The 144,179-nt window shown below is 33.9% G+C and overlaps 7 protein-coding genes and 1 long non-coding RNA gene across 10 annotated transcripts; 3 read left to right on the forward strand and 5 right to left on the reverse strand.

The window, feature by feature from the left end:
- The first annotated feature begins 1,456 nt into the window (after nt 1-1,456).
- On the forward strand, nt 1,457-2,306 carry LOC116404027. The gene is made up of 2 exons (XR_004216959.1): nt 1,457-1,934; nt 2,001-2,306. It is a non-coding gene; the product is annotated as an uncharacterized LOC116404027 (long non-coding RNA).
- Nucleotides 2,307-3,966: 1,660 nt separating this feature from the next.
- Nucleotides 3,967-6,803, reverse strand: LOC101206529 (chlorophyllase-1). The gene is made up of 2 exons (XM_004143732.3): nt 6,396-6,803; nt 3,967-4,817 (listed from the first exon to the last, which is right to left on the reverse strand). Exons 1-2 carry the CDS (start codon nt 6,693-6,695, stop codon nt 4,128-4,130), a joined length of 990 nt encoding a protein of 329 aa, XP_004143780.1. The 5' UTR covers nt 6,696-6,803; the 3' UTR covers nt 3,967-4,127.
- A 9,654-nt stretch (nt 6,804-16,457) lies between these two features.
- LOC101206294 (anaphase-promoting complex subunit 2) lies at nt 16,458-42,873 on the reverse strand. The gene is made up of 16 exons (XM_011656983.2): nt 42,208-42,873; nt 42,016-42,105; nt 41,632-41,869; nt 38,646-38,941; nt 38,413-38,484; nt 37,196-37,437; nt 34,423-34,839; nt 34,106-34,307; nt 33,873-33,987; nt 23,264-23,346; nt 22,835-22,954; nt 22,606-22,694; nt 22,439-22,520; nt 17,214-17,405; nt 16,971-17,039; nt 16,458-16,879 (listed from the first exon to the last, which is right to left on the reverse strand). The coding sequence occupies exons 1-16, from the start codon at nt 42,436-42,438 to the stop codon at nt 16,757-16,759; spliced, it is 2,661 nt and encodes an 886-aa protein (XP_011655285.1). The 5' UTR covers nt 42,439-42,873; the 3' UTR covers nt 16,458-16,756.
- A 6,001-nt stretch (nt 42,874-48,874) lies between these two features.
- LOC101206774 (5'-3' exoribonuclease 3) lies at nt 48,875-71,521 on the reverse strand. Of its 3 annotated transcripts, none has more exons than XM_031885384.1 (25): nt 71,357-71,521; nt 71,153-71,245; nt 70,445-70,690; nt 69,883-69,985; nt 69,719-69,795; nt 68,934-69,125; nt 68,707-68,826; nt 68,530-68,592; nt 68,219-68,365; nt 67,948-68,112; nt 60,258-60,335; nt 60,079-60,165; nt 58,616-58,936; nt 58,395-58,490; nt 58,055-58,150; nt 57,909-57,979; nt 51,562-51,690; nt 51,407-51,483; nt 51,287-51,327; nt 51,108-51,182; nt 50,809-50,966; nt 50,332-50,448; nt 50,159-50,234; nt 49,971-50,077; nt 48,875-49,881 (listed from the first exon to the last, which is right to left on the reverse strand). In XM_031885384.1, exons 3-25 carry the CDS (start codon nt 70,646-70,648, stop codon nt 49,164-49,166), a joined length of 3,318 nt encoding a protein of 1,105 aa, XP_031741244.1. In that variant the 5' UTR covers nt 70,649-70,690; nt 71,153-71,245; nt 71,357-71,521; the 3' UTR covers nt 48,875-49,163. The 3 variants fall into 3 exon arrangements, with proteins under 3 accessions (XP_031741244.1, XP_011655288.1, XP_004143781.1); XM_011656986.2 differs by having other exon boundaries at nt 70,445-70,696; XM_004143733.3 differs by having other exon boundaries at nt 50,332-50,436; nt 70,445-70,696; nt 71,153-71,521.
- Nucleotides 71,522-84,445: 12,924 nt separating this feature from the next.
- Nucleotides 84,446-88,552, forward strand: LOC101207011 (phosphate transporter PHO1 homolog 3). The gene is made up of 12 exons (XM_004143734.3): nt 84,446-85,315; nt 85,503-85,857; nt 85,945-85,993; nt 86,135-86,206; nt 86,314-86,443; nt 86,549-86,669; nt 86,836-87,094; nt 87,182-87,286; nt 87,376-87,570; nt 87,665-87,946; nt 88,057-88,193; nt 88,291-88,552. The coding sequence occupies exons 1-12, from the start codon at nt 84,715-84,717 to the stop codon at nt 88,385-88,387; spliced, it is 2,403 nt and encodes an 800-aa protein (XP_004143782.1). The 5' UTR covers nt 84,446-84,714; the 3' UTR covers nt 88,388-88,552.
- Nucleotides 88,553-94,064: 5,512 nt separating this feature from the next.
- LOC101207250 (peptidyl-prolyl cis-trans isomerase NIMA-interacting 4) lies at nt 94,065-106,347 on the reverse strand. Its single transcript, XM_011656987.2, has 5 exons — nt 105,966-106,347; nt 105,738-105,847; nt 102,391-102,533; nt 94,466-94,541; nt 94,065-94,363 (listed from the first exon to the last, which is right to left on the reverse strand). The coding sequence occupies exons 1-4, from the start codon at nt 106,117-106,119 to the stop codon at nt 94,499-94,501; spliced, it is 450 nt and encodes a 149-aa protein (XP_011655289.1). The 5' UTR covers nt 106,120-106,347; the 3' UTR covers nt 94,065-94,363; nt 94,466-94,498.
- Nucleotides 106,348-118,762: 12,415 nt separating this feature from the next.
- Nucleotides 118,763-120,793, forward strand: LOC101217206 (polygalacturonase). The gene is made up of 3 exons (XM_004143775.3): nt 118,763-119,226; nt 119,633-119,922; nt 120,084-120,793. Exons 1-3 carry the CDS (start codon nt 118,789-118,791, stop codon nt 120,532-120,534), a joined length of 1,179 nt encoding a protein of 392 aa, XP_004143823.1. The 5' UTR covers nt 118,763-118,788; the 3' UTR covers nt 120,535-120,793.
- Nucleotides 120,794-132,830: 12,037 nt separating this feature from the next.
- On the reverse strand, nt 132,831-139,182 carry LOC101207504 (serine/threonine-protein kinase STN7, chloroplastic). The gene is made up of 10 exons (XM_004143736.3): nt 138,563-139,182; nt 138,359-138,445; nt 137,389-137,511; nt 136,224-136,325; nt 135,832-136,000; nt 135,655-135,748; nt 135,085-135,178; nt 134,936-134,992; nt 133,325-133,738; nt 132,831-133,199 (listed from the first exon to the last, which is right to left on the reverse strand). Exons 1-10 carry the CDS (start codon nt 139,001-139,003, stop codon nt 133,038-133,040), a joined length of 1,743 nt encoding a protein of 580 aa, XP_004143784.1. The 5' UTR covers nt 139,004-139,182; the 3' UTR covers nt 132,831-133,037.
- Between the last annotated feature and the right edge of the window lie 4,997 nt (nt 139,183-144,179).

Here is a 144,179-nt window from a genome sequence, read left to right on the forward strand (position 1 = left end):
CAAAAGTTTTATATGAGCTGATTTTGTAATTTTACTTAATATTGAATAGATCGGACATCACCGAGAGTTATCTTACAACTCTCTACGTCATACATCGCGTTGGGGTTATTAACCTAAAATATTAAAAACGAGGGCACCTCAATGCGGTTAAGTAATGAGTGAGAGAGTTCCAGGGAAATTACCTTTTAGTTTTATATCCTAAAACTCACCATTTGTGAGTGTTAAACTTTTCTATTATTCAAATTATAAAATTGTTATTGAGATATTATTTAATAAATTGTTATTGAAAAAGAGATCGGCTTGTAATACACTCAGAATCTAAAAAACAATGTTCCTTGGACTATAGTATGAACTTTAGAGACAAAACATGGTGGATCAATATAGGTCAGTTGTCCTCACTCACATGTATCTCCATCTTAGGATCACTCAGCTTGTACTAATTACAAAGTGTGGGTCACATTCATAATGTCTTTAGAATAAAACGTCCAATCTTGTTTTCTATACTATAAACTATTTAAACTATTACTCGAACTTTTAAATATTTTATAGAACTTTCAAATTAGGTAAGTGTTCAAAATTTTTAATTTTCCTCAATTTTCTTCTCAATCCTCAAGATTCATGAAACTTAGAGTGCTTTAGTTTAATTCTCTACGACTGGCATGTTAATTTAAGTTCCATTCGGAACGAGTGACTTAATCCATCAAACTCTTCATGATTTTTTGATGTATAGGGAGTTACCATTTAAAACCATCTTACCATATCTTTTTCAGTTCATCACACAAACTGTCTTTGCACTAATCAACAAAGCTCTAGATCACATGCTATAGGCGTTCGACGCAACCTACATTTGTTCCAAATCTATCATTTTCAAGAGGAGCATAAACAGATGTGGCATGAGAGACGAGCGAGACAAATGCTATTGTCCAATGCTACTAAGACTACTCTGCTGATCGATCTCCGAGGAGATCATGAAATTCTTGAGCAAAAGTTGAAAAATTTTCAGCAGAATCATGGGGAACTCACTGTCAAGTTGGACGTAGGGAACATCAGGTTGGTTCAACAATAAGAGCGATATAGAAATTGAGTGAGTTTGTTCGATGCCATTCACAAAGGCAAGACAGACAGTTCAATACATTAATTCATTGTATTCATGATGTTTTCAGAACGCGTACCTGCCTAGCTAGTAATCCCACATGAAGACCAACAAAGTAACCTCGCCAGTTTGAATATGTTAATCCTCCTCCACAACCCCACGATGAATTGATGATAAAAATGTGAGGGAGGAATAAATTTGAGTTTTTTTGGTTATTTTGATTTCCTTTGTTATGCTTTCCCTTCTTAATTTTTGCAACTTCGTCTACTCACATATTTCAAGTCTTTTTATTACGAATGCTTTGCAAGTTTCATCAAGAATGCTTTGCAATTTTTTATCAAGTATTTCAAGTCTTTTTAAATTTGAGTCTTTTGGTTATTTTGATTTCTTTTGGTATACTTTCCATTTTTAGTTTTCTTAACTTCTACTCATATAATGTAAGTCTTTGTACGCTACAACAGAACAACAAAAATGACATATTAAGATAGTTGTATATATTCCAAATTGAAAGAATGGAAGAAAAAACGTTCATAAAAGGTTAAAATGCCCGTTTTTTTGCAAAGCCCAACCTCAAGAACGCCTCTTTCAAGGACTCCAAACGTGCCCGCCTTTTTCTTTCATTTCTCGGATTCAAATTTTCTCAACAAATTCTCCCAATTTCTCCTTCAAATTCTTCAATCAATTCACATATAATTTTGCACGTCTTTTCTTCAATCCTCCAGAACTGGACTTCCTCCACTTTCTTCTTTCTCCTTTCCCTAACCCTAACTTTTCTTTTTCCTCTTTCTTCTTCCAATTCCAAAGCCAATCAGAGCTTCGTCCGAAAGTTGCACCCAAAGAGGTAACCCCTCTCCCTTTCCTTTGTTTTTCTCTCTCTCTGTAATTTTTTTTCCTTTTGTGCTTGTAGGGCTTCTATCCTCTGCCATTTCAATCGTTACCCAAATGAAATCAACGTGAGTAGTTTCTTTTCTTCTTATTTTGCCTTTTTATGTCATTTTCCTTCAACCCCTTTTGGGGTTTTTCAATTGGATTTTTCTAATTTTGCTGTTTCATGGGGTTTTACCTCTGATTTGTGGAGTTTCGAGGTTTGCAAGAGTTTCATCAACTTATTTTACAATTTATCTCTACTTATTGCTTGTTTAAATTTATTGTACTGTTTATTGTCTTGATGTCTTCGCAAAAACAACTTCAATGATTATAACTATTTTCTTAACTATTATTTAGTAATTTTAGCTAATTCAAACTTTAGTGATCTAATGACAATTGCCTTGAGGAAATTAAACATTCTTAAAATGTACTAGGTGAGCAAACTTTATCTCAAAGCTCTTTTATAAATTATTTCTAAACTTATGCTCAACTTTAGCAATGAAGACCTCGCTGTACTCTTAAATTTAGGAGTGTAAGAGGTTTGAGCTAATGCATTCAAAACCCTTGAATATAAGTTCCTAACAAAGTTGATAAAAGAACTAAAAACTAAATCATTCTTTAAAAATAAACTACCAATGTCATCGTATTGCCTTAGATAAAAGTTAACATGTAAACGACACTTGCTCGATGTAGCTCCCTCCCTACACTTCATATAGTCGGGTACGTCAAAACGAATGTGAGTAATCGAAAAGGATGAGCATAGCTCCAATGTCTAGGGATTGAAATAATTAATAAACGATGATATGAGTTAAAAAAAGGGAACTGGCTCAAAGAACTTAGTTAAATAAAAACAAGATCTCTTGAATCAATGTATTTTAGTATGGTTTAATAAATTAAGCAAGAAGGGAAACACCTGAGTTTTTAAAACGTAAGCCCCATTCCTGGAAAAGAAAACACACAAAGTTCAGATTATTTGCCAGATCCAACGGATCTTTTGATGCAATGAAGCTGCGCAATAGGGCACATGGAATTTAATTCTTGGTGTCAAACGAAATAAGGAAGATATTGAAGGATGTTCTTATCAGACACCTATATATAGCCCTCAAGGGCCCAATTGAACACACACAGACTAGAGAGATCAACAATCTTGTTGAAACTTTGTCATTTTCGCCAATTTGCCCTCTTTTATCTCTCTACTTTTCATTGAAGTTCTAGGTGAGAAATTATTTCTTCCTGAAAAATAGGGTTTAGGGTTCAATTTGAAAATAAGATATAAAATTAGTGCGTTCAATTTGATAACCACACGGAATCCTTGAGTACGACCCTCATTTACCCAAAAATTCTTTTACAGTGCTTATATTTAAACATATGAAAGGAAAACTTGACATATCGTTAGAAGCTTTAAGTAACGAATATGAGTAGCATTATAATGTCATAGTTTCAACACATGTTGTTAACTCATTATCAAATTTGATTGCATACTTAGAGCTTTAATGAATTATCCACACAAATGAAGTATTAGACGATATTTCATATCCACGATTCTCTCCTCAATCCATGCCCTTTAATTTTGCCTAAATTGTCTATTTCATTCTATTGTAATCTTTCCATAATGAATCCCTTGTATTGTATATCTATTCCAAGCAACTTAAAATACATTGATCTTCTAAATACTTTTTATGATGGACATGTACGCATGCATATGAATCAATCTTAGAATATAGTAGTCATCCCATATATCACTGTTGCATCTCTATGTATTGCATTCATAGACAACCAAACAATATAAAATTTCATATTCAATAGCTAGAATCTCAACTAAACAAATACCACTATTTGACCATTAATTTTATTTAGCTCCAAACCTTACACAATCTTTCTCCAAAATCTTATTTCTATATCCATTCAACTCTCCAACTAATTAGTCTTTAGTACTATTTCTGTCAATTTGTCAAAATTTTCAAGGTATATTATCTCACACACTTGAATTATATATTCCATACAAATGAAAGTTGGAAAATTTGAAATTTATTTATTATTTTTTCATATCATAACTTACACAAACCTCAACTAATTTTAGGAAACATTCATTGACCTACAACATTTGAGAGTCAAAGAAATTCATAATATATTAAATCGTGAGGCATGTGAGGGTGGACCATGAAATTTAGGCAGAGGGTGTTTTGTAAATAACCTCCACAGGATTTAGCTCAGTAGGAGCAATAGAAGGGTCATCGTAAATCGCGTTCAGAATTGACACATCATTGTCGAGATAAGCCTTCAAAGAAGCAACCACAAGCCCACTGCAACACTTCCTCATAAGGTCCCTTGGGCCCTTCCCATTCTTACAAGCAATATTGGTGAAATACCCTGTCATCCCAGGCGGGTTGTCGTCCAAAATGTCCATATGACCATAGTTCACAGCCACAAAATGGGCGCAAGTAGGCTTACATTTTTTGAAAAATGCAATATGGTTGAGGCCATCGGGAGCACAGGCGCATGTGACTGGAGTAGCCTTCTGCGGACCTAGCCCAGTCCCGACAACCGTGATGGGTAAGGAAATTTTGAAGGGTTGAGAAGGGGGGTCTAGGATTTGGGGTTCGGGTCGGAAGAATTTGCTTCCAGCTACTGGATCGATGCCAATTATGGCGGAGAAGGGAAGAGAAGGGCTACCCCAGCCTAAGGCTAAGGAGAAGGCTGTTTTGCCACCTCGGCTGTGGCCTAATAGACTTAGTTTTGAAAGGTCTCCTTTCACGTTGGTTGGGAGTAATGGGTCAAGTCCTGACGATAACCATTTTATCACATCTACTGCTGACTTTATTTCATCCATTTCACTTGTGGTTGGCATTACGTACAACTGAAATTATAACCAAAGTATTATACACTCATTTTTAATACAAAGTTAGGTTTACACTACGAAAATAATAAGGAAATATACCTTTTTTATCAACTTAATTAGTTTTGAAAAATACAGGAGCATTTAGTCCTCATGTTTTAAGTTTTTATGAATAGTTTTAAATGTCCTTTATTTATATATAAAAAATGGATCAAATGTGGAAGTGTCATTATGATTTAGAAAATAACTATTTTTTTAAATCTTTTTCCTCGTCTATCTCATCTTTATTCCCACAATCTCTCTTCTCGCCTTCCATTAATAAATTTTCAAAAATAAAAATTCTTTCAGTGATCAAAAAAAGATATTTCTTTTCCAAATAACAATATATGTTTGTTTCATTCCAATAACCCAATAAAGTGGCGAAATAAATATCAAAATGTTAAAATAAAAATAAATAATAAGTTATGAATTATAAAAGTTCATTCCATGACCAATTGTTGTACACAATCATGGGTGTAGCCCTTACTTAACAATCAAGTATTTTTAAGGAAAAAACCTTACAAAAATTGACCATTTTGTAATTCTATTTTGTAACCATTTCATCAAGTATATTTGAAACTTTATTTTAGTTATTCAAATTTAACTTGATTTTTGATAACGTGAGTAAAAAATAGATATAAAGAAAGAGATTTTAAAAATGAAAGAGATGTTTAAAGACTTAGCTTTAAAAAAAATAATTACCAAATAAATAAGGCTTTAATGTTTGAGTCTAGAAGAAAATGTGTGTTTTGGTTCATAGGTTCGAAGAGGTACATTTTATATTCTCAAGTATTTAGAAATAGGTCCGTTAGGTTTTATGAATTTATGAATTACATATTTTAGCTCTAAGATTTTAAGAATGAGTTTAAAAGTTTTAGGAAGAAATTTTATTATTTTAAATATTTATATGACATTTTAAATTTAGAAAAAGAAACTGTATTGAAAATTTAGGCTCCAATTGATAATCTATTCAATTTTTTGTTTTTGTTTTTAAATTTTTGCTTACGAAAAGCAAAAACATATGTGTGACAGATTTTGTTTTTTCGTTTTTAAAACAAAATATTATTTTTTCATTTTCAGTTTTCGTTCCTAATTTTAAAAACAAGTTTATTGTTTAAAAAACAGAAAGTAAATTAGCTAACAAAAACACACTTTTAAAAAAATTCATTTTCAAAAACAAAAAACAGAAAACAAATAGTTTACCAACCATGTTCCAGCAGATCCAAATACATCTATTTTTCAAAACTCAAAAACTAAAAATGTAAAACTTGAAAATCTATAAACCCAACACCTATTCTTCAAAACTATAGAACTAAAGGAATATGTATTTTTTCACATTCAAAAAATTTAAACAATCAAATATAGCAAAATGTTTGGAATTAATGATATATAGACAATCTCTCTAAACCATGAAAAACTCTAACTTTGTCCCATTTTTTTGTTGACCAAAATTAAACTTAAAATGAGTGTATATAATCGTGGGAGTATTTCTTAATTTGTAAGTACATACATACATATAGATTATAAGTAAGCTAATTAAGGTTTATGCATGGGTTTTACCTGTGGAGCAGCAATAACATAGCCATGGGAAGCTATAAGGGTGAGGAAATCAGTGTAGAAGGATCCATAACAGCTGAAGCCATGAAAGAACAAAATGGCTGGATATAAACCTGGAGTTTTGGGTGTGAACACCAACAGTGGCTTTGAAGTTGAAAATATGTCTGTTGTCTTGGTGATCACACCTACTTCAAATTTTCCTTTTTCAAAAACTCCGTCATATGGATGTGGATCCAGATCCACCACAGATGAAACAGCAGCTGATTTACTTTTTCCTTTCACGTCCACTACTACTGCCGCCATTGTTATTTTGTAAATTTGTTGACCTCTCTATGCTAATAACCTTTCAATTTAACCTTCTTCAATTGCGCACCTACTTCTGTCACACTATTCCTCATTTATATACCCAAAATATCATTTACTTTCAATTGATGCATATTTCTCTAAAACACGACAAAATGCCACTTAACATAAATGTAATATAAAATCAAACGTTCTAACTTCTTTATATATCATAATTAGAACGTTTTATTTGCTTTTCTAAAATTTTTGTTTTTGTATTTCTTTCAAAATTATCCATCATGTTACACATTTTTCCATCCAAACCCTCCTAAAACACAATAATATTTTCGTTGCCATAAAAGAAGTATATCTATCCATTAATTAAAATAGCAAATCTTCATAGGGGTTTGAATATATACACATAATCTCCTGATGATCTGCTTGCTGAATGATTGATTCACTCAAAAGTTTGTATGTTAATACATGCAAAGTAAATTTAATACCCTTTTCACATTCCAAATTTTTGTTTTGTGATTAAATTAAGGTGGAGCAGATATGATCTTAAAATGGACACTTGATGGTAATAGTTATCCTAAAACAGTAAAAAAGTAAAAGATAGGTTATTACCCCGATGGCCATATAAGGCTCATCCTTCCATGCTAACGTACCAAATTCTTGTCATTATTAGTATTATGTTGTTGCAATGAATTGAGACCAAACGTACAACCACTCTACTGTACTGACACGAGAAAGAACAGATGAATTGACAAAACTACACCACGTGACCAGCCTTCATCATACATATAAATTGAATTTGTAATTATATATGTATGAAACTTATCATATAAAATTGACCAAAAATTAATTAAGTGGTACTTTTGTCAAAAGTTAGTGATGATTAGCAAAGAATTTGGTGATAGTAAATTGAACGAAGCCCCATAGCTCCTCAACGTGGTCCTCTCTTAACACATATTTGACAATAATTGGCATCTTCCAGCTTCTATATGAATTTTGTTTTTGTCCTCTAACCATAGTTAATTAAGTTGCAATTGTCTTACCCAAAGTCGAGAAAATGTTGTCAACGTGAGAAATTCTCCACCTTACATATTAGATAATGTTATCAATTTGAGAAATCACTCTAACCATAGTTTAAGTTCCAATCTTCTTCCCCAAAGGCAAGATAATGTTGTAAATGTGAGAAATTCTCCACCTTACATATTAAATAATGTTGTCAATGTGAGAAATCACTCTAACCATACTTTAAGTTGCAATCCTCTTCCCCAAAGGAAAGATAATGTTGTCAATGTGAGAAATTCTCCACCTTACATATTAGATAATGTTTTCAATGTGAGAAATCACTCTAACCATGGTTAAGTTGCAATTCTCTTCCCCAATGTCAAGAGAATATTGTCCATGTGAGAAATTCTCCACCTTACATATTTATCTTCCTTCTTTTTATTTTATTTTATTTTACTGTATTTTAAACAAAATAGTAGATAGATGAAATTTGGGAGATACACGTCGGACCTAAAACACCTCAACTAGGTTGACACCTCCTTAACATCTCATCATATTTTAAATGCAAAAATATGTATTCCATCAATAAAAATGTTTGTATACAAGGAGGAGAGCTCAAGAATAACTCACACCAAAAGAGAAATCAGGAAAGTTAGAAGAAAGCAGCGACGGGAAGATACATCATAATTATAAAATAAATATGATTTGACAAAAGACAACCCTTCATACTTATTTTCTCAATGACCCTCTCATTATTTGTTTTTTACTTGTTTTAAAAGTGTCTTCCGTTACAGCAAAAATGAACTAAAATATTTACAAATATGACAAATTATCAGTCTACTTATGATAGATCGTGATATACTACTTTTGTGTCAATCATGGCACAGATAAACACTTATAGTAGTCTATTGTAGTCCATAACTTGTGATATTTTGATATATTTGTAAATATTTTTCAACAGATTTATCATTTTGAAATAATTCTATTTTTTAGAAGGTTGTAATTAACATGTGAGAAATTTTCTACCCTACCCCTACTTCTTCCTTGCCTACCCTAAATTATATTTATTAATTATTATTTCTTTTTGGAAAATGTTATAAATGTGAGAAATTTTCTTTATGTTTGAACGATTAATGCGTTGAGAAGGTGTTACTTCTCGACTAAACGCCTAGACTGAATGCATGATAGCTCGCCTTATACGATAGTATCTTAGCCTGAATAGAATGTCTTCTCTTGTCAACTCGCCTATTGGTCAAAGTCGCCTAAGATTCGGCTCACAGGAACTTGTCACGTACTAGTCAGTTCGCCTAATGGTCAACTCGCATGGTCAAAACGCTTACTGTAAATAGAAACTAGTTAAGAAAGAAAGAAAAATTGAGTCGTGGATCTCACTTGTGCAAACGAATTTTTATCGCATCAACGTCTCCAAAATAAAAAAATAAAAGAAACATTGTTCTTCAATCAAAATTACACAGAGACTGTTTGGAATACCAACACTCAAATAGACATTTTTTATTGCACAGAAAACTCACAAAGAAATAGTTTGAAAGGATGTTTTTCTTGTTTTTCTCATGTCTCAAAATGAAAGCAATTAGGAGTTTATATATAGTGGAGGAATAAGAATGTTGGTACGTTATTATGAGAATCAAAACGTTCGTTAATTAAATAAGAAAATTTAATTATAAAAATAAATAAGGAAAGAAAAAGTTGAGCAATAAATATAAAACAAAATTTAAATGTTTTCTCTTGTATTACGCAAGATAGTCGTCATGGAGATTATGTATTAAAGAGTCAACGATAATATCATTATTACATCTCATCTCGCCTAGGATGACAACATGTGCATGGAGGTCTTAGCAAAACTTCTAGTCATCTCGCCTTGGATGATAGTTTGCATGTGGAGATTTAATATATTTTATAAAATACGAAATCTACATCATAAAAAAATAAAAGTTGACATTTAATTTTGATAAATTTTCTTGTTAAGGACTAAATTTTCACAAATTTAAAGTATAGAATTATATTGTTACATATAAAAATTTACCAACTAAATTGGTATAGAATTAAAAGTTGATTAGCTAAATGTAACAAATGAAAGTATTTCTAATTTAATTATCTTTTAATTTTATTTTATGATCGAGTTGTTATAAATGGGTATGGTTCCATTGGAGTGCGTGAAAGTTAAAAGGAAAAGGAAAAAGGAAAGAAAGAGAGTTCTTCCCCACGTGAACATTAATGTCACCTCTTCTCTAGCGCGTCTCACGAGCCACGCTGCTGTCGCTCATACCCGTCCGTCGCTTCTTCCAAATCTTAGTTTGGTGAGTTTGGGTGGGTGTTTTATTTGGGTCTTTTTAAATAGGTTTTCAAGTGCTCATTCAAATTTAATTAATGCTCTAATTAAGGTTTATTTTTAAATTAATTTAGAGTTTTTCTTGGAAGAATCAATAGGAGATCTTTTGATTAAATTCTTAGTTTTCTCCCAAAATTAGAATTGACTTCAACTCTCATCTTGGGTAACTTAATGGGAGATTGATTTGGGCAGTAAAATTATTAATTATTTTCCTTATCATTAGGTTAATTGGGTGGTTTAATTTCCATCCACCAATTTTACAAACGAGTTTAATATTTCTACTATCCCACCTTTGATTTAATATTAAAATTGTTTAGGTACTATATGGATTGACTATCGATTATGCCATAATTAAAATAAATTGATAGGCTTAGGTGAGAGTATGACTGAAATTGTGTAATTATATATGGAGATAATAAGACAAGCTAGTAAGCTACGAGAAAGACCCGTGACCTACCATATCTAGACTTTATAATCCTGCTTCTGTTTGATGTGTTTTTATTTTTTTTCCACGTTTTCAAGATTTATGAGTATTATTTCATGCCATGATTGGTAAATTTTTTTTTTTGTCATTTTTTTTTAAAAAGCTTTGAACACTTTATATTTATCTTTAAAATTAGATAAGATCCATATTAGGTTTATTTTCTTAGTTTTTTCTTCTTTTTTTTTTTCTATTTGGTTTGTAAAAATTTTGTTTTTAGATGGTTTGTTTTATGTTTTATTTAATAAAATAAGTAGTATTTGTTTTGTTTTAAAATTTTAAAAATATTGAGCTCATGTTAAATCTAAATAGTTAGGTCAAATTATAGTTACCAAAAGTGCTTTTTAACATTTTTTTTTATAAAGAACTACATATTTAAAAGCTGGAAAATTACCAATCCATTTGGTGTCTAGGTTCTATTTAGTCCATATAGATTTCTATAGACTCTTTTAACTCATATAGCCTAATTTACCATATGATAATATATATATATATATATATATATATATATATATATATATATATATATATATATATATATATATATATAAATTGCTAATATTCTACACAAATGTACCAAATGAACTACAATATTACACAAAAATATGTCCAAATTACCAATCCGCCCATATTATATTTTTTTATTGTTTTAAAATATACAGAAATATTAATTATAATGAGAAGATTGCGGGTCATTAAAATAGGAAAGTGATGGAACAGTTTTCTCACTTTCCATATTCAAAAAAATCAAAATCCCTTTCGATAGTGAAGAAGTTATTCAACGATTTCGTTTTCGACAGTGAAGAAGAAGGGTTTCATCGATTTCGACAGTAAAGAAGTTATTCGACGGCCGACCAGTTCCTCTGTTTTTCGACGACCGAAAAATACCAAGTTAGATTGTATATATTCAATACATAGTAGACATTTGGTATATTACATATATTCAAGATGTTAGAAAGATGTTAGACTGAATAGGCAACGAAACAAAAAATGAAATTTTGCATGTGTTATATCTTAGGGTTTATTGAGGTTTCGGAGTGAAGAAGACATTTTTTAGGACCGTCACATGAGGATTTTTCCTATAGATATTGGGTATATCTTAAATGTTCATTGGGTATATCTTGAATGTTCTATAACTAACATAATTGTTAGTTTCGTTGAAAAAACCATCGAAATAGACTGCAATACTGGTTATCCTGACTCACAAATATTACAACTATAGGTTATTATAAAATATAATTGTAAATAATATATGGTATATATTTTATAAAACATCAACTAAAAGTATTATATCTCACGGGTAATATATAAAACTAATATAAATGTAAATAAGATATGATATATATATAATAAATCACATATACAAAGTATTATATATTACGATAATATTATAAAATTAGTATAATTGTAAATAATATATGGTATATATATTATAAAACATCAACTAAAAAGGATTATATCTTACGGGTAATTTATAAAACTAATATAAATGTAAACAAGATGTGGTAAATATATAATAAATCACATATACAAACTATTATATATTGCAATAATATTATAAAACTAGTATAATGATAAATAATATGTGGTATATATTTACTAAATCACATCAGAAAATCATTAGAATGAGGGGTATATCATTAAAATATACGATATATACGCAGATGATATACTCTCAATGATCTAATCATGTAGCTTGATGTTAAACTATTTAATTTTAAATGGGTAAAAGAACAAATGATTACTGTGGAAATTATCTTAGCTTCAGGTGATGAAGAATTGTAAATGTCGACGACTTATAAAGAAGATGCAGCTTACAGTTATTACAAAATTGAATACAAATTTGACTATCGAAAAAGTGTGAAAACAGAGTAAAAAGAAATTAGAAATTTATGATTGAATTTTTTAAAACTTCAAGTGATGAACAATAATGGTTGCCGACGATGGAAAATAATAGGTAAAAAGATAGTCTTGGAAAGAAGATATCATACTGTTATTACAAATTAGAATAAAACTATTCATGTTATAATATATTTTGATTTATAGTTAATTGAAAAATATTTAAAATTTATTACCATATTCATTAATCACATTATGGAATTCATATTAAATTCAAATAATTTTTAATAAAAAAATATTTTAAATAATATTATGAATAAAACATCTCATTAATAATTATTGAAAGGTTATAATGGTCCATAAAATATTATATTTTCTATTCAAGAAAATAATTTTCAAATTAGGACATTTGCGAAATTTCTTATTTCCCTCTTTGTCAGACAAATCTTTCATTACTATATGGTAGGGTTTGAGATTTTTCAATTTTAAAATATTAAAATGGGTAAGTTAATAAAATTAATTAAAAAATTATAACCAATTAAATTTTGGAATTTTTTCAAGAATAATAAAAAAAAAACAAACTATTCACACCGTATGAAAAAAAACCACAAAATAACAAAAACCCATGACACTTGATTTTGTTATAAAGTGTAATAGTTTGTCCATTTTGTCATTTTTTACAATTTCTCTAAATTTTACCTTTTTTCATCCCTACTAAAATAATTTCTTTATTTTTTATCACTATTAAAAGTAAAATTTAAAGTTGGGTTTTTTTTTTTTATAAATAGAACAAACTGATACATCATTTACGCTATATAAAACAATGTTGAAAAGAGAAAAAATTCACGGGCCTACAATGTGAATTAACAAAAATATCCATCAATCAATCAACTACACATGCATGCAAGAACTTCTAATTTAAAACGGTCACATAATATAGTCTAAAAATTGTTTACATATTGGTACATGATCGTTCACATCTTGGTAAACGATCGTTTGATTCTATCATTTATCTATCTAGGATAAACAGTGATAGCAGTCTATCTTTGTGTATCTGGGATAGACGACTAATTGTTTAGATCTTGGTAAATGATCATTTGTACTTATCACTTATCTATCTAAGATAGATAGTGATGACAATATCTAAATGATCTTGGTACATGATCTTGTACCCAATCTAAATGATCTTAGTACACGATCTTATACCAAATTTAAATAATCTTGAGTAAGTTAATGAATATTCTCTTAAATAGTGTCTCAAGGACTTAAACAAAGAGTCTTACCCTCACTATGACACAAAAGAGCTTTATATTTACTAGTTGGACCATGAACAAATTGTTCATTACCGGAGCACTAATATTTAAGGATTAAGAAGTAACCTAAGGGTAAAATGATAATTTGACCCAATTGATGTTACGTTATGAACACTTGTGAAGGACTAACTTGTTGTTATTGGTCTATATCCATGAACATTAAAGACTAAACTATTGAGTCTTTAGGGTAGTGTACACAATTAACTAATATCGATTTAATGTGGTTAATGAGTTTAGCCAATTAATATGATATTGTTATAACTTCATATTAGCCTTATTCATATCAAGTGAGTAGTGATTATATGGTGTGAACATAAGCGTCATGTGGACGGTCAGTGCAACAAGAAATGAATTAAAAACTTTTCACAAGATACTAGCGAGAGTGGATCGCAATAGGCTTGACGAGGGGAAGGATTCATGTTCTTGGGTGGAAAGAAATAAGAGAAGCTAATTTGAGATCTCTATGATTTATGCGATGGGGTGAAAGGAAAATGAATTTGTGCTTGACTTGTATTCCCAAAAAGGTTTTTTGAAATCTTTCCTCACTGAGTATTTGACTTGCGTGTTTAAGTTTCCTTTTCTCAGTTAACCAAGCATTGAGGCCAAGCAAGTAAAGGTAAGATAGATTGTGACGCGCGGGAAAGCTGATCAAGTTATCTATCTTCAGATGGTTTAAAGCTATTATGTTTGGAGATGGTTGCATCTCAATTTGTGTGTGGGATGAGTCTTGTCTTTGAGATGGGTTGCTAGGCGATCAAGGACAAGGATTAGAAAGAGGTTTTTATACTCCTAAACACCTTGACATGAAGAGTAGCATCCAATAGATGAAGGAAAGACATGAAACTTAGAACTTATGTTTTATTTTTCCGACTTGCGAGAAAAGAAATGTAATTTGTAAAGTATTGGATCAAGTAATAAAATCAGAGTTGTGTTTTCTATCTTTCCACTGTATTGTGTTAAGTATCTTCATTGTGTTTATCGCTTAATAGCTAATAAGTTTAATTGTCGAAGGCTAGGCGATTAAGCTAAGTTGGTTGTTTAAGTGTTTCTGCTGCATTGAGTTGTAAAGATCTCCTGAGTTCAAAGTTGGAACTATGTATAGGAGATTGGTTTGAGAAGTTCTGCTTACTAATCGTTCAACTTGTATCTCGTGGAGAGGTACACGTTGGGTGTCTAGGCGGCACGTCTCCTCCTGGTCCCATGAAGTGGCTAGCGGGGCGGGGCAGAGCGTAACAATAGGATACCTTCATTCACATGTCTCTACATGAACGATTTGAATTAAACCATTTGTAACTATTACAATGTGGATCATATCTATAGTATTACCAGAATAGGTCTTTAAGGTTATTTCTTGAACATGATCCATCTTTCATGTAAACTACATACTGTTCAAGACTATATAATAACCTTGGACTTTTTCGGTTAATGAAAACAATTGATATTGTATAATTAATAATTAAATTAATCAACTAAAAAAGTACGACACATTAAGGTATAAGTACCGACCATTTTCCACTTGCACTAAAGCTCGTGAGACATGTATTCTAAGACATACTCTATACTCAACATGTTCTCCCACTTGCTTCAACAAAGTAGAGACATGTCTCGTAATCATAGACAATCTGTCTCTCAAACACTTTAACCTTGAGAGTACTTTTATATAAATTAAACCATGTCATTCAAAGTCATCTCGATCACTATCATGATGTTCTCTTAGTCTACCTTATCCTTGATATTGGTATCCTTAGTTTTAGTCTTTGCACCATTATTATCTCATAAAAGTGTGATAGACTAACTGGGAACTCTCAAATTTTTAAGGTTATTTTTTAATTACTACACAAAATTTTGCTCATAAGCAAGAAAAAATGCCTTCGGTTACCAATATCCACAAAATAGGATAAAATTTATCCTACCAATAATTTCTCTAAATCTTTATAAGACTTGGTGTATTTTGTTCTTGTGAAAGATCATATCTTAAACACAATTCACAAAACTTCCTATTATCTATAGATACTTTGAGAATATTTTTTAAAAAAATTTGAATTCAAATGGTCACACCATTGAGATAACCGATATAACTAACCAATTGTATGTTAAGCCTCATGTGTGCATTAATTGTCTCCTACTATAAGAAAAGATGTTTAACCATTTATCCTCAATACTTGAGTGTCTTAGGATGTTCTTCCTTAAACTTAACTTTACATTAGAATGATACATTATCATTCTTTTGTAGTATGCATCTGAGATAAACTTAACATTATCTCCCTTCTTGGTTAGGTAGTCTCTTTTTTTCCTTCATATATTACATCATTGACAATGAATAATGTCATTAACATAACACATGAGACATATCCACTTTTATCAATTCATCATTCTCTTGTTACCACAAGGTCATTAATAGTTGTTCAAAGTCAAAGGCTATGATATCCTATGGAAGTCTCTTTTGTAGATCTATTCAAATCCTATCGGTTTCATCCCATCAAGAAAGTCTAAATCTAGAATGAGATGAAGCAGAAACCTTATTGTGAGTTCATAACTTTGATCATGCAATCCTTGACACCCCTCACCATGAGGATGGTAAAGCCTTTATTTATCAACTAATATGATATCTTTGACTTCGACTAAATCATAATAAAGAATGAATTATTCAGTGACTCCTCTACGATGAAGCCTCATTTTGTTTGACTAGGATTCATGTGACATTCAATACTCAACCTATTTTATTTTTCTTTAATAGGATGTTAAATATAAAGTGCTAAATACTGATGCCAGATCACCACATATTTATTCAATGTCATAGGACTACTATGTTGGAATTTTGATCGAAAATGTATATTTGTATGGGAAAACTAGAACTTTTCGAACACTAATTGAAAATAATAATAGCAATAATAAGGGTAGTAGTAGGTAGGAATTAATTATTATATACATAACAGAAACAAAAATATATAAACAGGATGGAAATCACAGAAGATTTTACTCTTACAAATAATTTATTATGAGGCATAGACATTTTCCCCTGACGTAATGGTTGTGGAAATTTGATTGTGGTGGAAATTGATTCGGGGAGAAGCTTAGAAGATTATTTCTTTAACAAGTACATGCCATCTCTGAGTTCTAATTTCTCTTCAGAAACGAGTCCAGACAAAAAACTTTGTAGTTGTTGGATTGACTTGTCATAAGAAGGATCTGCTACACAAAACATCTGCACAACAAATGATTTAATTTTTTTTGGCCTTCTACATTCTTCACAATAAATCTGTCCATTATGCACATCATGCTACAACAATTCTTACCTTGAGAGTATTATGAATTCGATCTAAAGCCATACTTCCAAAATTTGTGAGCATCCCCAAGATGAATTTCTATAAAGGAAAGGACCAAACAAAAAGAACAGCATTTGAGAGGAAACTGCTTCAAAATCAGGATGCTTATTTGTATGGAATAGAATGAATAACATTTGTTAAGACTCCATCAGAAAGGAGCTACCTGAATCAAATAGGCCAATATATGATCCAATATGTCACTAGAAAACTTACCTCGTAGACGGTCATTTCTTTACGTATTTGGTCCTCAACAGAAGCAACAGAACCCTCTCCCTCATCCTCGCCAACCATGAGGTCCTCGTTATTGCCGTTATTTGAAACATTTTTACTTGTGTCAATCATACTTTCTACGAGGACATATACATGGTCAGTGGAATCAGCAGTGCGTGACTCTGAGAGAATTCCCTACAGTGAAAACAGCATGACAAAGTTAGTCTTGCAAACTGAGAAAGTTATGCATGTGCGTCTTTCTGTGCAATACAGAATCCATCAATCCAGTATTACAGCAATTAACATACTACGTAGCATTTAGACAATGGGAAGAGATGAAGAGAAGGGTGGAAGTGTCCGTAGCTCTTGGCGAAATGTTGGTTCTCTCGTTAGATTAGCAGCTCATAAGATGCTTGGCAGGACAACTCATTTCAATCCAGTGGTCAGAACTTTTGACGAATTTCAAATCTGGTGAGTTTAATGACTTATTGACGTTGCTGGAAAATGAATTGTTTGAGGATGAAAGAAAATGGACTTTATATTACTCGGGAAAGTTCTCAATCAAATACTTATCTTATAACCTAAGTGATGCCAGGAAATTGTGGAGTCCAAATAACGAATCTCAGGGATAACTCAACCAGAAAACTTAGCCCTTCCTTGACTCAACATAGGAATAAAGATTAGAATTTGATGTTCGCTGATGGTTTTCCCTTTGCAGCCCCTCTAACTGCTTTGTTTGGATGGAAGTAAAGGATTAATGTTTTACGCCTCCAGTTCCTTATATTACAATAAATAGGAGGGATAAAAAAGACAATGTGCTGAGAGTTAGTCAGAGAGAAGATCATAAATCGTGTTGACCCAAAAGCTTAAACTGATGATGGAAGACAAATTTAATATTGTATCACTCAACACTCTGCCTCATTTGTAGGCTAGAAATATGAGGAAGGCATCACAAGTGGAAATCAATTTTAATTGCAAAGAAAATAACAATGTAGGGGCTTGAACATAGATCTTTCTAGACCACCTATTCTGACACCATCTTAAAACGCCGAATGACCCAAAAGAGTAGATGAAGGCAAAATTAATATTATATCATTCAATGCAAAGATAAAGAAGAACAATAGCAAACTAGCACACTTTCAAGAGGGCTGGAAATTCTCTCCCTAGGGCATCTGCTCACTCCAAAATATTCCCTCTAACAGAACTCACAAAATCTCTCTTAAACCCCTCACTCTTCATGGTCCCCACCAGCCAGCAACACACATCCTTTCCTTGTGTTCCCAGGCACGAACGCAACTGGAGCAGCTCCTATGTCTCTAACGAGGCACCGGAACGCCCGAACTTAAACTTAAACATAAACTTAAACTTTTCACAAGCTTAAACTCATCGCCAAAATGCTTACTCTTAAGACTTGACTTTGCTTCGCAATACAAGAACGTCACACTTAAAAGCTTGAATATCTTTATTTTTTCCTTAACAAACTTAGTACAATTACAAGTCAAATACTTTAAAACTTAAAGCTGCTAAACTTAAACTCCAAACACCTTCCCAACTCTTAGCTCCTGGCACAACGTAACGGCTCGTTTTCGCAACGCAGCCTCCTCACTTTGCTTACCTAGGAAAGGGAAACTTAAAACATAAGTCTAATGCTTAGTAAATGACATTTTAGGAAAACCTTTGGGGAATACACGTACATGTTAAAATTCATTTTGCAAAATCAAATTTCACAACACCTCATCATGCACTTTCGTCGGAACATTAAACCATCCCCAAGACTACTGTGACGACTCGTATCATCATCAACATCCCTTGGAGATTTATAGGTTCAATTACAGTTGCTCAGGTGGTCAGCTCGAATGCGGACTATTAATATAATTAGATTATTCTTAGGAGATACTATTTGATATTATTTCCTTAAGTGTATTTCTCTATGGTTACATATAGGCTTGTATCTCTATTAAATAATGAATGAAATATAGATTAATTCCATAAAATCAACATGGTATCAGAGCTCTAGGGTTTTCGCCTTATTGAATTCTAGTCTCCACATCCCGTTTGATCTCTGCCTTCCGTTGATCATTCATCAACGGAAGCAGAATCATCTCCCATTAGCCGAAGCCGCCCCTTAGATCTGCAAATCTGCCGCTGTCATTGCACCTTCCCTTTGCCACTCATTGCTGTTCAAATCTGCCACCATCCAAACCCCATAAACCCCATTCGTTTTTCACTAGCGTCCGCGGCGGCCATCTCCTTCATAGTTCTTCATCCGACCTCTTGTTTTTCCGTTAGCCAAGCAGCCGATTGAACCTCTGTCAGTTGAAGCCGAACGCCCAGCGCCGCAGCCGAAGAGTTTCGGTTTTGTCCGTCGTCCAAGAAGCTCCGCTCGCCGCTGCGTTTCGTTGTCGTTGCTCCATCTCCTTACGCTGTCCCAACAAAACCATGAAACCCCATGTCCTCAGATCCTCGCGTCTGCCTCCAATCTGTTCCAGATCTGTCTAATTTCGTTCAGACCCATCCTTCATGTCTGCCTTCAAAGTTTAGATCGAAGCCCAGATCCAACGACGCCTCGTTTCTGTTTTTGTTCAGATCCGCTAAGCCTCTCTGCTCCATTCAGTTCAGTTTCCGTTCTGTTCGCCCCAGATTTCCCGTTTAATCTGATTCTGACTTGCTCTAGTTTAGTTCGTTCGGTTCCATTCTGATCTGACAAAACACTTCTGTCCAATTCCGACCCTGTTTTCGTCCAGCTTTGATTCTACTTTTCTTCAGTTTTGCTCTTTCATTTTGCCCCCCCGAAGTTCTTGTTTCGTTCTTCCTAGGTTCTATTATAGATCTCTATACGAGGATCTATGTTTCTATCCCAGAAGTTTTTCGTGGGTTTGTTTTAACCTAGAAGTTCTTTGTGTGTTTGTTCTTCGGGTTTTTTATTCTATTCTAGATATATTGTTTCTTTTCTTAGTTCTTAGCAAACTCAAGTTTGTGATTTCAACCTTGAGTTTGAGGGAGGGTATTAATATAATTAGATTATTCCTAGGAGATATTATTCTGGAGATATTATTTGATATTATTTCCTTAAGTGTATTTCTCTATGGTTATATATAGGCTTGTATCTCTACTAAATAATGAATGAAATATAGATTAATTCCATAAAATCAACACGGACCTCTCAACGTATGGTTGCCTTGACTCTTATATACACATAATAGCTAGCTCATGATAGGAATAAAGCTAATGACCTACTCACATACAAGCAACACAAAATGGAATACTTTAACTTGAACACTTTAGCTTGGAAACATACTTTCGAAGAGTCGTGCTTTTGTTATAAACATAAACAATTTTATAACATGCATTGTACTATACATAGCATAACATTAACATGACTTGGAAGATAAGCTTTAGATGTCTCCATTCTTTCTTTGGAAGGGTCACTCACAAAGCTTAAAACACTTTTATATTCCCTTCTTATAGACTGTCCTTCCCTCTTTCCTCTTCTCGCCTACTCTTTCTTCTGACAGAGTTTCAACACTTAAACTGCTTATGATCATCTTTGAACTCTCAAGGCCTATTCATACTAATCCCAAACTGAATTAGTCATCTTTAATCTCATCTTAGCTTGCCAGCTCCTACTTAGTGTCTTACACATGTAGGTTTAATATCTTCTCTAATCATGCTTAACTCTAACCCAGCACATAAGAAGCCGACTAATCTGAATGAGTGAACCACCCTTTCCTTCATTGTGTTGACTAGCCAGAACGCATGCTCCTTTCTCACAATGCGTCATTCTTATACTTGGTCACTTTAACTCCACTCATCTTAGAACGCGTAGTACTTATACTTGGCTTCCTTCTTCACAACCTCTATTCCAGAATGTGGGCTTCACATGAATGGATCAAGCAACCAAGATATTCAAGCGTTTGAAAATGCCATGGTTACATTTTCAGTTCTTGCTCTTTTTGTTTCCAGCCAACTATCACAGTGCTTCAGGAACAGGCATGAGGTTTGTTTTACCAAAATAACTGCAACTTACTGCTTACTATAGCCATACTGGTCTCCTCACGCTCAATTGAAATCCATCTATGAACGTGAATGAATGGCAGTTGTTTTAGCCATCCAACATCAACCAGCATATTGGTTGGGGTAGTGGAAACAGATAAATGTGAGCTGAAATTCTTACTAGAGAAGCTATTTATCCAACCTTAGTTTCAGCGATGGATTTCTAATAGCATGTTTGGTAGGAAATCTAAAAACAGAATTATAAAAACAAGGGATTTGTTGGCTGTAAATTAACTGATGATTTTATTTTATTCTCAGCATGATTCTTTTCTTCCATGCATTGAGTCTTTCTCCTATATAAGAAGGCTATGTATCTCATACTTAAATCATGGGAATACAAAATATTCTATTCAAACCAGATGGTTTCAGAGCTAGGAATAAAAGATCCTAGCTGGAAGAGGGAGGGGCAGCAAGTGTTGGTTGCTCAATGATACGTGATGAGAGGAGACCACATAAGGATGAAGAGAACGTTGGGAATAAGAGGACTAGATGTTAGAGAGTTTTTTTAAATTCTTTTCGTGTACTTCAATTCAGTAGCTAGAGAAAAAGGAACGAATATTAGCTATCTCAAATACATGACCTTGAACAGGATCTGTTCTATAGGTTGTACAACTGTGTCCTTGAGTTCTAAAGCTATCTTGAATACGCTGAAGCGATTGTATTTTCCTAGGGCAATCTTTCTTTCATGTCATATTAACAGAACATAGATCACCAGAAAAGATCACTCCTCAAGGTGAAGGTAAGAGACAATGGTTCCCTGAAATCAATTGTTAGGTCTCATTGGTATGTGGCTCCATTTCTAGGTTTTTCCTTTTCCTTTTTTGTCAGCCCCTTTTGATTAAAGTCAATTTTCTTGATGAAAGCTTGGTTTTCCCAGTAAAAGAATATAATTGGAGGCCTTGTTTGAAAAGTAACAGTGTTCAATGATATGGAAAAATTAGGATAGTGGTGTGTAACTACCTTTTCGTTTTCTGGTTCCTGTCAGATTTCTGTAAGCAGTGACTTCAGCCCTTTGCAATTAATACTAAATGGGCTGGATTTTTGTACGCTCCATTAGTTAAAATGGCTTATTTATTAACTTGCACCAATAATTCTGCTTTCTTGATATTTTCCTTTATGTAACTTGCACCAACAAATGAACAGGCATTTCTTGTAGCAAAGAATTCTCAAAATACCTTGTTAACCCAGAAGTTTATCCGCCGAGAAAGAATATCTACTGGCACACCAACGGCAGCTGCAAGACTCCTAGAACTCCAACTGTAAAGAAGTTCACATTAAGCCACGTATAGTTAGTGTAATACACTAACAAGCTACTAGTTGAGCTAAGTTAAAAGATTTCTACCTTTTTTGATGCTGAAATTGCATTATAATCACTGCATGTACAGGAGCTACAGTGAACTGCAATTCTCTATCTTCAAATTGCAACTCCAACTATAACAGATGGACCATAAAAGCATTTACGGTGAAAAGAAAAAAATTGTCCTGAGTTTCAATTCCGGGAACAGAAACACAGTTTGCAGTTGCACTTGCACATTCATATTAATAGCATACGATGATGTTTATCAACTAACCTTTACTGTACCAAGATTTTTCTTCCACTGTAGCTTACGAGGTGTCTTAATTTCATTAAATCTCTGAGCATAATCTGTAAGCAGATGATCCACGGATGCAGGTAGGTTTATGTTCTCATCCTAAAATTTAGAAGGTTTACAAAAAAATTAAAGCATCTGCAGTCTATTTCGAAGAACAATTGCTGATAAATAAAGAGTACTGTTTTTCCCCCAGAATAGTACTTCTGAGTAGAAATCCCCTTCCAATGCCCACAGAATATCAAGAAAAAAAACATGCTCAATTATAAGGAGGATTATACATTGTATATAAATACTTATATGAGATGTTTTATTGCTAAGACAAATAATGCACCATCATTCAATATTGGGCAACGAAGTGTGTAAATTCTGCAAAAATACCACATCTTTTACAAGAAAATATTTTCTCACCTGAATTGGAGGCCAGAAATTTGAAGATATGATAGTCGCATCAAGGTCATTCATTGAAATCACGCTCTCCTTGAGATCAACAGCTAGATGAACATCCATACATCAAAAAGGTTTTAGAAAGTACTCTCAAAGCATAACATGATACTTCAGGTAGTAGCAAGAGTGCTAAATAATATGATGGGCTTAAGTGTGACGTGTGAAACCGGGGGCAACAAACTTTGGGAACTCTAAGTTTGGAAAATTCTACCATTCTCAGGACATCTCATATTCAGTTACAGTGAGCAAATGGGCAGGAAGGAGGAAAAATGAGATGGAAATAGTATCAGCTAACCTTCTGGATTATTAAGAGAGTTATTCATCGGTTTCCTCACTTAAAGCAATAATATCATGTTTCTTCTACTTAATTAGATAGTTCATATCTCATAATCATAGTCCAATGTTTTATCAAACCATATAAAGAGGATACTTTTACAACTACGATTTCAAATATCGATTACCTTAATTAATGGAAGATGGAAAGTTTCCATATTTCGAACAAAGTTTAGGGGTGCAAGAACCTATTGACTCGATTGATCTTAATTAATGGTTGAAAGTTTATCTTTTTCCATTTAAACCCTTTTTTCTAAAACAGAAACAAGCCTCTTTATTAATGATAATGAGACTTAAAGCTCAGAGTACAAGAATGTTATACTGGGAGCAAAAAGAACGAAGGGAAAATACAAGCTATATCCTAAACAAAGACTATACACGGACAACATAAATATGATGGAAACCTAAAAACAAACCCAAACAGAAAATAACGAGCTAATCAAATCCACTCAAAGACGATACATCCATTTAAACCTCATTGATTCAATTAATTTAAACTTAATGGTGCATGAGCTAAATTTAAAAATCAAGCTAACTGAACTATCTAATATACACTCAGTAGCCCGGCTATTCATGTCATTGTTCAGCTCAGCTCAAACCAATGGAACACCCCCTCAATAAGCTGTCCAAACTTTCAACATACCCAGCCCCAATGGAGGTTGTCAGTTGCAAAATCGATCAGTCCCACTACTGCATTTGGAAAGAGAAAGATAGTTGTTCCATTGAAGATGTGGAAGCCTGTAGAAAAATCTCTATTTCCGTTAGTCAACTCAGATGGACTCAGTCAATAGTCTCTGATTTTTACTTAGAACTTGATGTAAGCCATAGTTAGTTAGTTAGTTAAAACCCATAATTAGTTAAAGAACAGCTGTAATCAATAACTAACTAAAACAGTTAGACACCCAACTGTTTCAAGGAAACAGTTACTTGTAACTAACCTTGAAATATCAATAAATAATCAATCTCCTAGCCCAAAAAGGTAGAGAATTCATTTGAGAAATTAATCCCAACTTTGAATTACATCAAAGTGGTATCAGAGCGATTCTTGGACGGATGGCTCGCCGAAGAGGTAACAACCCTGCCGTGGGGGAACACCGTGCGCAAGAAGAAGCGGAGGAAATCACCGCCCTCTCTCCAAGGACAACAACAGTTCGCTTGCTGGCTGTTGAGGAATCCTTGGGAGATCTCCATAACAAATTTGATAGATTGATGGAAAGCGTTGACTTGTTAAGCCGAAGAGAAGAAGACCCACAACCACCACCACGGATCGAAGCCAAACGACCATCGTTTCGGTGAAGCAAGAGGCCAGCGAACAAGGGGAAACTTCAGAAACGTGAACAACCCACGAGGATTCCAAAGAAGGAGACCCGGGTACGCCATACCACAACAGTTTGACGAAGATTTTCAAGAAGACCAAGAAGCATGGCAAGAAATCCAAGAAGATGGTTCCTTAAGTGGTGATGAACAAGGAAATATTTGGAACTTAAATGATGACCTGCGAGCAGAAAGAAATAACCGAAGAAATGAAGCCAGAAGAGGAGAGTACCACAACTACAAGATGAAGATTGACCTTCCCACGTATGACGACAAGCGAAATATAGAATCATTCCTAGATTGGATAAAGAACACTGAGAACTTCTTCAACTACATGGATACACCTGAACGCAAGAAAGTCCACCTAGTAGCCTTAAAATTAAGAGTCGGTGCGTCAGCTTGGTGGGATCAGTTGGAAATTAACAGACAAAGATATGGGAAGCAACCGATCCGTTCGTGGGAAAAGATGAAGAAGCTGCTGAAGGCGAGATTCCTACCACCAAACTATGAACAAACACTGTACAATCAGTACCAAAACTGCCGCCAAGGTGTTTGTTCAGTAGCTGACTACATTGAAGAATTCCACCGTTTGAGTGCAAGAACAAACCTGAGCGAAAATGAAAAACATCAGATTGTAAGATTTGTGGGAGGCCTCCAATTCGACATCAAAGAGTCAAACTACAACCATTTCGCTTCTTGTCTGAAGCAATATCCTTTGCGGAGACAGTGGAAGAGATGATTGCGATTAGATCCAAGAACCTAATCTGAAGACCGGCATGGGAGACAACATCAACAAAAAGGAACAATTATCCGGAAAAGATAAACGACCAACCCTCAACCTCAACAAAAGGAAAATGGAAGGAAGTTGACAATCAAGAAGTAACCGTTGAGAGGAAGAAAGAACAAACATTCAAAACCAGTGGTCAGAACAACTACTCCCGTCCTTCATTAGGAAAATGCTTCCGATATGGCCAAACTGGTCACCTCTCCAACAATTGCCCGCAAAGAAAAACCATAGCGATAGCCGAAGAAGGAGAACTGATGAGTGAAGATAGTAAAGAAGCAGAAGAAGAAACTGCACTGATTGAAGCAGACGACGGGGAAAGGGTCTCTTGTGTCATCCAACGGGTACTTATCACACCCAATGAAGAAAATAACCCGCAACGCCACTGTCTTTTCAAGACAAGATGCACCATAAACGGAAGGGAGGAGAAGCCACGGTTAGCTAAAGGCAGAGAAACTAGTAACAGTTTTGAACCTAAAGGCAGAAGCACATCCAACCCCCTACAAGATAGGTTGGGTAAGAAAAGGAGGAGAAGCCACGGTTAGCGACATCTGCACAGTCCCTCTCTCCATTAGAAACGACTACAAAGACCAAATTGTTTGCGATATCATTGAGATGGACGTATGCCATCTCCTATTAGGAAGATCTTGGCAATACGATACTCAATCCTTACACAAAGGGAGAGAAAACACTTATGAATTCCAATGGATGGGGAGAAAGATAGTTCTACTCCCAATAACAAGAAAGAATAAGGAAGGATTAAGAAGTGAGAAACAGCTATTCATCACTGTTAGTGGGAAGAAGATGCTTAAAGAAAGGGAACAAGACCTCCTAGGACTGGTTATTATTGAAAAAACCAAGGACAAGTCGAAGCCATAGAACCCAAACTACAGTGATGAGTTCCAGCCCTTCTCACGCCTGAAGGAAAAAACATAGCTCTTTGATGAGTTCCCACGCCTGAAGGAAGAACCAAAGGAACTCCCACCTCTTCGAGACATACAGCATCACATAGACTTGATTCCGGGAGCATCATTACCAAACTTGGCTCACTATAGGATGAGTCCCCAGGAGTACAAAACACTTCATGACCATATTGAGGAACTATTAAAGAAAGGGCACATCAAGCCGAGCCTCAACCCTTGTGCAGTACCAGCCCTTCTCACGCCAAAGAAAGATGGGAGCTGGAGAATGTGTGTTGACAGCAGAGCTATCAACTGCATCACGGTAAAATATAGATTCCCCATCCCGAGGATTAGTGACTTGCTTGATTAACTCGGCAAAGCCAGCATTTTTTCGAAGATTGATTTAAGAAGTGGCTACCACCAAATACGCATAAGACCTGGTTATGAATGGAAGAGAGCTTTCAAGACCAACGAAGGCTTATTTGAATGGATGGTCATGCCCTTTGGCCTTTCTAATGCACCCAGCATCTTCATGAGATTGATGAACCAGATACTTCACCCCTTTCTCAACAAATTCGTAGTCGTCTACTTCGATGACATACTCGTATACAGCACAAACAACGATGAGCATTTACTACACCTAAGAAAACTATTTCAAGTCTTGACAGAGGCAGAACTCTACATCAACACTAAGAAAAGCATGTTTATGAGAAGAGATTGCATTCCTCGATTTTGTAATCAAACAAGGAAGCATAAGCATGGAACCAAAGAAGATCGAAGCCATCTACACGTGGTCGATTCCTGCCTCCATTAAGGAGATACAAGCCTTCCTTGGCCTAGCCTCATTTTACAGAAAATTCATCAGGAACTTCAGCTCTTTAGCCGCACCCCTAACTGACTGTCTAAAGAAAGGAAACTTCAAATGGACCCAATTACAACAAGAGAGCTTTGAAGATATCAAAAATAAATTGACATCCAGCCCTATCCTTAAACTACCAGACTTCTCTTCACCTTTTGAAGTAGCAGTCGACGCATGCTGCACAAGGATTGGAGCTGTCCTAGCTCAGCAAGGACACCCTATCGAATACTTCAGTGAAAAGCTCAGCCCCTCAAGACAGTCATGGAGCACATATGAACAAGAGTTGTATGCCCTTGTGCGAGCACTAAAACAATGGGAGCACTACCTACTCTCCAAAGAATTCGTACTCCTAACTGATCACTTCTCACTAAAGTACCTCCAAGCTCAAAAAAACATCAGCAGGATGCACGCACGCTGGATATCCTTCCTCCAAATGTTTGATTTTGTGATCAAACACCAATCAGGCAAAGAAAACAAGGTGGCTGATGCCCTAAGCAGAAAAGGCTCCCTACTTACACTACTCTCTTCGGAAATTATAGCCTTCAAGCACTTACCTGACCTATACAAAGAAGATATTGACTTTAAGGATATCTGGTACAAATGCTCAAACTACATAGACGTTGATGACTACCACATTGTTGAATGATACCTATTTAAAGGAGAACAGTTATGCATACCGCACACCTCACTACGAGAAGCTTTATTGAAAGAAGCCCATTCTGGAGGGTTAGCCGGACACTTCGGACAGAATAAGACATTAGAGGTCACCTCCAAAAGATACTACTGGCCTCAGATAAGAAGAGATTCAAATAATTTTGTAAAGAGATGCCCCATTTGGCAAAGAACCAAAGGCTCCAGCACGAATGGAGGATTATACTCCCCACTACCCATCCCAACTTCAATATGGGAAGATTTATCAATTGACTTTGTGGTTAGATTACCAAAAACACAAAGACAATTTGACTCAATCATGGTCATAGTAGACAGGTTCAGCAAAATGACCCACTTCGTAGCTTGTAAAAAGACAAATGATGCAATCTATATAGCCAACCTTTTCTTTAGAGAGGTAGTACGACTACATGGGGTACCTAAAAGCATTGTATCAAACAGAGACGTCAAGTTCCTAAGCCATTTTTGGCGAACATTGTGGAAGAAGTTTGACACAACACTGAAATTCAGCACCACAGCCCATCCACAAACAGATGGACAAACTGAAGTAACAAACAGAACCCTAGGTAATTTACTACGTTGCCTTAGTGGGTCAAAACCAAAACAATGGGATTAGCATTGGCTCAAGCTGAATTCGCTTTCAATAACATGAAGAACAGATCAACAGGAAAATCCCCTTTCGAAGTAGTATACATCAAACTACCACGATTAACCTTTGACCTCACTACACTTCCTGCAACCGTGGACCTCAATAAAGAAGCAAAAATCATGGTAGAAAACATCAAAAGATTACACAAGGAAGTCTATGATCACCTTATACAGACAACAGATTCCTACAAAAAAGCAGCAAATAATAAAAGAAGACAAGCTCACTTCAACAAAGGAGACCTAGTGATGGTACACCTAAAAAATAGCAGATTCCCTACTGGCACCTACAACAAACTGAAAGACAGACAAATTGGACCATTCCCTATACTAGAAAAGTACGGAGATAATGCCTTCAAAATCGATTTACCACCAGACATTCACATACATCCAGTCTTCAATGTTGCTGATTTAAAGCCATACCATGCACCGGACAACTTCACGCTTGCTGACTAATGAACTCTGGGACGAGTTCATCCTTAGGGGGGTGGAATGATGTAAGCCATAGTTAGTTAGTTAGTTAAAACCCGTAATTAGTTAAAGAACAGTTGTAATCAATAACTAACTAAAACAGTTAGACACCCAACCTTGAAACAGTTACTTGTAACTAACCTTGAAATATCAATAAATAATCAATCTCCTAGCCCAAAAAGGCAGAGAATTCATTTGAGAAATTAATCCCAACTTTGAATTACTTCAGAACTTTGGTGGACAATTATTTCAAAAAATTTGGGGACATTGAGAGAGGAAGATTGAGAATTTCAAAGTTTCAAGCAAAGTCCGGATGGGCCCTAAGCTGCGATCACTGGCAATATTCAGGGGTTTTCAGTATTAGAGTTTGCTCAGGAAAAGATCAGCAAGGATGGAAGTCGTTTTGCAAGATGCTGGAAAAATTTGTAGAAAAAATGGACTATGTTAGATGGTACTTTGGATTAATATCCAGTTTTCCTTCTCCACAAATGGTAGAAAAGTTGTGTTATGTTGATAAGGCTAAGTCCAGTAGCTCTAAACTCCCAGCTCTAAAAGGTTTGAAAAAATGGAAGTCAGTCAAGATTTTAGTCAAAAAAAGGAAGTTACTAGCAGACGGTCGTCCTTCCCCTCCAAAACAGAAGCAGTGGTTGATTAAGAACCATGAAGTTGCTAAGGTTAACTTTGAAAACCTTTGGATTATATCAAAATTATTTGCTTCAGATGACTGGTGATTGATCTGTAAGAGGCTGGAAGAATTTTTTCGAACGAAAATATTAATAAATCCTCTATTTGATGAGAACGCCCTCATTAGTGTTGATCATGAATCAATCATTGACTTTATTCAAGAGGAAGGGAAATGGCAGGCTTGGGGGAATTTCCACCTCAAATTCAAAAGATGGGACAACATCAAACACAGTCGGCCACTTGTTTTAAAAGGCTACGATGGTGTTAGGATTCTACACCCTTTTTAATAAAATACCCAACTATGGCTAAACAGAGACAGCACCCTGTGATCCTTTATTTATATATATAGCCCAAAGTTACAGCTACAATAAGGAATGAAAACAAGAACAATGAACAATAAGAACAAACCTGCACCCTTCACAAGAAGGATACCCCTCTCCTATCGGCTGCTGCCGCCTCCCTTTTCTAAAAGATAACCAAAAAGATACCTATCCCTATTTCTCAATCATTCTATTTATACTCACCCTCAAATTCCTACCCAGTGGGACCCACTTGCACATTCTTTTATTTCCCACTCATTCTCTCTCCTTACATGTTGGTGAGTTTCCCTTCTTACCCTTCCTAACATACGTATGTATGATTGGGGGTCTCACAGATGGTTGGCTCAAAATAAAAAAACCTTCCTCTGGAATATTGGTGTAGAAGCATCTTTGAGGTTATTGGGGATCACTTTGGAGATCTTATTGACATAACCATTGAAACTCTGAAGTTAACAAATTGCAGTGAAGCCCGGATTCAGGTAAAGAAGAAATTATGTGGTTTTGTGCCATCAATGATCGAAATTGCAGATCTAAAGAGGGGAAATATTTATCTACATTTTGGTGACTTTGAATTTCTAAATCCTCCTAGACCTTTTTTGTTGGATGATTTTAAAAATTCAATTGATCATTTGAGAATTAGAGATGTCTTATTAGATGAAAAATTTGATCTTTCCTCCTTTCCATCAGTAGTGAATGTTCCAAAATCAGTTTTTGCAGCTCTACCTAGGAGTAGAAATCCTTTTGAAATTCTGAAGCTTTTCCTGGCCATCCCACCGGTGTCGGAGAAGAAGTCAGAGGCCGGCAATCTGGTTGATAGTGAATTAATTGCGCGGGCATCCGAACAGTCCCTCTTTGAATGTTGTCGAACCCGAGGTAAACAGGGTTGCAAATTGACAGCGGGGCCCACATCTATTGATTCTGTTTTTAAAAGACCAGTAGACGAAGGGCCATCAAATGAGAGGAATAAAGAAAAAAAGGCCCACTTAATTACTATTAAGAGTAATTTTAATTTGGCTGTTGAAGATTTATTGAGAGAGAGAGAAAAGGATAAAGCTTATTTAATTACTATCATGAATAATTATGACATATCCTCCAAAATAATTAAAGAAAACTTTTCCCCTCCCTCCCAACAGCTGTCTCCATTTCTGGCCAACTCATCTCCTTCACCCCCGGTTTCAGGTTTCTGCAAAAGGCCTAAATCAGCAAAAGGTAGCAATTTTTTTCAAGCTCCGAAAATCCTCAAGCATTATATTCGAAAGCGAACATCCTTCAACAACTTATGGACAGCCTTATTAAAATCTGAGTTTAATGATGGCTGTGCTCTCAAAGTTCCACTTTTAGTCCCTTCTCGGATTCACCGTTTTGAGCCATCTATTTCAGAATGTAATCCAGACCTTTTGGAGGTTTACAGCTCCAAAATTCGGACCTCTAATTATTCAATTATTCTACAAAGCAATTCAATTATTCGAATCTTCCCAACTCTAACTCTAAAGTAAATTTGATGCGAGGCTCTCCTTGTCCTGCTGCCAATTTCTCTAAACAGCTTCCAAATGAGGCCTTGGATTCACCTTTTAGTGTCAGCAGTGAGGAGTCTTTGGGTTTCCTTTAACGGTTTTGATCACAAGTGTAATGCAGAAATTGAAGGGGTAGACCTCACTGCCTTATTTGATGAAGCCGTCACCCTTCCTCTCAAAGTACTCTCGAAATTGCCTAAGGATCTGCTGTCCTTAGTCAATGATTGTGGCATCATCTTGATTTAAAGAGTCAGCTAAAATACTAAAGGAAGAGATAATCAATGGAAAGATTGTTTTGTCGAAGAGGGTCATCTTATGGATAAAGGGGTGAAGGAACCTTACATAGCATTTCTGAAAAGCAAAGAAGGCAAATATTGGCTTAAATTAGCAGTTCAGCCCTCCCATGTTGTTAGACCTCCAATATTATTTCAATATAGTAAGAGAAAGCAGAAAGAGAAGTCGGAGATAATGTTAATGTTTCGTGCAACTCTTCTATTATTTCTCAAGTCTATTCTCTGAGATTTTCTTGTTCGTCATGAATCGTGTTATAGTCAAAAAAGGTGTTGGAATCTATTAGAGTGGCTTACGGAAGAAATAATTTGGTGAATATTTTTAATACTTCTACTCGCCTGGGGGATGTGTTTTCATTTGGAACATCAATCTTTGTCTTTGAAGATTCAACATAGGGTGTTGAGGTGTTGCAAATGGCAGAACAACCTTTAGTTGTTGCTGGTTTTTGGAAAGATTTTTTCGTGCCTCTTCTAGGTTTTGGACTACTTTGGCATGTTAGCTTTGTGCTCGCCGGTTGCATCTTCTTGCTAGTCTCTAGTTTCAAATGTTTCCCTTTTGATAGAGTTATTTTGTTTTGCTTTGTTTTCAGATCTCTTCGTTTTGGTTTTGTTTTAGTTTCATTTTTTCTATTGGTTTTCGCCTTTTTAGCTTGTTCTTTGTGGTTGTTGGTTTTGGTCGTTTTTTCACTTGTATTGGCAGGTTGTTTGGTTCTTTTCTTTTTTTTTTTCCCTTTTTGTTCTTAGTATAATTCTCTTGTACTTTGAGCTTCATTTAAAAAAAAAACGTACCCAGCCGCAGTCCATGCTCACTCTTGATGCTCAAGTCTAATTTTTTGTCTCTAGATCACTCTCTCAAATCTCAGTGTCTCGTGCCTCCTTCACAATACCTTGCTTATCATTCTGATCTCCCACACCTTCATTGTATATGATGTTTTCAACTCTATTCACTCCCTTGTCTTCAAGTTTTTATCCCCATCAGCAGCATCAACATTTTCTTTTTCTTTCTTTCTTTTTTTTTTTGGTAAAGAAAAATCTTTACTTTCTTTTAGAAAACATGACCGAATACACGGTAACATGAGAATATAAATAAATAAATAAAGGGAAGGCTCTAGTCAAGAGAATTACACAGTGAATAATTACATAAGAGTCTAGAAATAAAAACCCATTGAGAAACAGAGAATCTAATAAGGGACCATATGTAGCAATAGTTGTCTCTACCTAAGTCTCTCTCTCGCTAAACTGACTCAAGTACAAGTAGTCAACTTGACCCAAACACTCTACACGTAATAATTTTGTGGAATCACTCTCATAGGAAGAAAGCTTAAATTTTATTTGGAATTTTTTTTCCATCTTTTAGGAGGTTTAAAGAGAAATACTAAATTTTCTTTTCCATCTTGTATGAAAATTCTTGAGATCTTATAGAACTCATAACTCTTTCCGAAGTTCTTCTAACCTTTTTATAATTATGATTCCCTCCTGCTAAATCACCAAGTAGAGCTTGGGAGCTCCTTTTTTTCCCAACAAGTTGCAAACATCTAATATCAATCTCAGCTCCCACCCTCATTTAACCATACTCACCTTCTCGGGTTGTAAGTAATAATTAAATAAAATAAATTTCCTACTAGAGGCTGGAGTACCCAAAATGGCAATTTAACCAACCCAATGGCAATTTACCCAACCCAATTGCTCAAAATCTCTCCGTCTCCGGTTTCTTACAACATAACCAAAGTAAGATAGGCAGATGGGAGTCATTTCAAAAAGAAAACATAGGTTTTTTCTTCGACATACCAGTTTGAGATGGCAGGTTTATTGTTGCTTTAATATTAGAGTTGGTCCTCTTGGAATCAATTAGATCATTGAGCATAATTTCACACTTCTGCATGCTACTTTCTCCAAAATGAATCTGAAAATGACAAGGGTATGATAAAACAAACAATTTGAACGCATGAAAACACAAAATTTTCCTATTTCTTATTCTTGTGATATGCTAGTTGTGGTTAAGAAGGGTGAAAAATGCACACCTTAAGTAGTTCTAGCGTTCGTATCTCTGAGTCAATGTCATAATCAGACTTATTTAGAAGTTTTTCTGCCAGCATGACACGATACTCATTAACTAGTTGGTCTTTTGAACCGATTATGCTAACTAGCATCCCAAGTATGTCAACCTTCCTTCTAGTCCTGCCACCCTTCAAAGGATCAGCTTCCACAGGGTCAGGCTCCCATCTGAAAATCGAAGACCCATTACTCCATTTAAAATGATAATAATGAAGAATGATTACTGTCAGCTTAGGGTGTTCAACAAATGGTTGATCCTGCAAGACCCTAAGTATACACCTACCTTGAAGCGTTAATCCAAGCTTGCTTGTCATCAGCGTGAAAATCATCATCTAGACCTACATTTTCTTGACCTTCTTCATCCCTATTTAATTCTTCAAGAAGGCTATCACCAGTATTTCCGGATACATTTGAATTACCACCAGTTCCATCAGTAAGCATAGTCACAATACATTTGATGGTATCTTTTCTTCCCCTCAAGTATTCTCTTATTGGCTCACCCACTGCTTCAAGAAAAACACCCGCTGAGTCAATTGTGCGAAGTGCTTTAATAGTGGAAACATATTGATGCAGTATATCATTCGTTGATGCTCCAGCAGTAAGTAGACGATATCGTAGTGCCGAGATGAAAGATTCAACAAGCTTAGAATGTTGCCCAGTGTATTCAAGACATTGTTTTAAGTCTTCAATTGCCGGAGAGCTGAAATTAAAGTAAATAGACTGAATTTAAAAAAAATACTAACAGTAAAATGTTCTTTCTTTTCTTTGAAACGGAACAGGGTATTTTTTTTTTAAACAGAAACAAGGCCTCCAATTATAACACAAATATAAGAGAAGCTCAATTAATGGCAAGTAAAAAAGATGAGAACTTTCAACTAAGAAGCACAAAAATCTTAGCCAGAGAGCACCATAAGAATCTAAGAGACAAAACAAACCAAACAAAGAAACATCAAACTAAAAACTGACAAGATTGTACAGTAAAAGACCAAAAAACTCCATAAAAATCATTAGCAAGCTCTAGATGACTCTTTACTTCTTGGTGTAGCTTGGAAATACGGTCAGCCATTGCTTCAACCTCCATACCGACATCAACAATAAAGGACAGATTAGCTAAATCGAAAGCAGTGTTTTAAACAGCGCCCACTTGGGGCTTATTTGTGAGGAAGCGCAGCGAATTCTAAAAGGCCCAGATTAGGCGCGCGCCTCCCTTGTGGCGCGCCTAGGCGCAAGTTGAATTAGGCGTGGGCTTTTTTTATATGTTATAGGCTGGGCTTTAATTATAAAAAACTATTATTATCTAGGTTTTTTAAACCTATTATGTGAACGTGAAGAAAGAACCCTTCTCCTTCCGCGCACGAAGTTTCTTCAACACGAACCTATATTTTATACATTGTTGCTCTGCTATGTGTGTGTATATATATATTTTCTTCTCTTTTTATATATAGTGCGCCTTATGAAAAAAGCTCGCGCCTTTTTTTGCGCCTTGCGCCTAGGCTCCGGAGGACCAATGCGCCTTAGTGCGCCTTGAGCCTTTAAAAACACTGATCGAAAGTGACTCGAGGAGGACTAGTATATACAACCTCAAATGGAGACTTCCCTGTTGAGCGATTTGCCATGTGGTTGAAGGTGAATTCTACTTGAGGCAATGCTAACATGAACAAATGGAGACTTATCCCAAGCAGAATTCACATTCAACCACATGGCAAACCGATCAATAGAGAAGTCCCCATTTGAGGTTGTATATACTAGTCTCCCTCAGGTCACTTTTGATTTAGCTAATCTAGCATATGTTGTCGATGTCATAATGGAGGCTGAAGCAATGGTTGAACGTATTTCCAAGCTACACCAAGAAGTCAAGAGTCATCTAGAGCTTGCTAATGACTCCTACAAAACAGCCGCCAACTCTCACAAACGCTTTAAGGAATATCAAGTGGGTGACCTAGTTATGGTGTACCTTCGAAAATCAAGACTACCTATTGGTCATCATTCTGAAATGACCAACAAGAGAATTAGTCCTTTCAAATATTGGAAAGACTCAGCCCCAACGCTTACCGAGTAGATCACTTAGCAAACATGAGAATCAGCCCATCTTTCAATGTTGTCGACCTGTCACCTTACTATGCACCAGATTCCTTCTCTTTAGCTCCCTAATCTTCACTCGAGGTCGAGTTTTATCCTAGGGGAGGGGTTTGATGTAGAACATCCTCCTTTCTTGATGTTTCTTTAATTTCTTTAGTATTTCTTTTGCTAATTCTTGAGTATCTTGAACTACCATTCTTGTATTTTAAGATTAGTTATTCTTTAGTTAAAACTTGTGTATCTTGAGTTACTAGTCTTATATCTTGAGTTAGTCATAAATAAACTAACTCAACTCCAAGTTAGTTCTAAAACAACTAACTTCTAACAACTCTTGTAAACTTCCAGCCTATAAAAAGGCTTCTCCTCTCATTAATAAAAGATATATCCGAAGTATTATTCATAAAAATTTCTAAGCATTTCTGTACTGCATCAGCAGAAGTGATCGCCAAAGGAGAGATCGAAGGAGGGAGAGGTAAAGAAGAGGGGATGGGTTAAACTGAGGGAGAGGAAGGAGAAGAGTTTTCTTCTTCTTTTTGTCATAAAAATACCACAACACCATTTTCTATAATAAAATTTCATACCATCCGGTTTGAAAATAACCATTTCAGCATCTGCATCTCCATTGACTATCTAATGGAAACCTTTAATTAAAGACCAATTTGAATGATTTAATAAATCTATGGAATTAAATTGCATGATTCTGAAACATAGAGATGAAATCAACCTATTGGCTAGACCTTAGGGGTTAAAAGTATAATACGTTATACACCCGGTTTTATATGTTACTATGAGTTAGCATTAAAATGCTCATATTAGGATCTCAAGATGGCTGATAACAAAATCATAACTTTGCAGTGACTACCATCCCAGTTGATATGAGAAACTTCGACAACTAGTCAATCACAAAAATATCCAATGAAAGGAAAAGCCAAGGGAGGAAAGTCAAGAGAACTAAGTTGAAATGTAGATGGCATTACCTGTCGGGATAATCCACTATTATCTCAAAAAGTTTAGCGATCCTCAAGTCTTGCAAAGTTTCGTATGCAAAATACTCCAGTCGAGACTGCCACCTAATAAGTCCTTCAGGAGTATCAACTCCAGAATCGAATGAGGATGCACGGGCAGCCAATGATGATTTTAAACTATGGAAAGGACTGTTGTTACCAGCAGAATTTCCAAGATAAGCAAGAAGAGAATGCAAAAAATGGAGTGGCACAGCCTGAGTAGTAAACACATCCAAATAAACAACCGTTCATCAGGGATAAAGCTGTAGGAGCTTATCAACTTAAAAAGGCAATGAAACATTGTATGAGAGTTGAGCAATCGACGTCAAAGTCGAGAAACATTTTACAAAAGTAAAAAGCTAGTGGTATTGTTCTAATTGTTAAATGGAAAAATGAAAAATCTCTCACTAATTCTAACAGTTAAATTCAACATAACAAAGGGACCAAATAAAATGGAAGGAAAAAAAGAAACGTGTATATACAAGGAATACACAGCACTCCAAGAATAAAAAAAACAACAAAAAACTTTCAAAAGAGACTAATCAGAAATGGGCCTTGTTGGGCTGTATAAAATGATCCCTAACTTGGAAATTGGAATATTGATCTTCAAATTTAGTTCTTGAAACAGCTTTGTTCAATTGGGAGAAATCTGCTTTAATTGGGATAGACGTGGATGCGCTTCTTCATTATTCTTAAAAGGCTAAATTGCAAAAGGTGGAAAATTTCCTTTTCCTTATATGGGATTACCACTTGGTGGTTATCCCAATCATGTTACTTTTTGGCAGCCTTTAATTAAAAAATTTCAAAAGAAAATTGCACGATGAAAAAGATTTACCCTTTCAAGAGGTGGTCAACTTGGGTTTGTGCAACTTGGTTTTGGCTAATATTTCTACTTACTGCATTTCAATTTTTCTTATGCCTTCTTCTGTTAGTATGGAGCTTGAACAGTTGACATAGAATTTCGTTTGTGAAGGTATGGATCACAGCAAGATTGTATTCTTCATTTTTTTCTTAATGAAAGTTGTTTTCATAAATGAAAGTTGTTTTCATAAGAAAAAAACAAAAAACAAAAATACTTGACAGCTCAAACCAAAAACACAGTGAGTAGATAAACCATTGAGCAATTTCCTGATGTATGAGATTCATCATGAGCTAAGTTCACGCTAGCACACAAATCAGTAATATCTTACCTTTATCCACTCTTTAATAGGCTCCAAAACAGAGCTCCTGTAATCATCGTCTGCAAGAGAATCAACCTTTGCCTGCCATAGAAATGGAAAAGCTAGAATGAATCCCAGTTAAATTTTACGTATGGAGACTCTTATAAAATAGGTGCCATAGACAAAAAGAATAAAGAAATGGTATATAACATAGAGAGAAGAAATGGATTCCATTTGTGAGAATATGGCAGAGGAACATTCACCTTTAGGAGAGAGAATATGGCAGAAGCGTAGGCATCTTCAGCCATAGATGTAAACCCAAGATTCCTAAGATCGAGAACAACCTTCCCGATGCTCTTCACTAATTTATGGATATTAGAGAACTTCTCCAACTGATAGCACTCATTAAAATCTTTTTGACCACTTTTGCAAGAGATTCTACCTTTTCCATCTAGCTCCATATCATCTTTACATTGAAACTTATAATCTTCGTTTAGTTCTCCAGCCATTATAGCACTCAACTCTTCCAACTTTCCCTTGAAATACCAGTGGAGCAAATCTAAAACCATTAACTGTAACTTAAAGAACATACAATATAATTACAAAATTTCGATGAAGTTAAGAAATTTAAAAGTAAAAAGACCATATGCCAGTTTGAAGAGCAGAAGCCGTTGAAGATAGAGGAGTCAAGTGTTACTCATGCAAGCAAGGAATCAGTGGACACAGTTATGAAAAATAAAGAGATTTCCTATTCCTATTAATATAATTAGATTATTCTTAGGAGATATTATTCTTAGGAGATATTATTCTTAGGAGATATTATTCTGGAGATATTATTTGATATTATTTCCTTAAGTGTATTTCTCTATGGTTATATATAGGCTTGTATCTCTATTAAGTAATTAATGAAATATAGATTAATTCCATAAAATCAACAATTCCAACATCAAATCTTTCAGAGCTTGAGTGAAATACGAGAGATACACAGATAGTTATCAAATGTTTGACACAAAAGCTTGACATAATCATCTTACAAGTTAGCATGCCGTAATAGTCATCTTAAAGGAAAACGGGAACATTTCACTAGTCATCAAAAAGTTACAATGAAGAGAATAAGAACCCTGTTAAGAATATCCGTATTACAGCAAGGAACCCCCATTATATTTATATATAGATATATACACACGCGCATGCATACAGATTAAGGTTAAATTACAATTTCGGTTCTTACACTTTCAAATTTGTGTCAAACTGGTCTCTTTTCTTTTTGGAACGGAAACAAGTCTCCTCATTGAAATAATGAAATGAGACTAAACCAGTACAATAAAGGAGACAAACCAGAAATTACCAACTAGATATGAAATCAAGTACAATGCAAATACTTAGCAAGAGAATACAAGCTAATTAACAGCTTACGGAACTTTATTTTTTTCCTCACAACACACCCACTAAATATTAAAAAAGAAGAAACCGGCCCCAAGAACAACTTAAAAATCTTGGAGGACTTGAGTCTTTGATATAATGCTTTCCGAAGCAAGAATGCAAAATCTTCCCGAAGAAGAAGTCACGTGACCTTTCCTCTTCCATCAAAGTTGTGTCAAAATTTCAAACTGGTCTCAAAGCTTTAAAAGGTATCTAATAATCCGCTTTTGGCTAAAAGACATTCTCTTATGGGTTAATACAGCCAAAGCTCTTTTTTCCAAGTGGTTGTTGACAAGAAATTGAAGAATCTACGAGGGAAAGAACATTCCATAGGATAACTATTTTGAATCTGCATGCTTACAAACCTCATCTTGAAGTTCTCTCTCCAAATCCATAGTTGGATAAGGCTATTGATGCTTTAAAGGCTCATTTTCATTTGACTCAAGACAGAATAAAGAGGAATTGGGTTGATCGTGAGTAGCGAGATGTGGAATTCCAAGTTGGTGATTGGGTTTTTCTTAAATTGTGTCCTTATCGCCAATCTTCTTGTACTGACAATCTAATAAGAAGATTTCTCCTAAATTTTATGATTCTTATCAAATTCTAGCTAGTGGCAAATCTTTGGCTTATAAGTTGTAGTTGTCGGATGATTAAAGCATGCATGTTTGTATTTCATGTTTCACATTTGAGGAAAATGCTTGGTCAACATCCCATTCTACAACCCACAGCCCGTCTTTTGTAATTCGTTTGAATGGTTGACCATTCCCGAAGTTGTTCAGGGTTATCAGAAGAATTCTGCTACTATTTTTTCTTGTATCCATGAGTGTCTAGGTCAGCTTACACGCACCTCAACTAATCTCACAGGACAACCCGCTTTATCCTACAACATTTAAGTGTTGAGGTAACTCGTAGGAAATTAGTTCCTAATAGGTGGTCACCATGAATTGAATCTGTTACATCTAAGCTAGTTATTGAGACTATGTCTCCTTTTTTACCACTAGGCCAACCCATGATAGTTCGGAACAATCCTGCCACTAATTCATGGGAGGCGTTGATTACTTGAAAAGATTTGCTGATTCACAAAGCTACTTGGGAGTTGGTCGACGATTTTCACCGTCAATTTCCAAACTTTCAACTAGAGGACAAGTTGACTTTAGAAGGGGAGGGTACTAATAGGCCACCGGTTTTACATCACTATGTTCACAGAGGTAAAAAGGGCAAAGTGGTGGTTACTACTTACTAGTAAGTTGGAAGAATCATCCAACAGTTAGGATGATCATTTTGGGTAGTTTTTGGTGGTTAGTAGATGGTTATGAAGGAAGTTTTTTTTTACCGTTATTAAGATATGTGTTTAAATAAGAAGTAAGGAAGGCATTCAGTCTTTCGGTTAGAAGTGTTAGGGTTTCTCTCTTGTGTGGGAGGAAAGATCTATGTAATAGTTAATTATTGATAATAAAAGAGGATCCTAGGGAACTTTGGTCCCTAGCTTGTTACCATATTTCTTTGTGGGTTAGAATTTTGAAAACCTTTTGTAACAATTTGATAGATGTTATCTCGTATAGTTGGAGTCCCTTCTTCCAGAAGAAGCTCCCTTTTTGTAGCCTTGTTGGAATAGTTGGAATCTCTCTAAAGAAGGTACTCCAACTATACAAAATAAAGATCCAAAGAAATCCAGAACCAAGTAAGGAATTTGAAACTCAACAAAGACTCAAGGCGTAAGCATCATAAATCTTCAAAAACATTATCAATCGGAAAAAAATTATATCAAGTACAAAAGATAAAGAATGGTCTATGTAATGAGTAAGAGCAATTAGTGAAATATAGTACCAGGAAAATGCCGAGGAAGAGTAGCCATAAGAACTGAGGAAACAAGTAGTTGATACTTTGCAAAGAGACCAATTACTTCAGTTTCAGCATCATATTGACGTCCTTTCTCCATTAGATCATATCTAGATGACTGTAAAGCATGAACCAGTATTGACAAGAACTCCTCCTGACATTTCTTTTTCGAGGAGATCTCTTCTAAAGCTTTACAAAGCACTTCCCGAACTTCCTCTTCCGAATGCTGTGTTTAAATTTTTTAATATTAGCTAATTCATGAAAATAGCTAGTTTTTCAACTAAGCACTGAGCCATTAATTATCCACAAACTAAAAAGTAACACAAGTTCAAACAAGTAGTTCATGGGTGGGAGAGCTTTGTGCCAACATACAGGTGGGTCGCAGGTGTTCAGAATTTCAATGTTCTCGTAAGAGTCAAAATGCTTCCAAAATTCCGAAGCACCATTTATCTCGAAATTTTCCTGAGACCCAAAACACCAATTGTTGCTAAGATAAATGCCATAAACTGGTGTGCTCAATCGTTAAGTAGAAAAATGAAATGCATAACGAGACAAGTAAAAGACCTGTAGTGATCGAAGGAAGTGATTGAGGACAAGAGATTCGAGCCCGTGCTTGCAAAGGGATTGTACGTGAGAAACGAACTCCGATCGCAATGATAGCCGTCCAATGCCATTGAGAAGCGCCTGGGTAGCAGCAGAGAATTGGGCATAGGTATTGAGAATTTCTTGAACTCCATCGTCGCTGAGGGAATCAAGAACCCCTAAATTACAGAAGAAAGAGCTGGATTCCTCCATAATGCTTTGGAGATGCTGTGGGAAGTTGGAAATGGAATCAAATGAACTCTGGCATTACAGGGTTTTTGTTAGCAGCGGAAATTAGAGGGTTTGAAGGGTACGTTCCGGACTTTCACCCACTTCCTATGACTTAGCTAACATGAAAAATCATCGTGAACAGAAAAAAAAACATCCGGCGTGTTTGTGGTCGAAGTATCTGTTTCCGTCCGTCAATTCATCCTTCAGCCCACCTCCACCGTTCGTGGTCGTGCTTGCAGATACTGTTCGTTCTACCTCCGATATTCTCACGTTTTCTGCAATGTCTATTCGCCGGAAAATCTGCTGCGACTCACCGGAAGCTCCATTGCGTGGGTCTGTGGTGATCGGAAGGGGGTTGTGGTCGGAAGCTGCGCCGATGTATTTCAACTTTGCGCGGGACTATCATTTCAATTTCTCAACTAACCTAATTTATCAGCGTGGTTCAGTTAATTGGAGATCTGCCCGGTTTGGTTCACTTGCAACAGGTCCGATTGGTTGGTTTGATTCAAATTTTGGTTCGGCCTAAAATCTGGTTTCCTTTAATTTTGTGGTTCATTGTTTTTGGTTTATCTTTTATCATCTCCAACCATTGATAGATATTTTCTATTGCTAGTTTTTTTTATTAATTATATATATTATTCATAAATAATAAAACATTTTTGTGTAAACTACAAATAGACTATTTACAAAGATTTTATCAAATCATAAATAATAATATTATTGTTTAATTTTGTTTTAAATATGATTTGGTAAACCATGTTTCTTAAGTAATGTCTTTGTAATTTTGTAAATCTAAGAGTGTTGCTATGAACGTAAATATATGGTTTTGGGGATATTTTTTCTATTACTTTTCTTTTAATTAGAAAAGCATTCGCTAACAAAACATTTTCACCTTATTTTTCACTTACTTTTGATTTGAACAAGTAGCAACATAAACAAAATGAAGCATCTTTTAAAATATTATATCCTAACCAAGCTGGATTAAATCGTCTTGACTTTACTTCAAATTTAATTTTTTGAATGAAATGGTATGATTTTGAGATTGTCAAAGACCTTTTTCTTTTTGTAAATATGCTCAACGAACTTGATCTTGAATATTATAATTATGTTTAGGAATTTTAGTTCTTAAACTAGAATCGACCGGTAAGTTCTTCTAAATTGAATTATGTATAAGATCCATCATAATCAAAAAAAAAATATATGTCTCCTTTTTTAGAATGATGACACTACAGTCTCTATTGTTGTTTTTCTTTTAAAATATCTCTTCATATTGATATGTTCTCTACAAAATTAGTATTAATTAAACAATATAAGTATTATATTTTATCACATAGATTGACAAGTATCAAAACTAAAAATATTAAGAAGAATTTGAACTTGCTCATGAATGATATGGTACGTATATATTATATTGATGAAGGGAAAAAATTATTTTATTGTCTTTAATTCAAAAATTAAATCAAATATATACATAAATAATGTAAATGTGAATTTAAAAATTACATCGAAAAAGAAAAATAGTAATATATTTTTATAGAATATATTGTCGCACGAGTTAAAGTTTAAATTGAATTTTTTTGCTGCATTTTTGTCTAAATATTTGTTAAGTAACAAATATAATGGCTATAAAATAAATTAGAATCTTATTTTAAGGGTTCTTAAAAAATATAACAAATCGATATTTACACTTTATAGAATCATTTTAAAAACGAAAAAAAACTCACATGCCTACAGACCCACAATGTAAAATACTAAAAAAATATCCCAATCAATACAACCACACGCATGTGCGCATAATTATTTTCAAGCAATCGTGTACTACAGTCTAAATAATAGTTTAGATCATGATGCACCATCGTTTACCATAACTCTACACGATCATTTTAGATACATTACAAGAATAGACGATCGTACAGCGAAATAATCTACTTGTAACATCATGTTGATCATGGTAAACGATCATGTTGATTATAATAAGCGATAATGTTGATTATGGTGAGTGATCATGTAGTCTAATCTAAATTATCGTTAACAACTTCAAATCAAATGATCGTATTAGTTATGGTAAGTGATCGTTTAGATCATGCCAACAAGATCGTGTAGTTCATTTTAAACAATGGAAAAAATACTTTAAATTTTAACAATTCTGTTGATCATGGTAAACAATTGTGTTAACAATGGTAAAAAATATGTCTCTTGATATTCTCGAATATGAGGAAGATGAAGTAGCTTCATAGAATCTTGCTAAAAATAGTAAAGATGAAATAGGAGATTTAAACATAAAATAAATTATTTAAAAATAGAAGAAATAAAATCTGGAAGAGAAGATGAAGAAACCTGGAAGAGAAATGAATAAATCGCAAAGAAAAAAAAGAAATAGAAGTGACAAATCGTCCGCAATATTCAAGGGAAAATCCAAACATTATGAAAATATTTTACTAGTTTCATGGACTTTTGTGGTTTGTTACATAGATCGCAAATATTTTTGGGTTTTGTCACAATTTATGTAAATTATCCTTTATTTTAGTCAAAAAAATTTCTCTCTTTTTTTAAATTAGATTTTTTAAAAAAATAGAACAAAGCGCGAAAATATTTACACCGTATAGAACAATTTAAAAAAAAAAAATCACAGGCCCATTGTTGGACTTTATGTCTTAAAACTTGTAGTTTATAATCATATTTTATTTAATAAAGTTGTTATTGATACTATAATCTTAAAGCTCAAGACTATTATTAAGTAAACTTAACTTTATGTAGAGACATAAACGTGTATCAAGTTCGAGTATATAGCTTAAATAGTCCATAGTATACGAATACGGTTGGGCACCTTATTTTGGAGACACTATGGATGCGGCTCGTTTTGTAGTTAGTACAAACGATGTAATCATAAATTGTTCATGTAGAGATATGGAAGTGGGGACATTTTATGTAAAGAGTTTACATAAGATTGAAACCATGAAATAGTCGCTTTTAGGTTATAACACCGTTGACTTTAATAAAATCGATTACTTCGTTTTATAGATATGCAGTGTAACTTAATTTTAATCCTATGTAAAAAGTTTACATAAGACTAGAACCATAAAATAGTCGTTTTTAGGTTATAACACTATTGACTTTAATAAAATCGATTATTTTGTTTATAGATATCCAGCGTAACTTAATTTTATCTTGAACTAACTATTAACTTTTTTTCACACGAAATTATCCTTAGATCTGCATAGGTGAGAGCAGCACAATGACTTTGGTCCAATAAGTCTCCCATTACTGACTTTGGTCCAATAAGTCTCCCATTTCAGGAGTAAGACCAGGTGGATAGCTAGAAACATTGGGTGCAAGATGAAATTCACTCTTACCCGCTTCAAAGTTAGTAGATAGATTCTTCCCTTTATGACTGAATCAAAGTCTTGAACAAATGGGCCCCACTCTCTGCCAGAAAATGATTCAGTTTAAAGGTTAGACCTTAAACCAATTGTTCAATAGCATGGATCAATGGGACTTAAGGAGCAAGATGTAATCTCGGGGGTTAAATAGTACTTTGACCCAGCCGAGGTTATGAACAATATGTGAAGGATTAACTTACTTATCATGATTATATCACATGGACACAAATATATATATATAGTGAGGGGGTGCAACTACGGGACTTTAGTGGAATGACCCGTTAGTTAACGAATGTTGATTAACTCGGTCTAAAGTGTTTAGTCAGTTAATCTCGAACCGCTAGAGCTCATTATCTATAGGTCCATTAGGTTCCCTCACTAGCTCACAAAGAATCAACTTAGAACATTATGATATAATAATTCGAATGGTTTGAATTAGGAAAAGAGAGAGAAACCAACGAATATATTTTATATAGGCGTCAGTTATAAGTTTAAGATAGAGCATTATATTTAAATGTGATTTAAATATTAAAAATAGTAATACAAGTTCATATTAAGAAGCTCGTAATTGATGAAAGTGGTCAAAGATATGAAAAGTCAAAATGTTGACTTTTGACTTTTAGAAATCAAACTTTGACCAGTTTTATATTCAAACATGATTTGAATTTCGGAGAAATGAATGCAAATTCATACTCGGGAGGTCGAAATTAGTTAGGACGAACAAAATGGAAAAAAGTTAAAATGTTAACATTTGAACTGAAAAAGTCAAACTTTGAATTTAATTTGAATGTCAAAATACCATATTGCTTTTAGACTAATTTAATTAATAACACTTGTGATTTGGCAAGCTTATCACTTGCATGTGATATGCAAGTGGCTTATTGCATGCAAGCCACCTAACTCATTAATAGTTAGTGGAATGCAAAGTGTTGAAATAAAGGAATCTCATTACATGCATGTAGTTTGCTTGAAAAAGGGAATAGTGCAGATCGAAAAGAGGACTATTGGTTTCTTGGGTGAGATATTATTTTGTAATTGAGAATTACAAAATAAACCAAAAACTGCTTTTCCCTCCACAAAAATCTAAAAAACAAATCCTTCCTAGAAAACAATTACATCCATCTCTCTAATTCCTTTACTAGACGGGTTCCACGACCCAATTCCAAGTCTGAAGAATAGCGGGTCAACACTAGTGGTAGTCCTGACTTCGAGTTCATGAGGAGATTATAAAGAAAGAAAAGCATCAAATGTGAGTTTTTCTTTTAACCCCTATTCTTTGTTTCAATTAGGGTTGTAGTGCATGTTAACTACTAAAGTGTTTAGTTGCAATTAGAGTAAAGTTTGATCCTTATTCTGCTGCGCATGTTTATCGTTTCCACCATCCATAATGTGAAATAACAAAAATACAATTGCAATTAATCAGTCACACAAGCGTAAAAAATGGTTTTGTACCTAGTCTAAACGATCTTTTATCCAGTCTAAACGATCTCTTAGCAAGTCTAAATGATCTCGTAGCAAGTCTAAACAATCTTGCACCCTTGTACCCAGTCTAAACAATCTTGCACCCTTGTACCCAGTCTAAACAATCTCGTATCAAGTCTAAACAATCTCGTATCAAGTCTAAACGATCTTATACTCTTGTACCAAGCCTAAACGATCTTGTACCAAGTCTAAACAATTTTGTACCCTTATACCTAATCTAAACGATCTTATATCAAATCTAAACGATATTGTACCTAGTCTAAATGATCTTGTACAAAATTTAAACGATCTATTAGTGATAGCGGTCTATCTTTGTCCATCTGGGATAAACAACTGATCGTTTAGATATTAGTACACGATTGTTTAGATCTTATACCAATATCATTTAAATCTTGACTAAGAAAAAAAAAAAAGATGAGAAACGAAGAAGAATGAAGAAAATATGGAAGATGAAATGGAACAATTGGTAAATATTTACAGAAATAATCATAATATTGTAAATTGAAGAAGAAGTAATAATACAAAGAAATTAATAATTTGAAGAGAAAATTAATAAATTGCAAAGAAGAAAAAGAAAAAGTAGTAAAAATCATCTCCATTATTGAAGGACAAATCTGAAACTTATGTCAATATTTTGGTGTTTTATGATATTTATGAAAATTAACCTTTTAAAATACTATTTTACAGTGAATATACATAAATTGGGATTTTGAAATGAAAATCAAAAGAAAAATTGTTAGACACATCCATACAATAGTAATAAAATAAAAAATAAATTACGTAAAAACTAGAACTTGGGAGTCAAGAGAGTGGGGGCAAAACCACTACTCAACACTTGACAACTTTAGTTTATATGATAGCATTATATACACTGACAACTTTAGTTTATATGATAGCATTATATACACTTTTAACAACTTTAGTTTATATGATAGCATTATATACACTTTTAACAACTTTAGTTTATATAATAGCATTATATAATAAAAGTTGTAAAATAATACTTAAACATTAATATTAAAATACAAAAACTGACAATTTGCTATAGGATAGCATTATATACACTTAACAACTTTAGTTTATATGATAGCATTATATAATATAAGTTGTAAAATAATATTTAAATATTAATATTAAAATACAAAAACTGACAATTTGAGAAAAACAAGTGCTCCCGCAGTAGGTATAATATGATTATATATTAAGTGTATATACATGTACATATTGCAATGCATAATGCAATTAAAACATGGCCAAGAAACCAAGAATGTATGGGAAATGGGAAGAAAAAAGTCCAAAAATCTTTTAAGTCTAAAATCCATCGAAAACCAACTAATTTGGGAAGGGAAAAAAACTCAAAAATCAGGATCTAAAATTCTAAGTAAATTCAAAATTTTAAATTTGTTAACCATCCAAACAGAAACGATTCTGGTAATCACCATAACATTTTGTTAATTTTGTACCATGATCTAGAAATTGCAATTTTAGCTCAAAATGTTTGAAATTTCAATCATATCCACCTCTCCAAGTTGAGCTAATAGCTATTTAGTGGGAAAAAATGAAACCATCCAAGTGATGGGAGTTTCTAATGGGTACCAGGTGGCAGAAATTTTGAATCTTCTTTCTTACAAGATAAAAAAGAAACCAAAATCCCAACACATTTTTCTCAGCATTTTGTGTTGACTAAAAGACATTATCGAATTATTACAAACACAAACTAATATAAAAATGAAAGTGTCTATAATATTGTACAACAATTTCCTTAATGGGGGTAAGGGATTGTATCATGTGGTGGCCTAGAAAAATAAGAATAACAATCTATTAGACGTACATTGAATTTTAACCTTAGTATGGTTTCTGCCTGCGCCCATAGGAATGTGGTGCTGAAGAAGGTGGCCCCCCATTTCCTCTTCTATCAAGTACTGAATACTTATTTCCATATTGGTGGTGAGGGGCACCATGGTTGGCTGGCGGAGGAGCCTGCCACGCGCCACCGTGATGCTGCTGCTGCTGACTACTCCCCGGACCAGCAGGCAGTTGGTTGTAATTGTAACCACTTTGATAGGTTGGAGGGTGGTGGGATGTAGGTCCATTATGATGATAGGGAGGCACATCACTGTGGCCTTGCCACGATGCTGATGCCGATGATGGATAGTAAGCTTCAGGATTCTCATTATAATGTTGGGAACTCACTTGATTGTGTGCTCTATTATTGTAGTGTTGGGAATGATGTCGCATGTCGCGGTGGTGGTGCCCTGCAGGTGGCTGATGGTAACCGTGATCTTGGTGGCCGCGTGCTGTGTTGTGATGACCTTGGGAGTAATTCGGTCTGCCACCTGGTGGCATCCTGTAGTCTACTGCTTGATCTCTTGATCTATAATCTCTGTGTGAATGTGAAGGAGGTTGCCCAGGGATGTAGGGTTGTGCTGTATGGGAAAGGGGCGGTGCCTGCCAATTGTTATGACCAGTGCGATCTCCCCCCCTAACCTGCAAACTGTTAACAACAAGTCTATGTGCTGCATCCCCTAGTTGCCGACCTGATATCGCTCCAGGAGGATTTGGCCTGCAAAAAACACATAATATGAACACTCACCAAAAGAAATATTGTTTTGGACAAAGAACACGACATGAAATATCTGTACTGGGATATACCTTCCATTCTCATTGTATCTTCCATTGTCTTGATGATGATGATGTCTCCTCCCAGAATCTTCATGCCATAAAACAGGTTCAGGTTTCATGTCACCCAAGCTGACAATCTGTTCAAGACATTGTTGTGTGAATTAAACAGAAAGATACTGGGTGTTTCGACATCAGTAAAAGCTAAAAGAATAATGTACCTTTGGAGGAAAGTTCACCCCAGCAGGCGGTTGGGTGATATGCTTGTGTACGTCTGGAAGTCTATATATAGCACATCTGGATTTGGGGGAAAAACAGAAAGACAATGATCAGTAAATGTAATTTTGTTTCATCAATTGTTGAATTCGAATACAGTGGTGCTCAGGACACTTACATGACTTGGTTGTCTATAATATCCTCTAAGCCCTCAACTGGAGACCTGAATATAGGAGGGCAGAGCTCTCCCAAACACGGAGAGAGATAACCATTCATTCCTTCACTGCAGTTAACCCTAAATCAAATCAGAAATAAGTTCTAAACAGAATATAACAGCTTCTACCAAGAACTTCGATTTCAACAACAAAAACATTTCCATAAAAATTAAGCATATGGTAATGACGTAAAGAAACAAAAACCAAAGAGTTCCCTAGAGACTAGACTAAATTCCAGAAAACCTTCAAGAAAATGCCTATACAAACCACCAAAATGAACCATACAATTAAACTAAAGCATCTAAAAGTTAACACTCAGCTACCATATCTAAGTTTATTAGATTTGATTACCATGCAAATACAGAACAGGATGATGTAATCATGCTCCATCTTGATTGTATAAATAGTTGAAAAACAAAAGATTTTTATATGATACAAACCTATGTTCAGGGTTTATTTTTTCCTTGACCTCAGTACGATCTCTTTCTGCCAACTGCTTACAGCGGTTGTCGAGCGAGTATATACTTACAGAGAGGGGGTGAGAAGATGTAACAAAAAGCATGTCAAACATTATACTATTCCTTCGTGCTTCTTCTTCCTGCAGAAAAGTAAAACCTTCAGTTATTCAAAGCAAAAGGGGGATATGGATTATCTACAGTCTACACGTCATCAAGGAGGAAAATACATTAATGCAAAAAAAGGCAATGCAGGTCAGAACCAATAGAAGATAGTAACATACTGTCAACGTATGCTCAACTTTTGCAACCTCTGCAAGAAGCCGGGTTTCATCAATGAAAGGCAATTTTGCAATCCCCTGCAGAAAGTTGGTATAAATTATTAAAAGAAGCAATAGGGCACAATATAATTAATGCCCATTCATCCAATTAAAGAATAAAATAACAGGTGAAAGCAACCAACCTGCCAGGAATACCGTTTTCCATTCATATCCACCTCAAAATCTGGCACATCAAAACCAAAGTTAGAGGGGGTACAATACTTGATAACTATAAAGCAGACGTTTATAAATAAATGATGTACCAGTAGGATAGAAATCAATAATAGGTGAGTTCTGATCTGTCATCAATTTTCGATACTGCTCAGGAAGTGCGTGCGCACTACAAAAAGTTCAATGTAAGAACCCTCTGGTAAAAAGAAATTCTATTTATTATTACTTTTTAAAACAAATCACAGACCTAGCAGCAGGGAAGACACCCAATAGCTGATTGAATGGCTTGAAAGGAGTCCCAAGATTGAATGATATATTCAGCTCACCGAGACCTTTGAGATCAGAAGCAAATGGTGCATAATGGTATGGATAAAACCTGCAAAATAAAATGACAAAAGTAGAACAAAATGAACATCATAAGAACTAGAAAAGATAAATACATTTACTTGGTCAGCACAACTCCACTACTGATAATTTTAGAGAAGGACAAACGTTAGGCTCTCTCTCTCCTCTCCTCTCACCCACCCTCTTCTCCCTTCACTCCAGCCACACCTTCTCCAGTCACACCTTCTCGCGGTCACGTTGCCGGCCACGCCAAACCCGGGGAGTCGCAGCTCCATCTTTTCCAGAAATGGAAGTCAAGAGTTGCAAAATCGTAGACTCTTTCTACTGTATCTGGTTCGAAAAGGGGAGGTTCAATATTAAAGAGGCAGGCTTCCAAAAAATCCTCAGTTTATCTAAGACCCAATTAGAATGGTTCATTGATTCAACAGATGTTCTTGTAAAAGAACCAGACTGGAAGTTTTTCAACAAATCTGGGAGTGATGAAACCGGAATACAAGACTATCCAAATTCCAAACCCCATCTGGTTGGTTTCTGAGGTGTGTTACTCGAAACTCCTCTGGAATACAATCCTTCATCCACATCTACTCAGGAGAAACCTTCCTCAATATGATCAGGTCCTTTTCATTGACTCATAATTACACCTCATGGCATTCCACTCTCCATTCAGAAGCCCGCCATTCATGGAAGCAAGCCCTCAATCTCCCAAAGACAGGACCAAGTTATGCAGACAAAGTGAAGTTCTCAAAGAAAAATGTACGCTCTGTTTTCACTCCAGGAACACAGTATGGAATTTTCACCCAAAAATTCAACCCTCTTAAGAAAAACCCTACTGTGACGCAATCAGAGAAACATTTTTGGGTGAGGAAAAATGAAGATACATTACAGGAAAACTTCAATAACCTATGGGTTTTAAACAGACTTTTCATTTTTGATGACTGGAAGGACATTGCGTTATATCTAGAAGAACTATTTCAAGTCAAAATCAGTCTTAACCCTCTATTTCCAGACAAAGCCATCATCAAAGCTACCCAAGGAAAATTTGAAGATATGATTTATTCACAGGTAAATGGTTCAATTATGGAAAATTTCATCTATTATTTGAAAATCGAATGAAGCCAAACACAGCAGACCAACTCTTATTGAAGGATTCGGAGGATGGTTGTCAATTAAAAATCTTTCCCTTAACTTATGGCGAAGAAATATTTTTTAAGCAATTGGGGCTTACTTTGGCGGATTGGAAAGAATAGCATTAGAGACACTTAATTTGATCAAGTGCTCTGAAGCAAGAATTAAAGTCCAAAATAATCTTTGTGGATTCTTACTAGCAACTATAGAGCTAAAGAGTGAGACCCGAGGGAATTTTTTCCTTAATTTTGCAGATTTTGAACCCTTAGAAGTTCCTGCAACAGTTCATCATAATCTATCTCATAGTGATTTTTCCAATCCTATTGATTTATGTAGACTGAATTTAGTGATTATTGATGAAGAACTCCAAGGTGATGACCTCCCAGAGACCTGGAATTTTCTGAAACAGAATGCTCCTTCCATCTCAAGGAATCCTTACAAGGCACTGAGGAAGCTGGGGTGTGAAGATGAAAATCCCATTCTGCCGGAAAAAAATTCAGTCAAGGAACCCTCACCGGAAAAGAACTGTTTCAGGGGGCAAAATTCAAATCTGGATAAAGCTGGCTTCCCCACATGCTTAGAGGAGGAAAAGACCACCACAAGAGAGAGAAATTCGGATCTCAAAAAAAGAAAAAGACTGTCAGGCAGCCAATTAATACCTCAAAATATGGATCTTTTAATCCTAGCCATTCAGGTCAGTACTGCCTTCATCTTTAAATAATAATAATTTTTTTCAATCCTCCTCCAAGCTTTCTGGTTCATTTCTCAATTTTGTGCAAGGTACCTCTTGTTTTAAAAAAGTGGAGAATCCAGAAGATGAAATTATGGAAGTTGAATCAGTCATCAGTGTGAGTAGTGCTGAAATTGAACAAGTTGAGGAAGAAGAAATCCAAAAGGAGAGAGGGAAACTAGAAGACAATGACTCTCTAGGCCCAGATATTACTAAGCTTTTTTCCTCCACAGAGAAAGAAAGTTTGTTTAAGACAACAAGAATCCTCCCTCTCAAGTGTTGATCCCATTCTTAGCAGCCTGTGAAATTGAATTGATCTAAGGCAGGGGTAATTAGGATGAAGATTATATCATGGAACACTAGAGGAATCATGGGTCAATCGAAACAATTGGCTATTAAAAAACTTTTGAAGAAAGTTAATCCAGACATAGTAACGATTTCAGGAGACCAAAAGAGAAGAAATTGACAGTTGTATTATAAAGGCACTATGGAGTTCAAAAGGAATTGGCTGGGACGTTGTTGAAGCTAACGACAAATCAGGAGGATTGCTGATTATGTGGGATGAATCTAAGTTGTCAGTTATGGAAGTACTGAAACGAGGATATTCTATATCAATAAAATGCAGCACAATCAATAGAAAAATCTGCTGGATTTTAAACATCTATGGACCCACACATTACTGAGATAGAAACCAAATTTGGTCAGAGTTGTCTCTTCTTTCAGACCTCTGTACAGGAGCTTGGTGCTTGGGAGGAGATTTCAACATCACTCGAAAGGTACAAGAGAGATTTCTAGTAGGAAGATTAACAAGGGGAATGAGAAAATTTAATCGACTCATTAGAGTCAAAGATGGTAGAATTTCGTTGTCCAACGGTAAATTCACATGGTCAAGAGAAGGAAGGTCAGTTTCACGTTCTCTGCTAGATAGGTTCCTAGTAACTGATGATTGGGATGAATCCTTTGCTGATACCAGAGCCTCTCGAAAGGAAAGACTCACTTCAGATTTCCCCATCTTATTAGAAGCCGGTGCTTTTGAATGGGGGCCTCTCCATTTCACTTTTGCAACAGCTGGCTGCTCGATAAGCAATGCTGCCAAATTATAAAAAGTTCTTTGACCTCAGGAAATCATCAAGGATGGGCTGGTTTTTTTCATATATTCAAAACTTCGAAATTTAAAAAGCTCCTTGAAATCTTGGCTTGTGGACAGTGAAAGAGTAAAAAAAAAACAAGAAGAGTCATTGCTCCAAGCTCTTGCAAATGAAGAAATTAAGGAAGAATCTTTGAACATGTCATCCTTAGACAACATTCTGAAATTGTCTATTAAATCAGACCTTTTAGCAATCTACAGGAGGGAGGAAAGAGATTTAATCCAAAAAAGTAAGCTGAATTGGCTAAAATCGGGAGATGAAAATACTAGTTTCTTCCATCGTTTCCTTGCTGCAAAAAGAAGACATAGCTTGATTTCAGAATTGATTGATGACCAAGGTACTCCTTACAGATTCCTTTAATGGAATTGAAAGTCTCATCATTTGAATTCTACAAGTCTTTCTATACAAAATCCCCTCAAGCTGGCTCTCTTTCTAATCCCCTTGAATGGTCAGTGGTTTCGGCATAACAAAATACAAGGCTCACCTCAGATTTAGTCTGACTGAAATAAAATCTGCACTTCAATTGCTGGGGAAAAATAAGGCCCCTGGACCATATGGCTATACAGCTGAATTTTTAGTTAGCTTTTGGGATCATTTCAAAGATAATTACCTTTCTCTTTAATGAGTTTTATGAGAATGAGAGGTTAAATGCATGTGTAAAAGAGAACTTCATTTGTTTAATCAAGAAGAAAGAAGATGCAGTAAGGGTAAAAGATTTCAGATCAATAAGTCTTACAACATTAGCTAAGCTGGTAGCCAAGGTTCTCACTGAAAGATTAAAGAAAGTAATGCAAAGTATTATTGCTCCATCACAAAGCAGCTTTCTGGAAGGGCGCCAAATCTTGGACCCTATTTTAATTGCAAACAAAGCTGTGGAGGACTATAGATCATTAAATTAGACCTTGAAAAGGCTTTGGCTTTGAGATCACCGGTTGCATCTTTTTGCTAGTCTCTAGATTCAAATGGTTTCCTTTTGAGAGAGTTATTTTGTTATGCTTTGTATTTAGATCTCTTCGTTTTGGTTCTGTTTTAACTTCATTTTTTCTGTTGGATTTCGTCTTTTTAGTTTGTTCTTTGCATTTGTTTGTTTTGGTCGTTTTCCCTTATATTGGCCGAGATCATCTTTGGACAGTTTGTTTGGATGTTTTTGTCTTCTCTTTTTTCGCTCTTAGTATAATTCTCTTGTACTTTGAGCATTAGTCTCAATTTCCTTTATTAATAAAGCAGCTAGTCTCCGTTAAAAAAAAAAAAAAGGCTTTCGACAGAGTGGATTGGGCATTTTTAGAAAAAGTAATGCGTAAGAACTTTGCCGAAAGATGGATCTTATGGATAATGGGATGTATCAAGAATCCTAAATATTCGGTCTTCTTCCATTAGAAAGAATTTCAGCTTCAAGGGGTCTTAGACAAGGAGATCCTCTTTCTCTCTTCCTTATTCTTCTGGTTAGTGGGGATGGCATTTCTCAAAAGAACAAAATTCCCTTTGCTGTCAAGTGATCAGAAGTATCCATGGAAGTAGTACTTTCAACTGGCATTCAAATGAAAAGAAACCGTGAGCCTAAGAAGTCCTTGGATTAGCACATCAAGGCAATGGCGCAAAATTGATTCATTGGCTCTTTTCAAATTTGGTGATGGCAGCAGAATATTGTTCTGGAAGCACCCTTGGATGGACATTATCACTTTGGAGTGTAAACTTCCAAGATTGGTTAGCATCGCACTCAATCCAAATGGGCCTGTTTTAGATCATTGAGACTCTTCAGAATATTTCAGAAGATTGCTTAATGATGAGGAAATACTAGATTTTCAGACCTTGTTATCCATATGGATTATGCTGTTCTCAAATTTAAACCGTGTCACAGTACTTCAAAGAAAGTTTTCTTCCCATACCCTCTCATCTCATGCCTGCCCACTTTGTGTTGATAACATGGAAAACATCCGGCACCTTTTATTTGATTGTCTTTGCATCTAAATGTTGGTTACGCCTTCACCAAGCATTCAATTTTTGTTAGGTTTTTTTATGGGAAATTGCAATTGATGACCATTTTAGGAATAATAATCAAGGATATAGCAAACATTTTTAAAAAATTGCAAATATAGCAAAACTATCACTGATATACTTGTATCGCTGATAGACTTCGTATGTTTTATCAATGATAGACCAATATTTGCAACATGGTCTATCGGTGATAGACTTATATCATTGATAGAATTTAACAAATTTTGCTATATTTGTAAACTTTTTAAAATGTTGCTATATACTTAATTTTTTTGAATCTAATTGCTAAATTTGCAACTATCCCTTTTTTTATCATCATTTTAAGAACAATGTGTCAAATTCTTGCCGGTCTAGACTTGAAGAAGAAGACAGCTGAACTGTGTGGGCAAACGCAGTAAAAGCACTTTTAGCTGAAATTTGGTTTGAAAGAAACCAAAAGTATTCCGTGGTAAATCATCCACTTGGTTGGAACGCCATGACTCTGCTCTTTTGAATTCTTCTTCATGGTGCTCCTTATCTAAATATCTTTAGGATTATTCTTCGCAAGAGATTGTTCTAAATTGGCCAGCTTTTATAGCCTCTCCACCTTGAAGTTGAAGTTCTAGATTATAATGTCTTTCGAATCAGCCTTTTGCTCCAATCAATTTTTGCTCAATCAAGGACTATTATTTTTGTTTTGTATTCGGCTTGTTGCCTTGTTTATGTTTCTGTTTTGAATAGTTTACGCTTTCATCTTGTTTGGCCTTGTATAGTGGCCTTTGTTTTGATTTTGTATTGCTTTTAGAAACCTGGAATATGGGTTTTTTTTTCGCTTTTTGGATGTGATGAGGGCTAAGGGGGTGTCAACCTAGTTGAGATGTCTGGGTGCGCCTGCTGATCCCCACCCCACTCCACCCCACCCCACCCCATTGCTCTATGAATACCCCTTATGCACATTGAGCTTTGCCTCTCTATTTTCGATATTATTAATAGCGAGACTCGTATCCTTTTTAAAAAAATGGATTCAATAAATAGCTGTTTAGTGGATCATTTTCAATATAATTTTTTTCACAATATAGTGTTAGGTTGGAAGAATTGGAGAAAAATATGTTCAGAAAATTCGATAAATAATTTAAATAAATATTCAAAATAAAGTTTTCCTTTGAAAATAAATTTTCAATTTAGAGAGTGCCCACTTAGATAAATTAAGCAATTAAATGAAAAATTAAAGATGGTAGAAGTGCCAAAAAAAAAAGGAGATTAAAACCTTACCATTGCCAAGAACAAACACCTTCATAATAATAGTGCATAACCCAACATAGGCCTTCGGTGTATCTCAAAACCTGAGAACAAGAGATTAGCCTACAAGTCCAGCAGATAAAAAGAACTAAAAAAAAGTTACCAGTAAATTAACTTACAACATCATTTCGTATGTCATCAAGTTCCTCTGGAGTATTTGCAGAAAACTTTTCATTATAATACCTCTCTCTCCACCCAGGTACACCCAATTTAATCTGATCACCAGCATTCAATCAAAAACAACTATGACTAGACTATTTGCATTAAAAAGATAAAACTCATTTAACAAGACAAAAAGGAAAACAAAAACAATCAAATTCAACATTGAATAGAAACAATGCATTATAGAATGGTAGAAGTACAGTGAGTGAAACATCCACTAAAGATGGAAACTAGTAGGACATTATGATATATGCAAAATGCAGAAAAGCTGAACAAAGATATTTTCCACATACAAACCTTGTCTTCTTCTGATTTATTAGAGTTGAAAACATCAGACTTCTCACGCAGTACCTCCTTAAGCTTTGACTTCAATTCCTTCTTGTTATCGTCAATCTAGAAGAGACAAAAATTAAATATATTAAGTAGCTTTCCAGACCCTCACAAAGTTTTATACAAATTAAAGGCCAGGCATAGAAAAATAGTCATAATGGACTGTCTTCTAAAGCAAGATAACATACATCTATTTCCAAAGAGTTTTCTGCTTCAACAATAGCAGCACCAATAGAAGCCCCAGATGATAGACGTGCAACTTTGTTCTGTCGAACGGAGGTACCGCTACCATGAGACTCCAATGATTGTTTGTTCTTAATGTTCATTCCTGAGAATCTGGATGTAGCTTTTCCCACTCCTGATCGTTCATATGGTGAAGGACAAGGACCTGAAGCTAGGCGAGATTCATGAAAACGAGCAACAGCAACTAGGGATGGTTGAACCTGAGGCTCTGCATCATCTCCTCTTCTTGTCTGACCTTTTTCGCGCTTTATTCTATCTGCTTGCTTCTGAGGTTATTAAGAATAACCCACAGTATGAGCGTAGAAAGTATATCACATAGAAATACAATCAATATGAGATGTGAGAGAGCAGAAAGGATATCAAAAGAAATACCATCAATATGAGATCCAAATTGTGATCTACAAATTAAATAGAAGTCTGATAAAAATGTAACCCAACATGGAACTAACCTAATAACCAACCCAACCTTCACATAAGAGGTACACAAGGGAGAGAGAAAGGGGGAGAGAGAGAGACGATAAAATGGATATTGGATATTTTCTTGATGAGGCACACAATTAATAAGTAAAAGAATAAATTTTTTTAATGAAAATCTATTATAAAGGCAGTGAAAACGAAAAAAGTTGTTGCATAATTTTAAGAAGCAGTATGTTGTACAAACTCCCCCAAACCACAAAAATTCCCATTTAAAAAATCTCTGTTAATCTCTCAATCCAATGGGAGCCAAAGACGATCTTGAGTAGAATTCCTCCAAATTTTTCTTTTCCTTTAAGCCACAAGCTGAAAAAATCACCAGAAGCACAATATTGATGTTTTCATGGACAAACCAATCCACTCCAAAGATATTACAGAGATTGTATCCACAACCAAAATGATCCAAGAAATAGATGATTTATGGATTCTTTCTTGGACATTCAAATTATACAAACTTGGGGGCCACCAGAGAAATGTGGACTGCGTCTGTAGACTTTAAAATGGGATTCACACTTATACACAAGCGATCATAAGAAGAGTTTCATTCTTTTACAGAATCCTGAATTTCCGAATCTTATCCATCAAACACCTGGAGCATAACATTTGAGTGCAAGACAACCTGATTCAATCTTCTGTTTCAAGTTTCAATTGCTAATTTTAAGACCTCATGTTATTATTACTCTCCTCAAATCTTCAATAACTGAAATGCCTTCTTTTTATTACGCAGAAGCTAAGTAAATTTCATCTTGTCAATAAAATTTGTTTCTTAATCCTCACCTCTGAAAAAAACTGCCTAATCCTCACCTCAAAATCCTCTTCCCATCTTTCTCCACACACCACAGACAAATACTCTTAAGGAATAAAACATGAAAGATGAAGAGAGAAATAACATATATAACATGTAACTGAACATGAATACTTGAAAAAAGAGAACCTGATGCAGTCTAGCTCTTTTCTGGAATATTTTATCCTCATAACTTCCAACAGCTTGAATAAAATGTTCTACTCTTTGCAAATTTGGCTGCATAAAAAATAATAGTAACACATCTCATGCCTGAGCTAACAGAAGATAGTATTAGTCAAAGAATAAAACCAAAGTAAATAAATAAATACCTTGCTTCCATCAGTCAAATACCCACCAAGTGCCCTAAATTCCTTCTTGTACACAGCCAACAGCAAGTTAATCGCGCCCTGGAATTAAAGAACAAAAATGTAATACCTCCATATTAACTTGAAGGTGCATAAATTGCCAATTTGAAACAATCAAAATTATTAGAATATTTATAGTTTATGTGCTGCAAGAAGAAGTCACCTAAGCTCTTATGTTATAACTCTGTAGATACAACCACATCAACCAACACAAGGCGTCACAAAATCAATAACTTATTGCTCATACATCTGCTAATAGCTGATTGAAGCTTAGGTTAAAGGATGGGCAATAAACCTATGATAGAACTTCCACAAACGTAACTTTTGTATGGCACACTCTTATATTTCCTTTTCTGTTCCAAGTTTTGAGGTCATCAATATTTTTTCTTCCTCGGTAACATGCATTTTTTCAAAAAACAAAAAACAAAACCATCGATAAAATGAAAAGAGACTAATGCTCGAAATACAAAATGTGTGATGTATCTACTCTCCTATTATTGTATTTATTTCACTGTTTTTTAGGATTTTAGATAATTAGTTGATTGACTGGTTGTTTAGGTTATAATCTGGCTTATGTATATGACAGTCCCCCTATCATACGACAGTATAGCAGAAGAGGGAAGAATGCACCGGCACCGGCACGTGATAGTTAAATGAGTCTGTTTTCTTAGCATTAGTATAAATAGTCTTGTACTTTTGGAGGGAGAGTTAGTTAGCTTTTTGAGAATTAGTTTGTACTCTGTTTCATCCTTGAGAGAGAGGATAACAGAAGGTGAGTGCCCTAAACATCGAATTGAGAGATTCTCTACTTTCATTGACATGGTACTGTGAGTTCTTCCTACTAAAGATATCAATAAACTTCTATAATTGAATCTTCAATTCCGGATCACATCCTATTGGTATCAGAGCATGTTCATCCTGGGCAAGCAAAGGAAGATGGCAAAGAAAGTGGAAAAAAGGTTTGACGCAGACGAACAAGAGATCGCAGGAATAAAAGAAGAAATACAAAGACTACCAGAGATCGAAGTGAACTTCACAAAACACACGTAACGATTGAATATGCAAAATGAGAAGAGTCAACAGCAACAACAGATGATCTTAAAATATATCGAACGCATGATCAAGGAGCAGTCATCAACGACACACGAATCTGCAGGATCATCAAGTAAAACGAAACCGACGATACTAGAAATGGCTGAAGAGTCGAAAATAAGTAAAAAAGAAGAAGATGAGAAGATGAATGATCGAAGCAAGTTTAAGAAGGTTGAAATGTCGGTCTTCAACGGCGAAGTCTAGATTCGTGGTTTTTTCGCGCGGACAGGCATTTTCAAATTCATAAATTTACGAACTCCGAGAAAATGATAGACGATAGTTGCTACGATAAGCTTCGATGAACCAGCACTAGACTGGTATAGATCTCAAGAAGAGCACGAAAGATTTACTGATTGGCCGAATTTGAAGGAGAGACTGCTGGTTCGATTCCGATCAATCAAAGAGGCATCCATATGCAGCCGGTTTTTAAGGATTAAACAAGAATCCACGGTGGAGGAATATCGAAATCTATTTGATAAGTTGGTGAGCCCTCTACCAGATTTACAAGATAAAGTGGTTGAAGAAACGTTCATGAACGGACTGTTACCTTTGGATCAAGGCAGAAGTTGAGTTCTGCAAACCACTTGGTTTCGCACAAATGATGCGGTTGGCTCAATGGGTAGAAAATCAGGATATTATAGGCAATGAAGCAAATCTTAAAGGATATGCTGGAGGTAAATACCATCCCTACTCTCAACTAATATTAAACCTAATATGATTAGTAATACGACTTATCCAATAAGAACTATTACTCTAAGAGGAGTTACAGCCGGTGAAAGTCAAAAAGAAGGGCCATTAAGATTATCCGATGCTGAGTTTCAGCCCAGGAGAGAGAAAGGCCTATGTTTCTGATGTAATGAGAAGTATTCATCTAATCATAAGTGCAAGGCTAAAGAACAAAGAGAACTTCGAATGCTTGTAGTAAAAGATGATAACAAAGAACTCGAAATTATAGAGGAAGATGAGTTTGAAAAGAAAGAACTGAACACTGTAGAAATAACAGAGAAAGACAGAGCGATTGTGGAATTTTATCCATAAATTCGGTGGTAGGAATTTTATCCATAAATTCATCTAATCATAAGTGCAAGCCTAAAGAACAAAGAGAACTTCGAATGATTGTAGTAAAAGATGATAACAAAGAACTCGAAATTATAGAGGAAGATGAGTCTGAAAAGAAAGAACTGAACACTGTAGAAATAACAGAGAAAGACAGCGATTGTGGAATTTTATCCATAAATTCGGTGGTAGGCCTATCCAATCCTAGTACTGTGAAGGTGAAAGGGAAGATCCAAGACAGAGAAGTAATTGTGTTAATTGATTGTGGATCCACACAATTTAATTTCTGAGAAACTGGTCACTGCTATGCAATTATCAATGGAAGATACATCACATTATTGGGTTATACTTGGGTCTGGAACCGCCATAAAAGGGAAGGGGTGTGTGATGCAGTAGAATTAACAGTGAATGAGTGGAAGATAACAGAAAACTTCCTACCACTGGAGCTAGAGGGAGTAGACGTTATATTAGGAATGCAGTGGTTGTATTCCTTGGGCATTACAGAAGTAGACTAGAAGAATTTGACGATGACATTTGTACATTAAGATAAGAAAGTGATCATAAGGGGAGATCCCAGCCTAACAAAAACTAGAGTGAGCCTGAAAAATATGATGAGAACATGGTATGAATCTGATCAAGGCTTCTTGGTAGAGTGCAGGGGAGTGAAGTTAGCATTGGATAATGGCATTAAAGAAGTATCAACTGTGGAAGAATCTGTTTCAGTAGTTTTAAAAAGATTTGAAGATGTATTTGAATGGTCCGAGCAACTGCCACCAAGAAGAGACATTGAGCACCACATCCATCTAAAAAAGGGTACAAACACGGTTAACGTTCGGCCTTACAGATATGCATATCAACAAAAGGCAGAAATGGCATCTGGAGCTATACACCCCAGCACCAGCCCGTACTCTAGCCCTGTATTGTTAGTAAAGAAGAAAGATGGGAGCAGGAGATTTTGCGATGACTATAAAGCATTGAACAATGTTACAATACCAGACAAATTTCATATACCGACAATTGAGGAGCTCTTTAATGAATTAAATGGTGCCTCAATGTTCTCGAAGATTGATTTAAAAGCAGGATATCATCAAATCTGTATGTGTACAGATGATGTAGAGAAGACAGCATTTCGAACACACGAGAGTCATCGTGAATTCATGGCCATGCCTTTCGGATTGACCAATGCACCCACTACCTTCCAATCTTTAATGAATACCATATTCCGACCGTACTTAAGAAAATTTGTATTGGTATTCTTTGATGATGTCTTGATATACAGCCGAGAGTTGGAAGAACACTTACAACACCTAGGATTTGTCTTAGAAGTGTTGAAAAAAGATGAGTTTTATGCCAACAAAAAGAAGTGTAACTCTGCACGAACACAAGTGGAGTATATGGGGCACATCATTTCTGATCTAGGAGTGGAAGTAGATCCAGAGAAGATTCGAGCTATTAGGGAATGGCCAATTCCTACTAATTTTAGAGAAGTTAGGGGATTCTTGGGCTTAATACGGTATTATCAAAAGTTTGTGCAACATTATGGAATCTTGGCAGCACCATTAACTCATTTACTGAAGCTTGGGGGATTTAAATGGATGAGGAAGCTCAAGAGGCCTTCACAAAGCTGCAAAATGCTATGATGACCCTCCCTGTTTTAGCTCTACCTAATTTCAATGTGCCCTTTGAAATCGAGATTGATGCTTCTGGATATGGAATAGGTGCAGTCTTGATTCCAGCCAAGCATACTTTGGCTATGAGAGATAGGGCAAAACCTGTATACACGAGAGAATCGATGGCAGTAGTATTAGCAGTACAGAGATGGCCACCCTATCTACTTGGGAGAAAATTTGTAGTGAAGACTGATCAAAGATCATTGAAATTTCTATTAAAGCAGAGAGTGCTTCAGCCTCAGCACCAGAAATGGATAACTAAGCTACTTGGTTATTCATTTGAAGTGGTGTATAAACCAAGATTTTAAAACAAGGCCGCCGATGCCTTACCCAAAATGTTGCCCACTGTTCACCTTTATAATCTGACTGCCCCAAGCTTAATTGATTTGTTGGTGATTAAAGAGGAAGTAGAGAAAGATGCACGTTTGAAGAAAATAATAAATGATATAAAGAAGGAAGAAGAAAACTCGGGAAACAAATACTCTATACAACAGGAGATGTTGAGATACAAAAACAAATTGGTGATTTCCAAATCATCAACACTAATTCCCACCATCTTGCATACATATCATGATTCGGTGTTTGGAGGTCATTCGAAATTTTTAAGAACTTACAAACGATTGGCCAGATAGTTATATTGGGAAGGAATGAAGCAGGATGTTAAAAAGTACTGTGAAGAATGCATGATTTGTCAAAGGAATAAATCATTGGCTTTGTCACCTACGGGTTTACTATTACCTCTTGAAATACTATTACATTGGGTGGAATATTGGTACAACACAACACAATGTACCAAAGATCATTAGGGGTGACATCATTCCAAGCGGTTTATGGCCGATCAACTCCTCCCTTGATTTACTATGAGGACAGGGAAACTCCAAATTCAACACTTGACGAGCAGCCAAAGGTGAGAGATGTAGCATTGGGGGCATTGAAGGAGCACTTGAGAATTGCACAGGAGAAAATGAGGATATGGTATTTCTGAAAATAAGACCCTATAGACAAGTGTCCTTAAGAAAGAAAAGAAACGAGAAATTCTCTCCTAAATTCTTTGGTCCCTACAAGATAATTGAACATATAGGGCCAATGGCATACAAGCTGGAATTACCGAATATTGCAGCCATTCATCCTGTGTTTCATGTGTCACAATTGAAGAAAATGTTGGGTGAACATAATGAAGCTCAACAGGATATTCCATACATGACAGAAAATCATGAGTGGAGGGCAATACCAAAAAAGGTCTATGGGTATTTGAAGAATAAGGTGGGGGGATGGGATGTGTTAATCAGTTGGAAAGGGCTGCCAAGACATGAAGCTACATGGGAGACATATGAAGAAATTCAGCAATTATTTCCAGAGTTTCACCTTCAGGACAAGGTGAATTTGGAAAGGGAATGTAATTATAGACCCCCTGTCATACGACAGTATAGCAGAAGAGGGAAGGAGCCAGCACTTGATAGTTAAATGAGTCTACTTTCTTAGCATTAGGATAAATAGTCTTGTATTTTTGAAGGGAGAGTTAGTTAGCTTTTTGAGAATTAGTCTGTACTCTGTTTCATCCTTGAGAGAGAGGATAACAGAAGGTGAGTGCACTAAGCATCGAATTGAGATCCTCTCAATTCGATTCTCTACTTTCATTGACATTGTACTGTGAGTTCTTCCTACTAAAGATATCAATAAACTTATAAATTGAATCTTCAATTCCGGATCCCATCAGTATACAAATAGGCCTAAAAAAATTCCAGATTTAGTTCTTTTGTTTCAAACTACTCCAAGATTCATCATAGTTTGTATCAAAGCTCTCAAAGAAGGGACTCATGGTGAGAAGAAACCCAGCCAATGCTGACCAATGAAAGGGTGTCGACGAGCAACCCTTGGAACCAAAGATTCTTTCACCAAGAACTTCAACCACACGCCTGATGGTCGTTGAAGAAACTGTGGGAGACATTAACGGTTGTCTAATTAATTTGCAACTCACAGTGGAACACATTGCTTGCCAAATGGAAGTGGGTATGAACGCCCTACCTCACCGCCAAAACACCACCGCTGGAAATGAACAAACGAGAAACCATGCACAACTCACCGGCCACCCTAAAGGACCAAGATTTGAAGGGAACAACTCAGAAACATCCAACGAAGCCCAAAATGCACTAAAAAACTACCGATTGAAAGAACCCATTGACCTAGAGTCGGATTCAGACACAACCACTGACGAAGAAGATGGTTTTACAACCCCTAGACAGACGATGGATTAAACAAAACAAATATGGCTGAATATTTTTTCCTCATCATGGAGAAGGCCGATTTTGAGGGAATCGCCAACAAGAATTCAAAATGAAGGTGGATTTACCTACAAACTAGATATCCAAGAATTTCTTGATTGGATCAAGAATGTCAAAAAACACATTTGAGTACATGAACACTCATGAAAACAAGAAGGTGAAGCTTGTTAAACTTAAACTCAAATCAAGAGTCTCAGCTTGGTGAGATCATACCGAAGATTGACCAGAAAAAGACCCATCAAGATCTGGTCTCAAATGTTAAAGCTAATGAAGGAGAGGTTCTTACCAGCGGACTATGAACAAATATTGTATCAGCAGTACCAAAAGTGCAAACAAGGCAAGTAAAGCATAGCCAAATACGTGGAGGAATTTCCCTGACTAAACACAAGAACTAGAATCAACGAAAGCGAGAATTATCAAACTGCTAGATTCGTTTATGGCCTTAAAGAAGAGATCCAAGAGCAAACGGATCTCCAAACATTGGCACCCTCTTGGCGGCAATTTCAATGGCTTAAAAAGCCGAGATCGAGTTGGAAAGAAGAGAGAGGAACAACAATAGAACGAAAGGGCTATGAATACACCAAGTATGGACAAAGCTCGAACCAATCAAGAAGTAATGAAGACCAACTAAACAAAGGCAATCAAGGTTCAAAGAATCAACGGACATCGAACAAGAAAAGAGGTACCAACACTTACCAAAAGACAGAATCTTGGGTTTTTTAATGATGCAACCAAAAAGAACATTTGTCTGATGAATGTCCTCAAATAAAGATGGTAGCATATGTTGAAGGTGAAGAAAGCCAAGAAGTCAAGATGGTGCCAAATACCAAAGATGTCAATGAGTTAGGTCTGAACGAGGGAGAACAACTTCCATGCGTTGTTCAAAAAATTCTACTCACACCAAAAACTGAAACTCGTCCACAAAGACATTCATTATTCTAGACCCATTGTACAATTGACGGCAAAGTTTTCAACGTCATAACTGATAGCGAGAGTAACGAAAATATTGTTTATTCAAAGCTCGTGCAAGCATAAATTAGATCCACATCGACGCCCTTACAAAGTTAGTTGGATCAAGAAAAACAGCGAAGCACAGATAAGTTCAACTTGCACAATCCCTTTCCTTACCAATAATTTCTATAAAGATCACATTATTTTTTATGTGCTTGACATGAATGTTTGCCATATTTTGTTAGGTCAGCCTTGGCAATATGACTTGCAAGCCATACATAAAGGAAGAGAGAATACGTATGAATTCACTTTGACACACTCTTAGCTTGTATACATTGTTTTCTTAATACAAGCTAACAAGCTTAGAGCTCATTTTCCTAAAGAATTTCTTCCACACTCGACTAACAAGTAAACTAATACAATAAATGCAAAATACTAATAATATGCAAATTTTTTAAAAAAAGTAATAAAGTAAAACCACACAAAATAAATCAGAATAACAATGAAATTCAAATTCCCCTCAAGTCTTGAAACAGAACTCCATTTGGAAGTCTAACAAAATTTCATAAACATATAAATGGTAAGAACAAGCATGAGATTTACCTCTCGAATCTCTAATGTGGGCATATGCGGTAAGAAGTCATTGCCAACAAAGAAACACATGAACACAAAATCATCCACAATGCGTTCAATGTCGATTGCAAATGGAGGATTAGGAATACGCATCTCATATTCCAAGTACTCTCTAAGTGTCCATATATGGAGAAACTGCAAAAGAAAAGGATCACACAAAGTGAATAACTGAAATAGTGCATGATCAATTTGTCTTATCATTTCACCAAAGCACAAAGAACAAAATAGGTGGAAATCCTGCCTGGTAAGGTTTTTTAATGGTAACTTCTTCAACTTTCTCATCAAACTCTCCAGATTTTCTCTTGGCTTTACCCTCACAGTCAGCTGCAAAATGACCCATCTGGCCACATAGAAAGCACTTTTCTTGCTGTCCCGGAGTAAACACGATCTGAAGTTCACCAAGAAACAAAAGTAGATCATGAAATATAATGCACATCCAATGAATATTTTAAATAATGAACACGTTCCTTGTCCTCAGAATAGGAGTAATATTTGCAAAAGTGACAAAAATCCAATTCTCCAAAACTGCAGGAGTAAGGAAAAAATACAAACCTCGCGCAAAATTGAAAAATGGACTTCATGAGTAGCCAAAGCTAACATAATCAAATCTGCATCCTGATATTATAAAATCAAGTGATACACTGTTTTTAACAAGCATATATAAACACACACACACAAAAACCAGAGGTATGTGAATTACGTAAAATAAGCATAGAGAAAAAAATATACCAAACCATACAGGCAGTGACGAGTGTTGGGATCAAAACCAGGAAGATTTCTCTGAAGACGAATATAGGACATTATTTTGTGTTCTCCTTCACCAGGAACATTAGCATCGGAGAGAATAACCTTCACATTTTAATTGTGAATTAGGACAACATAGGAAAAAACTGGTTTTGCTATTCAGTAGAATTACAGTTAGTTTTAGAATATAACTAACAGCAATGATAAAGTACCTTGATATTTTTCCAACCGGGGTCATTGTTTAGCCTAATATGAACGTAGTACTGCAAAGCAATGGACAGGACTGCCATAAAATCAGTTCCAGGAGTAATCACATTGGAATCAAAAACTTGTGACTCCTCCTTTGGAGGAAGCTTCCGTCCCTCCTTCTCAAACTCTTCTCTCAATCGTGTCTCTTCAGCAGCCTAAGAGAGAAAACATACAACTTTGTAAATGCTTATACGAGAAATTGCCTTCTTTGTACATAAACGTACACATAAAATTGTGAAAATTAAACACTTTTAATATGCATCTACGATGGGAAAAGATAAAACGAAAAAAAAGCAATATCATCCATATATTAACATATTTCATTCAAATATTGGAAAATACAAAGAGCTTTCTCCAAAAGTGTTGCAACTAAAACCTCCAACTGGGGGGCCTTTTTTTGTGAATTTTTTCCGTCTTTTGTATGCCTTTAAATTCTTTCACTTTTTCTTAATGAAAGTTTAGTTATTTGTAAAATAAATAAATAAATACAAGATGTAGCTCCAACATCTACTAACTAGTATTCCATTCAAATGAATGGAGGATACAAAAGGTGTGGTACCTAACATCTACCAATTTTCAAAAATCATTTTTAGGCTTTTAGCTTTCTATAAACTTAAGATTCAAAATCATCCAAAAAACTAGGAAGTCCAAATGACAACCAAATCTTCTAAAACATTTGGTTATCTAGTAACTTGTTAGACATGTAGTAGTGTCAACAAAAAAGAGAGTATCAAATAAAAGCACGCACCGCATCTATTGCATCTTTTGCAGCTCTAAATCGTCGAGATCGTTGTTGATTCATTTTTGCCCTAGGGGCAACACCATCTAGAAACATTAAAAACAAACATGATCACAACTTCATCTTATCAATTTGAAGCAATCAAACATAAATAAAGCAAGCTAGGAACTCACCTATAGCCATATATAGCAATTTTCTAGGTCGGACCATGACAAAAAGCCTATCAATATAATCGAACATACATTGAAATACCTCGCTAAAAGTTGTTGGAGAAGGCTGCACCAATATAATAGAACAATAAGCCAAGATGCACAAAAAATGTTAGATGAGAATAAAATTAGCTAACTGTTGAGGAGAGTAGGCATGTTTCTAGACTAAAAGCACAATTCATATGTCGTCTAACTGCATCAGTTGATTTGAAATCTTCAACTAAAAGAAATCCGAATGAGCATTAGTAGGTTCGCTTATTCGGTTATTCTAGCCTGTGAGACTACTGGCCCAATTTTATTACTGAACTAGCTACATTATCTCCCTTAGAGAGATTACTAGCTCAATTTTATTACCTGAACTAAAGAAAAATCGATCCTGACCAATGTTGTCTAAATTCCATAAATTAAAGCTTGAGACTCTCCACTACAAATTTAAAATGTTGTCTAAAATGAAATACCACATATGTCATAGTTATATCCTATATGATGCCAGCTAGAGAACTCAATACATATGTCAAATATTTACCCTATCTTCAGGATGGAAGCAAGGATGAATAATGCCATTCATGTCTAGGTAGAGGTTATCAAATTCAAGTTTGTTTGGATTGGGTTTGCTTGTATCAACTGGAATGGCAATGCCATCTATAACAACGGGCTCTTCCTCAATCACATCCACAACCACCAACGGATACTTCTCTGCTAACCACCTATAGAAGGCTGGAACTCCCATGGCTATTCACTTGACAGTGTCTCAAAAGAATTTATGCAACACCTGAGACTAAAACATAGATAAATAAACACATATAAACAAAGGTAATGAAGTTTTATTAAGAATGGACTCAAGTATAATTACACTTGTTTTATAAAACCCAGAAATTGTTGGCAAGATATGCAAAACACAAAAAAAGAAGGGTGTATATATATATATCAATGCATTTTTTATAAGTATATTTCAACCAAAGGCCATGCTCCAGTTTATCACCAGGCCAACCCATGATGGGTTATGCCTATGTGTACATGTCTCTAAGAAATGACGTGTACATGCATGTACGAAATTCAACAAGGGAACAGTCCGACTCAATCTCCCAGTAAATAATCCAAAACGATACGACAGCAGTCTGGAATCCAAAAAAGGAACTTGAAGGATATCTTGAGTCATAAAGATATTCCATAAATATGCTTGACTGTTTAATGGCAGGATTTAAAATGTAAATTGACCTAATTCGAAACTTACCCGGAGTTGGCTAAACCGAAAAAACCTCAACGGCGAGCGAGTGAGAGATGGAGGGAGCAAGTGAAGATTGGAGTGAACAACAGCGAGGGGCAGCTGCAAAAGAAGTTAGTAGCAGTCATGCGGCTGCGGCAGAAGAATGGGGTGGCGCGCCGGCGTACGGTTGTAGCAGATATATATATATAGGAAGAGAAGAAGGAAAAAAACCGTTAGGATGGTGGAGGGGTGCTGGCGAGTGGCTGCGGCGGAGAGGGAAATGGAGAGAGCTCGCCGGTGAGGGGCGTTGGCGTGCGACTGCGGTAAGAAATCTGAAGAAGTGGGATTGGGGAAAAAAGAAGGACGGACGATAGGGTTTAGGTTTTTCTTCTTTGCAAATTCTTCTTTTCTATTTTAAATTTTTATCTTTAAAATAAGATTTTTAATTGTTTAAAGAAAAAATTCAAATGTGAATATATGTTCCTTTAATATATACACAATTTTTCTTTTCTAAAACTCCCATGTAATAAGAAGAAATTGTAATTATTGTTTTAACTATTTAAATTATACATGAATGTCCATAGATTTTATATTCTCCAATATTACTTTCAAATATCTTTTCCACTGTCTTTCTCGTATAGTCACTTTTTCAATATTTTATATAAGTAGTTGGATTTTATTCGATAAACATCTCATTTTAGAGTTAAGACCAAATAGACACTTGGGGACATATGATGCAAAAATGAATTCACTTTTACCCATTATTAAAGATAGTAGATTAGTTGTATTCTTAAATGCTAACTTGAGGCATTAAACAAAGAGTCATATCCTTTTATTGGCTCGAGAGGGACTTGATTTAGTGATTAAACCACAAATCAATAATTTATTAGAGAATTAGTGGGACTTGAGTAACAATAAATAATTTTGAGTAGCATCGGATTTTTGTCTATGAAAGGAAAAGGATTGATGAGATTAATTCTGCTTGAGATTTTTTTATATATATTTTTTGGAAATTAAAAACTCTCTCTACAAAACTACGCTAAATTCATTGCTCATCAAATTTTTCATACCGTTCTAAGGCCAGAGAATGGATGGAAAGATTCTCGTGGTGGTCTACGATCAGTTCGTGTTTTGTATCCTCAACAAGAATTTTGAACTATAAACGTTGTGTTCATAAAAACTATACATTTTTTTTCTTTTCATAATGCATGCTTAATCTTTTTTCATTTCTGATAGAGTGTTTTCATCCAAACCCCTTCTGCTTGCATGTCTACTACTCCTTCACAGTGGTTATTTATATCTTTGACCAATGGAATATTCCCTCTCTATTTTCTCTTTCTTTGTTTTTTATTCTCTTGTTTTATATAACACGTTATCGACACGAGACTTATCAATTTAAAGATTCATTTCACCATTATGATATTAGAGTCATTTTATCAAAATACCAAAATATAACAAGTGATCAAAATATTTATATCGTATAGAACAATTTTGAAAACGAAAAAGGTTTATAGGCTCACAATGAAAAATATAAAAAATGTTTCAGTCAATTCACGATTAATCGGCCACACGCGCGTGTAATTTTTGTTGATGTATGTTTAACGGTGATCTACAACTCACGTCGGATATAGGATCACAATAGCATAAAACAACAAACTGCAGTAACAACAGTAGTAGTAAATAGCAACGACAAATTATGGAACAGCAACTGCAATACATAAACGATATGAACGTACGGTTGAGTCACGAAACACGCTCTCTTTAAAAAGTTTCACGACTCTGCCAGAGAATGTGATAGATAAATATCTCGTCGTCTTCAGGATAAAAACAGCCTCTCGTCTACCATTGACTTTGCACATAAATCAACTAGCAAAATAAAATCACTCAACGATAGACACAAGTTTGCTCGGGACCTTTAGAGAGAATATGAAAGTATATGTTCTGATCTACATTTGCGTATCTCCTCCCTCGTTCCAAAACTTGGGTGCCCTAATGGCTCTCATTATTCAACCAATGAGTATAAGAAAGAACATCCGCAATCAAAATTAGTCAATGTGGATGTGGGAATGTTTTTTAGAATAAAATAGTATTATATTTCCTTTTATAAATTTTTCATCAAATAATTCTTATTTTAAACGATCGTGATACACGATTGTGTAGTTTTTTTTTAACGATGAGAAAAAAATCTTCAAATCTAAACAATTATATTGACCATGCTAAAGGATTATGTTGACTATAGTAAACGATTATTTAATTTAGATCATATTCATACAATCATGTAGTTCTTTTTAAACGATGAGAAAAAAAATTCAAATTAATTTTTAAATAATTATGTTGACAATGCTAAACGATCGTGTTGATTATAGTAAGCGATCGTTTAAATCATATTTACAAGATTGTGTAATCATTCGATGCTTTTTTTTTCATTTTTTTTTTTTTTGTGTGCATCACTAGTTTCAGATATTTTAAATTAATAAATTCTTCTAAACCAATAAGCATATATCAAACTTCTTTTGCTCTAGCAAAAAAGAAAGTTTGAAACATTTTGAAAAATATTTATCTAATTCCTTTTTAGATTGAATAAAATGTAAGAACATTTGTTTCTATAAAAAAATCAATGAATATTAAAAAAAAAAAAAAAAAACTTAATATCATTCCCTCATATATTTAATAATTGAAGCCATAATTTTGTTGATAATAGGGATGTAAATGAGTTAGGTTAAAAAAACTTTTTGGTCCAACCCGAAATTTTGAATTTGTCAAATTAACCCAAATAAGATCTTGAACTAAACCCGAATTTGTTGGTGGATTGTAGATTTTTTTATTTTATTAAGTATATTATTTATTAACTTAAAATATTTAAATTTGTCTCCAACACATTTTGATATCTAAAATTTCATAAAACTCAAATGTTAAATATCAAAATTCAATATATTTAATACAAACTTAAGAAAAAAATTTCATAACAATATGTATGAAATAATATATATATATATATATATATATATATATATATATATATATATATATATAAAAGTTGTAATATATATTTTAATATTTAATAAATTCGAGCTGGTTTGGCTAAAAAAAATTTAGCACGACCCAACCCAACCCAACCCTTATAATTTGAGTTAGGTAGTATGAGTTGTTCAAAAACACATATTTGAAGTAATTATTATATTAAAACCCATATAGATATGATAAATTTATTTTTATCTTCTTCTACCTATCATACGATAAGAATGTGTTTGAAAAATTAAAATTCTTAGTAAACAAAAGAAGAACCATGTGGGCAAACTTTGACAATTTGTTTGAATCTCTTGGAGACATTATAACTCATCATTTTAATATCTTAAATATTATATTATTTGGATGTTACAAATTTCTTAGAATCTCTTAAGAGATTGTTAGTTCTTTTTTAATATGAGATATTTGGATTTGTTTATATCTTCTAAAGAGAATTAAGTATAATTAATATTTTTGTTTTGTACTATAACGAAGCTATGCATATTATACTTAAAAATAGATAATACGTCTAGCGTTCAAATTCTTGAAGCAGAAATAACAAATATAATATTAAGTTCTCGAGACTTTATAATTTTAATAACTAGAAATTTTGAAAACAAATATTATTTTGTCCAAATAAACAAATTTTATAATTTGTATGTTGTGTTCTCTAATAAAATCAAAGAAAAATTTAGTAAATTTTGGAAGGTTAATGAAACCATGTGGCATATATATAGAAATATTGATAATAAGAATACTATATGGTATTCGTATATTATATCTATTATCCTCTACGAGAAATGCATTTAGAAAAGTTTTGCTTTTACTTTTAAATTGTATTATACACATACCTAAGTTTATTGATCTAAATATGTAGTTTTTTGATATGATTCGTCATCGTGAGTCTATAGTGGGTCCATAGTGAAATTAATTATTGGAAATATACATTTATTCATATTTGGCCACCATTTTAGCTTTGAATTCTTAAACCGTTAAAAAAAAAACCCTTTAGATATGATAATCCAATAAAGTTTAAAACAACAAAATATTTTTGACATGAATTAATTTCCATTTACTCTTCATATAAACAATGAAACTTATTTTAATCAAAATGTAAAACAAAATAAAACAGAAAAGATAAAGTATAAGATATTTTTATTCAATTTTTTTTTGTTCAAATGGTAAATGAAAATGGACGTTAAAATGAAGTGTAAAAGAAAAAAAAAAAAGAATGTTTTAAACATTATCTATTACATAAGTTCATATAGAAAAGGAGAAATTGGTATAACAAAATGGAAATGAAATATTAAATAAGTGGAAAAACGTTGCAAATTGTTGGGTTAGGCATAGAACGATGGCCAATAAAAAAAAAGTGTGCTTTCTTTTTAATTTTTTTAAAAGAGGAAAGTCGTATTTATTTTTCTTTTAAATTTGTATCACTTTCAAAAAGGTTTTTAAATTTTGAAAAATATAAAACTCAAAAGTGAATTATCAACCTAAATATATAACCGAGCAATGAAAGTTAGAGCTATAATTTTTTACGTAACTTCATTATCGTAACATAATTTTTTAAGATAAAAAATAAAAAGAATTTATACGTGCATTATGCATAAATGATACATTCGGGAGAAAAACTGAAATGGAGGGAGAGAAACAAGAATAAAAACTAGGAAAATTGTAGTGAACATCATTTAAGAGTATGATGTTTAGAGTGTGTCGTACACTTTTCCATATTAATGATGTGACATTTTGTAGTGTATGAAGTGTATCGAGCATATCAAATATTTTTTAACACTTTATAGTGATTCATCCTGATTTCTGTTTTTTTTTTTTTACATTTTTACAAAAGCAATAAATTTGGACTATAATCCTAATTTTTAAAATTTATCTTTTTAATAATCTACATGAAGTCGAGGAAAAAAGTCAAATCAATAATTCAACAATTATTTGTTTGAAGCCCTCCTCTCAAATTTAAACAAAGAATTTTGAGGTTGAAGTTTTTTCTTTTAGAAAGGAAGCTTTCAAAATACTTTTCTCTCCTTTTTACTTTTCAAATAAGGATCTTTTTAAAATGGATATTTTTTAAAAATAATGTAAAACTTGAATATATGTCAAAAATAGGTTTGGTGCAAAACTACTTTTAAAAATAGGTGAGTTTAGGTAAAGTGTGCATCGGGTACACTGCTTCCATGCACGAGTGCATGAACCCCACATCTTCTATTTTTTCCTTATTTTTATATATATACTGCATAGGGCCTCACATTTTTTTATTTTCTCATTATTTATATACGTGGATCCCACATATTTCACTTTTTTTTTTCATTATTTATATATACATGCCCACATATAATATAATATATATATTAAACATTCAAATTCTAAAATCATCTTTCTTTATTAAATTAATTTATTGTTTTTTCTTTATATATATTTAAATATCTCAATCTTCAATTTTTCTTATTAAATTCGTTTTCTCTAATTTAATTTAATTATTATTTAATCAAAATTATACATTTTTTTTCCAAATTTCAATACTTTTTTTAAATAATTCATATATTAACAAAATACCTTATTAGAAAATATATTAAACAAATAAAAATAATAATAATAATAATTAAAAGAAGTTGGAGTGACTCAAAACAATAAATTAATCCACATTATTAATTGAATAAAAAATATATTAAACAAAACAAAATAATAATAATAATCGAAAGAAGTTGAAGCTTACTCTAAAAATAATAATAATAACAAATTTGCAATCGAAAATTATCCATTAAGTTTTCTAAATTTAATTTGTAATCGAAGTCATTTTTGTTTTTTTCCTTTTGCCATAAACATGAATTTTTTTTTATTCAATTACCAATGTGCATGGGTGGCTTCAAGTGTTATTATTATTATTATTTTTTGAGTAATTTCAACATCTCTCAATTATTATTATTACTGTTTTTATTTGTTTAATATATTTTTAATAACATATTTTGTTAATATATGAGTTTTTAAAAAAAAATTGAAAAAAAAAAGATACGTATAATTTTGATTGAATTAAATTAAATTAGAAAAATGAATTTAATAAAAAAAATTGAAAGATGAAAGATTGTGATATTTAAATATATATAAAGAAAAAATAAAAAATAAATTAATTTAATAAAGAAATATATTTTTAGAATTTGAATGTTTAATATATATATTATATTATATGTAGATATGTATATATAAACAATGAGAAAAAGTGAAATGTGTGGGACCCAGTATATAAATAATGAGAAAATAAAAAAAATGTAGAGCCTATATAAATAAGGAAAAAATAGAAGATGTGAGATCCACTGTATAAAAGTTGTGTACCCGTACACGACTTCAACTCAACTATTTTTAAAAATAGTTTTGCACTCAACCTATTTTTTACATATGTTTCAAATTTTACATTATTTTTAAAAAAGATCCCTTTAAAAATAGCAAAATAAATTTAAATATTTACAAGCTATAGCAAAATTTTGGATTCTATCATTATAACATATCAATGACTATCAATGATAGAATTTGCTATAGGTTGTAAATATTTTGTAAAATCTACTATTTTTAAAAAATCTTCCTTTCAAATTTTGTTTAAGAAAACGTTTTCATATAGTAAATATTAAACTAAGTAGGTTCTTTTAGGTTTAATTATAACAATAATAGTATTTTTAAACTAACAACAATAGTATTTTAAAATTCTTTTTGAAAAGGTACCGATATGTTTTAAACTTTTAAAAGTTTAGAGAAATTTTTTACCCGAAGTATAGAATTTAAGGGCATTTTTTATTATTTAGCCAAAACAAATCGTACACATGTCCACATGCAATTGCTAGTTGATAGGTGATATTTGGAGTTAATTTCAAGAAGAATGTTTTTTTAAACTAATGACAAAAGTACGGTAGGTAGGAAAGAAAGGATAGAAATGGGGTTAGTGTTGAAACTATTGTAAAAACTGGGATAGTTTTTGTACAAACAGAAGTCAAGTACCTAGTCGTGTATTAAGTACACGACTTCTTTTAATTCAGTCATAGTCTATATGGTGTAGATTAAAGATCGGATCAAACGTCGTGACTGGATTAAAGGAATTCGTGTACCAGGTACACAACGACTTTCATAAATATAGAAATTGAATTGAAGTCATACATGTTATCATTGGTTTGGAAAAATTGAATTAGTATTTTATTTAATGTTTTTTTGTTTGTTATTAAAGTGAAGCAATGCATATTCTTTTCTTATTTAAGGTATATTAATAATATGCTTATTCTTGTTTGGTAAGGGTGGACAAAGAAAGACTAATGAGTTCCTTTTTTTCTTTAAGCTTCTAAAGAGTTTTCTTTTTAGCTCAAAGTAGATTACTCCAATTTTAGTGTTTTCTTCCTTAAGTTTCTAGTATGATCATAGTTTTGGTACAAATAAAAATGCAATTTTGTATAATTTTATATTGAAAACTGAAGTTCATATGAATTAAAATTTTGAATTAGCATGATTCTAATCTCCTTCTACAACATTAGTCTCGTCTCGTCGTTGTCTACGTTGAATACGTCTTCAATTTGTGTCTGCGACATTAAGCTGTTTTGTCTGCTGAATAATATGTTCTATATTTTTCAAGGTTTTATCACACATTGAACTCAAATATTGTAAATCATGTATATCGAGTAATTGTACGTCTTTAACAAAATTATTCTAAACGATTAAATATAATAACAATAAATAATGTGCATGTTATAAAATTATAAAACAAATCATATTAAAATTCTTGCCATGCGATAATAGTAAGCGTCATCAAGTGTGATAAATTGTCTTGTATCATAAAAAATAGTTGTCACACTCCCTCTAGGATCACATACACTCTCGACTCGAGAAACGACGTGAAGTCAACTGATATCGCTCCCCTTCTGAACGGCACCAACTGACCCTCAACCTTTAACCTTTAAGTGCAAACTAAGTGGAAGATAAGACATACAACTTAAACACAACTAAAAGAAATTATTTTCAATTACACAAACTTTAAATAAGTTTTACACAGACATTTAACATCAACAAAAAATACATAAAAAAAGACTTTAACTCCAACTCTTTATCAACTAAAATCAAATTGGCCTGGCAATAGGAAGTCTAGCATCTCGAGCAACACAATCTGTACCTAGAAAATGAAAAATATTTTGAAGAGTGTGAGCTAAACGAGCCCCGTGAGTGATAATTTTCAAACAACATTCCATAAACCTTTTAAAACAGTAACTTAATTTATAAACAGTTACTCATGAGCCTTTTTAAATAGTAACATAAACAATAACATGAATACTTTAACTTGATAAACATTTGAGAAATAGTAAGTCATATAGCCCTACCTGGTAAGGGCTATTTGAGACATCTTGGATATGATAAAACATTTATAAAATCATATGCTTCAAACTCTTTAAGAATCCTTTTGCGATAAGCAAACCCTAAACACAATAACTTTGTGCATAAAACAACCTTTAAACATAGCAAGACCTTAATAAACCCATTTTCTCTTTTGCATTAATCATTTAACAATAAACGTGCTTGAATAAATATATTGATGAGATCTCATGCTTGGAATGAAGCGATAAAAACCCTGGGCAACAGAAGATTTTACAGACCATTCCTCAATTTAATTTGAAAATTCAAAAATACCAATACATTAACAAAATAATACAAAACTAATTTTCTTATTATAACTTAGAGTATAAGCATGTTTTCTAATTATAGATTAGAAAAAGAAAAACTACGTAAGACACCTCTAAATAAAAAAAACTCCAAATTGGGACACTACTCGTCAGAGACGGTTTGTGGGAACTAATTGAGATGAAAAAAAGGTTTAGAGAGAAACTATTTTTGTATAGAGTAAAAACATTAGCTTGATTAAGAAAAACTATTTTCTTCTGCATATTTCTAACGTCCTTTCCCTGAGGGAGTAGGAGAAAATAATGAAATTCTATTAATTTAAAAATATATTAAATTAATAGAATTTTCAAATCAAACTTTATTATATACTATACGAAGTTTTACACTACGAACTTTTCAAATATTTTAAATAATTTTCTATTTACATAATTTGTCTAAATAAATATAAAATTCTACATATACATATTATATCTTCTTCCACAAGTGTGTCCACTACACGTATATTTATCTACATCACACAATAGCACACGTACATATGTATGTATGTAAACTTAGGATATCGTCCCATTCAATGAAATATAGGCATAGAAGGAGCAAGTTAACTTGACCAATGATTTCATCCTATCAACCTGATTTTTTTTGGAACTGTTGTTTAATTTGATTTCTCAAAATCCAATTTGATGTCAAAAACATATCCATAATTCCACAAAAAAAAACAAAACACACATCTCCATAATCTATCAACTCAAATATGTTAGGAACACATATCTATGAATGGAAAGAAAGAAAAGAAAAGAAGAAGAAGAAGAAGAAGAAGTGATACTTCCTATGTCATTTTCAGTGGCTGTTCACACTCATTGCTCTAATTTTTTTTTTAAAAGAAACATTGGCTCTAATTCATAGTCAATATGTAAATTTGTATGTATGAATAAATAATTAAATCAATTAACTATTTCACTGCATTGGAAATAGTTCTTTAGATTATTTAATTTAATATGAAAGACCACTAAATATTTTTAGAAGGTTGGTGATCGTTGGTCAACGATAGTGAGAGATTGTGATCAACGATAAAAACAAAAAAAATGAGAAAATTTGTGAAACCAAAAATAGTTATCAAACATATTTATATTTTTAGTTCTTAAATACATTAAATAAGAATCATGAAATAAGAAATATGAACGAGAACATTATCAAACTGGCTCTTATAGAGTTATATTTTAAATTTCCTTGTTAATAATTGTTTCAACGAAAAAGCAAAAACACATTTTTGGTCCATAAATTTTAAGTATGGTTTTTATTTGATTTCTAAGTTTTAAAATGTTACATTCTATTTAATTAAAATTTTGAAATTCAAACAAGTTTAAATATTAATATTAAAACTAAATTGAAATCAAAATTCAATTAAATTGGTAACAAAACTTAAAACATAGATTGAAATCCAAAATTTATGATATTTTAGTAGAAGTGATTAATAATTTGTATGTCACTTGTGGATGCAAATTACACACATGCAAGCCATTTTTTATATTAAATCATTTCCGTACTTAATCAATCATACATAAGCAATTGAATCAACGGGATGGAATTCAAAGGCAACTTTATTTTATTTGCAACTTAAAAGTTTGGTTTTCAACTTGCCACTGTTCTTCTGATTAAATTTATATATTTTAGATAATGATGGCTAAAATATTAATTTATTTTACGTTATATGCAACGACTTGTGATTTAAATTATCTAAAGCTAAAGACTTTGCAAGTCAAAAGTTACATTTTCGAAGAAACCAACACTACGCTTAAACTTAGAATGAATACCTTAAGACTTCTCACGTACATATACCAATCAAGAAGGTTGAGTTTTCGTACATTCTACATAAAAAGTTAGAAAGAAAAAGCACTTAACATCATCGATTGAAATTATTAGAGATAATTTGATTTGGACAACAAAATTTATTTGTTATAAGTTTTTAGGTGATGCAGGGTTAAGGTAAAGCTAGTGAAGAAAACAATATACTTTTGCCTGGTAGTTTTGTAATTTTGATATTTTTTTGTTAGAGTGATGCAATGAAACTTCGTTTTGACGAGTTTTAACTTTATTTTATTCCCGAGCTTGTTATACCTATTATACATTTGTTGAAAGGGATAGAGATAGGTAGGGAAGGGAAAAGTATACCCAAAATTTAGAACAAATTAAAAATGTATTTAAACAAAAAAAGAAAAGAATTAATAGCTCTATATGCCACTGTAGTCGTAGGTGTGCCAAATCGCACACATGGTATTGTTTATTAAATATGTGGTCAAGTGGATCCTTGCCTCGAGCAACCATACAAGAGAATATAAAAGATTAAAGAGGATGGGAATTGAATTGGGTAAAATAAACTAGAAATATATTTTAAAATATAATAATTGGGTAAAATATTGACTTATTTCACATTGAATGCAATAATTTGGTAATTGAGATTATTTGAAGTTAAGCCCACCAAAAATACTTTTCAATCCCCACATGTGTTTTTGGTCTGGTGGAGATACATATATAATATGGGTATTTGGGCATTGTACATTCATTAATCAATTCGTGGGTCAATCTCTTTCATAAAATACAAAACCCATTAATGTGCCATGCCACACCATTTACAATATATCATTTCTTTTCATATTACAATAACAAATAAGTTCTTACTTTACAAAATTTACATTATTTGTGTTCTTTTATTTGGAATTGGATGTATTTGTAATTGATTAAGCATGTTATGATTTTGAGCATTTAATACTAGTTTAATTTTGCATGATTAATTTAGTACACAAGTAATTAAGTAATATCCAATATAATATATAGTAAGTAATATTATTGTACGGGTAATTGTTGGAGAGAAAATGAAGGTCTAAGTTTGCTGGAAAATTTAACCTATGTGTTAGTTGAAAAAGAGGTGAATTGTTTTTGTAAAGGTAATTTTGAAGAAATCAAATGGAATATTCTTGACTGGAATTTCTAAACTCAAACCCACCATCATTGAACATCTCCATTTTGCTTTATACCTAACTATCACCTAATCCCATCAGAATTACCATTATCCATACAATCAAAAATTAGAATCCAAAATTAAAAAAGAAAATGAAGAAAGGTGGTAGGGAATGGTCATTTTGTTATTTTTACACACTTACCTTTTGCATTAACTTTAATTTAGACCATTAGACCATACCTAAAATTAGTACTATTGTCTATAGAGAGAAATAGATGATATAAATTTGAAGTTGTATTTTAATGAGTCTTAAATGTCTTAATAATAGAAAACAAAAAACAAGTATTATTAAAAATTACTTGGGTCTAGATATTGAAAATTCTAGTCAAATGTGGATTACCTTAATATTAAAAAAGAGATTTGAATGGTTTGATATAATTCCAAATTAGAAACTGGAAGAGAAAAAGAAAAGAAAGGAATAGTAATGAATTATTAAGATTGAAAAGAAAAAGAGATGTACTTGGAGGTTCGTTTCAGTCAAAACGTGACTGCTTCAACTTCGTAGATAATTCCAATAATTTTCACCCCCACCTTTTTTGTATACATGTATATATAATCTTTTACTTTTCTCTCATCTAAATCATAAAAGTCACTAACTGCTCCCTTTTCCCTTCTGTAGTCAAACCCGTCGCTCCCTTTGCCTCCCCGCAAATTTTATAATTTTTTTTTCTTTAAGTAATCATAATCTAATCAACAAAACAAGTTGGGTTAAATTTAATCACCAACTTTCATTTTATAATATGCAAAAAATAACAAAGTTAAACTATTCCTTTATCATCAGTTTTCTGAATATGTTGGACTGCAACTGTGCATATAACAACTTCAAGTTGATAGCCATCGGATGCGATTTCTTTGAGTTTCCTTTCGTTATTGTTTTTTTTATTGAATAACCATAATGATTACGATAATCTCAAATGGACAAAAATCAATAACGTAAATACAATAAAGAAAAGTTCAAAAAAGGAAAAATAGTAGAAAAAAATAATAAATACACTGGTAAAATGACAACTAAATTGAGTTTGTACAGTGATGAAGTGGTGTGGAGTGAAACATTTTAGTTGGAGAACTCACACTAATGTTACTAAATTAGTACATGAAGTACTTATAATCTTACTTACTCTTGAGGTGTTAGAATGTGACGATCTATAAAACACGTTGATTGTCATTTGTTGCTTGGAATGCATGCAATATTGATCGTGTAAGCTTAACTCAGCTCAACTATTTTTCTTCTAGTGCAATTGGGATCGACTTGAACCTTAAGTATGCCTAGATGACTCCTAGCATTCTTAAACCCCATGGGATCTTGGTCAATTCCCAAAATATTTTTTTTTTTGAGAAGTTATGAAAGGTTTTCAAATGGGTTATGTTAGAAGTTTGATTAAAATTAATTATTATATGTTTAATGCATCTTAAATTTATAATTTGAAGTTAATTAATTATGGTTGAAATTAGTTAAATAATTAATTGGAGAAAATTTTCGTCACAATAATATATCTTCAACATTTATAATTAAAATACTGAATTAGACTAGAAAACAAGAAAACACATAAAAGAGTAATAATCCAAGAACAAAACTTCAACTATAATCTAAAATTCAACAAATCATCTCTCTCTCTCTCTCAAAACAGAGATTCACACAGTAACATCAATAACCAATACATTCCCTCCTTCTGTTTGCAGTCTAATAGGCCATTACCGCGTCCCCCTGGATTTTGCTTAGAACCTTCCATGGCAGCACACCATTGCTCTTACCTTTGAAATCTTCTCTTTTCCTCTCTATATATAGACCCTCTTCATTTTCTCCTCTTCCCATTTCATCATCATCATCATCTTCTTCTTCTTCGTCTTCTCAATTTCCTTCTCTCTGTGTTTCTGCACATAATCACTCAAGCACAATTGGATTCTCTCAATGAAGTTCGGCAAGGAGTTCACAGCTCAAATGGTGCCGGAATGGCACGAAGCTTACATGGATTACAATTTCCTCAAAACCCTTTTGAAAGAAATTCAGAGATTCAAGATTAGAAATGGCCCTCCACAACCCCCTCAACCCTCTGGCTTGAAGCGCAAGCTCACTCTCTACAGAGCCTTCAGTGGCCTCACTCAAGGCAATGTTTATCCTTCAACTCCTTCTTCTCATAATGATATTGAGAGTCAAGCCATTCTTGTTACCTCTATGCACGAGGATGGGTCCCAGAATTACAAGACTACGTTTCTCATGGCCGCCGATGAAGGCGCTGAGTACGAACTCGTCTACTTCAGGAGACTCGATGACGAGTTTAACAAAGTCGATAAGTTCTATAAGGCTAAGGTGGAGGAGGTTATGAAAGAAGCTGAGATGTTGAATAAGCAAATGGATGCTTTGATTGCGTTCAGAGTTAAGGTTGAGAATCCTCAGGGTTTGGTTTTCGATATGTCTGAGAAGACTGTTGAGATGACTCGGCTTGCTTCTGGGATTGCTGCTTCTTCTGCTGCGTTATCGGCTTCTACTCCTAAAGGGGCCAAATCTGGAAGTGAGTTTTTGAATTTATGCTCTTTTTAAAACTTCATTACTGTATTTCTCCTCTTGTTTTATGACTTTGATGAAGTAGAAATTAGTTGTTGTTTCTTTGTTTGTTTTGGTTTCAATGGAGTTGTTGTATGGTAGAAGAGATCATGCAGCGAGAGTGTTTGATTAACTGTGTGTTTTTTGATGAGCAGAGAGACCTCACATGGCCATGGAGATAATTGAGGAAAGCGGGGTTGGTGAGTTTGAGCAATCTGATGAGTTGAATGAAGATGGGGATGATATCGACACGAAATCGAGAAACAAAAAGGTTGAAGAAGATAGCTCTAGCAAAAGGAAGGGTGTTAGACCACCTCCATTAGATGTTCTTGATCGTGTCAAAATCAATCAACCCATTGAAACACCTCGTTCAACCATCAAGGGCTTCCTCAAAATCTCTAAGAACAGTGAACTTCGATTCAGCAGAGATAATCTCATAAAAGTTGAAGAACAACTGAGGCAAGCATTCTCAGTGTTTTACCAGAAACTTAGGCTTCTGAAGAGCTTCAGGTACATCTTATATTCTTCTATTTCTAGTCTCTCCTCTCTTTCAATGCTCAAATTGCTAATATTCTCTTATTGATGGAATTAACGCAGCTTCTTAAATACATTGGCCTTCTCAAAGATAATGAAGAAATATGATAAGGTATTTTCATTTTTCATTTCCTTTCTGATCGAGTGTGTTGAACTAAGAAGAGTGATTATGAAATGTGAAAAAAGGAAAAATATATTATCAGACATATATGTCTTCTTCCTTCTTTCTAATGTTTTTGTAATTTGATTGCAGATTACATCAAGAGACGCCTCAAAAGCTTACATGAAAACAGTGGATAGTTCTTACCTTGGAAGCTCAGATGATGTAAGATATAGCTTCTCTGTCATCTTCATATTCAACCGGTTATTTCTTGTACAAGGTTATTCAACAAAGCAACTTCTTCAATACTAATCTACTACATGGCACTGCAGGTTGCTAAGTTAATGGAGAGGGTTGAGAACACATTCATCAAACATTTCTGCAACGCCAACCGCAGCAAAGGGATGAGTATTTTAAGACCCAAAGCTAAGAGAGAGAAACATAGGACAACATTTTCTATGGGTAAGTGCTCTGATTTTCACCATGATTTGTAATGCCACTTAAGCTTCTTATTTTAGGGACATGGCTTTTTTCTAATTATTCACACTTGAACTCAATGATTTACAGGTTTTCTAGCTGGCTGTTCTGCAGCTCTTGTTTTAGCCCTCATCTTAATTATCCGTGCCCGCCATATTATGGATAGCAGAGGAAGCACAAAGTACATGGAAACCATGTTTCCTCTTTACAGGTAACTACACATATTAAACATCTTGATCTGTTCATTTTCATTAATACATTATCGATCTTTCAATCTTTTATGTTCTTAAGTTAAAGCAGTGCGTAAATAAATTTTGTTGGTAGATCAAACTATATACTGTTCTACTGGTTTGACGCGGGAATTATGTCTTTTGCAGCCTGTTTGGATTTGTTGTTCTGCATTTGGTTATGTATGCTATCAACATATTCTATTGGAGGCGATATCGAGTGAATTATTCTTTCATATTTGGTTTCAAGGAAGGACATGAGTTAGGCTATCGTCAAGTTCTACTTGTTGCTTTTGCTCTAGCAGTACTTGGACTTGGCTCTGTGCTCTCAAATCTTGACATGGAAATGGATCCAAGTACAAAAGATTTCAAAGCATTGACTGAACTTCTGCCTCTTTTTGCAGTTGTTGTAAGATTTTCTCACCAACTTTATCGACAAACTTTAAAATTTTGCATAATACGTAGTGCTAAACAAACTCGCTTTTTTCTTCTGCAGCTTGTAACTGCAATACTCATCTGCCCATTTAACATCATATATCGCTCAAGTCGTGTCTTCTTCCTCACTTGTCTGTTTCACTGCATCTGTGCTCCGCTGTACAAGGTAAATTCCATAGTTCGTAATGCATATAAGCTCGGAGATAATGAAGTTGCTGTTGTAAATTTTTTCCTAAAACAAATTTCATTCCTTAGGTGGTGCTCCCAGACTTTTTCTTAGCTGATCAGTTAACAAGCCAGGTGCAAGCACTCAGAAGTCTGGAATTTTACATTTGCTATTATGGGTGGGGAGACTACAGATTGAGAACAAACACGTGCAAGGCGAGTGCCGTGTTCCAAACCTTCAGTTTCATTATCGCCGTTGTTCCATATTGGGCGCGCCTTATGCAGGTACTCCAATCTTGCTAACTGCAACTCCAGCATTTGTAGAAAAAATACATTGATCCTTAGCTTAATGTCTTGTTTTCCTTTTGTGTTTTAACAGTGTGTTCGTCGACTGTACGAAGAGAAGGACAAAATGCACGCACTTAACGGATTGAAATACTCGTTTGCGATCGCTGCTGTTTGCTTCAGGACAGCATACAGCCTGAACACAAAATTATATGTTTGGTACGTACTAGCTTGGATATTTTCAGTCATAGCAGCAATTTCGGGCACGTACTGGGACCTTGTGATCGACTGGGGGCTTCTTCAACGACATTCAAAGAACCGATGGTTGAGGGACAAGCTTCTCGTCCCTCAAAAGAGTGTATATTTCGTTGCAATTGTGAGTGATATAATAATAATAATAAACGATCAATCAGATTCCAAACACAAATATTATGTTCGTTATTTAATTTGATGACGATTTCTAATGAGAATGAAAATATTTGGCAGGTATTGAATGTGGTGCTGAGACTTGCTTGGATGCAAACTGTGTTGAACTTCAAGGTCCCATTCTTGCACAGAGAAGGGTTGGTTGCCATTGTTGCTAGCTTAGAGATCATTCGACGTGGCATATGGAACTTCTTCAGGTAAATAAATACTAAACAATATTTTAAAATTTCATACTCTTATCATGTTTCCCTTGAATGAAAAGAGTCCTAATTATATGTTTTGATGATGGTGCAGGATTGAAAATGAGCATTTGAACAATGTTGGTAAATATAGAGCATTCAAATCGGTGCCTCTACCTTTCAACTATGATGAAGATGACAAAGATGACTGATTGCTGATTCACAAAGGATTTCCAACACCTTTTCCAATTTCTGTATTTTTTACAATTTATTTTTATAATGTGTATAGCAATTTTGAAAGAATTCCCACTGTCCAATCTACAGAAAAGTAAATCAAGTTATTATACGAGAAATGCAAAGAAATTTGAATTCTTTTATGCTTGTTTTCAGATTCTTTGGGTGTGGGTGCTTTTGGTGAGTAATGTAACCCTTTTAGGTAGGGAATTCAAAAGCAGAATTTATAATATCATCAAAACTCAAATGGGTGAAAAGAAAAAGGTACCAAATGATAAATTTATAATAATAAGTTTAGGTAGGAAGTGTTTATTTACACTCTATACCCTAACAAGAAGGAAATTAGATAAATAATTAAAACAAGGTAAACATAGCAAATTTTGTATGTAATAGTATTAGTCATATGGTTTCTCATTAAAGATGCGATCTAATAGTTAATAGGTTTTAGAAGATAAATTAAAAATTTTCTATTATTTTGCATCTAACCTTTGTAAGTTTTAAAAGAAAAAACAAGAATGAGTCAATTTTGACCCAAAATATGAATGAAAAAAAAACAAAGAAAAAAGGAAAGGAAAGAGTTGGAAAAGTGGGAGTGAGAAAGTGAAGGCATGAAAATGAAAAGAATAATGTTGAATATTTGTGTTATGTGTGGGGGACCTTAAATAAAGGGTTGGAACCTACCAATAATATCCAAATGAAAATGAGAGTTTATTTTTAATGTTGGTTGGTTGATTGAGCCCTTCCATTCTCAATTTCACAACCAACCACATTAATGCTATCAATAATTAAACCCCTAATAGCTGTTACCTTCTACTCTAATAAATCCAAGCTTGAATAATACAATCTATTTCTTCTTTAACATAACCTACGTTACTTCTTTCATCCCCTCTCAATTAAATTTTGAATTTGATTTTATTTCACTTTCTAATTTTACTTTTAAAATTTGGGTTTTGGGTTTTGTTTCGATTTGGTTCATGAATTTCAACATTTACATTTTCAATATAATCTTTTCACTAAATATTCTTTTTTTAATTGATTAATAATATCATTAATTCAATTTCACTATTTCTTCGTTACAATTCAAATTTGGGGATTTACGTAATGTAGCAAAGAAAATTTAGATATTGTAGATCATGTTATCCATTTTTTTTCAATATTGCAAATATGACAACTAAATAAATAAAGATATAAATCACTTTAATCCACTCTTTCAAAACTCCAGATTTAGCATTTCCTTTTCGTATTCTTTTATGAAAAATTATTTTGATGATGGAGAATCGACCAACCGACGTTTTAAACTTAAAACTAAAATAATAAATTACCTTTCTTTGTAATTAAATTACTTAAATAAAATTGTGGTTAATTTGCTTTTTGTATTTGGTTTACAACTAAAGCAATATTTTTAAAATTTTTTTTTATTGAAAGTGATATAGTTTTTGGGTTTGGTTACGGTCTTTATCCATTTTCGAATATCAATCAATATTAGTTTAAAGTATTAGATAGTAATTCGAGAATAATCAAATGACAATCAATATCATTATTGTTATAATCAAACACGAATCAATATCATCGACAATTTTACAATCATTATCAAATAACAATTTATATAGCTAACAACCAATATTAGATAGTAATCAAACAACAATTAGATAACAAATGATATTATTAGAACAATCAATGTTGAATGACAATCAAACAATTATTAAATAACAAATTTAGTATAAAATAACATCAATATTAATTATAAATGAGACATTAATTAAACAACAATCAATATTATTTCAAAATTAGTATATCATATTTGATGAAGATCTAACATCATATCTAGGGCACTTTTAGTTATGATATGGATTAAGATTTCATTTTTAGGACCATTTTAACTTTCACGTAAATATTAAATATAATTGATTTTTGAAAATATATAATAAATATTATCTTAATTATATTATACTAAATTTATTATCTATTTTTGCAATAGAAATGGTCAAAAATAGAAAGTTTGATAAAATATTTATAAATTATAACAAACTTTCAGATTCTATCAATAACAAATATTTGATAATAAGTGTTATCTTTCTATCAATGACACTGATAGAATTCAAATTTTTTGTTATAGGTCGTAAATATTTTAATTTATTTTGCTATTTTAAAAATACCAATTTTTATAACTTCCATAATTATTATAATAAATAATCCACAGTTATATTACATTTATTATTATGATATCATTTATTGTAGATACTGAGTTGAAGCTAACAAAACGATTAGATTTTTCGTTTGGTATTCCGATTTTGTTCTTCCCATTTTTATCTCCTTCAAGTATATCTAGTAAGTCCGAATTTTTTTCCGTTCATATTTCTTTATTTTTTTGTTTTTTTTTTGTTTTTAAATGTTTTGTCAACAATATATATTATTATATACCACTATATAATCTAATTCTCTCTTCTGTGATATATTAGATATATACACCTGCATATTTTTAATAATACATAAGTCGTGATACATACAATTATATTATTGATTTTCAGTACATATTCGTTTCATTAAATTTATTTTTGTTCTTATTTTTGTTTCTTAAATGTGCCGTCAATAGTATATTAGGATGATTTTTTCAATGATTGTGACAACTACATTAGTTATAGTATTTTTGAAATATTAGTGAACGAACATATGTCTTTTTAAAGACTTGTACAATAGTCTTCTATCAAAGTTAGATAGTTGTATTGATATGGATAATATTGATATATACTTCTATTCCTTCCAGTGCATATTTGTTTCCTTATTATTATATATCATTGCATATTTAAAACAATTATGTGTTGTGACCTATATATACACATGCATATTTAAAATAATATGTAAACATTATCACATATAATTTTATTATTTCTTGTAAGGTAAGACCAAAATTGCTTAATATTATGACGGTCATCTCCTTCGACTAATTGTTTATGTTATTAATTTTATTTCTAAAACTATCTAATATCATATAGAGTATATAATAATGAACTTATCTTTTAAGTTTCTAGACTCCAGACTATTTATTACTTTTTAGGATCAATGGTGCACCATACGAATATACAACATAAAAACTATCATATAGTTTACAGTATATATTAGGGGTGAAATCGGGTTGGATTGAGAGACATTCTCAACCCAACACACATTTTCGAGTTATTTGGGTTGACAACGCGAATAACCCGAATTTAGTTTCAACCCAACCCAACCAGTAAAATATGAGTTGGATTGTCAGGTTGTATAAGTTTTTTTCTTCTTTCGTTTCTAGTTATCGGGTGGTTACATTTAAATTTCAAACCTACGTAATTCTAAATTTCATACAATAAATTCAATCTAAGCATTCATAAATTCAAAATTACAAACACAAATAAATTCAAAATTTTTAAAATACATGAATCCAAAAATTATCCATAAATGTTCATGAAGTTTACTTTTAATAATAAATGAATAATAAAGTTCAAGATACACCCCAATCTAAACCTAAAAAAATAAGAAACCTAATTGTTTTTTTATTAAATGATATATTATTATTATTTTTATATATATTATATTAATTTGGGTTGGGTTGGGTTGAACCGAATTTTTCAACCCTCCAACCCGAGACCCAACCCAACTCGAAAAAATCAAAATTTTTTAATCCAACCCAACCCATATTTTAATCTAACCCAACCCAACTCATATTTTAATCTAACACAACCCAACCTTTATAATATGGATTGAGTAGTTCGGATTATTCGAGTTCAATCCATATTCTTACACCTTAGTATATATCATATATCATTTAATATTAAGCACTAAGCATCAAACAGATAATATATATAATTAAGTAGCAGACAAATAATATTTCACATATGTTACGGTATATATTAAATATAATTAAACATTAAACAATAAGCACCACATATAAAATATATCTTCAAGTAGCAGACACATAATATTTCACATATGTTACGATATATATTAAATATTATTAAGCATTAAACATTAATAAAACAACAACTTAAAATTTTGATCGACGGATTCTTACTTATTTAGTATTCAAATTTTTGATTGTTTTTAAAATTATCGATAGAATATTAATAATGGTTATCAAATGAGGGTTTAGTGTTTTTAAAATTAATTAAATTTTGAATTATTTGGTACTTCTAGAAAATTCAAAATATCATTTGGCTGCTAAACCAAAATTTAACACATAAACAAAACAAAAACTTCTTATTTCATACTCCAAAATATTAAATATTATAATTGGTGCTTCCAACTAAAATTGATTATAATAACTACTTTAATGGTTCAAGTTTAGAGCCCCAAAAAAATTAAGACTCGATACCTATCATACCACTCGATGATACACCTAACACTATCATTGTTTGTCATGTTGCTATCACTACTGTTGTGCTTCTAGTCAAATCTTGAATATTCACACTACCTCTGTCACACAGAATTGTCACGTCAAATGGAATAAGGTCTGAGTATTCAATACTCGCGTTCCTTCTTAAATCCCCACCTCCTTTTTACTTTCTCACACCTTCACATGTTCATGTACTTTTAACTTTTTCTTCTTTCAAAATCTCTCCTTTTCTCCCTGTCTTATCTTTGCTCCTCAATTCCAATCCTCATTGTCATCACTCTCCAAAATCCCTCTCACTGCCTTTCACCCACTCTCCAAAATTCCGCCTCACCTCTCAAAACAATTCACTTCCAATGCTATAATCTATCAACAAACTAATAAATACACATACAAATCTATTAATATATCTACAAATGTCTCTCAATCATAAAATCTGAAAAGTCACTTTTGTAGTAGTGGGTGTGAATGGTTTAATTTGTTGTTTGTTAAGCATTGAAGGAAGGAGTAAAGAATATTATTGTGTAAATTGAGATCAATTAAAAAATGGGAGTAGAAGAGATTTCTTGTTTTTTATACTTGAGCTACCCCACTAGTTTATTTATTTATTTAAATCCAATTTAAAACCTAATTTTGTTTAAAATAACCAAATTAGTATTCATCAATTTTTAATTGAATCTCAAATAATTAATTAATCTAATATTTGAATTATAGTCGAATATACTTCTCTCTCATGAATTATAGTTGAATTATGTTTTTAATATGTTACCAAAAATGGCTAAAAAAACAACACACACCCATGAGATAACCTATGGTGCTTAGGTAATCCACACCTAACAATTACAGATTAGATGTGAAATTTACAGCAATTAGCAATTCCAAACAATTGGTTTATCCAATTAGTCACTCAAACCAACTATAGATTAGTTCAAGAGATGAGGATGAAAGAACATATCCTCCCGTGTGAATATTCAAAAGGTTGATTAATGATAATAGAATCCATATCATTATATTTTCTAAATTACGAAACTATAGCTCTATAATTATCACTAATGTTACCATATTCGAAATATGTAAAAAAAAAAAGTGTCATGCACTGTTTTTTTTCTAAATGATGCAATTTACCATTCATTAAACAGATTTTCAATTCAAGTCATTTTACAGTCAAGGAAGTATTTGATAATTAGTAAATAAAGTATTTGATAATTACTCAAAGTAGCTTTTAGAAGACTTTACAATGTATTTTAAACAATTTTGTATCAGAAGACTTTAAATGTTTTAGTCAATTCAAATAGAAACTTAAACAATGATTGGTGGCCCCCAAGGAGACCTATTCTAACCACTGCTTCTATTCTCTTACCTTCATTATTCAACCTTCTTATACAAACCAAGACTTTATTAATATTTGGATGCAACTAATACTTATCTGCTTTCCTACAACATTATTTTTCCTCAAATCAAGAGACAATCTTGTTATACATAAAATATCAAGACATAGTTCCATTATTACTAAATATTAATAAAAACAGATCACCAAACCCAACTATAGATACACGAAAATGTATGGTCATTGCTATTCTTCATTCCATGGCTGTAAAGAGAACAATAATCACAATACAGTGAACGAGTATTTTGGTAGAGCTCATGAAAAGAAAAAAGTTGTGTACTGGAAATTATTATCGTCAATGCATACCCATATTTAGGATCTGTTCGAATGCAAGATTTCCTAATTCTTTCTTCCTTCACACAAGATAATATGGTACCCATGCCTGCATTGCAACAAAGCAAAAATGTGAATTCTGTGGAGAATTTTGACTTGCAAAATTAATCAAAGACATCTTTATAATATCAATAGTTGCTCTCAATATCCTACACACAACAGTTTTATTTCTATTTAAAAAAAATAAAAAAATTAGTTTCTTTGCTGTGATAGAATCTTCGAATTATGTGCATCTTCAGAAAGTGAGTCTCTAAATCAGTTATCATAGTGCCTCTAATCTTCCTTCTTCATTGACTTCAAATCTCTATACTTGTAGGAATTTGGATATTACAAGCATTCCAGAGCACTTTGGAAAATTTGGAGTTGATTTGGAGCTAATAGGAGCTTAACAGAATGTAGTGTAGCGTCGTGGAGCTATCCATCGCCCCCGATGCAGTGTTACTACAGTGGGGAAGGCTTTTTCCACACAACACCACACATATCTTGGGTTTGTGTCAAGGGTTGGTGGACATTTTTCAGAGCTTTAAACTCGGATTTCATTTTGATCAAAATGTTAGGCCACCACTGTTATTTACTTATAATGGAAGAAAGAAAAATAAGGCACGTGAGGAACCACCTACAGTTAATTAAAAAAAGATGACAGTTATTTCAAAAAGGAAGTTGAATCAATGAGAGGGAGATGGGAAAGGACGGGGCCGTTTCTGAGTGAAAGAAAAGGTCTGCAATACTCCTTGAAAGAAAGGGAAGCAGAAGACTGGTGTTCTGTATTCTGCTTTGCTTTTTAGTATTTTGTTTTGTGTGTTTGGTATTTTGGATTAGGAGGTTTACTTTGATATTTGTGAATTATCTGTATCATGACTCATTTTCTGAGGTTCACGGTTTGCTTATTATTGTAAGTTGTGTTTGAATTATCAATATAATAGAAACACTACATGAGTGTTCTACCAATTGGTATCAGAGCATATAGCCTGGGCAGTTGGAAAAAAACATGGCAAAGAAGGGAGAGCTTGGAACTTCTTGAGCAGGAAATTCTGGAAATGCGAACAGAGTTCAAAAAATTTCCAGCGATGGAGGAAAATTAACCTTGATTTCGAAGAACATTGAAAATATGAATGCAATGATAGAAAAACAACAGCAGATGGTTATGAAATATCTTGAAGGTATTATTCGAGAAAGAGCATTGACATCGAAAGAAGACGATGGTTCTGTGAGTAGAGATAAGAGAAATATTATGTTGGGCATCGTTGTAAAATTAAAGAACAAAAGGAGTTGAGAATGCTGGTTGTGCGCAAAAATGGAGAAGAATTAGAGATCTGTTAGGCCACCAATTATACATACGTATGTGAGGAGGGGCAGAAATGAGAATTCACCAGCTAATAATAAGAAAGAATGATGGGGAAGGAGAACGTGCTGAATGGGCCCCACTGGGTGGAATTTTAGGAGAACTATAAATAGGAAATATTGTAATAGGCTGGGTAGGTTTTATTTTTTAATCTTCTTTAGAGGGCAGGCTGTTGTAGCCGCAAGAGGGTAGTATCCTTCTTGTAAAGAGGGCTGGTATGTTTATATGGGTATTTCTTTCTTTCGTTATCGTTTATCTTGTTGTTTGTGATATTTTGGCTTATATATAAATAAAAGATAGCAGAGTACCGACTCTGTTTAGCCATTGTTGGGTCTTTCACTAGTTATTTGTGTTTGGGAGCCTGACAAGATCACTGAAGATGAACCAGATGATGAAGAATTGGAAGATAAACCAATTGACGTGGGAGCAGTTGAAAATTTCAACATTGAGTTATCTATCAACTCAGTGGCGGGTCTAGACAATCCTGGAACCATGAAAGTGAAGGGAAAAGTGAAGAATGAGGAGGTAGTAGTATTAATTGACTGTGGAGCTACCCACAATTTCATATTTAAAAAATTGGTGACTGCATTGAATCTTCCTTTGAAAACAACTACAACTTATGGAGTGATCCTTGGGTCAGAGACGGCCATCAAAGGGAAGGGTGTGTGGCAAAGTAGAAGTTTTGATTGGTGATGGGAAGGTTATTGATAGTTTATTACCTTTAGAATTGGGAGGAGTGGATGTGATTCTTGGAATGCAGTGATTACATTCTTTAGGTGTAACTGAAGTGGATTGGAGGGAAGTTAGTTATGACTTTTCAGCATAATGGAAAGAAGATTACAATCAAAGGTGATCCTAGCTTAATGAAGACAAGGGTTAGTTTGAAACATATGATGAAGACTTGGAATAATGAAGATTAGGGTTATTTAATAGAGTGTCGAGCCTTGCACAGTAATTTATCTATAGAAGAAATGTACAATGAGGAGATTACACCTACAATTGATAATTCCCTACCATCCCTGTTAACTAAGTTTGATGATGTATGTAGTTGGCCCGAGACATTACCACCAAAACGAGGGATTGAACACCATATTCATCTCAAACAAGGGACAGATGCAGTTAACGTGCTGCCATATAGATATGCACACTAACAGAAAGAAGAAATGGAGCAATTGGTTGATGAGATATTAGCTTCGGGAATTATTAGAACAAGTACAAGCCCATATTCCAGTCCCGTGTTGTTGGTAATAAAGAAAGATAGGAGTTGGTGTTTTTGTGTTGATTATAGAGCGTTGAACAATGTAACAATCCCAGATAAGTTCCCTATTCCAGTTATTGAAGAGCTTTTTGATGAACTTAATGGAGCTAATATGTTTTTAAAGATTGATCTCAAATCGGGATATCACCAAATTCGGATGAATGAAGAAGATGTGGAGAAGACAACTTTTAGAACTCATGTAGGGCACTATAAGTTCTTAGTTATGCCGTTTGGGCTCACCAATGCTCCATCAACTTTTCAAGCCTTAATGAACTCCATCTCCAGGCCATATATGAGGAGGTTTGTGCTGGTCTTCTTTGATGACATACTCGTATACAGCAGAGGTTTGGAAGAACATTTACAACACTTAGAATTGGTGCTGGAAATTCTTCGAGCTAATGAGCTTTATGCAAATCTTGGGAAATGTAGTTTGCCACAGCATGAATAGGGTATTTGGGGCACATCATTTCAGCAGAGGGAGTGGAAGTTGATCCTGAGAAAATAAGAGCTATTCAAGAATGATCAACGCCAACTAATGTTTGAGTGATGCGAGGATTTTTAGGATTATTATAGAAGATTTGTCCAGAATTATGGTAAAATTGTCGAACCCTTAACTCAGTTATTGAAGGCAGGTGTCTATAAATGGAGTGAAGAGGCTGAAAAATCCTTTGAAAAATTGAAGATGGCAATGGTGACTTCGCCAGTATTGACTATGCCTGATTTTAATTTGCCATTCAAGATAGAGACGGATGCTTCGGGGTATGGAGTTGGGGCAATATTGACACAGGCTAAAAAACCTATTGCTTACTTCAGTAGAACTTTGAGTATGGGAGATAGATCACGACCAGTTTATGAAAGAGAGTTGATTGTTGTAGTGTTTGCCGTTCAAAGGTGGCAACCATATTTGTTGTGAAGGAAATTTTTGGTAAAAACAGATCAACATTCAACGGTCAATAAAATTTCTACCTGACCAAAGCATGATACAACCACAATATCAGAAATGGATAGCGAAATTATTGGGGTATTCATTTGAAGTAATATATAAGTTAGGTTTGGAGAATAAGGCAGCTGATGCTCTTTCTAGTGTCCCTCCAACAGTCCATCTTAATCATATATCAGCCCCAACATTGATTGATTTAGCAGTTATTCAAGAAGAGATAGACAGAGATCCAAAGTTGAAGGAGATTAAAAGCACAGTGGAGAAGCACCAATCTGATATTCCAAATTTTTCATTAAATCAAGGTGTGTTGCAGTTTAAGGGCATGTTAGTTATTTCCAAAACTTCATCTCTATTGCCAACTATTTTGCATACATACCATGATTCGGTGTTTCGAGGACATTCTGGACTTTTAAGGACGTATAAAAGAATCACGGGAGAATTATATTGGAATGGAATGAAGAGTGACATAAAAAAATATTGTGCAGAATGTTTGATTTGTCAAAGAAATAAAACTTTGGCTCTTTCACCAGAAAGGTTATTAATGCCATTAGAAATTCCTGACAGTATATGGAGTGATATTTTATGGATTTCATAGATGGGTTACCCAAGGCTGCTGGACATGAAGTTATCCTTGTGGTGGTGGATAGACTAAATATGCTCATTTTTTGGCCCTCACACCCTTATACAGCTAAGTCAGTAGCTGTAGTTTTTGTCAAAGAGGTGGTAAAGCTACATGGATATCCAAGATCTATTGTGTCTGATTGAGATAGGGTATTTGTCAGCCATTTCTGGAATGAGTTGTTTCGATTGGCTAGTACTAAACTCCACCGAAGTACAGCTTATCATCCGCAAACAGATGGACAGATTAAAGTTGTTAATAGGGGGTGGAAGAATATCTTAGATGTTTTTGTGGAGAGAGATTGAAAGAGTGGATCAACTGGCTGCATTGGGTAGAGTTTTGGTACAAAACATATCACAGCTCACTTGGTACGACTCTTTTCCAAGCAGTATATGGAAGACTACCTCCACCGTTTATTATAGTAATATGGAAACGCCCAATTCTGCTTTAGATCAGCAGCTGAAGGACCGAGATATATTTTTGGGTGTCTTGAAGGAATAACTCAGCATTGCCCAAGAAAAGATGAAAAGGTATGCTGATTTGGAAAGAAAAGATGTCGAGTTTGGACTGGGAGATCTGGTTTTTCTCAAACTCAGGCCGTACAAACAAACTTCTTTAAGGAAGAAAATGAGTGAAAAGCTATCTCCTAAATATTTCAGGCCATACAAAATTATTGAGAAAATTGGGGCAGTAGCTTATAAACGGGAACTTCCACCCACACTGTAATTCACCCTGTTTTTCATGTGTCACAGTTGAAGAAGGTTTTAGGAGATCATATGCAGGTGCATCAAATAGTACCTTATTTAAATGACAAGCACGGATGGATGACATTATCGGAAGAATATGGTTATCAAAAGAATCCTAATACTAAGGACCGGGAAATCTTGATTAGCTGGAAGGGTTACCGCCTCATGAAGCTACACGGGAAGTGTAAGTGTGTAGTGATTTTCAACAGCAATTTCCTGATTTCCACCTTAAGGACAAGGTGGATTTGGAGGAGGAGAGTAGTGTTAGACCACCACTGTTATTTACTTATAATAGAAGAAAGAAAAATAAGGCACGTGAGGAACCACCTACAGTTAATTAAAAAAGATGACATATATCAAAAAGGAAGCTAAATCAATGAGAAAGAGATGGGAAAGGACGGGCAGTTTCTGAGTGAAAGGAAAGGTCTGCAATACTCCTTGAAAGACAGGAAGCAGAAGACTGATGTTCTGGTTTGCTTTTTAGTATTTTGTTCTGTGTGTTGTTTGGTATTTTGGATTAGGAGGTTTACTTTGTTTGATGTTTGTGAGTTATCTGTATCATGACTCATTTTCTGAGGTTCACGGTTCGCTTATTATTGTAAGTTGTGTTTGAATTATCAATATAATAGAAACACTACATCAGTGTTCTATCACAAAACCCATATGATTTCTTTGTATTTACCCTTGTAGCGAAGATTTTGGCATTAGAATTCGAGCTTCAATGCCCGAACTAGGTCCAAATGTTGATTTAGAAGTTTGTTAGGCACTTTTGTTTATGAATTTTGTGGGCTGATCATGGGTTTTTCTGATCTTCATGTTTTCTACTCCTTGCTTGAATTTCTAGAGTGAGCATACTAAATAAATTATACTCACGCATTAATCATGCATACTTGTATGTCCTGTATACTTGCTTTATTTGTTCGCCTACCCTATGCGTGTCTGATTATCCAAAATTATAACGATGACATGTTTAATTTGAGTATTAAGTTGAGTCATAGTTATGGTTCAATCTCCTGTGTTTTCCGAGGTCACCTGTAATGAAAGATAACAAAACCTAAGGTATGGTTGACCAAGTAGCCCAGTTGGCAATTCCATTTAGAGATTGGCGAGTCTATCAGAGCGACCATCATGCGTACTACAAAAAAAGAAGTTCCTTGACGAACAAGGAGCTCATGTCTTGCTTCCCAGGTTGTGAGACAGAAGAACCATTAGCTAAAATCCGGTAAGATCCAAGTGAGAGTTAGAGGTTGAAAAATCTCACCAGCTCACCCTATTCTACTCTTTGGTATTTTGGACATCTTTGAACATTCTTATTTCAGTTTCTTTGGACTCGATTGAGTCCCTTGAGCCTTTTGATTCCTTTTACCTTCTCCCAAAGGGAAAAAATATACAAATTCAACCTGTTCAACTCCCTTAAGAAATAGGAATCTTTAGTAGGCTTGAAATGCTACATCAATTCAAGTAAGCAAGGGCAAAAGAAATATGAGAATTTCTTGTACCTTTAGGGGACAAGTCATGTTAAACAGCTGATGTTAAGAATTTGCGCCTGGAGGCTGCTAGGTAAAAGATATTTAATTGCTTTCATATATTATTTTAGATTAGTTTAGTTTAATTTTAAAAAAACGAACTTAAATTTTAGGGCATTGCACCACAATGCTGCTCAATAGCATTGCGGTGCTATCAGGCACGTTATAACAGCAAATCTGTGTTTATTTTTGGAACGAACTCAAAACATGTTCAGCTCCCACAATTTTTCCTCCCTTTTCTCTAATTCCAAATTTTAAGAGAATAATAATAATTAGACAACGAGATCCCATGATGACAAGTTTAAATATCTCTATCAGATCTTCATAATCGTATTACAAAATTGTACCCATTCCTCTCAATTTACAAGGTCTTGTTATTTAGCAAGGAGGTTAGCTTAAGAGATCCAAATCTTAAACTAGACTAACATATAAAGGATGAAGCACGTCTTGAACATTGAAACTTGGGCGAAAGTAGAACCGACGGCGTCAACAACAAAAATTATTAATTGAATTTTTAGGAAGAGGAACTGACAGGCAATGAAAATTATTATTAATTGAATTTTAATATCAAAACCAACCAAATAGTAATTTAAAAACACACAAAAAGACAAAGTGGGGGATAAAGATAAACATAATCCATTGGTGGAGGGAGTCAGTGATGAGTACAAAATAATGTGATAAAAATCGCTTCAGTCAACACCAGAGTCAAACTTTTAGGTTAGATTTTTCTCAACTTTTGATTTAGAGAAGTTTTTTACCAACTTTTAGATGGAATATTGAGATTTTTCCCTTTACCAGATTAATTATTGAGATTTTTTTCTTTGTCATAATTAAAGGATATGTTCTGTGTATGTACGCAATATTACAATGTTAAGAATATATTTATTTTTAAGATTTAATTGTGTTTTCTTAATTTGAAATCAGGCTTATGCTTCATACCGCCTCCAAGCTTACGCATCATGTTTTAAAACATCGAACACGCTAAAAAGCCTATCTAACTAGACAATTTTTTGAAAAAATTTGGACACCGTTGGACACAGGAAACTAACAGAGATTTTCTTACCAACTGAATCCTTGTACATCGTTTCATCCTAAAGTATTAGAAGTCACCTTCTTCCTCTAGTTATAGCCAACTAAATCTTTCTATATCTTTTAAGATCTCAAATGTAGTTCATTGACTTAATGTTGTATGTTTGTAGTAAAGTATATCTTTTTTTATACTAAATTTGCATTTTGTATCTGTATAGGAGTATTAGTATAACAATATATAAACATTTTATACATTATCTTCTGCTTCCCAACCAAAATGCCATGTTGCCATGTTCATGTGGTGTTTGGGTCCCACTGTGCTACTTAGGTTTTGAATATTGAGCAAAAATAAAGAGCAGATGGGCATAAAGAAAAATCAGAATAGAAAAATCAATGGCAACAATCGATAACAATAAAGAAGTTGGAGAAAGGACATACGTTGACTTGAATGGTGCACTGGTCACTCCAACTTGTGTGGCGAATGCAACCTCTTGAAAGGGACCAGCCATCTTTCCACGAGGAAACCATCCAAGGTCCCCACCTTTCTTCCCTGAAGGGCACTCTGAGTATTCAGCTGCTAACTGAGAGACCAACCAGGTTGTCGTAACGTGTTATTATCATTTGGTAACATCTCAGGTCATTATAATTCAGCAAGAAACATACATAAAGAAACCCCTAATTTCCATGCATCAATGACAATACTTAGGGTTGGAAAGAGAGTAAGGTGCCTTCATTATCATTGATAAAAGAATGAAAGCATACAAACACATAATAATAATAAAAATAAAAACAAAAATTAAAGAGAAAGAAAAAGAAAAAAACTCCCTGCCTAAAGAAAGTGTCTCCAATTAAGTAAAATAAGACCCAACAAATAATTACAATAGAAATTTGTCATTGTCACCCAAAGGGAGACAATCAATATCAAAAGACAGTCTCTCAATCCTGTACAAACTCTAGTACCTCTTTCTCTTAAAATAGCCCATAACAAAGCACACACATCTACTTTCCATAAAAAAGAACAAAAAATTTCCATTCCCTCAAAATAACAGATGAATGAGAAACTCCTCAATCATAGCACTAAAGAGCTATGACGAGCTATTTGGAGACAAAATGCATCAAAGTAGTGGTCGCAAACCTTCTAAGCATGAGCCACACCTCCAAAATGAATTCCAGGTCTTCTTCCACCGCCTAAAAGAGTCCAACCAAAGACAACTTCCTTCCCAGCCTATCTAAGCACGTGTTGATTCTTTCATGTATAACATGTCAAACAGTGACCTTCACCTTTTTTAGGATTATGAGGGGTCCACAAAATGAAGAAAAAAAGGATCTACAAGAAAAGTCCTCACGAACAACACTCCAAAGTTGAACGTATGCCTACCAAAGCTCGAGAACTCCTAAAAGAGAAAGAAGGACCATGATTTTTGTCATTTCTCTATCGAACAACGAAACCCAAAGGATGAGAAAAGAAGATCCTCCAATGAGTCAAAACACGAGCAACACAAGAATTTTTCATAGGCCATAGCAGCAAACAAATGGAACTTAAGAAAACATGTTACATAGGGGAAGATCCCCCATTCACCTAAACTCCCAAAAGAGAATACCCTTCCCATCGTCCATCACAAACTAGATCAAGTTGGAGAAAGAAGGAAGCTCGTTAGAAATTTCTTTCCACTAGTTTCTTAACGAGCCTTCGGCACCACTCAAAATTTAGTAAAACAGACGAGAACCATACTTGCTCATGATAATCTTTATATCACAAGGAAGAAGACCCCGAGAGAATAATGTAATAACCATTTTGTCAATAATGCTTTGTTGTGGCCCCTTAAATTCCCCAAGTTGAACCTCCCAAGCGTAAGGCTTCCCAAAAGTTGCCCAACTCACTAGGTGTGCCCCTTTACCTTTTCCGAGTGTTTTTGAAAGTTGTCAAGGCATAATAAAGTGTATTGGTCTTCTAGGGCTTAAGTACAAGGTGCATGGGGTTTGTTTTTAGCACACTATGAATAAAAGTACTACATAAAGAAGAGAAATTATAATTGTGGGGAAATGGAAAAAAAATAAATAAATAATAAATAATAACCTTAAACACAAGCAATTTGCTTAGTAAAATTTATTTTTTAAATTAATGAAGAAGAAAAAACCAGAATTATTAATCTTTTTGTCTTAATAGCGAAAAAGTCTCAAGCCCCAGCGCTTCACAGAAGGTCTGCACCTTCTTTTATGTGCCTTGCCTTGCAAACCGGTACCATGACATGCACCTAGCAGGGCATTTAAAACACTACCTTCCCCCACACCCCTAAGTTATGTGAATATATTAATCTTTGCAATGAAATATAGATTACTATGAAAATGTTATAATAAAATCCCAACAACCACTACTTGCATTTGAAGGGCACCAAATTTATTAGGATACTTCCTAACAAGAACAAGATTTGAATCTATTGTAATGTAATTATAAGGAAATACAAGATAAACCCTAGTATAAGGCATTTGGAACCTCCCTCTTGAGTATTCTCACCCAAGCCCAAGATCACTGTACAAAATAACCTCCCATTTATAATAAGTAGAAACCACCCTAGTAAGCACTCTTATACAATAGCGGTGAGTTAAGCTACAATACATCTTAACAAACAAAAATTACATATCTAGTACCTAATAGAAACAACTTTAATTGAGAAAGAAGGAAAAAAAACCAGGGCATACAAAAAAAACTCAGCCCAACAAAACACCCCACCTAGCTAATTAAAATGTTTTCTGAGAAATAATTCCAAAAGATCTTTGAAACCAAAGCCCAAAGGAACACATGAAAGCCAATCAAAGCCCAAATCTCACTATGGTATCTCCCTCTACCACGAAACACCTGATCATTCCTTTCCGCCAAAATATCCCAAATCACAGTGCACACCCCAGCCAACCACAAAAAAAACCCTTTTTCTCTGAAGGGCGGATAGAGGAGGAACTCCTCAAGGATAGCTCAAACACTCCTTTGGCCAAGAAAGTTAAAGCCAAACTCTTGCAGAAAAGAACTCCACACAACATCCACATTCTCGCAATCCCAAACGAGATGATCAAAGTCTTCCTTCACCTTCCGAAAAAGCAAACAAAAAGGTCCAACAAGAAGAGTCCTCCTCTTAGCAAGCCTATCAACAGTGTTAACTCGCCAAGTAAGACTTGTCAAATAAAGAACCTAACTTTCTTAAGAACCTTAATCCTCTAGACCACATTGAAAACTGATTCCCTAGAGGGGGAGAGATTCAAGAGTAAACTGAAGTGAACAAAGATTGACACGTAAAACCCTGTTTAAGGTTTGGACTCCAAACATGAACGTCCCTTCTCTGGTCCCTAAAACTGCATCCAGGATATTGTTCATACACCTAAAAACAAGAAAATGAAAGGGATATACATGTTCATTATCTCTCTATCAAAGCCCTTGAATATATCTCATAAATGTATTCATAATCTAACGTGTGAACAAGTAATACACACTCAGAACGTCAAATTCTAAGAAAAAAAATCTATCTTGGGTAGCCAATTTACTAGAGAGGAGTAGAACATTCAGCCGTTGGAATGCTATTCAGTTACCTAGAAGATAGAATTCACGGAAAGGATTTCTACCATCGTTGCTTATTCACAAAAAAGTAAATGTATTGTCCCGCGGTGAGTTAAGCTGCAATATCAAGCATCTTTAACTAAAGACTTAATGCCCCTTTTTCTTAAACAGAATTGCAAAGGGTCACCTAATAAAAAAAAAACCAAAAGAAGAAGAAGAAGAAGAAGAAGCATACAACCTTAGCAAACTCAGCTGGTGGAACTTTGTCTCCATTGCTAAGCCAACCGTCCTGCAACTTCTTATACGCTTCATTGATTTTACCCTGCTTCTCGGACAGTATATGCCTTGCTAAACAACAAATTGAAGAAAAAGAAAATAAGAATGATGGACCCAGATCCCTAAACCTTCAGAAATCCCAAGCCCTGTAAATAGGATTGAAGAAAAGGAAAGAGAAAAGAGAGGAAACCTTTAACATAAGTACAAGTTCCGAGGCCATCGGAAGCAGCTTTTCCGGATTTTCCCTTTCCTTTGGAAGCGCTTTCATCGGCTCCGGAAGCTCCTTGTTTTGCCTTCCCCTTCCCTTTACCACCCGCGTCCTTTGGCTTCGAGTCTTTCCCCATCTATTCGCTATAAAATACCTACACAAGCTTTAGCTTTAGATTTCAGTTGTTACCCTTCACTCCGATCACTCGATTAAATATCTCAACAAACAAAGGAATCTTTAACCCAAAATGGTTCAAACCATGATGACCAAATTTGGTTGTGTGTACCCTTCTACTTTTAATTAGTTTTTCTCAAGGGGCGTGGGGGAAGGAAAGGAAAATGGGGAAAGGAATAAGGAAATAGAGATTATGAAATGGAAATTATTATTTGAGAGAAATATTTGTTTGGAGAAGGAGTAAGTGTTATTCCCATACATTATTTATAATATTTGTTTCGGAAAATTATTATGATAAAAAATTGTATCAAAAAACTTTTTCATGGACATGAATTTTTTTTTGTGAACCGAGTACAAAATGAAAAATGTGCTAATATTTTTCTTTTGCATTTGTGTAAATTTTTGTCAGCTGTTCGTTCCATAAAGTCTTTACAACCAAAAATTGTATTCAAATTCATTTTTTTTGTTAAGTTATTTCGTAATCCAAATACACCAAAAGTTTGTATTATTTTCCTTTTCGTTATTTTGTATAAATATTTTTTTTACTTGTAACGTACACTTAATACATTCTCAAACGTTAAGTTTTTCTTTTTTTTTCATTTGTACAGTAGTTTTTTCTTATTTTTTTTTACATTAAATTCAATACACAAAAAATATTAATTTGTTTTTTTGCTTTGTGTAAAATATATTTTCGAAATTTGTACCGTAAGTCCAATTCACAAAAAAAATTGTATTATTTATTTTTCATTTATCTTTAATTTATAGTTCAATTTGATCGATAAATCCAATATATTAAAAAAGTATGCTCATTTTTTTCTTCTTTTTTGTTGCATTTTCAAAGGTTTGGAAAAGAAATACTTGAGAAGGATTATAGGGGAAGAATTATGATAAAAAAAAAGTTTATTATTATTATTATTTTTTAATTCGTACTCTTGTATTTTTTTGAAAAAAATTGTATAGTAAATCCAATACACAAATATTCGTATTTTTAATTTACCGAAATTTTGAAATTTTATTGGAAAACATGTTCCATTAGTTTTCATAAATACAATGTCAATTTTGAACGTTTTGTACGTAAACTTTTCATGTCAATAAATTAATTGATATGTTACGTGTGAATGAAATTATATCAATGTCTTAAAATTGATGTTGTAAGTGCAATATTGAGAAATTGCATATAGTTAACGATCGATTTAAACAAATGAGGATGAACATAATAACATTGAAACGAAACGAAATATGATTTTTTTTATTTGGAATGCAATTAAATGGTGATGTCAATTACATCGTACATCATGATAATGCAAAATAATAATTAAAAAAACAATGGAAACCAAAATAAAAATGGACCATACATTTAAACAGACACACAATATTTGTGGTTTTGTGAAATTAAAATTAATCAAATACTTGAATATTTAATTAATATGTGTATTTGGATTTTTAGTCTGGTTGAATTTAAATTTAATTAAATATTTTTGGGTATTTATTTAATTAAATTAAGGAGTGAAATTTTGTTAGAAATTTGAGAATTATAGGTATACGTGAAATATATATATATAATTGTTATGAAAAAATGAAAAGATAATTGTATTTGTTAAAATATAATTATTAAAAAATATATATTTATATTTTGATAAAATAGAAAAGTTTTATATGATTGTATTGATTGAAGAAAGAAAATGTTGAAGAAGAGAAAAGAGGAGGATTGAGAGGAAGAATGGGAGGGATTAAGGTCCTTTCCTTTCCTTTCCTTTTTCTTTCCCTTCCCAAACATCCCCATAATATTAATTTTTTTAAATATAATAAATAAAATTAAAAGTAAGTTAGATAATGTAATAATTTTTATTTCAATGTTTTCATATTATCGTTTTTTCCAACAAAAAAAATTGTGTTCTAGAAACTAAGTTATTCAATTAATATGTTAATATACAATTATTGTAATATATCTAATACAATAATGCAACAATCTTTATAGGAGAATTACATGAGGTAGTAAAAATAATTAATATATTAGCATTTATATCATCTTTTTTAGTATCGCAAAAATGACAAAATTACAAAAATATCGCTAATTCCGTTGATTTTTTAAATATATTTTTTAATTACAAAACTCCTCAGTAGTTCTAAATACATACCTTTTCCCTTTATTTTCTAACCAAAGGTCGATTTATTAAGGGGTCAGGGCATATGCCCCTCACATTCTCAGTTTTTATATTTTAATATTAATTTTGAAGTGTCAAATTACAATATATATTTAATAATGTTTCTTTATAAATAAATTTGGTTTCTGGTGCACTGGTTGTGCCCCCATTTTGAGTGATTTTAAAGTTTTTTCCCACAAAAACCGCTCGAAGATGCCCACACTCAGTTTTTATTTTCGTCCCAATACTTTTCCTCCAATGGTTTAGTTGTGTTTCTTTGATCTTGTGGAACCTATTTAGACCGATGATAGCCGGCGGATAGGTGTGGAAACCCATCTATATTGCACCCTGTATGACACAGAAAAAAAGGCCAGGGCATAGGGGTCGGGTGGGGCTCGTTCGTGGTGCACAACGGTTGCGCCAAAAACGGTCCAAAAATGGCCAAGGCTTTAGCCTACGAAAAATCGGCCGATTTTTAACCTTGTGAAAAAAGTCCCGAAAATGCACAGATAACTACTAGGCGGCCTCACTTTGAGTGATATTAAAGTTTTTCCCCACAAAAACCGCTCGGAGATGCCCCACAATCAGTTTTTACTTTCGTCCCAATACTTTTCCTCCAATGGTTTAGTTGTGTTTCTTTGATCTTGTGGAACCTATTTAGACTGATGATAGCCGGCGGATATGTGTGGAAACCCATATATATTGCACTCTGTATGACACAGAAAAAAAGCCCAGGGCATAGGGGTCGGGTGGGGCTCGTTCTTGGTGCACAATGGTTGCGCCAAAAACGGTCCAAGAATGGCCAAGGCTTTAGCCTACGAAAAATCGGCCGATTTTTAACCTTGTGAAAAAAGTCCCGAAAATTCACAGATAACTACTAGGCGGCCTCACTTTGAGTAATATTAAAGTTTTTTCCCACAAAAACCGCATGGAGATGCCCAGACTGAGTTTTTATTTTCGTCCCAATACTTTTCTTCCAATGGTTTAGTTGTGTTTCTTTAATCTTGTGGAACCTATTTAGACCGATGATAGCCGACGGATAGGTGTGGAAACCCATCTATATTGCACCCTGTATGACACAGAAAAAAGGCCAGGGCATAGGGGTCGGGTGGGGCTCGTTCGTGGTGCACAAGGATTGCGCCAAAAACGGTCCAAAAATGGCCAACGCTTTATCCTACGAAAAATCGGCCGACTTTTAACCTTGTGAAAAAAGTCCCGAAAATGCACAGATAACTACTAGGCGGCCTCACTTTGAGTAATATTAATGTTTTTTCCCACAAAAACCGCTCGGAGATGCTCAGACTCAGTTATTATTTTCGTCCCAATACTTTTCTTCCAATGGTTTAGTTGTGTTTCTTTGATCTTGTGGAACCTATTTAGACCGATGATAGCCGGCAGATAGGTGGGGAAACCCATCTATATTGCACCCTGTATGACACAGAAAAAAAGCTCAGGGCATAGGGGTCGGGTGAGGCTCGTTCGTGGTGCACAACGGTTGCGTTAAAAATGGTCCAAAAATGGCCAAGGCCTTAGCCTACGAAAAATCGGCCGATTTTTAACCTTGCGAAAAAAGTCCCGAAAATGCACAGATAACTACTAGGCGGCCTCACTTTGAGTAATATTAAAGTTTTTGCCCACAAAAACTGCTTGGAGATGCCCAGACTCAGTTTTTATTTTCGTCCCAATACTTTTCCTCCAATGGTCTAGTTGTGTTTCTTTGATCTTGTGGAACCTATTTAGACCGATGATAGCCGGCGGATAGATGTGGAAACCCATCTATATTGCACCCTGTATGACACAGAAAAAAAGCCCAGGGCATAGGGGTCGGGTGGGGCTCGTTCGTGGGGCACAACGGTTGCGCCAAAAACGGTTCAAAAATGGCCAAGGCTTTAGCCTACGAAAAATCGGCCGATTTTTAACCTTGTGAAAAAAGTCCTGAAAATGCACAGATAACTACTAGGCGGCCTCACTTTTAGTAATATTAAAGTTTTTTGTCACATAAACTGCTCGGAGATGCCCATACTCAGTTTTTATTTTCGTCCCAACCTGTATAACTCTAATATCTTGAGTTCAAATCCTATCTCTTAATAGCAAAATTTGATAGAATTTGCTATATTTTGTAAAATCTACTATTTTTAAAAAAAATTAAAAAAAAAAAACCTATATAAGATAAAACCCTAATTTATTTTCTAGCTCATTTGTTATCTAACAAACTTTCACTCTCTCAACAATATTCCAAGAAGAAAGTATTATTATTATTTTTTTATGCAAATTTTAAATTCACATATTTACATTACTTATATATATATTTATTTTATTTCAGAATTAAATGATACAAGATACTTTTTTTCGTTAGAATATAAGTATCGTATCAATTCCCTAGTAAGTTCAAATTCTTCTTAATATTTTTAGTTTTAATACTTTTCAATCTATGTGATAAATCATAATACTTATATTGTTTATACTATTTCTATAGAGTAATCATATCAATATAGAAATATATTTTAAAAGAAAAACAACAATAGAAACTGTAGAAACTGTAGAGGCATCATCTTAAAAAAAGAGACAAATACTTGATTTTGATAGATCTTATACAGAAATCAATTTAGAAGACCTACCTGCAGATCCTGGTTTAAGAACTAGAATTTATGAATATAATTATAATATGCAAGATCAAGTTCGTAGAACATATCTACAAAAAGGTGCTTTTCAACCTCAAAATCATACTTTTTCATTAAAGAAATTTATGGCAAAGTTAAGATGATTTAATCTAGCTTGTTACATAGTGCCTCCATATAAATTTTATGGATCCGCTAGTAAAGACAACTAGACAAAATTCATTTTCTTCATTTTTCATCTTTTCAAAAGTTGGTTGAAATTCAAGTTGATTTTGGGAAGATTTGAGTTTCACTTTCTCTTTCTCTTCCATGTTCTATCCACTATGAACTTGATTTGGTTAGATTTTGAATTTTTCACAATTGTTGGAAAATTAAGCCAAAATTGAAAATCCCAACCACTTAACAAAGATATCATAATCACTCACAAATAGTAGCTTAAACCCTCAGTTTGTAAACTTGATGATCTTCTCTTGATCTAACATAATGGAAAATAATTTCATTTAATTCTCTTTTATCATAAAAATATCGAAACTTCACTTAAATTTCCCAAAATCATAAGAATAATAAAAAAAAGCCCAAAACCACATATTGACACATGCTGGCGTGTAGGGATGGGCAACAGAGGCTAGCACATGCGTGCATGGCCTAGACAAGCCTACATACTATTATTTCCCTGTGTTCGACCTTGGTTTATCCTAGAAACCTATTATTTCACTTATGGGCAACCAATAGAAAAACTTATACTCAATGAGGACTTAGTAATTACATGATGAAGAGGTACATAGTAATTACATGATCAATGACGCACCACGTATAATTAGATACCCACACATGCAACAACACTATTTTCTAAGTCTAAACCAAAACAAGCAAGCTTTTAGTCTGTCAGTTGTGCATCCCACGTAAGCCCAACGCACCCTAATCTCCTTCAAACTAAAATCCATGCCATCTCACCTAACAACCCCTGACTCTGAGACAACCACCAACACTATCCAACACACCATTTCTAAGCCAAAAACTTGCTTTCACTTTAGGGGTTAATATCTTAAAATTCAGAACTCAATGAAAATATTTTCTTCTACAAAGTTGCTGTAAAATGTCTTAACTTTCTTACCTCAAAATTTAAGCCAAAAACTTCATGAATAGTGTTATGTAGCCTTCTTAGAATGAATACTACTCAGAATTCCTCCGAAAATGACATTTCTCTTTTGTTTCTACTCAAATGCAAACTTTCCATCTTCAAAATTAACCAGCAGCCCCAACTTAGAAAATGACTAAAATTTTGAACTTTTGGGACCAATTTTAGCCAAAACTCAGGAGTAATTTGGGAGAACTTATATTTTGAAGTGACCTATTTGAAGGGGTTGCCACTCGTATGTACATAGGGAAGCCACCTAATTGCATAAAGAGGTGAGTTCTCTCTCTGTACTTACTTGTGTTTTACTTTTCTTTTTGTTTCTTTGCGTGTAGATTTGTGTTTACAGATGATTGAAGAAAAAGCTTTTTGTTCTTTCTTTTATTGTTTTTTTTTTTGTTTTTTTCTTGCTTATTTTTTGGATGATGGAGAGATGGAGAGAAGATGAAGAGATGAAGAAGTAAGAAGATGAACACACAACGTTTTAAAGTGGTTCGACAAGGCCGCTACGTCCACTGTGCTTTGGGAATGCAATATATTATTTTCTTTCTGTTTTGTTGTGTATATTGTGTATGAAATATCAAAGAGATACAAAGTATTTATAGACTACCCTATGACTCTTAGTTGAACTCTAGTTAGACAAGAAGTTAAAACTTACAGATTTGATTATATGTCTTTTACAATGAGATAACTGTTTTATTAAAGAGTTTTCCCACACTATTTATACAGAGCCTTGCATGAAAAATTCTTGACACCTCATACTTGTCAAAATTTAACCTAAGCATGCATGTGACAACTGCAAAGCATTCACCAACTCCACCTCTTCATTATCTCGTCTAACCAAAATGCCAAAATATCAAACAACAAGCCAAACTCTAAACTAACTTCTATTGACAAAGCTGCAAAATTCTTCTCACGTAGCCATGCCCTCAACGCCTGACTTCTCAATGCCACACTAACCTTTAAACAAGCTTTTTTTCCAAGCCTAAATTCTCCAACTAACCTCCAAAAGCATGCCTTCTCACCTAGCAAGGCCAACTCACCAAGCAAATTTGGAGGTTATCTCAACCTTCTCGGCCACACACAACACTTGCTTGCCGCCTAGCTTACCATAATCTATCTCAGAGGTTATTTGCCCCTTCTTTGGATGCCTACCAAGCCCAAAACGCCTATGTCATGGACTTAACCAAAATTTCTCCTCTTTTTTTTTTTTTTTTAACTTAATCTCCTTTAACTTTTAAACCATTCCATTGTAACTTTCCTTCTTCCAACCAACCACGACACACTTATAATGACACTTCTCAAGCTTACTTTCACATCTTAACTTCACTCAAAGCTATCCTCTTTGAAAACTTCAGTTTCTTAGGGTTTGGGATTTACACTTCTAGTTTAAGTTGTTATATATTTTTGTATCACGGATATATATAATTTATTTTGTGTGCTAAGAATAAAGTTAATAAAACAAGTTGTTTGTTGTTCTCTCTATTGTGTTATAATATTTTCTATCGCTAAATGGTTAAGTTTATTGTGTTAAGTTACTTAAGTGGACTAGAGTTAATACTGGGTTTAAAAGTTTTAACCTTAACCACGTTGCATATCGTGTTGCAAACTCTTTAAGACATGTGCATGGGGTGCGTGACATTTTTCATGTCTTAATGCATATTTTTAGGTGAAAAAAAGAAGAGTAGCTAAGTGACAAATGTCAGGCGAGGAGACATGTGATCATCAGGTGATCAAAAGAATGAAGCTAGGCGATTCACATAGCTAGAAGACAAAATGGTTGGCATAAATGTCAGAAAAAGTATGAATGACATCTTCGCTTATACGATGTTAAGTCTTATGAGTCCTCACCTACAAATAAAAGGTTGTCTCTTCCAGAACAAGTGTGTGAAAATTGTGGATTGAAAGCTCTATCTCATCTTCCATTTTCTTCTTCTGTGTTTTAGGTAAGAGCTTAGAACATAGTTAAGAGAAATTTTTCTTATGCTTCCCATTAGTGTATTAGGCAAAAAACTAAGTGGTAGAAAAGCTTAAGCTCAAGGATTTAGTATTCTAGTCTCAGTGTGTATTCTAATATATATATTTTCTCTATGCGGTGAGTCATGATCATTGCATGCGAGATGCTCACTATGTCTCTAAGTCCTCACATAACTACTAAATCCTTGTTGTCTACAAGTTTTCCTATTGCTTGTCGAACTATAAGCGAAAAAATAGGTTTTCAAGGTCGAACACATGGAATTAATATCAAACATTAGTTATAGGGCTCACTCCTCATCTAGGCGATATACAATATCTATCTATGCAGTATAAAGTAAAATGTATCTAAGCTAAAACTACTATCTACACTAGTGAATCTATAAAAGGTGATAAAAATGGTGGCAAGATGGAAATGTGAACTAACTTGTATTAAAGAGTAAAAAAATATCTCCGCGTTAATAGGCAGTTAAGCCATGCGACAACCTTGATATGAAAGAGACCAGTCAACTAGCTTATGATTAAGGCGAGCACCTCTTAGTGCCTTAAATGTCACACTTTCTCGTCTCTCGGGATGTAAATGATATAGCTTGGTTGAGCGAGATCTATCTAGAAGGTTTACTTACAAAACCTATAGCACTTCTATTTTAAGGGTGAAAATCTCTCAATGCTAAATACCCACACTTGTTCTCCTTTCGGAACACAGTGATGAATGTTATCTCACCAAGGTGGAGTTTGTCTTCAAACTTCCCCTTGTGTGCATTAGTCATATCCTTGCTACTTACTCTCTCTCAAGTAGTTGGTGATATACACTGGCCAACCAATGATTATAACTCAACTAACTTCTTAATAACTTATCACAAGCCTAAACTACATATAACGCATTGACAAATGAACAATAAAGGAATGTTAGATTGAAAAAGTATAAACATGTAATGTATTAAAGAACGTAGGCCTTCAGCCACTATACAATATGAGCACTTTACATTACATATAACGCACTATACAATATGAGCACTTTACATTACAAATAAATATAAAAATGAAAAATAAAGAAAAATGAACATTACAAGTTAGGGGAAGGGAGATGGTGGAATCTTCTCTACTCAGTCCTTAAGCTCTCACTCACAAACTGACAAGAAGAAGAAGAAGAATATTCTTTTATAGACGATGGAAAGGCTAGTCCTTTCTGCCACTCTCTAGGTTATAGCCCATTTAGGCCAGACATGACCTATCTATTCAGATATTTGACTTCTCTCAAAGCCGACTACTTTACTTGGTAGGGATGGAGGCTTTATACAGGTAACTTTCGACTGAAAACTTCTATTCTTCTAATTATGTCAACGTCGATTGCAGCCTTTGTCAAGTCGCATCAACTCTAACTATCATTCTTGTTTTCTAGTGAACCTTTCTCGTGTGATGATATAGTTCCTTGCCTAGGGATTTTACTCGCTAGACAGGGTTCTTCTCACCTAATCTTTTACATGCACTCCTCTGCGGTTCACTATATATTCTTTTCTTTATAATCCTGCATTAAAACACTGAAAACCAGTGTAAAACAGGTGTGAAGACTTATGCAAGGTGAATTTTCTAATATTTATGAATTGCACTAGACGCTACTCGTTTTGACACATTTACTACCCGTGTTTGGTCCCATTGTTCTACCTAATTGGCTATAATAACTTGTATTTCTACAAGTTATCACTGAGCCAATGAGTATGAAAAATTATACTCAAAGGCTCGATGCGTCTCTTTATATTTCCATTTGTAATTTTTTTTATTATATTTGTAATTTGAACACAATGGTCGAAAGGCCTAAAGTTTTAATTTTAAATTCAATTTATTTCTACTTCCATTCTCCCATTTCTTTATCTATTCATGATTATTGACTCTAAGTAAAATGGAAAATGATGTAAGACATAATTAATGCTAGGAAACATGATATCTACAATATTAGTTGTCTTATTAAGTTAAATGCAACAATCAATGCCTCATTTTATTTGAGAGAAAAAATAAAGTAATGATTGCTTTCACTTGACAAAGTGATGACCTGAATTTAACTAAACATGGCGAATATAATGTAGCAATGTATTATTGTCGCTGAATTTATCCTTAACATATATATCAGAAATGCGAGTGCATATGGTGATACACACTGAGAGGTAGCTTGCCTTAATATAGGTTGTGAGGCCCAGGTCTAAAATAGAAGGGTCATTATGAATAAGTATTTTGAAGTAGGCTTTCAGAGTAGTAATTGGCATTGAAGCTTGGCTACGCGATAAGAGGAAGTACGTGATCGCTGCTAAGAGTTAGGCATTTTGATGCATGAAGAGTTAGGTGTTTTGGTATAAAGCAATAAGAAAGTCCGTACTAAAGATTTAACATTTGAAGGAAATGTCTAATCTTGAGTTGATAGCTGGTTATGTGTTAAGTTTGAGCTTACTGCATGATCTGGTGAGTTATAAGCTAACACGTGTAAAGTTGTAAGTAGGAGCTGGCAAGCAAAGAGAGGCTCAAGGATGACTAATCAAATTAAAGGACTATTATAAATAAGATTGAAAAGGTTAAATGAAGTGTTATTATTCTGAAAGTTATTTCCTAAATGTTGAGCTACTAAGGAAAGTGCTAGGCGAGAAGAAGAAATAGTTAGGTGTTTTGAAAGAAAGGAAACTGAGTATTTTTTTGAGTGATTTTCTATATGAAAGATGTGTTTTGAAAGCATTCTTTATGAATCTTGCGTTGTATTTATGTTAACATATATTGTATTGTTGTTGATATTGATGTTATTTGAAAAGAAAACTAATGTTTCTATGTAATGATTGTATACTATGATCATTATATGAGTAAACCATAGCATAATTGCGATATAAAGAGGAACAACACATAACAAAATATGTTGAAATGAGATAGATGTGTTATGTTATGTAAGTCTCAAAGAAAAAATGCCTGTTTATCACGATTTTTATTATCCTAACACAGGTTTTTAGTGAAAAGAAGCATAAAAACTAAATGAAGGAACCGTTTTAGATGATCTATGCTCGTGTCAACCAACTAGGCGACTAAAGACAATATGCTAGGTGATATGAATCGCTAGAAGACAAGAATGGTTGGTGAGATTGTCAGCCAAAGGACGAAATGATTTCTTTGGTGACGCATAGCAATGTTTCAGTAGTAAGAGAATTAAGGGCCCATTAGACAATTTGATGTCCCATCATTCCAATGCTTATAAATACAAGCACATCTCCTTCATATCGATGTGTGTGAATCCTAGTGAAAGACTCAATTTCATCTCGAACCTTACTTTTAATGCTTTAGGTTAGATCTTAGAGTGAGAGATGTAAAGAATCCAAATCTCATTCATTTCATTTCTGCAATAGGCATAAATGGAACCAAAGAACAAAAGAGATTGTGTTATGCGGCTTGGCCCATTTCATTTGCTTCCCATTTGTAATGTTTTCTTGTATTGTATTGATATTTTGAACCCCATGCCTGAGAGGCCTAAAATATGTGACTTTGAACCTTCAGACTTGTTCATTGATTGATTTTATGACTGAAATCTACTAATTCAAGAAAAATGCACGCCATAAATCAGTCCCGCAAGATGAAACAAAGAAAAGCCCGAAGGACGAGTAGAGATCCTGGTAAGAATAGTATGAAAGGTAAGATCAATCGACAGAAGGATAATAGGGTAGAGGTTCTTCGGTTCAATTATAAGGGAGAGGGTATCATAGGAGAAAAGGTATTTCAAAACTAAAGCGAAGAGCTTCACTAGAAATCGAAGAATCAGGCTCAGTTGTGGAAGAGAACTGAGAAAGCCCCACCCCGTGAGGAAATTCAAACCTTCCACCTCAATAATGAGATCAATGTCAATTACGGTTGAATTAAGCTCGTTTTGGCAGTCTAGTCATTTAAGATAATCTTAAAGAAATAAATCAAAAAGTTGGAGAATTAAAAAAAGTGGTCATTAGGCTAAAATGATTGCACATGGAATTTTTATTCAATTTTTATTTTATTAATATTAAAACCAAATCTAAAAATGATCATAGTTAAGTAAAAAAAGTATACAACTAATAAAAAAACCATGTGGCAACTAAGGAAAAAACACATTGCAACAATGGGAACCAATACATAACATAATTTAAAATTTTAATGATTAGAAGCTATCATTGTGCAGTTGATTACGATGCAATCAAAAGATTAAAAAAGAAAAGGAAAAAAAAAAAGTTGACTTTCAATGAAGGGAAAGTAGAAAGTCATTGTGATCAATTAACTTATAATTAGAGAGTGGAAATTAAACTAATTAAGACAATGTTTCTTCATATTCCATCAAACTTTCGGTTTATGATGTAGTTCGAAAGCAAGTCCTTGAAACGACTATTTGTCTCTACGGCCGTTGGTGTACAGTTAATATAAACAATGATTGGAATTGAAACAAAACGTACACACCATGCATGAAGAATAAACAAATTTCTTTAACTAATCTACGCCATGTTACGTAGATTCATTAACTTTGACCCTAAACCTTTGTGCTTCTAACGTGCATGCCACATGCAACGTCCCAATCTCAGATTCAAGTTAACTTCTTTTTTTATTCCCTTTTCATACACTACGTTGGTTGCTTTGATCCAATACCAAAGTTAGCTCCCTCCCCTCATCCGTTTAAGTTTTTAGATTTAATACACTATAAATAGAACCCACTGCAACTCCCATTTGGATACACACACATTTCAAAAACGCTAGATTTCTCTACACAAATTAAAATGGCCAACTTTCCCTTTTTCTCGATCCATTTCTGTCTCCTGTTAATCACTCTCTTCTTCCAAGCATCAAGTGCTGGTAATTATAATGTCATAAGTTTTGGTGCAAAAGGTGATGAAAGAACAGATTCAACTGTTTCTTTTCTCAAGGCCTGGGCTTCTGCTTGTACTTCACCTAAGCCTTCTACGATTTATGTTCCTAAAGGAAGGTTCTTAATTAAAGGCATTGTTTTCAAAGGCCCTTGTAAGAACCAAATCACGTTTCAAATCGATGGCACGGTTGTCGCACCCTCGGATTATCGTGCTCTTGGCAATTCAGATTCTTGGATTTTGTTCTCTAAAGTTAACAAAGTTTCTGTGGTTGGTGGAACTCTTGACGGCAAAGGTGCTAGTTATTGGGCTTGCAAGACGTCTGGAAAGAATTGTCCTGTTGGAGTTCCGGTATGTGTTCAACTTTCATTGAAATTCAATGGTCCATTTCTGTTAAATTTCAAATTTTGATTAGAGAACGTTAGAACATGGTTTCTACCAGTTTGTAACAGAGATTCTAATCTGATAACATCTTTATAAATAACCCATACCAACATAGAAATTATATTAACGAAATTCAAAATAAATTCTACTTCAAACTATGGTTTTTAAAACTTAAATTAAAGTAAGATAATTCTGATTTCTTTCTAACCTTTTTTATTAAATATTCTCTTGAAATAGAACATTCGATTTCACGAAACGTTAGATAGATTAAAGTGTATTTGATTTTTCTTATCAGTAATTTCAATCACTTTTGTGTTCGAGTTTTACCAGAGTAATTGAAAGTTATGTTAAATGTATTGTATATGTAATGCAGTCAATGACATTCAATTGGGCAAACAACATTGTGATAAGTGGATTAACATCGATTAATAGCCGACAAACCCACCTTGTAATCAATGGTTGCAACAATGTGGTTGTTCGAAATGTGAAGGCAATAGCGCCGGACCAAAGCCCCAACACCGATGGAATTCATGTTCAAACTTCTAAGGGTGTTACAATTATTGGATGTACACTACAAACAGGAGATGATTGCGTATCAATTGGTCCAGGAACTTATAATTTATTCATGACTAATCTCAAATGTGGACCTGGCCATGGCGTAAGGTAATTAAATTCAACTCTACACAATAATCAGTTGAAGACGTGATGGATTGATAGTTAATGTCGGTCGCTACATACTTCTTTATTTATTATTATTATTATTTAATCTTTTTCTCCTTCAGACTGACATTAAAAGCTAATGAATTGAAATTGGAAATACACAGCATTGGAAGCTTAGGGAAGGAGTTAAAGGAAGATGGAGTACAAAACATAAGCTTAAAGAATTCAGTATTTAGCGGATCAGACAATGGGATAAGAATAAAATCATGGGCAAGACCAAGCAAAGGCTTCGTTAGGAACATTGTATTTGACAACATTGTTATGGACAACGTTGAAAATCCAATTGTAATAGATCAAAATTATTGCCCTGATAACAAAGGCTGTCCCCGGCAGAATTCAGGCATACGGATCAGCAAGGTCACGTATAGAAATATCAGAGGAACATCTGCCACTCCAGAAGCTGTTAGTTTTGATTGTAGCATTACTAATCCATGCACAGACATTAAATTACAAGACATCAAGCTTCTTTATAAGAACAAAGCAGCCTCCTCATCCTGCAGGAATGTTCGTGGATCCAGTACTGGAATATTGATGCCTCGTAGCTGCATGCTATAGCAAAGTTGGAATATTGTTGTTGCATGTTTTATTTTCTTCTCTTAATTTATAGAGCTTTCTGTGGTGGCTAAAATGATTGTTGATTATTTAGGCAATCATAATTGTGAAAGTCATTACAAGCTGAGAGAAGATTGTATAGTTTGGATTTGCTTCTGTAGTTTACTTGGTTTAGAGGAAAAATGGGTAATTAATGTAGCTGATATTGTGATATATTTTTTAATAAATGACAGATCATTGTACCCATTAATTTTACCTGTTATGCGGTGTGTTACTTGTTTCTTACTTCTTTTTATTTTATTCTATTTTATTTCTGAAAATTTGCTGATATCTTGATTATTTTATAAACATAATTCATCAGTGTGTGTGTTTTTGTTAAATGAAAGCATAAATTAATGTTAAATTTGTGTTAGAGTCTTATTAAAATACATGAATCACTAAATACATTGATGAATGTTGAGGTATTGGTGAAGAGTCACATGTGTATTGATATCTAATGTTGCTGTCTTTCTATATGTACTTTTCTACTAATAAAAATACGTGTAAGATTTATCACTTGAATGTAAAAGAAAAAGAAAACAAAAGCAAGTTATAGAAGTATTCAAGTTCTTATTTCTCCTAAGTTGTGTGAATATAAAAGAACAATAATCTTCTTCTCGTCTCTTGATTTGTATTCTGAGGAACTAATACGTTTCCAACATGTCGTATCAAAGCTAAGATCATAAATGGCTTGAAATGGTAACATGTTGCAACCCCAACTTCCAAAAGTTCAATGAGATGAATTTTAATCAGAGTATTCAAATGAAAGTCTAATATTAATCACACAAGAATTGTGGAATATTGTTGAATAGAAGATACAGTACTGAAGTTGAGAACCAGAATGGGCTCACAAATCAACAACTTGCTGTGAGTTGAGAAAAAAATCGTATGAAAGACAAGAGATTCTTCATTTATCAAGTTGTTGAGTTCATATTTTTTAGAGAACTTCAAGGACTACTTCTGAAAAGATGACTTGGGATATTCTACAATCCACCTATAGACGAGAGAAAATAAGATAAAGTGTTGGGTTTTTGAAAATTATCATAAGGGTAAGTTGTCCAACGTAAAAAAGGTTTAGGAAAATCATGGGATTGTTCTACCTTCAAAGGGTTTAGGAAAGTTATGATTTTTTTCCTACATTAATAAAAAGATTTAGAAAAGAATAAACTTGGAAGAAAAAAAACATAGCAGCAAAAAGCATGAAATTTAAACACCCTCTTGACCAAAATTCATCTCCTTATCATTATAACTATCACCAGCCCTTTTCAACCCTTTCAAAGTCAGTGGGCAAGGGAAGAAGATCAGGATTATCAAGCACCTAGTGTAGACATCATGCAGGAAAGAATAAACTTGACAAGGTGATCGAAGAGAAACTTTCTTATTCTACTAGGTAAGTCTGAATTTCTTAACACCATTCCTTAAGTTGGCAAACCTAATTTTAAGAATTAATCTTGTTGATGGTAAAGCTCACCTTTCACTTCTTGAACAATTTGTGAAGTTAGAGCCATAAAAACCAATTCTGTATGATCCTATTAAAGGGACTTGATGTGGAAGATCAAGCTCAGACTTAAAAGAGAGGTAGACAAAGAATTGAGAACCATGGGCCAACCCTTGGAAAGAAAAACCTAAAAAATCAGCCAAGATCTGATAGGATTATTCCAAAATGAAAATAATCTAGGAATATCGCCTAGAAATTAACTAAATTAAGCCACATTGATGGCCACACACTCCACCTAAAACTCAAGAGGTGCACATCTTGATGTAGACCATTTATATGGAAGATTTTGAGAAGTAGCATGCTTTTGATTTTACATTTCAAAAGTAACACACTTTCAAAAAGCTTGTAATTTTTGTTATTGGTCAATCTCGGTCGACCTTGATATTGGGATTTTTCTTCACAAATTTTAAAAATCTCTTGCAACGTAACTTCTTAGTCCATCTCAATCAAGATCAACACTGAGATTGTGCTTTTTATTTATTTCAAAATAAAGGGTTTATCAAATGACCGAAATACCCTTTGAAGTCCGAACGTGAGATAATCTCACAAAACCCTAAACCTTAAACACTGTGCTCATTTCGATCAAGAACTAAACAAGTTTGCTATCACAGTTGAAGAAATTTAATTTGATTTTTACTTTGCGAAATTTCAAGAAGTCATCCTGAACTTAAATCTCTAAAGATGAATTACTTTGATTGATTCCATAGTTTAGGGTTTAGTTTTCTGTGAAATCTGAGTTGGATGATAAAATATGTAGTTGGTTTTCTATTGTAGTTGGATGTAGAACATTATTTTAAGTTAATGTACGTGGTTTCGTTGGATAAATCTCGACACACTACTACAAAAACAGGCTCTCTTGACGTTTTTAAACCGTCGTTGAAGCCAGCGTCAAGAAAGACAAAGTTCTTGACGGTTGATTAAACGTCAAGAATAGTGAACGTTGACGTTTTATAAACGTCAAGTATACTTATGTTCATGACGTTTTAGAACCGTCAAGACTGGTATTGTTTATGACATTTTAAAACCGTCAAGGATGAACTGATTTATAACATTTTAAACCCGTCAAGAATTTTAATATTCATGACATTTTAAAACTGTCAAGAATGTAATTGTTCTTGACATTTGTCAACCGTAAAAAATGCAATTGTTCATGATAGTTTAAAACCGTTAAGTTTGCAATTGTTCATGACATTTTAAAACCGTCAAGCATTTTTTAATTTTTTTTAAAAAAAGAAATAGTAATTGAATTATGCTGTAATGGAAAGATGATTGTCCTGTAATTGTCCAGCAACAGTTTCATAGATATTTGATATTCATCAAATATAGTTTCAAATCTCAAACATACATAAATAAAACCACATTCACCATATATATTCAATTCCAAGACTTTACATATACATAATGAAATAGGCTTTACATTAGATTTCATAGATAACAATAATTGCAAGCAAAATACAACAAGGTTATATTGTCATGAATAACAAAATTACAATAAATCTTGTCACTAACCAAACATCAATCACTTGCTTCGTAGCTTCATCACTACAATGAATCGATCAGAAAATAGCTTCAAACACATAAGGTCAGAGTCTGTAAAAATAAAAATATAAAATTAAGTACCAATAAAATCTCCAACACTTGGTGAAATTATAAATGTTCATTAAAATATCAACTAAAAGGTTAAGTTCAAAAAGATAAATTTAGGGTACTATTTATTCTTTTCACATATTCTAAACATATAACCGAGAAAAGTTGACATAAAGAAATGGATTCAGTATACTGACTAAAATAAAATAGCATGCAATGCTTGTGAAATAGTTGAAGCAGCCTAAAAAATCACCATCAAATCAACAAACTTAAAAATTCAAATCAGTGGATAATTAAGGTCAGTTGAATATTGAAAAAATAAACATTAGAGAGATACTTTAACAGCAAAACCTACTGTATGACCAAATAATACGAATATGAAACCATTCAAACATTCATGAGTGTCTTGGCCAAGTAATACGAATATGAAACCATTCAAACATTTTTTATTCCATTAGAAAATATTAGCAAACATTAGCACTGTTAGAAGTTCAAAGGTAGAGAACTTACTGTATGACCACATGCAAAAGCCATGTCCTTTGGGTTTGTGAGGCATATGGGGCAGACCTTGAACAAGAGACATTTAATTAATAATTTATATTAATGAAGTCATGAAACAAAAGAGAAATTTCTTTTGTTTCAGTAGACAAGGCTCTCACAACTTGTTGCCTTAATCAATCTTAAACCCCAGATTTCAACAAAATTTTCCTAGAGTAATTGTAAAGCCACACATGTTTGGTTCTCTCATTCTTAGAAAACTCCATAAATAAAATAAAAGCGAAGTTATCGATTCAGATGAGGAACTATGTTTTTCAGCTTTTGCATTCTCCAAAATTTGGTTTGCAACTGCATTGTCATAATTGATGACTTCAGGAGGAGGAGGAAGTGGCCCTGCACTTTTTCCATATACAGATTCTCTTCTGCATAATAGTTAGTGTGTTATTTTTCCAAACCCAAAACAGAAATTGTTACGAAATCAACAAATAAAGAAAGCGAGAAAGTGCAAACAATAAAGATCAACATAGCTATATCCACGGGCTGAGGAAGAGAGTAGTTTTATTAAGCTATTAACAGAGAAAATATGAGATAATACAAATTACATAAACATCAATAGGGTTAGAGAGTTTTTATGACAACTATTTGAACCTTAGGCCTAAAATCTTAAATAACACATAACACAATCACAATGTAGGCTAATTTACTTGGTTAATCAGAATGCCAAATAACAAAAACACGACATTTCAACCGTTCAATTAAAGTTGAAAATCCTGGCTTACTTTGAATTTGGCATTTCAACAATAAAGATATAACAACCTACTTGTGCATTTCAACCTAGTTTATTCCAGGTTTCGAACTTAATAGTGAATAACTGTGTAAAAGAAGGAACAATAATTGAAAACAATGTAAATACCTAAAGATCATTAAAATTGCAGAAGATATCGAGCTCACATTTCATGTCTTTATTATTATTTTGCAGTTGAAGGATTGAGAATGTTACTCATATACTACTTAACAAAACTATGTCTTTTTTAATTCCTACACTCACAATGTAAATCTTTTTGCGGCAAGGTATAGAGCAGACCAAATCTTATGAATTTAGGATATTGATGTTGGAATTTTGTCCTAAAACTCGTAGTTTGTAAATCATATTCTGTTCAATAAAGTTGTTATTGAGAAATTAAATATTATAATCTTAAATCCAATAAATCAAGTTCCAAGGCTATTTTTTGAATAAACTTGAACTTTATGTGTAAACATAAACGTGGATCAAGTTCGAGTATATAGCCTAAATAGTCTATAGTATATGAAATAAAGGTTGGGCGCCTTATTTAGAGAAACTATGGATGCGGCCCACTTTGTAGTACAAACGATGTGATCCTAATCGTTCATGTAGAGACATGAAAGTGGGGGCATCCTATGTAAAATGTTTACATAAGACTGAACCATGAATTAGTCATTTTTACGTTATAACACCGTTTACTGTTTAAAACTGACTATCTCAATTATTGATGACCTAGGTAACTTAGTCTTAATCCTGAGTTAACTATGAACTCCTGTTCATACGAGATTATCCTTAGATCTGCATAGGTGAGGGCAGCTCATCAGCGTTGGCCCAATAAGCCTCCCATTTCAGGGGTAAGATCGGGTGGATAGCTGGGAACATAGGGTACAAGATGGAATTCACTCCTACCCGCTTTAGGGTTAGTAGATAGGTTGCTCTCTTAAGCACTGAATCCAAGTCTTGAACAAGGGGCCCCACCCTCTCATTGGCCCGAGAGGGATTAAGTTTATAGGTTGAACCTTAAACCAATTGTTCAATAGTGGATTAGTGGGACTTAAGGAGCAAGATGTAATCTTGGGGGTAAAACGGTATTTTGACCCAGCCAAGGTTACGAGCAACCTGTGAAGGATTAACTTACTGATTATGGTTTTATCAAATGGACACAAATATATCTATAGTGAGGGGAGTGCAACTACGGGACTTTAGTGGAATGACCCGTTAGTTAACGAATGTTGATTAACTCGGTTTAAAAGAGTTTAGCTAGTTAATCTTGAATCGTTGGAGCCCATGATCTATAGGTCCATTAGGTTCCTCTGCTAGCTCATATGGATTAAACTTAGAACAGTGTGATGAAATAAGTCGAATTGTTCGAATAGGGAGAAGAAAGGAAAACCGACATATACAGTGATATAATCGTCGGTCTTCTAATTAGAAATAGAGCTTTATGTTTTACATACTATAAGTATGAATGCGGATTCATACTAAGAAGCTCGGAATTGGTCAAAAATAGTAAAAAGTCAAAATGTTGACTTTTGACTTTGAAAAGTCAAACTTTGACCGGCCTTATATTCAAATGTGATTTGAATTTTGGAAAAATGAATGCGGATTCATGCTCGGGAGGTTGGAATTAGTCAAGACGGACAAAATGGTAAAAAGTCAAAATATTGACTTTTGACTTAGAAAAGTCAAAGTTTGACTTTTGACTAGAAAAATCTAATGACCATTTTACCCTTGGACTAAGTTAGTGGGAAAATCCAACATTTTGTTGGATAATCCCACTAACTCTTAGTGGGATATGTGGCTATATGAGATATAGACACCTAGCCCACTAAGTTCCACTAATTGTTAGTGGAATATTAGGTGTTGAGATTTGGCAATTGAATTGCATGCATTTTTGCATGTAATTAGGCTATAAATAGAGATGTTTTCAAATGTTGAAGGACTTTTGCCTCTTTTATCATTTTCATAATCTCAACAAAAGAAAAAAGAAAGCTTCCAATCTCATTTTATCTCCATTACTTTCTACACCAAAATTGGGTCCCACAACCCGGTTCTTTGTCTAGAGGATAGCAGTTGAGTACTAGTGGTGGTCTCGGGTAGAATTGGTAAGAAGACATCAAACCTTTTGAAAGCTTCAAAGGTAATACTTCTTAAAACCCTAATTTGATTAGTTTATGGTTAGATGTTAATTGTGGCAATTAGGGTAGAAATTCGATTCTTTTTCCGCTGTGCATGAATTAGTTCTATCAATTGACAGGCAATGAATCATAAACTTTTATGTAGTCATTGGTATCACCTTCTCCTAGCAGTAAGGTTACTGTTCTTTGCTAAAAAACCAAGAAACGAACAAACATGAATGTCATATAGTCTCAACAAAAATCCTCTGCACCAAATAAAATACCTCTTATTCCACTTTATCCTCAGTAACAAAGGTCCTACCCATCAACTACTCAAACAACATCCATAATGAGTTTAAATCAATAAGATCATGTGCCTTAGTACCTATTTATTCTTCACAAAGGCCTGAGAGGATGTAACATTCAGGTTTTTCCTTCAACCTATTCCATAAGTCCATCCACCTTGAAGGCCAAGAACATTCATATATCAATTAAGTTCAAAACTACAAGCACCCTTTTACAACGCTTTTGAGCTCCCATAGAAATCATCAAATCATTTTTCTACTACAACTAAGAAATGATACGAGAGAGTTCACAAGATGTAATCCAAATGACCAATTACATATTATATACACTTCTCTTAAACAGACGAGTCTTGTTTCTTTACATCCACTAATATCACATTTAATCCTAAGAATCTTGTTATCTATCAAACAAACTCTAACCCAACAATCCAAGACATCATGAGGCAATATGACATCAAGAACCAAGTCAAAATTGAACTAACGTTACACTCACATCCCAATTGCAAAACTTTCCATCGAAAACTGACAAAGAAATATCCTCGATTGAGATTTCGATTCATGTGTACAATGAAAACAAAGGAAAATTCGGACAAGAGAAACGGGATAAGACAAATAAACAAATTGACTTCTAAGTAATGAGAAACAAGAAAACAAAAATAATGAAAAATAAAAAAGATGCTCAATTAACACCTTTTGTAAGCACAACTTATATTTACAACTTTTACTTGAATAGGATTTGTTTATGTTGTACTAGTGTGTCCTTGAATTCTAAAAATATAGCAACCCATGTTCACTAAGGAAAACAAAAACACAGAAATACATCAAAATATCAGTAAGTTGAGTCACAATCAAAAATACATTTGAAAAATGGAAACTCTAAGGTGAAGAGAAAGATCAATTTCTTTAAGAGAGAAGAAAAATACCTCACAGTGGCCATGAGCTGTAGAGTAATGGCCATTTTGCCATGAACTGTAGAGTAATGGCCATTTTGATAGGTTTGTTTGATTATGGATATTGAAGTAGAATGGAAGTTAAATTTCATCAACCCAACATCATAAACAAAAATATATCAATATAGTAAACAAAATACCTTTCGTTTAATGGATACTGAAAGATGACTCCACCCTGAAAAATTGTACAGGAAAAAAATTGCATGATTTAAAAAATTGAATGAAAAAAATATATGGACAAACCATGGAAAACAAAAGAGAATTTTCAAACGAGAACCGATCCAACCTAAAGTAAAGTAGTAAGAAAACAACGCATCAATTTTTAACAAGAGGCGTTTTGGATGAATTCTTATGATTTCTACTTTCTTTTTCGAATTGTTTTTCATCATATGAATTTAATTCCTCATCAATTGGAAAGCCTCTAAACCCAGAAAAAGGGTCAACAAAATATTTATATAAAAAAAAAACTCATCTCTTCCTGCTCTGCTCCTTCTATTAGTCAATCTAGCCACTAGAACAAATCACCCTAAATTGGATTTTGAAATGAAATTACCCGATCTCCATCAAGGGGGGTTTCACCCTAGCCAATGCGAAGCTCCAATGCCTTGACGCCAGCCGAGTTCGAGAGGTCGAAGAAATCCGATGGACGAATTTGGAAGGAGCGACAATAAGAGAGCAGAGATGGAGATGACGATTGAGAGGAACCAAAAGAGAGATGTAGATGAAAATTGAGAGTGTAGCAGAGATGGAGATGGCGATTGAGAGGAACCAAAAGAGAGATGGAGATGAAAATTGAGAGTGTAGCCGAGAGAGATGGAGATGCGAATTGAAAAGGCAACGACTGAGACGACGATTGAGAGTGCAGCGGCTGAGACGACAAGTTCTGCATCTTCGTGCGTTTTGATTAAGGGAAGGAACGTGTTTTCATCCTAGGGTTTTAGAAAAGAGAAAACGGACTTAATTGAAACGACGTCGTTTTAGTACTAAATTCTTGACGTTTTTAAAACGTCAAGCAATTTTTACAATAGTCTTGACGTTTTAAAAACGTCAAGAATATTTTATAAATTTCTTTACGTTTTTAAAAACGTCAAGGATTTTTTTTATAAATTTCTTGACATTTTTCAAAATGTCAAGGATTTTTTTATAAATTTCTTGACGCTTTTAAAACGTCAAGTAAAATTTTAAATTCTTGACGTTTAAGAAACGTCATGCATGTCGAATTCACACGCTTCTTGACGTTTTAAGAACGTCAAAAAATTAATAGATATTTCTTGATGTTTTAAAAACGTCAAGAAAAAATTTATTTCTTCTTGACGTTTAATAAACGTCAAGAATGATGTTTCAGAAAAATTCTTGACGTTTTTTTATTAAAAATGAAATCTTTCTTGACGTTTTTTGAAAAAAACGTCAAGAAAGGAAAACAACAACCGTCAAGAAAGCCCATTTTTCTAGTAGTGACAATTTCATCAATCTGGGCTCGTGCAGATGAGGAATATTGTCTGAGATCTATGAAATTGTCCAAAGATTCTTTGAATAAGATTTGTTTTGTTTCAGGTGCATTTTTTGGATAATCTCGGGGACAAATTATAATAATAACACTTTATTAATAATAACCAATGAATTACATTTACTATCTACAAGCTTTTGGACATAAAATCCAATCGTACCTCTTCACCATCACCATAGAATTATTGGAAGTCAACCGCCTTACCCTATTAGTGAAGCAATAGAAACATCGAGACTACTTTATAATTAAGACAAAAGCAATAAATAGGTGAACTTGAACACAATCATACCTTAACCAATACCATCAAAAGCTCTTTTATAGTCGATAACTCAGGCTGTAACAAATGACTACATTCGATCTAAGAACTCATCCATCTGATTTAATTTGGCTTATGAGCGACGTACATGTTAGTTGTAATCATACATCACCTGGGGTCTATCGAGCTCAATAGGCTGGTCCATAGATGCAGTTGGGGCAACCATTTTCCCGAGGAGGAAATGAAGATGCTGGGCACAAGTAGAGGTAAGGGGATGCTTGACATGAGGAGGAGTAGAGGGATGTTGGGCATGCTTTGTGTACAGAGGCATGCTTAACATGATGAGGAACTAGGTCATGTGGGCCTTCCTCATAACCTTTCGTCGTCAAAATTTCAAGACTCTACTCCAGGTAAGCACGCTCTCGTCATCTGTTGGATCAATCTCATATATGCGGACCTAAAATTCAAACATCAGCAGGTGCTAATTAAGACCTTAAACCCTAAAAATACTACAATGAATGTGGAGGAAGAAAATAAATCGTAATGTATAATTTGCGACTCAAAGATCTGTGATTTAATTACCTTCAACCCAGGTAAGTGCGTGCAACTTATATCGCATTGTGCAAACCCCTATTGGAGCTGAAGGATTGGGTAATCCTTGTCCAACTCAGACCCATTCATGTTTATCCCATCCCCAAATATAACCTTCTTAATCTAAGGGTCTTTTCCTGTTCAAACTAAACCTCACATCTGGACTTATACCTCAACCCCATTATGATGTCAAAATCCTTCCGTTCAAAGGAGACTTTATCACCTAGTAATTCAAAACTAATTACGTCATCCTATCTCTCCTCAACCTCTCTCAACAAAATCTAATGGCATAGAGTCAATTGACTGCCAACTTCACATCCAAGAAATGTCTAAAAACGATTTTCCTAAACATATAAAGTTGCCTAGGTGTTAACTTATTTTTTTTATACTTGACACGGTCGTAGGAACTATGAATTTTAGTGACAAAAGGCATCTGCAAAACAGAAAAAACACATACTAGAAAAAAAAATAACTCTTCTATTCTAAAACTTAGGGATTTCGGCTGAGAACAACATGAATTTCCAATTAAGCTCGGACAACATTGCACCTGGAAGCCACGAGATAAGGGTTTTACATGCATTCTGTGGTGTATCTCGGCTCATTCTCGGGCGAAATCGTCCCTGAGATTATCCCACAAAATGCATGTGAAACACAACGAATCTCAAGACTTCTTTAACGAATTTATGAGCAATTTCATCGACCTCGACCGAAATGCTTCATCTGCACGATTCCAAATTGATGAAATTGTTGAGGTTCATTGAAGAAAAGCACAGGCATTAACTTAAAATCATGTTCTACATTCAACTACAACAGAAAACCAACTACAAAATTTCTCATATGCCTCAGATTTCACAAATAACAATATAAGATAAACTAAATACTAAACCCTAAACTATGGAGTCCTTCAAAGTAAATCACTTTTAGGGATTTAAGTTCGAGGATGACTTCTTGAAATTTTGGAAGCAATCTCGTTTTGTCTTGGCTGAAATGAGTTTGGGGTTGAGGGTTGTGAGAATATATAACGTTCCGACTTCCAAAGACATTTTGGTCAATTTATAAAATCCTTTATTTTGAAATTCTTAAAAAACAAAAACACAATCTGAGGGGTGATCTTGGCCAAGAAGGACCAATAAATTACATTGAAAGAGTTTTTTTTTCTTTAAGCAAATGGGGATTGCTAGAGGAAGCCAAATAATTAAACTTTTGTTCCTTGAGAGCAATAGCAAGAACAACCTTAAAGAAATGGAGATCGCTAGAGAAAGTCATGAAAGGGGGAGAAGGTTAGAGAAATGTTAAATTTATTTCTAGTATTAATCTTTTAATATTATTTAGCTGCAATAAATTAGTTGAATTTTGTTTATATGTGTAGACACTTTTCAAATCAGAAGTTGTGGGATCTTGGTGAGAAGAGGTATCTCACGTTTGAGCTTTCAAGGGTATTTTAGTCATTTGCAAAACCATTTATTTTGATTTTTTTAAAAAACACTATCTTGGTGCTAATCTCGACCAAGATGGATAGGGAAATTACGTTGAAGGAGTTTTTTTTTTTTTTTTTTTTTAAATTTATGAAGTATCTTGGTGTCAGGTCAGTCGAGATTGACCAAGAAAAACAAAATTACAAGTTCTTTGAAAGTGTGTTACTTTTTAAATGTAAAAAAAAAAGAACACGATAAAGGGTGAACGAACATGGGTAGACCGATAAAGGATAAGTATAAGAGTAAAATCAAGAGAGTTGCATGGTCTCAAGAAAAACGAACCCAAAAAAGAAACAAGCTCTAGAGAGTTCTTGACAAATAGGAAGAAGTCAATTGAGACATAACACATTTAGCGCACCTTAACCTTCGAGGCCGAGGCCAATAATCCCTTGAGAGGGCTAATTCAGATCCACTCTATTTTAGAACATTCCCAGTGGCTCAAGTCCAGCCTGGAAATGAAGCCAACTCCAAATCCTATGACAAGCATCATTCCAATGTGTTATCTTTTGATTATTTTTGTTGGTAACCTCTTTTTCAAATTATAAATTTATAAATTTATCTATTGCACCACGTGGAATTCAGGTGAGGTTTGGGCAGATTTGAGAACAATTTTTTTTTTTAATTTAAGGCACATTTTGGTAAAATTAAAGTTTGACCCACTCGAGCACGTAAAATGGTGAAAGAAAATAGCATACTGAAAACTACTAAATTATATATAGAATAGGGGGGAACAATACATTATAAAAGGAGTTAATGCCTGTTTGAAAAAACTTGTACGTATCTTTCAGATTTCAGCTTCTATATCTTTCCTTGTGTTTAGTTGGAATGGCTACACAAAATTTACAACCAAAAGAAGGAAAAAGAAAATTTGCAAAATATGTATTATATACAAACTATCTTCATTCCTCTCTGGGAATCCATCTACTCCACCACAGGCTCTTCCCTCGTCGACTAAGCTCATCCATGCTTTCATTTAACGTTTTTAAGATCTTCCGTTGCAGCTTAAGAATCGAGGCCAAAGCATTTCTTTCGACATTTGCTTTCTTCTTCGGCTCCATTTCCTGCACAACAATCAGAATTTACATTTGAGAAGCTCCATGAAAGAACCAACCTTTTCAAACATCCTTTCAGTTTCCTTATAGAAAAATGAACATAAAAAAAAAAAGGGCAATTTTCATAAACAGACTTTGAGCTCCAGAAGCTGAGCTTCAGTGAACCCGCCACCCTGCTCGGTTCCTGATTTTGCCATTAGCTGAATCACCCAATTAGCAGCTTCAGTGTAGTCCTGTTGTGTAGCTCGAAAGAATTGCAGCCTCAGTTTCTGTACCAAGGACAAAGCTAATAAACCTTCCCTGTTAAAATACGGGTGAGCTAAAGCTGCTTTAGCGCTCGTTCTTTGCCTTGCTTTGTATCGAACCATTGATGTAAGGAGTTCCCATCCTATTCCTTCATCTAAATCCAACAATTCAAAGCCCTTCCTCAGGTCAGAACTAGCACGAGACTCTACAGTTTTCCTCCAGGCAACTAAGTCGTAGTCACATCGTTTCAACTGACGGTTGAATTGTATTAGGCCACTGTCTGTCCGCATTGCTGGAAATGCCTATGAGAAGAAACCCGATTGCAAGTCACTAATAAATGATATGCATCAATTAGAAGTTAAAGAAATCACCTCTTTTCAGAAATCTATCAACATTTCTGCATTCACCATTTTTCAGAATCTATATTTGTTCTAATTTAACAACCTCATTACTAATTCTATTACACATGGCCAAGTTATACGGAAGAGTTACTGAACGACGGTATGAACTGCCAGGATGTCCATAAGAAATACTCGAAGATATTCAACAATAATCATACAAGATTCTACCTTATGATCTCACTGTCAAGAGGTACCCTTCATTTCTTAAGAACTATAGGATGATTTTTTTTTAATGAAAAGAACATATGAACAATAGGATGATGTTACCATATACAGAAAGTTAACTAAAGACCAAGGTCTACACAGAATAAATATTGACCCAAATGAGGTTAAATTACAGGAAAATTTTTAAATAAAAAATGAATCAAAATACTTTTCTTTTTTCTTTTTTAGGATCCCCTGTAATAATAAGAATTTTGTCATCTACACATTGTCGTGGATATATTCATATCATAACATGTAGATAATAAGAAATAGCATCTTATTGAGATTCAAACTTGTACGGAAGAAAATTTATGGATGAAATCAAATATGCAATATATATCCACTCCTCTTGAAATATCCAAATATAGTCGTTAATGTTAATTACAAGTCTAGTTCCTAACCGGTAATGGTTGTGCTTATTTAGCCGTAGATTTAGAGAGTTTCTCTTGCAGGTCTAAGCTTCCGATTTTTAAAATACTTCATAGCATTAACATAGATAATAGTTGCTTAAATGTTGATTGTATGAAGAAATGATTTGACACAATGTGTTCAAAAGGACTAGTCCAGCTAGATAAAATAATGATGGATAGCTTAAAAAGCTCGATTGGACAAGTGGGTCAACATATTTTGCATCCAAATCATGGTCCATCCAATTGCCAAGCTACTATTTTGCGTCGTATCATGCTTAATCATTGCTCTTCAATCCAATCAACATGTCAGGTTATTATTAGAATGGTTTCCAATGATGTTAGTGAAAGAAACAAAACAGAAATTAAATTAAAAATCTAGAAACAATATTGGGTTTTTTATTTCAAGAAATAAATAAACACAAGAAACAAAGTTGGTAGACTACAATAATAGCAATTTAGGCAGTTGAGGCAGGAATAGACTTACCATCTGTAAGAAGATGAGACCGGCACTGTAGATATCAAATCTATCTGGGAGGTTCATCTGTTAAGGACACGACATATCATCAAAGTCAAAGACCATAAATGAAGCATAGAAATTTTGGCATCGCCACATGGATTTTAACAATGCTGCACCTGCCATAGGACTGGGGAAAGTGCAGTTGCCACAGGAGCTGAGGGAGCAGATGGAGTTTGTGTGCTCATGATATATTGCTCTGGGGCAGCATATCTTCAATGGAAGAATCATACATCTTTATAACAAACTTAATACGAAAAAGCACATTCAGTAATTTCAAACCAGAATTGCTGAAAATACAAGTAATGAATAATTTGGACTAGCCAGTAGCCACCATTCAGTTTAGTGCTTATTTCTAGAAAGGAATTGACATTGCTTTAAAATTGATCCTGTGCGTCAGTGAAGTGGATATTACAGTCAAAGGATGATTATATCTTTCTAACATTACAGTCAAAGGATAATTACAGTAGACATTATAGTTAAAGGATAATTATATATATCTTTCTAACATTCCTTATTTTTCTCTGAAAATAAACTTGTGCTAATAAGGGAGAGAACACGAGAGTATTGACAAGAACCAGTTTAATTTTCAATTGAAACAAGGCAATGGTTGCATAATGAGGAAGAAATTTAGAGAACCTTTCACTTCTGCCCCAATAGGTTTTGTTACATAATTAGAGAGAACATACCTCGGGTCCAAAAGAAACTCCTTTGGAATATAGTTAATGCCAACTCGCAAATCAGCAGCAGCTCCAAGATCAATGATTTTGAAAGTACGAGATCCTGCTCAGGTTTAAAATGAGATAAGAAAAATAATAATCGCATAAATTTGAATCTAATACACATTCACATTTGCTGCTTCTAACCTTCAGAGAAAATGACATTCTGTGGCTTGATATCCCTATGCACAATCCCAGTTGAGTGAAGACTATCCAGTGCAAATAAGAGCTGCCGCATAATTGTCTGAATGATTCTATTCTCCCTTTCCAACCCTTTGGGCAACTGCTGCCCCTCGCCGAGAATCATCCTCTCTACCTGACTTTCAAAGTCACCACTCAGCTATCTATTTTGGAAGCTTTTTAGTTACAGCAATTAATTGACGTCAAACTAACTCCTAGTTCAATTCATAAGTACTATATGAACTCTATGAACATAATGTGGCATCTGTTAACTCCCAAATAAAAAACATATATTGTCATTCATACTAATTAATTCCAACAGCATTCTAAGAAAATAACAGCCAAGAGAAAGTACCAACATTGTAGGGAAACTCTTTGCTTTGCATTAAATCGGCCAATGTAGCTTCCCCTTCAAACTTCCATATGAGCCAATATTCACCATCTCCTTTCTTTGAAGAATTCTGGGAGTAAATTCAATACTATAGTTAACAACAGAATAAGTATATATAATGGATAGCTTATCATTTTATGTAATAGCAAGTTTTTGAAGTCTTAAGGCTGCATTTCGTAACTACCATGCTATTTGGTTCTCTTTCCCTTTCGACAATGTTATTGTAGTTTTTCAAATTTAGCCATAAATTAAATTTGTATGAGCATGAATTACAAATATAAAATTATACATTATTTATTCGTTAAGAAACTTAATTTTCATTAACTTGAAAACAAAAGAGAGCAAAACACCGTTTAAAGGCATTCAGGATGAGAATCCTTAATCACAAGATTCACAACTTTACTTGAACAGGATCTATGCTACATGTTGTACAACTGTTTCTTTGTGTTGAAAGGATGAGGATCCCTAATCATAAAATAGAAGGATCAAACAAGAAAAATGCATTCAATCTATAAAAAAATGATAGAACATTTGGTGTTGCAAAGCCATCCCTAATCGTAAAATGGGAGGATCAAAAAAGAAAAAGGTGATATAAGAAATGATAGAACTTTGTTGCAAACCACTCCAATAAGAGGGTAGGGTATACTAACTTAAAAAGGAAAAACCAAAAATAATTATGAAACAGGCAATTAGTAAAATGATCTTCAAATTTGAAGGGTTAATATAGCCAATAGATCGATATGGGAAAAGCTTTTAATTGATAGGTAGTCTTCCCAAAGGATCCTTATATACACATTTGTGTTCTTCTGTTGGGTCATCCATTCAGATTGCAAAAGGAAGTTTTATGGAAAAATCTCCTTTCGGCTCTTTTGTGTTCAATAAAATGGAAACAAAGGATAGGACATTTGAATAAGAAAAGACTACTTAAAGAATTTTATCTTGCCTTTCTTGGTGTAATGTAAATTCTCTCTTTTCTTCCTATTTTATTTCCTCTCCTTTATTCAATTACAAATGTTTATTGTAACTCCTTCGGATTGGAGTTTCTTCTTCCCCTTAATTTGTAATTTCATACATATATGAAATTGAATTTTATTACCAAAAAAGAAATAAAATAAAAGCCACTGGAGCAACACCTCAAGGAAGCCATAAATAAAGTCTGCACAGCTATTAGCACAAGCACGCCGCACTCGCTCATTCATCCAAATTTCAACTGCACCATACTCAGTAGCCTTTTTCAAAACAAGGTCACCTTCCTTCTGGTAAAATAAGAAAATGAAATTTTAACACATGTAAATGCATTTTTTGCACATAATGTAGGTAAAGCTAGAATCATTTTATAGTTTTGGCTTCCTCAAATAATACTAAAATCTAAAATCAACAACCATTGTGAAGACGATCATTAGACAAATAATAATTTGGCATGGCATATGATTAAAAGTGTTGATTTGAACTTCTCTTGAACCATGCTTTACCCAAAGCACAAGACTCAAACGTAAAAACTCCATTCTATTTTGTTTTCTCATTTTTCATAAGAAATTGAACTTTCATTGACAAACATAAAAAAACTGTCTACACACATGAGCTCTAGCCCTTAAAAATAGCCTCCAATCCAAAACAAAAGCACCTAATTGATAATTACTAAAGACCTGAGAAGCCACCACCCACAAAAGAGTACTAAACCAGGTAATTTCCAAAAAAACAAATGCCTCAAGACCGATCAACCCCTCTACAGCTCGTACTATTTCTTTCAAGCCAATAACACCACAAGATCAAAAGTAAATAATAAATAAATAAATAAAATTTCCCAGTATCCTAAAAGGGAGGGAATAATCACAATCTCCTCTAACAGGGATCTTAAATATATTACCCCAAAGTAGTTAAAAAACGACCTCAAAAATCAACTGCAAATAAAAAAAAAAAAAAAAAAAAAAGGCAACTCCAGAATAAGAGCTCAATATCCTACAGTCAAAAGTCCAACTTAAATTTCCCATATGCATTTTTTAAAGGAGGATAATGATTAACTTTAAATAAGGTACTCGTAGAACAATCATATGAGAACCTAAAATTAGAAAGGAAAGATAACATGGCAAGCTCTGGGTGTACCTTGTCTGAAGGGTTTTTAGCCAGCGACACTCTGTAGACCACACCAAATGCTCCTTCTCCCAACTTCTTTCCCAAAACAAAATCATCCTGCAAATGAAAAACTTAATTTCCTTAACGTTTTTCCATTTCAACGACTCAAAATTGTCAACAAGAATGAATCATCAAAGAAAATTGGAGAAATAAAGAAACCAGAAATTGTCAAACCTTTCTGAAAGTGGGTCTAAAGATCCTCTCAACGAATGCAAGAATAAACATGTCAAAGAAGCCAGGAGCCACCCCAGGAGTGGCCCAAAGATAAGAAAGTGTACCCAAAGCCAGAATGGCACCAGGGATTGTGAGGGTTAAGCCATTAGACTTGGGCAAAGTGCTCCTGTATATGATATCACCGCACTCCATCACAGTACAAGGAAGCCCCACACCCACACCCACAAAGAGATTATGAACCATATGGATCATGTCAGCGCCCAGAGCCGAAACCAGTACATTTCTGGGATTCTGAACGGATACTGTCCAAAGATGGGGCGGTTTGTGTTTAAACCTGAGCTTCTTCCCGAGAAATGGCGAATTGGGTTGTTTCAAATGGTGCAGTTGGAGGTTGGTCACTCCTATACTAACCCCACCTGCTGCTGCAGCAACGGCGGCCATGGATGACCAGAGTGAAAGGGGTAATCCGAAACGGGGAACAGAGTTGGTTGAATGAAAGAAGCCTTGAATTTCGACCACGTGTATCGAAATTTCATTTTTTGATTTTTTGTTTGTAACAGGACAGTGTAATTTTCAGGTAGTTTGAGATTGTGTGGAGGAGAATGGGTGGGTTGGATTGGAGAAGCAATAAACACCACAAATGAAATGAGAAGGACAGGCCGAGTTGCGTATTTGTAATTTGGGCTTCTTTCTTGCTTCAGTTTCCAAGTTTATTATTACACTCATGGGTTCATTTCTTGGCTTTTGTGTTGCTAACTTATCTAAATTAGTTTCTCTAAAGTTGGATATTTTGACACTCAAACCCCATATTTGTTGAAATGATGATCATGATATTGAAAATGTCACGTTCGTTGAGCATGTTACGTTATCTAAGTTAGATAAATTACTCTTTCTATTACCTATTGATTTTGTGATGAAATTCATACTATCTAATATGAGTGATGATTTTAACTTTTAACATTTCAGTCAAAAATATAATATTTTAATTCTTTGAGCTATGTTTTGTCCCCATCTAAAAAATAATTCTTATTTCAAGGAAATCTGCAATAGGTATCAATTTGAATACGTAATTGTGTTGTAAATGCATAAATATTTAGAAATATACTTTACATAAGTATACATGCTTGTTTCACCCTATTATTAGTGTCTTAACGCAGACTAAAGAACAAAAGAATGAGCTAGCAAATTGTAGAGGAACTCACAGAAAGACTGGGTGAGAAGACCAGTACATCAAAACACGAGAAGAGGTTCGCTAAAAAATAAAAGTAGTAGATAGAGTGATGTGACTTGACGATAGAGGCAGCTTTCGGCGCTGACATGCTCAGAAAGATAGATTTTTCACCTAAGTATAACTATAAAATGGAACTCCATCCTTACCAAGAAAGGAGTGACGTCTGAATGGACCACCATTCGTACACTTGAAAAGGTGGACAAAACCCTAGAGAGTTGGTGGAAAGGAATAGCCTTTCTTCTGTCTGTAAAGCAATTCTTCCTTTTCTCCAGTCAGTTCATGAGTGAAAGCTTGAGGTCTGAGTGAAGAAGATTCCATCCCCCATCTCCCCTAGCTTGTAATGTCATTTCTATACTTTCCATTTTTGTATTTTTTTACATTATATTTGTTCCTATTATACAGTGGCCGAAGACCTTCATTCTTTAATACAATGTATATTTATGCCTTTTCAATCCATTCATATCTCTACTATTCATTTGTCCTTGTGTTATTTGTAGTTTAGGATCTATAATAGATTTTTGGTATGAAGATTTACTTATTATTCTGATCGCGTTAGTTGAGTTATTTTCATCACTTGGCTAGTGTATATCGTCAACTACCCAAGATGGCAAGTAGCAAGGATATGACTAATGTGTGCAAGGTGGAGTTTGGACTGGTGAGATAACTTCCATAGTTTGTATCCCGAAAGGAGAACAAGTGTGAGTGTTATACACCAAGAGGTTGTCACTCTTAAACACGAAGCTCTTTAAGTCTTATAAGTGAACGATTATATACCTTGTTTGGCTAGGCTTAGTCATCATTTGGATCCCAAAAGGAGAGCAAGTATGACATTTAAAGACTTCGAGAGGAACTCGCATTAATCATAAGCTAGTTAAGTAAGACATACCACATCAAGGCAATGATGCATCATGTAGAATGAAACATCAAACATAAGCAACAACACTATTTCTCAAGTCTCTAAATCTTTGTTGCTTAGAATTAGATATGCATTCACAACAGTGCATTTTTACCTCCCTAAGTTTGTGGAGTTAACCAACCAAGTCAAGTTGTTGGCATTGTTGAGTGGGATCGACTTCAAAACATGCAAGTTTTTGGCGTTGTTGCGAGGTATTTGATTTTTCAAACACTAGAGAAGGATTTCACTTTGATTTTGGGCAAAATATTTGATTTTGGTGAATCATGAGTTCAACCAAAGATCGTGTGAAGAGGTTTAAGGTACGAGAGTAATCTGTGACTGCTTGAACTAGCTCCAGGGTTAAGTGTATCTTTCGACAAGTGACCAAGATGAAGCTTGTGAGTAAGTGAGGCTTCAAGAATGGCCATTTTAATTTCCTAGGTGGCTAAGGTATGTGTGCTAGGTGGCAAGAACGACAACATTTGTTTAAGTGTCTTCATGTAGGCAAGCAGTACTATGAAGCCAAGGTGAATAAGGTATACAATTAGTTAGCACAAGTGGCAACCTATATGACCTTAAGAAGATTGGTTTAGGTGTTGAGGCAAGCTGAGTGACATGTCATTACTATGTACTATGGACAATGCAACAAAGTTAAGTAAGGTGTAGACGAGCTAAGTTTAAAGGTGTGTGTAATCTTGTATCTTCTATATCCCATTGGTTGCTAGAAGTTAAGAAGTTAAGCTTTTAAGTTGTCCAAGAGTCTTACGATAAAGTAAGGAACTTGAGACAATAATGTCCAAACTCAGTCTGAGAGAAAAGGTAGAGAAAGACAAAAGTGAGAATCTGGGGCTAGCCTTGGGATATCTCAAGCGAGATGGAAAATAGAGAGCAAATCCCAGTGCTAAGGCAGAGGCATCTTGGTGCTTGATTACTGAGTTAAAAAATAGAAAGGTTTTAAAGATGGGTTTTAGGCCATCTTACGGTCGTGTTTGCCTGGGACTGGAAGTAGATAAGGAAATTATTAGGGTTCTTGGACATGATTTTGATCATGTTCGACCGAGAAGAGTAAACATCTCGAAGAATCTTGGCCAATCTTGGTTGAGTTCATTAAAAAGACATGTAAAGGACACATCTCCAATAAATTATATTGAGTAAGGTTAGCTTTTTTCAGACGCAAATATGCATTTTAAATACAAAAAACCCTCATTTCTTTAATTTCTCACCACTTTCACTTCAAAAGAAAAGTAGAGAGATGAAGTAGAGAGAAATTGAGTTTCCTTGCAAGAGTAGAGTCAAGACAAGAGGGTCGTTTAGTGTCAAGTTTCAGTTGGGTTTTCAGTCAAGAGATATCCAAGAAGGCAAGGGTGTTGTCGAGTTTGAGCTAATTAAAAAGGAAGAGTAAAGTCTAAGGTTAGATCCAAATAAGTTCAAGTTTTCTCTTCCACGTTTAAGAAGTTTAAAAGCAAGTTTGCTAAGTTAGGGCTTGTTATTTTAAGGTCTAGATTTGTTGGGAGCTCATGTTAAGCTAGGGTAAGCTTGAGGATTCGTCTTGAGCAAACTAAGATCACCCAAGGAGTTAAAAGAAAACCAAGGTATAAGAAAATAGTTTTCTTGAGAGGAAAATAGTGAGTTTTCTTGAGTAGAAAAGAGAAAAGTGAAGAAGTGAAGAAGCTTCCTTTAGTTGGAACCCAAGATTTATAAAACTTGAGTTTTCTTGTTATTTTTAGGGCAAGAAGAAATAGGGCAAATCTGTAAACCAAGAATCCAGCCACAAGTTGTGAGTGACTAAAATGAATTTCTAAGCTTAATTTAAAATTCTATGTTTCAAAGCATGTTTGAGTTTAAGCATTTACACATGCTAGATTTATGAAAATTATTTACAAGGTATGAGTTTCAAGTTTTGAAAAGAGTTATGAGAAAGCACGATTGAGTTAAGTTTCTAAAACATTCAAATTGAGAAATGTTTCTTAAAGCATGAGATTTATGAGAATGTATTTGCATGCAAAGTGTCTACAAATATTTGAGCAAAAATATTATTGAAAGCAAAGCTAGATTTGAGACTTGCTTAATGCAAGAGTTTTTCATAAGCATGGTAACTTAAGTACGTTAAAGTTTAGCATGAGATTTCTGAATATGCTTAAGCTTATATCTAGATGACTTGATCTGATAGCAAGCTTATGGGGGAGATTTTTCTATGTACAAAGGTCGTGTGATGAGGGTATCCAACAGATGCCTAAAGTTTCTATCACATAGATTAGGTAAGAGATGAGGGCCTCTACAAACGCCTAGATTTTCCATCTCATGATAGTTATAGCGAGATAGAGTGCTATTGGAGCCTATAGTTTTGTCTTATAGGTATTGTATCGAGGGATAAGGTTTCCATGCCTAGAATTGCATCTCGTAGACACAAAAAGTTCAAGGTATAGCAAGAAAGAAAGAAAAGGGAATGTTAAAAGCTAAGTTTGAAAAGAAAACTTTGAGAAGATGCTCCTAAATAGGGTGTGATAAGACATCCAAAGGTGAGTGAGTAAGCTTTAAAGCGAGATGGTAGGTCAGTTGAGTGGATTACAGGTGGCCAATCACGAATTAGCATAAGCAAATGCAAGCAGAAGGTGTCAAGGTTAAAACATGCAAGACTGTGTTTTTTAGTTCAACTACAGACGACAAAGCTACCATTTTACTCGTGTGTTGTTTTGGGTGTTTTTAGTCTTAAAAGAAAGATGAGAGAGTCTAGTTCTCCGGTGAGGGTTGTCAGAAAGAAAGGGTAGATGGGTATCATACACCTTGTCATGACTATATTTGAGCTACTTTTTATAGCGTAAAACTTCTAATATATCATCACTTATTCATTAAATCTTCCAATTTGTAGGAAATAATGATTTACGCAAGCCAACGAGTTAAACACAATATAATTACTCAATTTGAAGCTTAAACGAGCAAAAACGGAACAAAACAAATGTAGTGACATTTTTATAAATAAACTAAAAACCAGAGTCACACCTAGCGCCGCAAAACTGCACACTTGAGAGCATCAACTTGACCAGCGTCACGGTGATACAAACTGCAAAATTGTGTCAAATGTGTTCAAATGAGCACCTTTTTTTTTTCTAATAAACCTAAATGGCTTATTTCAGCCTTTTGTTCACTTGTAATGATAATATTTTAGTATTTTATTTTTTAAATTTTCACAACTTTAAAGCCAAAATTCTCCGGTAAAATCCTCTCTACTTAGTAAATAAAATTCTCTCGATTTTTCTTCATGGCTACTTTCTTTGTGAATTTCTTTGGAGCTACTTTGAAGACTATGGTTAACTAAAGTACCTTCTTGGGAATAGATGTTCTTGCTAATTTTTCTTGACAATTAATCTTTTTATTGCTTTTTTATTTGATCTTTGGTTGAATTCCTTCTTGCTTTCGATAAATAATTTTTATTTTGTTGGCTTGATCACCCAAGAATTCTTGAACTAATACTTAATTTCTAGAGGTGCTAA

Source organism: Cucumis sativus, chromosome 5 (genome assembly GCF_000004075.3).
Source record: "Cucumis sativus cultivar 9930 chromosome 5, Cucumber_9930_V3, whole genome shotgun sequence".
In the NCBI taxonomy this organism is placed as follows: Eukaryota; Viridiplantae; Streptophyta; class Magnoliopsida; order Cucurbitales; family Cucurbitaceae; genus Cucumis; species Cucumis sativus.

Bases quoted from the DNA above. Each gene is read 5' to 3' on its own strand.
- LOC101206529 (XM_004143732.3), bottom strand. From the start codon at position 6,695: ATGGCGGCAGTAGTAGTGGACGTGAAAGGAAAAAGTAAATCAGCTGCT. The intron at 4,818-6,395 runs GTAAAACCCATG...TTATAATTTCAG, and splicing joins ATGTTATTGCTGCTCCACAG to TTGTACGTAATGCCAACCAC.
- LOC101206294 (XM_011656983.2), bottom strand. From the start codon at position 42,438: ATGGAGGAATCCAGCTCTTTCTTCTGTAATTTAGGGGTTCTTGATTCC. The intron at 38,942-41,631 runs GTACTATATTTC...TAATGGTTTTAG, and splicing joins TCTTCCTCGGCATTTTCCTG to ATTTGCTCCACTGGTATTTC. The intron at 17,040-17,213 runs GTAAGTTTTCTA...TTTCCTTTATAG, and splicing joins AAGAAATGACCGTCTACGAG to AAATTCATCTTGGGGATGCT.
- LOC101206774 (XM_031885384.1), bottom strand. From the start codon at position 70,648: ATGGGAGTTCCAGCCTTCTATAGGTGGTTAGCAGAGAAGTATCCGTTG. The intron at 69,986-70,444 runs GTAAATATTTGA...ATATTGGTGCAG, and splicing joins GCTTCCATCCTGAAGATAGG to CCTTCTCCAACAACTTTTAG. The intron at 50,078-50,158 runs GTACATTATTCT...TGTCTTGAACAG, and splicing joins GGGTGAACTTTCCTCCAAAG to ATTGTCAGCTTGGGTGACAT.
- LOC101207011 (XM_004143734.3), top strand. From the start codon at position 84,715: ATGAAGTTCGGCAAGGAGTTCACAGCTCAAATGGTGCCGGAATGGCAC. The intron at 87,095-87,181 runs GTAAGATTTTCT...TTTCTTCTGCAG, and splicing joins TGCCTCTTTTTGCAGTTGTT to CTTGTAACTGCAATACTCAT. The intron at 88,194-88,290 runs GTAAATAAATAC...ATGATGGTGCAG, and splicing joins GGCATATGGAACTTCTTCAG to GATTGAAAATGAGCATTTGA.
- LOC101207250 (XM_011656987.2), bottom strand. From the start codon at position 106,119: ATGGGGAAAGACTCGAAGCCAAAGGACGCGGGTGGTAAAGGGAAGGGG. The intron at 105,848-105,965 runs GTTTCCTCTCTT...TTTGTTGTTTAG, and splicing joins AACTTGTACTTATGTTAAAG to CAAGGCATATACTGTCCGAG. The intron at 102,534-105,737 runs GTTGTATGCTTC...TTGGTCTCTCAG, and splicing joins CACCAGCTGAGTTTGCTAAG to TTAGCAGCTGAATACTCAGA.
- LOC101217206 (XM_004143775.3), top strand. From the start codon at position 118,789: ATGGCCAACTTTCCCTTTTTCTCGATCCATTTCTGTCTCCTGTTAATC. The intron at 119,227-119,632 runs GTATGTGTTCAA...TATGTAATGCAG, and splicing joins ATTGTCCTGTTGGAGTTCCG to TCAATGACATTCAATTGGGC. The intron at 119,923-120,083 runs GTAATTAAATTC...GGAAATACACAG, and splicing joins GGACCTGGCCATGGCGTAAG to CATTGGAAGCTTAGGGAAGG.
- LOC101207504 (XM_004143736.3), bottom strand. From the start codon at position 139,003: ATGGCCGCCGTTGCTGCAGCAGCAGGTGGGGTTAGTATAGGAGTGACC. The intron at 136,326-137,388 runs GTGTTGCTCCAG...ATTTACTCCCAG, and splicing joins TTATTTATGGCTTCCTTGAG to AATTCTTCAAAGAAAGGAGA. The intron at 135,179-135,654 runs GTATGTTCTCTC...CTTCCATTGAAG, and splicing joins GAGTTTCTTTTGGACCCGAG to ATATGCTGCCCCAGAGCAAT.